This window comes from Lactuca virosa, chromosome 8, assembly GCF_052849685.1.
Source record: "Lactuca virosa cultivar CGN04683 chromosome 8, Lactuca_virosa_CGN04683_v6, whole genome shotgun sequence".
Taxonomy (NCBI): Eukaryota; Viridiplantae; Streptophyta; class Magnoliopsida; order Asterales; family Asteraceae; genus Lactuca; species Lactuca virosa.
The window spans coordinates 18,900,960-19,045,138 of NC_136433.1; the positions used below are offsets into that span (position 1 = coordinate 18,900,960).

The 144,179-nt window shown below is 38.4% G+C and overlaps 2 pseudogenes; both read right to left on the reverse strand.

Annotated features, from left to right (window-relative positions):
* Window positions 1–25,699: 25,699 nt before the first annotated feature.
* LOC145130141 (G-type lectin S-receptor-like serine/threonine-protein kinase At4g27290) lies at window positions 25,700–47,347 on the reverse strand (annotated as a pseudogene).
* Window positions 47,348–51,035: 3,688 nt separating this feature from the next.
* On the reverse strand, window positions 51,036–81,133 carry LOC145130142 (secreted RxLR effector protein 161 pseudogene; annotated as a pseudogene).
* Window positions 81,134–144,179: the final 63,046 nt, after the last annotated feature.

A 144,179-nucleotide genomic window follows, 5' to 3' on the forward strand; every position in this document is an offset into this window, starting at 1 on the left:
TAAGAGTAGACCCCCTTCCTTCATTCCTTTCTTCTCTTGGCTGCACACTACTTCCTTTCTCTCAAGCTTACTCAACCGTGAACCCTCCAAGGCTTCAAAAACGTTAGTATTCCATCCTCTAGCTTATTATACTTGAAAGACCTCATGAACTAAGCCTTGATTCATCAAGTTTCAACATGATTCATCATCCTTTGAAGGTGTACGGCCGCACACCTTCATAAGGTGGGCCGTGCACACCTTAAAGACCCTCCAAAGTGAGAGTTCGGCCCCTATCTTCTAGTTGGACATGATCTTAGCCTTGATGCACCTTAAAGTCGACAACTTTAGCACGCAACATGAAGGTTGTACGGCCGCACACCCCTTTGTACGGCCGCATACACCTCCTAAGGTCGTAAACTCACTTTGATGCACATTTTAGGCCTCAAACTTGCATTACAACTAAGCATGGGACCTAGAACACTTCCTTGATGCTTCTTAGGGCCTTGAAACACCTCAACATGCACACTTTCTCATGAGTGTACGGCCGTACACTCATGGACCGCACACCCATGGCCGTACACACCATTAGGGTGGCCGTACACCTCCTTCATTCAATCCCATATGGTTTTAACACTTAGTCCAAGTGTTTCCAAGTCCTTAGGGTGGTTTCCTATCATGTCTAGTCGTGAAATACCCTAATTTGAATCATATATGTGTTATTACATGTTAAATAGGATCCAATTGTGTTCGACGCTTCACTTGACACTCGGCATCTCTTATCGATCTTTCATACAAACCACTCACTCGAGGTGAGTTCATACCCCTATGCTTTTACGATTTTTAAACGTTTTCAGGGGGAATAAAAGCCAAACACAAATGTTTTTGTGAACTAATACAAAAGGACTTTTAACAAGTATAAAACTCATGCAATTGATTCAGACAAACGATTTTCATATTTGTATAAAATATGTAGATATCTTATCCCTTTTGTACTATGTTGAGCATAAGGGACGTTTTCAACTTACAACCAAAATTGCATAGTTTTTCAGATTCAACATTCACATCATATACATGTAAACTATAATAGGTATAGTTTGAGGTTTTCAAAACATAACTTTTGCGAATTCAGAAGTTATTCACTACTAAACATATAAACTATGGCAGATTTAGTTTATGGTAGTCTTTACTGCAAGGGCATGACATTTCATAATTATTTAAGTATAATTATTACTGTTTACTGCATCCAACGAATTTTAATACAAGAAAACACTTTAGAATTACATGTAAACTAGATTGTACCACATTGTGAGGCTCTACTTCAAAACTGTACCCTTAGGTGTACTGAATTAAATCCTATCATAGTATAACCAGAGTCTCCTGGAGGGAGAGCGTGAGATTTGTGAATAGATCTATTCGGGATTGACTATCCCACACCTGAACTGCTAGCTATAGTTAGGCAGGCACGCCTGAGGTGACAAATGTCATTTAACCAACACTTGAAGAACGTTGAAAAGGTCTCTAGGTCATATCAAGCATGGTTATACGACTCACAATAAGTATAAACTAATCATTTTTTACGGGATTTCACTCTTCAATAGATTTATTTTAAGTAATAAAACTACTATGCATACTGGTGTTAGCCAGAGTTTTCATGCTATTCATAATGGTAATAACCAGGGTTTTAAAAAAAAGACATTCCATACAGAGATTTTCCATATAAAATTTATCATACGATGCATCTAGTAGTCATCCGATCATACAAACATTTTTACTAATACTACCTCACTTTTACGAAAGAAAATATTGGATTTTCGTGGAAACATACAAACCAGTTTCACTGATTTCATTAACAGGTTTTTATTACAAAAGATGCTTATGAACTCACCAGCTTTATGCTGGTACTCTTTTCAAAACTGCTTGTATTCTCAGGAAATCATTAGGCAGGTACCTCGACAGACTTTTGAGAAGACGAAGCACCTATAGTCATGTCTTTTACTTTTATTATACTTTTGGATGTTTAAGAATCCGAAGCAAACTAATGTAAACACTTATTATACATATTTAATGTAATTGTTGTGTTTACTTTGATTACTATGATACAATTGTTGTGAAACTACGCATGACGTCATCCACCCCCGAACGTTTCCGCCGTTCCGGTTTGGGGGTGTGACATCGAGAAATAGCAACATACGGTTCCGGTTTTTGCCTGTTCTACCGGTTTTTGCCGGTTCCTACTGGTTCCCGGTTCCAAAAATCCACAACAATATCGTCCCCGTCCCAGCCCGACCCGACCCGACCCGTTCCATCGGGTTCCGGTTCTGGTACCGGTTCCCCGGTCCATATGCTCATCCCTAGCAGAGTTTTTGTAACACTCATAATCCCAGTATGTATTTCTTTTATTTTTTTCAAGTGTTAATCTTTCTTATGTTGATGGTTATGGACTTGAGGTGTGACATACCGAGGAGGCACGGGTTTAAGTTGGGCATGACACGTCTCTTATAAGTGTGGTGCGTCCAAGCAAGTAACTGAAACACTAAAATCCCGGCCTTTGGCCCTATTTAAAGGCACTAAGCCCTATAGAGATTTCCTCATTTTGTAGTTTTCGCTCTAAAAAATGTACCCCTTTGTAAACCTGGCCTCCCTTGGTGCTCTTGTGTTGATTTCTTCTTTCTTTTGTAGTTTGAAAAGTAATAAAGTTCTCCTTGCGACAAGGATGGTTGTTTGCAGGCTAGATCCAAGACGTTCATCACTTTTTTGAACCATGTGAGTATAAAGCTTCAATCTTGACCTTTTCTTCTCTAGCTCCATTGTTAGTTGGTGTTTTGGTCCCTTTTTATCTCATTTCATTATGTTCTTTGAGTTGGAAGAAATCTAGAACCATTTGATCATTCTAGATTGTTTTCTAGATCTTTAGAAGGTGGAAAATAGGAGTTAATGTATTTTCCATTAAGCCATGCATAATACTTTTGTCATTTAGGTCTCATTATGATTTAGGGTTTAAGATTTGTGAAGTTTGGACCTTAGATTTGGATAATGTTGGAAACTTTATCCATTACGATCCTCAAGAGCTCCAGATATGAAAGGGTTTCTCCTTGGTTGTAAGGATTAAGAGCATAATAAGTAGAGGATGACTTTTTGCAGGACGTGGTGCGCCTGTGTGAGTAGTCGTGGCATGCCTTACGGTAAATCCTAAATTTTTTGCCACGAATTGGGAGTGGCATGCCTTACTATGACCGTAAAATGCCTAAATGGATTTGACTGGTTGACTTTGACCATTAGCCATTGACTTTTTGACCAGTTTGACTTTTTGTTCAAACTTTGAGGAATTAGGTTGTTGACTAAGGCTTGACCTCTGATTGTAATCTAGGTGGTCTATGTTACTGATTTTCTTAAGTTGCGAGTGTTTGTTGATTCAACTTTTTATTCATGTAAATTTTCTAATTATAATTTGTGTGACATTGTAAGTCTAGTGTGATAGGTTGTACGGGTACTGTTAGGGTACAACTATATGTTTAGGCTTGCTAGTCTATATACTTGTTATGTGTTGGATCCTACGGGAAGATGGTTGTAAGCCTTCATGCCCACTAGGATAGGTAGTTGGAATTAAACACTTCTTTGGTATGATGGACTTAGGCATATAAGCCCACTGAGGTGTTGAGTATGAGTTGATGATGGTTGGAAGTATATAGTGTCACACCCCGGCCGACGACGGAAACGTTGGGTTGTGCGACGTTAGAATGTTGGATCACAGATACATATATATATATATATATATATATATATATATACATTGCAGTGTCACACAAACTTTACTTCTTATTTATTAAGTAATGAATATTACATTGGTGTTCAAGTTACAAGTACATTACAAAGGTAAAATAAAGCAACATAACAGATAAGCTTCTATACGTGCTTCCTTCATCTTCCAAACTCATTCTCTTGAGAATACGTATGGTTTTGAAAGGTGAACATAATGTTGGTGAGTTCACAATTGTGTATGCTTTAAAACGTTTTACAGACTTTTTGTTGTGTTCGTAATGTTAGGACTCCTAACTCGCATCCTGGAGTTCTGTATGCTATCACTATATTCTTAGGTTTACTCCTAATATTAGTTTTAGATAGTTGAGTTTAACAATGTTACGATGAGTTCCTATAATTGAGCTTATGACTGTTGTGCTCCCCGAGACGACGCTTCATCAGACGTAGCTAAAAGTTTAGAAAGTTATGCATGCTTTGACTTGACAATTAGGTTGTAGCCAACAACTGCAGGTGGGAGGGGGTGTCAATCCCGTTTAGATCTATACATAAATTTCCCTATCACTTCACATTTAACGATTATAGGTCGGGGCTAGTAAATGTTATTTAGCTAAGGATGAATAGTGTCTCATCTAACCATTGTGTTGTCATCATGTGTTCTCATCATATCGGGTGTTGTGGTTTTATTATGTTATAAGTTATACTTATTATACTTATATATTGGTAATCCTATATATACAACTAATTTTTTCAATTGGATATTATGGGTATAGTAACCACTAGGTACTAAATTATCCAATAGATTGGCCAGGGAAACAACTAGGTATAATGTTCCCTAAAAGTTTGGCCAGCATAGCGACTATGTATTATGTTTCTCATGTGGGTAAGTGAGCATAACAACTAGCGTAACAACTAGGCATAATATTATCCATAAAAGTTGGGCAGAATACCTACAAGCATATTACTACCCTAATGTACTAGGCATAACTATATAACTAATGTTATATAGTTAGTAATAATTATAAAATCGGTAATAGTACAACATGTATTCCCCCCATAAAAGGTTTGAAAACTATAAAAATGGGGTCATGAACTTACCCTTGAAGCGTGAACCGTTAATATAGGGTAGAATTCGGAAACCGGAACTCGAGAATCGCTCGGGAGGTATGGGTACGAAAATCGAGAGAGAGAGAGAGAGAGAGAGAGAGAGAGAGAGAGTTGTATGGAGGTGTGAAAAACTGGACTGCTAGAGATTGCTATTGATAGAAAGTTATTAGCGCGAGTGGCGTGCGCCGCGCCACACAGGCTGTGCGTGTGGCTCCATCAGGGGGGGGGGGCTGCCACGTGTCCTCCTTACAGTGTACCACGTCACCCGTATCCTGAAAGATCTAGACGTTAGAAACACATGTCGTGTGTGACACGCAGTAGTGTGCACGTGATGAGAATTCAGTTTTTAAATTCTATAACTGCCATGATATCGATTTTCCTTTTGGTTGTTTCAACTAATTTTTACCTTTACTTTTATCCCGCATTTTATAACCGTTATGATCTTATAAAAATCATAACTTTCTCTTTCAGGTTAAGTTTTAGGCGTTCTTTGTTTCAAAATTCCTATTTTGAGAAGTACTATGATTCTCCTTTTGGTGGCTTTTGTTAAAAGTCAACCGATATCGTCGTAGTTTTTGATGTTGTAAGTTCTTGTGTGGTCGATTTTTATTTACTATTAAATCATATCTCTCCCACACTAAGTCAGATTTTTACGATGTTTATATTTTTTGGAATCCCGTTGATGTGTACATTCTAAAAAGGTTAACCTACTCATAAGATGACATGATTTTTCGCACACTTATTTCTGAGCATAATATTTGATGAAATCGTACGATTTAAGACAAAAATCGAATATATTTCTTCATATATTGCATTATTACATTGCCATCCTATTACATGGTTCTGAGATGCTAAATTCTAATGGTGGTTGGTGACGTATTTTCTAGGTTGTCAAATCCTCCCCCGTTAAAGAAAATTTAGTCCCAAAATTTAGCTTGTGGTTGGAATGTTATCGAACAAGTGAGGGTACTTGCTCTTCATTTCGTCTTCGCGTGTTGATCTATATTCTGGCCCTCTCCTAGAGTTCCATCATACGTTGATTACAAGAATGTGGCTCTGCTTCAGTCTTTTAACCTCTCGGTCAATGATCTCGATTGTTTCCTCAAAAAAATTGAGTTTCACGTCGAGTTGAATTTCTTCGAGAGGAATAACAAGTGCATCCAACGAAAAACATTTCTTGAGATTTGATACGTGGAATACATAAGGAAACAAGATAGTCAGTCGTCGTTCGGGAGGCAGTCCCGGAACGAAGCTCCGACGATCAAGTCAGTTTGTTTCTTAGAGAGAAGGTGAAAAAGTGCTAGGTAAGTGTTAAAGGGTTTTCTCTCTCGATCCCTTCTCTTGGAGGAGAAGTGACCTTTTTCCACCTATGGTCGAAGGGACAGATCCCCGACAGTATCTTTACCTTTTCAGGTTTGGCAAGGATAGACGGCCTTTGATTGGTAGATCGTGCTCTGCGAGTGGTCGTTTGCCATTGGTGCAGGTTTTCCAGGAGCAACGTTCTGAGCGCTACACCTGTCGCTCTGAGAGGAGATTGGTACTATTCTGTCTTGACACTGGCTTTGGAGCTTGGGCGCCAAGGAATGAATATGGGATCGTGTGAGTGAGGACCCAACGTTAGGCATATGCCGCTCTTTGCCCAAGCCGTCTATCAGACTGACGGTTCCGCTATATTTGACGTATTCCTGGTGAGATACGTTAACAATTATAGTATGTGGGATTTGGTTCTCGTGATTATTCTATGGATTGGAGTGTTACTGCATGAATGTTGCTTGCTTTGTGCTTTGTGGAACTCATAAGTGATGTGATTTAGCTATTAAGTGAATATGTCAAGTCACAAGTGGAAAGGGTTAGATGATCCCAAAGTAACGGACTTGACCCTATTGCGCAGCTCTTGTCGGATTCTAACCGTTGTAGGGATGAGTCTGTTACTCGAATGATTAACTAAGCCTTGTTGCATGTGATTGTGTTCATGAGGTGGCTAACTGGCATTATGGGGAGTTCTTCAGCAGTTGATGGCAGGGTGAGTTCGGTAACTTAGGAAAGCCTAGGGAGTGCTTCAGTGTGTTTCGTTGTGATAGTTAGCGAGTGTTTGGTGTATGGATTAGAGAAGGTGACTTAGAAGATTCGGGAGGATTCTCGAGGAAAGTATGGATAGGTGTGGAAGGTAGTATTGGGCCCGTACTACTAAAAGCACAGGATCCATACTTGAATCGGGGAGAGTCTTGAAGAATCTAGGAAACCTATAGATGAGGATTCTTGGGTATTTTCCAATCTTTTGCATGTTGTTTTGGTATGGTGTTGAGCACTCAGGAATAGGGTCCATGTTTTGGTTCCGGCTCAGGTGCTGGTACCGAGCCGAGCGATGTGCAGATGTAGGAGTTCATCCCGTCGGAGATTACTCGCGGTATTTTGGAATGGGCTCTTGTGATATTTGGTTCAGAAAAGGAAGTGATTTTGAAGCTATTGGATGGTCATCTCGGGGCCTTTCGGGCCGAGATTGTAGCGGGGCAGTTGGGGGATTATCTGGAGCCCAAAGCTTGTGGATCCCTAGAATCCTTCAGTAAGGAGTATCCTAATGTTAGTTCTTGCCATTTGGGGCCGGAGGTGAGTTTTACACCATGTCCTCACGAGGAGGAGGTCGAGATTCCTTCAGGTGCTTTTGCGGGTATGTTATCTTCTGCTTTCTTCTGGATTATTATCGGAAATTTTTATTGCTTTGGAATTTTGCGTGGGTTTGGGTAAGAAATATCTCGAGTGCGTTCTCTGCTATTGTCTGGGTTATATTCTCAAGGATAGTTATATGCCATTCTGCATGACGAGAGTCCTTATTGAATCATCAGTGGGTCGTATCTTGTTGAGCGGGTTTCAGTGTGTTCGGTTGCTAATCTGGTTCTTGATGGGATCAATTCAGGGGTGTTGTTTGGAGGATTTATGGTCAGGGTTAGCGGGTTAGTTCTTCAGTGAAGTTAGGGTTCAGTCGTTTTATCTTTTGATCTGGTGGGATCGGTAGTAGTCTATGGAAGAACTTTGGGTTCGGACACTACCGTTGCTAGAGGAGGAGCGGTAGTAAGAAGATGGTGGTGTCAGTTGCATGAGTTGTTTGGTCATTGGAAGTGCCATGGGAAATGTTATATTTGCATGGGAGGTGATCGGAGTTATCTGATTTGCTAAGATTTCAGGGAATATTCTTCTGAATTTCAGGAGTTTGACGATCATCGATATTGGCTAGTAATATAACGCTAGTATTGGTAAGTGAAAGTCATAGGCGGTTCATGCTATATGAGGTTAGATGGGTTGGGAATCCATCAGATTTATGGGATGAGAGAGATTCGTCGGATCTAAGTGAGGGAGTATCAATCAGAAATTCTGGGAGTTGGAGCGGGGGGTGGAACCATGGATTGAAGTTGTGTGGTTTGGAAGTTCAGGAAACTTCCAACGTCTAGTCTGTGTCTTCTTAGTTATGCATACCGAACTTGTGGTCGAATCCAGGTTGAGGGCCTTAGGGTTCGGAGCATGACCCGAATATCTGGTTGGATGCAGTTGGATACAAGTTCGACTCAGGGTGAGTGGGGCCGTGATGGTTTGGGTGTGATAAGACTATGGGTGGTAACTATGGTTGGTTAAAAGTGTTGTAAGGCTGTGATGGGATCGTAGCTTTCACCGGTTGAGGTATTCTATCGTTGGGGGAGGATCAGTTCATGCCTTGGGCACGATGGTCAGGATTGTCAAGGAGCGTTTCTCTTTCTTATATTGAGGACCATTAGGATCCGAGGCGGAGTCGTACATATGTAGCTCTTGATGGGTGGGACCCGTGGGCAAGGCCGTTCCGTGGTATAGTTTGGGTGGGACCCGTGGGCGAGGCCCGTGTGATTATGGTAATATAGGTGTGACCTAGTAGGGACCGTTTGGGTCAAGTTGTTGGATCTTGGGCTCAAGATTGAGTCTGTGGTCAGTGAGCAGCGCAGAGGGATGTTTAGGTTAGGTAATCTTGTTATTTGGACTCTTGGGAACCTGGTGGCTGGACTAGGTGCGAGACGGGTAGTCTCAGCGATGGTTAGGAATCTCTATATCCCGGTTTAGTGTGGGTTTGTCGTGAATCAGAAGGTTTTGGGTGAAATGCAAGTGTAGATCCTTGGATCTCGGGTATGAGTTGGGTATCGAGCTGGTTCTTGGTGGGAACTCGCATTGTGGACCGCAGATGTTTATGTGCAAGGTCTTCTTTTAGTGGGATATGAATTAGGTATCTGTATGCCGAGGGCATCAGTTGAAGGGTTCATGGGTAAGGAATGGATTCAATTTTGATGGTAGATCAGGCGCTTGTGATTGTGTTTTGGTTTGATTCTGTTTGTGAGGGGCATCAAGATAAGTCAAGGCGGTGTTAGTGATTTAGAACTTGTGTGTGTAGTCGCTTCTTATTCGGAGAATATGCTAAATCACTTGCAGCTTGGATTAAATAATCTTATAGTAGATGATTTGACCCTGTTGCGTAATTCATGTCTGAGTGTAACCATTGCAGGGATGAGTCTTCCACTCGAAGGATTATCTGAACCTTCTGTCATGTATAAGTGTTATGCAGCAATAAATGGTCAGTGATTTTGTTCTCCATAGAAGCATCAGTTCAATTAAGGGTTGGAAGTGTTTTGCTTAAGTCGGGACTCTCATGAGGATTTGACCTGGTAGTGGTTCAGTATGGGCGGTCTGTCGAGGAGTCAGACCAATTCGAGGTTTCATCTATCAGGGACGTTAGAGGTGGATTTCTGCATGGGATAAAGGATTCGTTCATCTTCGGGTTGGAGAGCGCTGCTAGGGTTGGCTTCGGTTGCCTTGGGAAGGTTGTGGTATGCTCGGGGTTGTGACCGTGTGGTTCAGGTTGTCTGGCGTGTCGGGGATGGTAGGGAATGATTTCGAGGACAAAATCTAACTTAAGTGGGGTAGATTTGTAACGCCCTGTTCCGAATCGGTTCCCATTTCGGGGTGGTAAGTAAGGATTGGGTATTAACAGACTTATGACCCTTGAGGAATTGAGATCTGAACTCATTTGGGGGTGTATGATGTGTTCGATTTGTGTTTTGGAGCCAAAGGGTATTTTGGTAATATATCAGCTAGGGCTTTTATGGAAATTAGATTCTTGTTCGGAAAATTGTAAGGCAAGTATGAGTTGATTAAAGCGTAGAGCTTTTCGTTACGTTTTCATGTATATAAGGATCGTCGAAATCGGATTTATGGCCTTCGGAGTATATTAGGGTTTAAGGGAAACCCTAGTACGCGAGGCATACCTAGGAAGTATGCACGGCGTACTTGTGCTAAGGTTGGTACGCGAGGCGTACAATGGTGTATGCTTAGCGTACTAGACGCATCTGATCGTGGATGCTAGACCTCGTACGCTGGGCGTATGAGCAATACGCGGTGCATACGAGGAGTTAGTGGAAACCCTAATTTAGGGTGTTGTACCCTATATAAGCACTTTATGTCTTTAGGGTTGGCCGCTTTACCAGCCTCTAAGCCCCCAAAGCCCTAGAAATCGCCCCTTAGCCTCCATTGTTGTCTTTTGAGCTCATTATGTGTATCTTGGTGTGTTTTGGTTCATATTCAAGAAGAAGGAGTTTGGTGCAAGGTTGTAGATCAAGGAAGAGCTTGTGGATCCTGATTCTCTACTTCATTTCCAGTTTGTTTGAGGTAAAAAGCTATGACCTTGCTCATTAAATACTTGGATTTGGTTTTTATGGGTTTTGGACCCTTTTTGGTCCCATGAATGAGATATAGTGGTTTGTCACCACTCCAGGAGCTATGAATTGCCACTCTTGGTGTTTCTAAGGTTCGAAGTCCATAAAGTTGGCACCTTTAGGGTTTAAAATCATCCATCGATGAGATTATGTCCATTTTGGTGAAAGTAAGGTGCTACATCTTGAAGTTGGGTTCTTTTGGGGCATTCAAAGTCACCAAGTCAGTGACTTTATGGTTCTAGACGTTTATTGAGAAGTAGATCTGTGGTTTGGACTTCTGGTCTTAAGCATTAAGTGCTTAATGAGGGTTTTGGCTTAATGGGTGAGTACAATGGGCGTACAAGTCTGTACGTACGACGTACAAGCCATTAAGCATGTGCGCTTAGCGTACAGCTGAGTACACCCCGTGTACTCAACGAGATTGGACTTCAGTGTTGGGCTTCAGTTTGGGCCATCTTTTGGGTTTAGATGTTTTGGGCCCTGTTGGGCCATCAAGTTTTGGGCTAATAATTATTTCGAGAAGGCCTACAATGGAATTTGAGCCCAATTTGGAAAATTGGGCCATGTTTGGGCCTTGTGTGATTATTTGGTAATCGGGCCTTTTTTATTAGAGGTTTGGGCCTAAGTCTGGGTCCAAACTAGGAGAATGGGTAAAATGGTCATTTACGCTATTTATGGTCTGATTGTGATGGATTGGAATTCAATTATTAATTGGATCTATTTTGATATTGTTAGCTCGGGGATTTATCATACCAGCAGCCATGGATTTGTCAGGATGTTTCGGCAGTGCAAGGTGAGTCTTCTCGCTGAGTTTAGCGGGTCGAAGGTGTTAAAAATAATAATATTAAAAATAAAGTCAAAATCAGCAGACAAAGTCTAAACGAAAGTCCTAGAGTATAATTTTACCTACGCGTGCATATAAAGAACGTCGAAAACGGAGCTCGTATGCGAAAGTTATGATTTTCACAAGTTTTTGGCACAAAAACCAAGAAAAATCTAAAACCGGGCAATTTCGCGTGGGTGACCTTCGGACACGTCACCCTCGCATGCGAGCCTCCACGTGTCACCTTCTGATAGGACCGAAGTTCACCGTGGCACCATTTGATTGGACCGCAGCCGAGGTCCAGTAAGCAGTCGACACCTTCGCATGAGACACCCCCCGGACACCCCCCTCGCACCGTGCCTTCTTCCCATTGGACCGAAGTCTGGTCCAGTCAGAAGCCACCACGTCCGAAGTCTCGCCTCGTGTACCCTTCGCATGACCGACGCGTGTGCTGCTAACTCCTTCCTTCGCCACCTGTCCGAACACATGGCAGCCTCGCACAGCCTCGCATAGCCTCGGATCCGAGGTTCCAGCCTATATAAGGCATGCGAGGGCTTCCGAAGAATTCACATTTTTCACACAAATTTTCACACACTTTCACCCCTTTCACTTCCATAACCTCACATACAACCCCTAAAGCCCCGATATCAAGTCTAAAACCCTAAGCAAGCCTCGAAGCCCCGAGATTCCCGAGAAGTTAGCCTCTCTCCAGTCGAAACTCTACCCGATTTGAGCTGGTTTCTCGTCAAATAAACTCATTTCCGGGAAACGAAACGCTGCCCAAATCACCATCTAACAAGTGAGTTCATACCCCCGTATTTTCATAATTTCTACTTTTTAAGGGGGGGAATACAAGCATAACACAAGAACTTTGTGTTATAAAATCATGATTTCAAAACATGATAAAACGACATTAAATCATCAAAAAAAATACTCAAAACATTAAACTCTTTTATAAACTTATATTTTTCCCAAAATTTATATTTGTATATATATATATATATATATATATATATATATATATATGTATATAAATAAGATTTAAAAGGCTTAGGACTGATAACTCATTGTGAGTCCTTTTCCTTGTTTGGATGTGGGCTTGTAGTACCGGTTATTTGTCCGAGTGTCGTTTAAATTTTACTTATATATATAATTGTATATGTATATAAATATAAAAGTTATTTCATCAGTTTAACTACCTTTGTAACATGCTGAGCAAGGGATTACATGCAAACATAGTTAAATACCGATTCAGAAAGTACATATAAATTATAATAGGTATAATTTATGATACATAGAACAATAATTCATGATTCAAGTATACTAGAATACACTGTTTTACAAGAAACAAGGGTTTGATTCAGAACAAATCAAGGGTTTACACTTATCAAATACATGTTCGGAATACTAATTCAAGAACACACTGTCAATCATTTATTTCAGAATGATTGGGTTTTGATTCAGAACAAATCAAGGGTTTACACTTATCAAATACATGTTCGGAATACTAATTCAAGAACATACTGTTAATCATTTATTTCAGAATGATTGGGTTTTCATAACTAATATACATGTAACGTTTATATGCTTTTTATGAGACATTCAATTCAGGTTGTTTAATTCATTTTAGACAACCAAGGTAAAGTCCTGACATTATAACCAGAATCTCCAGCCCGGGGATCGAAACAAGTTGTGTGTAGATCTATATCGGGATTGACAACCCCGCACTCAGGCTGCTAGCTACAGTCAGGCATACACGCCAATGAGTGACAATTGTTATCAACAGTTTAAACGCCCACAATGTGTTTGTTTCAGGCCATCCGTCATAGTATGATTATAATAACTCATTAAAAAGATATTAACAATACGTTAATGTATAAACAACTAAACGAAAGTACACCTTCAAAGTACCAGTTTACATAATACAAACTACAATGGTTCAATACAGTTTTCAATAACAGCTGGTGGAGCCAGGCACACTCTCAGTTACAAGTTTTCATAAAGGAATACAAATACAAAACATTGATACAAAGAGAACGGTTTTATGGGAATAAAACTACTTTTCATATACAACAGAAAATATAGGATTTTCTGGAACAGTTTACATATACAAGATTCAGAGATACTCTTTCAAACATAAACACTTATGCACTCACTCAACTTTATGTTGATACTCTCTTTTCAAATTACTTGTATTCTCAGGGAAATAATACACAGGTACTCCCCGAGCTTTTTGAGAAGATGGAGCTATGTTGAGTCATATCTTCTTTTGTATAACTATTTTGGTTCAATATAAAATGATTGAACACATGTAAATACTTATACTTTTTAAATACAATGGTTGTTTGTACTTTGATTACTATGATGCATGTGTTGTGATACTACAATTGAAGTCCTCCACCCCCAGACGTTTCCGCCGTCTGGTTTGGGGGTGTGACAGAAGGCACCAATGCCGGCCCATGGTTTATATGTTAGGATGCTAGATGTATGCGTGACTCTTGCATGTGTTATGTGATGGTATGCTTACGAGGCAAGGCCCGATGCGAGGCGGGGCCTGATGAGTATATGGTATGCTAGTTATCGGTATGTATTTTTATGCTTACCGAGCGAGGCCCAATGTCGGGCGGGGCTCGATAACTGTATGGTACGTTATGGTTTTTGTGATTATTGCATGTGCTAGTAAGATTATATGTTTATATGAGTGTGTGTAATGGGCGGGGCCCAATGGCAGGCGGGGCCTGGTGATTAACAGATCTATAATCTGAGCGGGGCTCGATGCCGGGCGGGGCCCAAGGCCGAGTGGGACTTGAGACCGGGCGGGGCCCGATGGAAGGTGGGGGCCCAATATGTAATTTATGTATGTATGGTATGTGGTATCTTGGGGAACTCACTAAGCTTTGTGCTTACGCACACCACAAGTTTCCGCATTCTGTGATTTTCTCTGATAACGATGATGTATTAATAAAGCTTTGATTACCTTGGTTTATGAAATTGAGATGATGTACTATTTTAGTAATTTAAAAATGAAATTTTTGGGTTTTATGTTTGGGATGTTACAAGTGTGCCACATGTTAGATTTTCCTTGGGCCACCTCACTCCTTCAAGAACACGCCATGTGTCGTCATGTAGTTGATCCATGTGTCATTGTCCGATTGAGCCTCGTTACCATGTCTCTTGGAGAGGACGACTACCCGACATGGTCACACAGTGCCACCAAGCACTGCCACATCATCAGCCTAGTATATTTTTTGCGGATCTTCGGATGACCATAACTTTTGCATAGAGCTCCGTTTTTGATATTCTTTATATTCCCGGAATCCTCTCAGGGAGCTCTACAACATTCATTAAGGTCTCAACATCTAATTCTCATTCTAACTAAAATTTAGTTAGACCGGTTTAGACTGTTAAAGTCCATGCGAAATTCATAACTACTTCATACGAACTCCGTTCTCGACTATCTTTATATCGACAAGTTCATATTCACAAGATCTTCAATTCTAGTTTAGATTGTTTTGGCTAACAATCAACCGATTTGAATTTCGATTTCTATGTTCGCACTGATGCGTTGAAATTTCGAAAAATCATAACTTCCTCATATGAAGTCAGATATGGACGTTCTGTATATGCACACTCTCGGTTTTATGATTACTACGACTTTCATTTAGATTACTTAGGCTAATAAGCAACACATTTAAAATTCATTATTTACGACACACATAGTTGTGTCGGTTAAATCGTGAAACTTCGAAGAAAATAACTTCTTCAAACGAAGTCGGATTTCATAGTTCTTTATATGTACGAAGTCCTTGTCACATATACTATAATTTTGGTTAAGATTATTTATCCTAAATAATCTTTTATCACAAAGTCGTTTTTATCGTTTATTATATTTTATTTGTCTAAACCGATTTTGCGGGCATTACATGGAGTGACAACACCTTTCATAAAACTTAGGTATCATGGAAACTAAAAAAAATTTAAAAATAAAAAAATAAAAAAATAAAAAAAGGCTAAAAATAAAAAATTACAATTTTGTCCCAGAAAAGTACATTGTTAATAATCTTACTAATTCTCCATGAAAGTCATATGAAATGAATACACGTTTAATGGAGTATTATATTCTTGGTTTTTGGATTGACAATGTCTTCTTCCCCCATAGGATCCCTAGTTAGCAATGGTAGCACGTGCAAAAAAAAAAAAAAAGTCGAAGTACATTTTTTTGGAAGCTCTCAATATCGATTGAAAAATAAAAAGTGAGAAGTCATCGGGATTGACGATCCTATTGTTTCCATAAGAGCCCATTGCCTCCTTAATCTCTTCTTATATAGATCTTAACTCCATAAAATCTTGATCATCCATCTACAAACATTTAAATCTCGATCTTCTTAAAAACATTTGAATACCCGAAAAGGGATAAATATATATTTAAAAATGTTATAAAGCTCATTTTTTACAAGATTTGTAGTCGCCACCCAATTACCATCCACCATGATACCTAGAATTGCTATCTGTTCATTTTCTCCTGTTGTTAATCATTCCATGATAAAATTTGGAATTTCATCCCCTTCCACATTGTATTTATTTTTAATCTTTTTTGCCATATCTAAAGACTCCATATTTCAATATTTCTTATTAAAATCAAGCCTTTTAGTGATTGTTTAATTCTTGGAAATCCCATTATCAATACTTTTATCATTCTCTTCCAACCTTTTGACAATCTCCGTTAATTTTAACAACTTATTTCGGTTATAAGATTTGACTGCTACCATTTTTCTTTTTTATTTAAGGCCTTTTAGCTTATCTTTGAAATGAATAAACTTGTTCCACTCTAACACCCGAATTTTTGCAAAACAAATAATATGGTTTTAAAACATTTTCTGGCATTAAGCCATGTTTATCAAAATAGGGTCCCAAAAATTTCATTACAAAACATTTTGTATTAATTTACAGAAGACATAAACTGGGCGTTGCAAATTATACAGAAAAACCCATAGTAAGCAGTGAATATACATTCACTAGGCGAATGTCCGCGCGTTGCGCAGAAATACCTATATAGTTGAAGTCTTTACAAATATATGTTTTTTTTAATATAACAATAATGTTGTTGTTAAATTTGATATAACAATTTATATACTAAATTGATATAATATGTTGATTAATTTGAATTATATGATAATATATACATCTATTATAACTTCATAATCTCAATCGTTTGAATGACTTCCACCCGCAAGTTACACATGAATAAAATTAAATATAATATATCGTTTAATGTTATTTATAGTTGTTATTATTGTTAATTAATTTTTTAAAATTTATTTGCTTAATGTTTTAATTTCTATTATTATAATTATTTAAAACATCAAACATTATTTTTTGATTTTAAAGGTAACACTATAATCATTTATATAGAGTTATTTTTAACTATTGTTATTGTAAGTTATTTTAAGCTACTTATTTGGAAACTTTTAACGATTATAAAAATATCTTTAAGAAATATTTTAGTTAAATTGAGATTACAATTTAGTTTTTGCACTTATTACTACAATTTATCACTTTTAACTATTTACAAAATATTCTTTGGTTTTTTAAGTGGAACTGAAATGTATATTGAAGTTGACATTGTAATGCGCAGAAACACCTATATAGTTGAAGTCTTTGCAAATATATGTTTTTTTTAATATAACAATAACGTCGTTGTTAAATTTGATATAATAATTCGTATACTAAATTGATATAATATATTGATTATTCTGTATTATATAATAATATATACATCTATTATAACTTCATAATCTCAATCGTTTGAATGACTTCTACCCGCGAGTTACACATAAGTAAAATTAAATATAATATATGATTTAATGTTATTTATAGTTATTGTTACTGTTAATTAATTTTTTAAAATTTATTTGCTTGATGTTTTAATTTCTATCATTATAATTATTTAAAACATCAAACATTATTTTTGGATTTTAAAGATAACAATATAATTATTTATATTGAGTTATTTTTAACAATTGTTATTGTAAGTTATTATAAGTTACTTATTTGATAACTTTTAACGATTATAAAAATATCGTTAGGAAATATTTTAGTTAGATTGAGATTATAATTTAGTTTTTGCATTTATCACTACAATTTATCACTTTTAACAATTTACAAAATATTCTTTGGTTTTTTAAGTGGAACGGAAATTTATATTTTAGTTGACATTGTAATCTTATATTTAAGTTAACAATTTAAGTATTTTGTCCAAACTGTTCAAAAGTTGTAGCTTTAAACTGATAAAGTTTTACATATAACAACATATTAAATCTAATAAATTAATTATAATATGTTAAAAGTTAAAGACATAAATTTATAAGTAGAAGTAAATACATTATTTTAAAATTGATATTTAGTCTATTTATGATTACACTTTAGGTTTGATTTCTATTTAACCTTATTAACCAACTTATAATCATTATTAGAAAGTCACTACAATTTATCACTTTTAACTATTCACAAAATATTCTTTGGGTTGTTTAAGTTAAACTAAAATTTATATTTAAGTTGACCCTGTAATGTTATATTTAAATTAATAATTTAAGTATTTTATAAAAATTGTTCCAAAATTGTATCTTTAAAATGATAATGGTTTACATCCAACAATATATTAAAACTAATAAATTAAGTATAATATGTTAAAAGTTAAAAAACATAACTTTATAAGTAGGAGTAAATATATTAGTTTAATATTGAGATTTAGTTTATATATTATTAAACTTCAGGTTTAATATTTATTTAACCTAATTAACCAAATTATAATTATTATTAGAAAGAAATTGAAAAGTCATGGGAGTTTCAAATGATTGCGGTGAAAGGAAAAATGCATGGGAGTTTCAAATGAATGTGGTGAAAGGAAAAATACTTCATTTATAAGTATACTAGGCGAATCCCCGCGTGTTGCGCGAGCATTTAATTATTCAATTAAAATAATAACTTTTAACGAACTTTAATTTATTATTTATATATGAAAAACTAATGTTAGTAGCAAAACAAAACATATAGTTACCCTGTTCGTTTTATGAACAACCATGGTTTTATGTCATTGGTTATTTCTTCTATAAATTGATAATTTTATAAATTGTTTTAAGTTCTGTAAATTTTATATCAAACATATTAAGTTGTGTATATTGTATAAAAATGCATGCTAATATCTAATATAACGAATAACAAAATAGTATGGAAAAAAACTACAACTTTTAATTATATAAAACCTCTACAACATCTACTATAACATTTATATCAACAAAACTTTTTAAACCCTTATAAATTATACAAAAACATATAGAAATCAACATACATTTTGTATACATAAATATTATTATCCCCTAAAACAAATCGTGTTGTAATAACCATTGATGCGATAAAACTCATTCTTTCGACACTTCATATTTAAAATCACAAACCTTTTCAAACACATGATTTTTTCTGTTACAACTTACTTGTATACTACTAATATAGTTATAATGTGTATAGATAAGAGGAAAATAAAAAGACATTACATATTAATAACCATATGTTAAAAACTCTTGAATGTGTAAATATTTAAATAATAACATGCATAAGTCTAATCTTTATATACAATTATAATAGCTCAAAATAATAATAAAAATATGCTATAAATGTGATATTACAAATGTGTTTATATATATATATATATATATATATATATATATATATATATATATATATACACACACACACAAACACACACACACACAAACATTTTAGTCACCAATAACTTAGATAACCCATCTTCACGAACTCTTCCTTACCTATTTTGCTTCTTGTCTTGATCTTTTTGGAAAAGAGAAAGAAATTCATCTTAAGTTATTTTCCAAACATAATGAAATAGTCTTCAGTTATTGTGCTCAGATTTGTTCATCATCGGTTAGTTGTCATACAATGAAGAAAATCATCTTCCGCTTATTTTTTTCATATATAAGACAATATTACCTGTAAAAGAAAAATCATGTTAAAACGTTAAATAAAACAAATCAATGTTTTTGTTCGAAAGACGAACATGCATAATATAAAAATAGACCTTGAAAAAAAAATTGTTTCTTCACATAAATCATTTTGTTTGAAGCTTCCAATCTACCATACAATCACCCAAAATATTATAAATCCTACCAAAATAATCTACCAGTGTGAACTATATATATACCAAGATTAATCAATTAGTGTCATAAGTACCATTAAGTATAAAACTCTTAAATGGTAATTAAAAATCATTATTACAAAGAAATATGAAAAGACATAAATTTCAAATCAATGTAGTGCTTAGAAAAATGCCTCTATTATAAGATATACTAGACGAATTCCCGCGTGTTGCGCAACGAAGATTAAAAATATATTGTTAAAATATTGAAAAATATATTTTTAAAATGGTTATGTTATTGACATTAACTCTGAGATAATATTTTTTCACTAATTTATATATATATATATATATATATATATATATATATATATATATATATATATATATATAATCACAATTATTTTGAACAATAATATTCATTGACATCAACCTACATTCCACATTAATAGAATTAAATATAATTATCTATTTAGTATTATTTTTAACAATTATTATTATTGATTAATTATATTTTTACTTATGCGATCATTTTCTAATTTCAATAATGATGTTAATTTAAAATACAATTTATTTATAGCTAAATGTAATTTATAATTTGATGTTATTATCATTTAAAATTATTATTCATTAATTTTAAACCACTTATTATTAATAATAAGTTGAAGAAGACTTTTAAGAAACACTTAATATTATTATTAAATTGTGAAACATACACTAAATAATAAAGTGATAAGATAGACAATTTGCATTTGAAAATACATGCATGGATAATATGACATATCCATGTAATTTGATTTTATTATTTATAATTATTGCTTATTAATTTTAAAACCACTTGTTATTATTAATAAGTGAAAGAAACTTTTAAAAAACACTTATTATTATAATTAAAATGTTAAACATATACTAAAATATAGAGTGATAAGATTGATAATTTGCATTTTAAAAAAGGCTTACGTGGATAATAAGGATAATATGACATATCCATGATTTTTAATTAATTATTGTTTTGAAGCAACATGAACATACAAACATGTATACAATAGTTAATTAATTATTATATAGATCACCTTCCATAACATATGATCGATAACATGAAACTAATCTAATTTACATTAAAATTTCAACAACAACATACAATGATATTCTTAAAATAATATTTAAATCAAGAAAATACAAAAAATAATTAGTATATAACAAACTTACAAATTAAAAACTTCAACATAATAACATAGCTCGAAAAATTGTTCAAAGCCCTCAAACCAACACAAAAGACTTTAAACTTGTTTTCTTTGTGAATTTTGTATGTGATTTGTATTTGTGTGTCTACTCAAAAAGATTGACATTTTTATAGTAGAGTATCCATTAATTGTTTATTAAATATATTATATAAGTTATAAAACTATTGAATTGTTAATCATTATTAAGAGACTTTTGAGTGATATTCATTAAAATAGGAGGTTTCAAATGCATGAGGTGTTTGCAAATTTTTATGGGGGTTTCAAATGCATGAGGTTCAAGGAAAAATGCTAGATTTATAAATATGTATGATAATGATTATAGAAACTATGTCTAGTTTTTATCCTTTAAAAGTTCAGTGCAATCTATACATGAACAATTTTTGAACACTTCCAATTTGAACCGCGAATACGTTGAATTTAAACAAAACATACGTAAGACAATAATGTTGTGCGAGTGATATGGGATTATACGCAAAACATTTACAACATTTGATAAAATATCACTATCATAAATTTTAAACAATTTCATAGTTATGCAATGCATGTCCCCAAACAATGCAAACTTACGGGTTCCGCCCCGTTTCACTATTCATTTTCACATTTTGGGATGTTCTCCCGTTCATATTACATTTTGGGATGTTCTCCACTTTAACATATTGGGTCCGATGTGGACCTGATCTTATTACGTGATCTCAAGTATTGACCACCTCAAGAGAATAAACCACCTCAAGAGAACAAATCATCATGTTGTGTCCTGTTACTGGATACTCTTTCTACGTGATGGGAGGTACCCTGCCATCAGAGTCTCATTGGTATGCTCGCGGACCCATAAAAACATTGGTCACCTTATGGACCCACGGGCAACATTAGTCCCCTTGCGGACCCCTAGGCAACATTACTTTTTCATGACTATGCAATTCTCTCAATGATGTATGATTACACTTTCTTTATAATACTCAATCACACACATAATGTCATTCATAACAATTAAGTGATAATAATAAACATTGAGCAAATCACATTTATAATAATTATAGATTAGATCATTTTTCAAGAAATCATTTTATAAGTTCATCATTTTCAAAGATCATATAATCACAAACATATTCACAATTGAACTTTAAAAAAAGTTATTAATGTATTAAGCTATATACCTATAAAGGAAAATCTACATATAAAAACTATGTTCAGAAACTATATACATACATTAGAAAAACTATGTCCAGTTTCTATCTTTCAAAAGTTCACTTCTATCGGTACATGCACAATATTCTAATACTTCATATCTAAACATGGAATACATGTCATCTAAAAAACATACGTAAAACAATAATGTCTCGTAAGTTATATGTGGTTTTTCCTTCATGTGTACATGGATTAATACATTAAAAACTTTGTTTATAGTTAAATTGTGAATATGTTTGTGATTATATGATCTTTGAAAATCATGAACTCATAACATAAGTTCTTGAAAAATGATTTGATATATAATTGTTTTAAATGTGATTTTCTCAACGTTTATTATTTTGAATTAATTGTTAAGTGTTTCACTATGTGTGTATGATCGAGTCTTGAAAAGAAAAGTGTGATCATCCATCATTGAGTGGATTGAATAGTTATTAAAAATCAATGGTGTCCGGGGTCCACACGGGGACCAATGAGACTCTGTTGGGAGGGTACCTCCCGTCGCAAAGTAGGAGTCTCGAGTAATAGTGCCACAACATGATGATTTTTTCTTTGAGGTGGTCGGTACCTAGATCACATAATGTGAACGGATCCACATTAGATATAAGATATCAAAGGGGAGAACATCCCAAAAATATAATATGAAAAGGCAGGACATCCCAAAATGTGATGAAAATAAATAGTGAACCGGACAGACACTATAAATTTGCATCAGGGGAAGACATACATTGTATAATTATGAAATTATTTAAAGTTTATAAAAGTGATATTTTTATCAAATGTTGTAATGTTTTAGGTCTAAACATATATTACTCACTTGTTAATATTGTCTTAGTATGTTTTGCTTAAATGTCATGTATTCCAAGTTCAAATATGAAGTGTTAGAAGATTGTGCATGTACTGATTTAACTTAGTCAAGACTTAATATGTTGATTTCTAGTAATTTTTTTTGTTAAAATCAATGTATTACATGTTCATATATCAAGGTATTAGTTACCTTCCAAGTCAAAATAATGGTCTGGGTGCAAACTTTTGAAGTTGAGGAACAAAAACCGTCAACTAGACAAACTTGAAGCACTAGTCTAACTTATTCAAGACTCAATATACCGATTACTTCTTTGACGGTCATGGTTTGAAGATCTACAAACTATTTTACTATCAAAGCAGTTTATATGCAGCTGCTCTTAACAAATTCTTTACAATGTACATTTCTTCTATCCTATCACCCAGAGCGTATATGTTACTTACCACTTTGTTTACTTTAAAAGTAAACTCTTCCACTGTTTTTATCTACTTTGTGCTCAGAGCCTCAAATTTGTCCTTCAATGTTTGTACCTTTGCAACTTTTATTATGTCCACTCCTAAGTATATAACCTTAGCATGTCTCATGCATCACTTTTTGTCTCCTATTATGCTACTGAAAATTGAATCTCTTCCGAAATCAACGTGATATCGAGGATTCTTAGGCTGCAACGCATCCCTTACCCCTTGACTTGAATAAACACCTACATCTTAATGGCCCAAACAACATAACTACTTATTGACATTGGGTAATGAAGCTAGAATAGATTGTCTTTATTGTTCTCCTATGCTTTTATTACTTGTGATAAGAGTTTTAACTTTAGCATAAAATTAGATTTGATACCACATGTAAGCAGCAAACTCTGGTTTTGCCTTTGGGCATGAGGAAAACCGAGAAAGAATGGAACAAAAGAAAAGACAAAAAAAATAGAGGAGAAACTAAAAGCTTGCATGCAGGTTTTTATTTAGAAGAAATAGTTATGAATGAATCAAAATCAAAGGTTAAACACTACTTATACTAAAAAGAAACTGAAACTGAATCTAATACTAGAATAAAGGAACAACAAAGATCAACTATAAAATAAGTAAAGTTTCCAAAACAAATTCATATTACTCCAACAATTTATACATCAGCATAGGCACATGCTTTCTATGTAACATTGGATTTTCACGGTATGAATTTCATTTGGTTGTTTAATTGATTTATTTGATGATTAGGGTTTTTGGCTAGGCACGACGCATCAAATGTTATTTGCGGTGCACTACCACGTGGTAGGCGTAACGCGTTTAAGTAAAAGTGTGTCGCACCCTAGCTGAATTGAGAATCCCAGATTCTCGACAGTCGGGCCCTATGTAAGGGCAATTATCCCTAGGGGTTGCCTCATTTGAGAACCCCCATTTTTAGAAACGCCTTCTCACCCAAAACCCAAGCCTCCTTTGCAAGTTTTAAGTTTTCTACCTTTATTTGTGAGGATTAAAGGATAAGGAGGTCACTCTTGATGCAAGGGAGTTTGGTTGCAACTTTGATCCAACATTCTCACAATATTTGTGGATCTTTGTGAGTATAATGTTCCAACCTTGTTTTTTTTATTTCAGTAGATCTAGTTTTATGTCATTTAGGAGATTTTGGTCCCATCTTTTAGTATTCTTGGAGTTGGAGGACTCTAGAACCTCTTGAGTGATTATTATGACTTTTGGATCTATGTAATGATGGAAAATGTGATTGGGTGCTTGCCCTTTGTCTCATGCATGAGTTTTAGTCATTCTAGTGTTAGATTTAGAGTTTAGAAGAGATTAAGCCTTGGAAACGGATAAAGTTGGCTACTTTATCCATTAAGTCACTTAGGATGTCCAGATTAATTTGGACGTGGTGAATTTTACTAACTTGGTGATACTAACTTCTAACCAATAACCAACCATTCAAAACAAATATAGAAGGAAGTTGTTAAGCCATAGGGTGCAGCCCACCTTTTGAGTGTCATGGAAAGCTTGTTAGGATTTCATGACTATTTTGTCATGTAGTCGGCACGATACACCCGATCTTTGTCACGACGCGCTTCTGTTGACTTTTTGACAAATTTGACTTTTGGTAAAACTTTGTAGAATTGAGTTGTAGACTGAGATTCAACCTGTAATCGGTATCTAGATGGTTCATGAGACAAATTCCTGTGAGTGAGCGCATGTTGTTATGATTCTTCAGCTTTGGGTTCATGTGAGTTATCTCACTATACTACATGTTATAATACATATATATATATATATATATATATATATATATATATATATATATATATATATCCCTTGCATGATGGGATATAACTGTATTATAATATGTTGATTATACAAGTAGGCTAGTATAGACTATTGTATGTTGATTGCTTGATTGTATGATATGTTGACATGTATGTTGGGGAGTTGATGGTGGACTGACAATAGAACTAAGAGCCAAGAATACTCACGTTGATGACTAGACGTGCACTAGAGCTGTTTGTTGCCGTTTTATGACTAGACATGCACTTGATTTGTTAGTCGCCGTTAGTCTAGGTGGATCAACACTAGATCCGAGAGCCATTGTTTGTATACATTGTATGTATATTGCAATATTTGGTATTTTGGGGAACTCACTACGTAATATGCTTACAATTGTGGATTAAATGTGTTTTAAATAGTTCTGTTTATCATGGAAAGGGCCCAACTTAACTGTACCGCACGCACATTGTTGATGATATATATTTTTACTTCTGTTGATCATATGTTATCACTATATTTTGGAAATTATATTTTGATCATATGTTATCACTATATTTTGGAAATTATATTTTTCCAAAGTTGAACAAATGGGTTTTCATATTGCTTTCGAGAACGAAGTTTAATACTATATTCTATTTTAAAAATGAAACATTTAGGTTGAAATTTGAGATGTTACATTCTATCTAGCATGCAAAAGTGTAATCGTGTATTCCTCTAGGGATGAAACAGTATCAACTTCACGGTAACTTTCTTCGGTGAAAAAAGCTAGTTGTTTGGGTGGAGGCAACGCCCCCTCACTAATTAGCATCAGAACTACTGACAACATAGTTGGTCTATCTTCTGCATGATGTTGCACACACAATAATCCAACATGTATTGATCGTAGTACTGCAGACATGACACAAGAGTCACGTAAAGATGCACTCAAGAGTTCAACGGACTTGTCTTCTTTATATAGTCTCCACGTCTGAATGACACAAAATTTCAGAAAAATATACTAAAGGATGATGTTAAAGAACAAATAGTTTCTGGTCCTTTTTAGTCTACAAGATTAACTTACATGTCCAAGAAGGTTATCACTGTGACCCTCATGAGAGAATCCTCTGTTTTTCTTCCCACTCACAATCTCCAGCAGAACAACACCAAAGCTAAATACATCAGACTTTATAGAGAAACGTCCATGTACTGCATACTCAGGAGAAATGTAACCACTGCAACCAAATTTATTTAATACAAAAAGATTAGTGGAATTTTGCGTTTGTTTGTATTTGTTCCCTTGTCTTGGACAATGTTTTACGGATTCTTATTGTGTTCCAACCACCTTCTTTGTCTTAGCCATGGCATCCTGTCCTACAAACTTTCGAGCAAGGCCAAAGTCTGATATTTTTGGATTCATTTCACTGTCTAGCAAGATATTACCTGCCTTGAGATCTCTATGGATGATTTGAAGGCGGGAATCTTGGTGTAGATAAAGAATACCTCGAGCTATACCATGGATAATGCGAAAGCGCTGAGGCCAGCCAAGCATTGAACCTTTGGTTTCATCTGCCAAATATGAACCACTTAATAATTAGTCCAGGCATGTTGCTACAACATGTGTAAAATTAAGGCATTAGAGGGAGTCAAACCAAATAGAAATGAGTCCAAGCTTTTGTTATCCATGTATTCATAAATTAGAATCCTTTCATTTCCATGAATGCAGTATCCAAGGAGCTTGACAAGATTCCGATGCTGAAGTTTGGCAATACAAATGACTTCATTTTGGAACTCATCAAGTCCTTGTTGGGAAGTTTCTGAGAGACGCTTTACAGCGATTACTTGCCCGTTTTCCAGCACACCCTTCAGATAAATATTGGAACTTATGATTCTAATATTTCTTTGTCAACACAGACATGAATTGCGTTTATTTCAAATGAATCAACAAGTTACCTTGTAAACGGGACCAAAACCACCTTCTCCAATCTTATTATCAATGTTAAAGTTATTGGTAGCCTCGGCTATTTTATGCAGGCTAAAAAATGCTAGCTGATCAAGGTTTTCCATCTGAACACTCGTATGATCTTTATCGAGGGAATGTGCCCTGCTTCCTACAAAAAGTTCATTTTCAATTTCTAATGTTTATATGAATCTGCCAAAAATCATACTTTTGAAAATATTCAATCGGTAGTGTTAGCTTGTTAATGTTTCATTTATGGAAGAATAATCCATTACATGTTTTACCTCGTCCCCTTTTATGAAGCCTTTTCATTTTCTTTTTACATGCATATGCTATTGCAGACAGAAGCAGTGCAGCTGATGAAACTGATAGCACCACCGCGAGCACTCCCTTCTTGTTGAAGCTGAATTGGCCTTTTGCTAATGAATAAAATAATTAGTAAGGTTAGTAGGTTACAATTAAATACCAAATGCATTCAACCTGCAGGATACGGACAGTTTCTTTTTGTCAAAATTCCTTATAAATTACTGTATAAGGTAATTCTTGTTAGGTTCGATTAAATCTTCATCCTATGTGAGGCTAATAAGTTCTATCAGCTAAAACTATTAGCTAGATATCACAAGATATAGTCTAAGCCAGGCTAATGATAGTACCTACTCTGTAAGGGAAAGAATAACAAGCAAGACACGGAATATAAGGTATGTCGATAATAAACACAATAATTAACTTTTAAATATATATAGATTTCGTAATTTAGAAGATAATGCTACTAGAGACATAACCATCACACCCCACAACTCAACAGGTTCAAGACTTTGACTGTTATATATAGAATAATATTTGTGTACCTGCTAATTCGGAGGTTGCCATTCTTATGTACAGTTCTTGATGCTCATCATATTCTCTAATGTCCATCAGCTCATTAAACCATAACAAACATCCACTTCCCCCGTTTCTGATATCTAAATTAGTATAAGCTGTACAATTACAATCCCTTCTGCACATCATCTCACATTATCCAAGTGTCATGCTCTTGGTGTACCATGAACGTCGTGTGTCTGGAAAAATCACTCCTGAAATTTTATGGAAGACATCCGGAGTCCTACAATCCAATGGCTTTTTAGGTTGACACCCACTCAACCAATCCCCTGCATTCCATTCTTCTGGGACTCTTGGTTCAAAGCCTTCCAAACAACTGCAAGGGACAGAACTTTTGATGCTGCATCTTCCAAAAGGACCACACTGTACGTAACGACTACAAGCATCAACTATTATATTTCCGTACACAACCCATTCTTGGGTTCGCTTGATCCACTGCAATTGCTGTGCCATTCCGTCCTATGCCAAAATAAGCCTCTGAACAGTTGTTGTACTCTTAAGTTTATACCTATAATATATTTCTTTCTGATTCACAACAAATTCTGTGGAGAAAATTGGATTCATGGTATCCACAGGAGCGCCCTGAAAGCCAACACCATTCCATGGTCCAACCCTTAATGTTTCACCTTGACCTAATTCTCCCACAAAAATCTGTGGATATCCATTTGTGTTGACCCAGAATTTATACAAACCAATAGAAGGATCATCAGGGCTCTTCCAAGATGTGAAGTACCTCTCTCTTCCTGTTATCAAATCCTTCCCAAATTTCATTCTTGATAGCAAAGTGTCACCAGGGTAGTCAAAACTTTGCCAGATTGGATTTTCATTGTTGCTTCTTTCATCCCACACCACAAGATTTCCAGTGTCCAGAAGCTGTGCCACAGGATTCATATTCCTGGCAACGACCGATGTTATTACGAATATCTCCAAGATCACAAAATAAAGCTTATACATGTATAGTCTTAGCTGTCATCTAAATGTACATAGGCTGTCATATTAGTATTAATGCTTTCCTGTAATAGCTCCTCAATTAGCTCCTTTCCATGTATGTATTATTGGCTATAAAAGCCACTGTAAAGATCAATAATAAATATGCATTTCCAGTATCACCAATACCTTCATATGGTATCACAGCCTACCAAAGCTCCCCTGAGCAACTCTCGTTCCTTCTTCTAAACCCTTAAAATCACTCATAAATCAACAATGGCTGCAACTATTCAATTGACTGCCGCCACCCACTTTCCTATCAAACTCACTTCTGTCAATTTTCCTGTTTGGCGCAAACAAGTTGAATCTACCCTCATCGGACTACAACTCGAGACATTCATAGATGGCAGTCAAGAACCACCAAAGAAACAAATTGAAGACAAAGATGGAAAGAAGACAAACCCAGAATACTTACCTTGGTTTCAACAAGACCAAATCCTCATCAGTGCACTCCTTGGAAGTTGCTCTAAATCAATTCAACCACTCATCTCTTCTACCATCACTGCTAGAGAAGCCTGGGTAAGACTAAATTCAAGCTATGCTAGCGCCTCAAGGTCACGAATTATTTCCTTAAAATCTAAATTGGTGAAGAACCCCAAAGGAAATCGATCAATCACTGATTTTCTTCAAGATATGCGGTCTATTGCTGATGACCTAGCCCTAGCCCAAAACCCAATTTCTGAAGAAGATCTCATGGTGCATATCTTGTCCCAATTAGGCAATGAATATGCCAATATTGTCGCAGCCATCAAAGTAAGAGAAACCGCTCTCTCCTACTCTGAATTGTTTGAGAAGCTAAGCGATTTTGAAAGAGGACTCAGCGAAACTTCACAAAGTCCGACATCCTCCCTGATCACCGCCAACTACACTTCTCGACAACCAGGTCGCCAATATACACAGGGCCCACCTCAACGTACCCAAAAACCTAATCTCAATACCCAGCAACGAGGCCCAAATCGTCCTCCATGGTCTAACTCTCAATCCAACAACAATCGCCAAAACCCAAACCGCAGCTCCACTTACTGCCACTATTGCAATATCCCAGGTCATCCAACAAAAGAATGCCGCAAGCTATCCAGGTTCCTTCGTGAAAACAACATCTCAATCACTGCCAACCCAACAGTTGCAAACGTGACCACCGCAGGTCCCACCACATCGCAACCTACCTGGATGTTTGACACAGGAGCCTCAAACCATGTCACTTTTGACCCCTCAAATCTTCACTCTGTCTCTGAATACGGGGGACCTGATGAAATTCAACTAGGAAACGGTACATCACTACCAATTTCACACATTGACTCAACACACATAAACACACCATTTACACCTCTCTCTTTACCTGATATTTTGTGTGTTCCAAACTTAAAAAGAAACCTTATTTCTGTTGCTAAACTATGTAAAACTAACATGGTTTCTGTTGAATTTTTCTCCTCTCATTTTATTGTGAAGGATCTTCGCACGGGGGCGTGTCTACTACGGGGGGAGAACATTGATGATGTTTATCACACCACCATCTCATCCTTACATCAACTAAACTTCATCACTACCAAAAAGTCGCTTGATTGGCATCACAAGCTAGGCCATCCATCCATCAAAGTCTTCAAAACCATTGCTGCCAGCCTAGGTCTTAATTCTAACATAATGTTGAACTCCAATGTTCATTGTTCTTCCTGTGCGGTTAATAAAAGTCCTAAATTGCCCTTTGGGCCAAATTCTTTTGTTGCCACCAAACCTTTACAGCTAATTTACTCAAATGTATGGGGTCCAGTTAAACAATCCATTGATCACTTCACTTATTATGTCATATTTGTTGACTTCTATTCCAAATATGTCTGGCTTTACCCAATGCAACACAAGTCTGATGTTGCTAAATTATTCCCTCAATTCAAAATCTTAGTTGAAAAATTCTTCAATCAACAGATTGTATCCCTTTTCACAGACAATGGAGGAGAGTACATTGGCTTACTCCCTTTCTTACAATCTCATGGAATATCCTATTACACAACCCCACCACATACGCCTGAACAGAACGGGATAGCCGAAAGGCGTCATCGACATGTAGTTGAAACGGGTTTGTCCCTGCTCCACTATGCTAAACTTCCACTGGAATACTGGTCCCATGCTTTTCAAACCGCAGTCTACCTCATAAATCGTCTACCTACACCTACCCTTGCAAACAAAAGTCCCTATCAGCTTCTTTTCAATCAAACTCCATCCTACTCCAAACTAAAGCCATTTGGCTGCCTCTGTTACCCATGGCTCAAACCATATACCACCTCCAAACTTCAACCTCGCTCCTCACCATGTCTATTTATTGGCTACTCCACTTCTAAATCTGCATACAAATGTCTCGACCTTACCACCAACCGCCTCTATCACTCTCGTCATGTGCAATTAATCGAAGATAGTTTCCCATTTCATGAGCATTCACACTCCTACACCTTGCCCACAGCTCACGAATTCCATCCAGGTTCAACAATTCCCTCTCCAATCTCAACCACCTCATCCTCTACCCCAACGACTATTCCTATCCTACCTCAACCACAAACATCCTCCATCACAGATCCATCACTCTCTCCTACAAATCACCCTCAATCACCACCTATCATCACCACACCTCCTACTGACCAACACTCTACCCCCTCCCCAAATCACATCTCACCTAATTCTCCCTTCCCTAATTCACCTCCACCCATACTTACCTACTCTCGCCGGCCACGCCACCCATCTGCTCCTTCCCCATCCACTCCCTCTCCTACAACAACATCTGAATCGCCTCCACTCACACCAAACATATCCCCAGTTTCCCCACCTTCACCACCACCTACAAAAAGAAGCCACAAACCCAACACAAATTACTTCAACTCTAACTTTATCAACACTACCACTCTTCACCCTCTTCCTCCAACTATTGAACCCACCACTCCCAACCAAACCATGAAAGACCCTAGGTAGCGTGCAGCCATGGATCACGAATTCAATGCACTCATGCAAAACGGAACTTGGGAGCTTGTTCCTCCCAACACTCAACAACCAATCGGTTGTAAATGGGTCTTCCGTGTCAAACGAAACCCAGATGGTTCCATTCAAAAATACAAAGCCCGGCTTGATGCAAAGGGATTTCTTCAACAATTTGGAAAAGACTACTTTGAAACCTTTAGTCCTGTTACTAAACCTGTCACCATTCGTACCATCCTCTCAATTGCTCTCTCCCAGAACTGGCAACTACGACAGCTGGATGTCAATAATGCCTTCCTACATGGCACTCTCCATGAACAAGTCTTTATGAATCAACCGCCTGGCTTTGTGCACCCTCAATTTCCAAATCATATCTGCAAGCTACAGAAATCTCTCTATGGGCTTAAACAAGCCCCACGAGCATGGTACATGGAACTTACCCAATTTCTGCTTAATTCTGGTTTTCGCAAATCAATGGCCGATGCTTCCCATTTCACTACAATCACAATGGAATAACATGTTATTTCATGGTCTATGTGGACGACATTGTCCTAACCGGAAACAATCCCTCCTTTCTCACTCACTTCACTAAAACTCTTGCCACTCGATTCTCCATCAAAGACCTTGGACCTCTTCACCACTTCTTAGGTATTGAAGTCATTTCAACTCCAAATGGCCTCTTCCTCTCTCAACATCGGCATATCCAAGAACCCCTAACTCAATTTCGCATGGATGGTGCAAAAGATGTCGCTACTCCCTTAAACTCATCAATTGTTCTCACACCCGTCGATGGCTCCCCAACCGTTGATCCAACACCTTACCGGAAACTTGTGGGCTCCCTACAATACCTTGTGTTTACTAGACCTGACATATCCTTTGCGGTCAATCGTCTCTCTCAATTTATGCATTCACCCACACAGACCCATTGGCAAGCGTTAAAAAGAGTACTTCGCTACCTTAAAGGTACCATTCATCATGGTCTATTTCTAAACAAAGGATCTAATCTCGATCTTAAAGCCTTCTCAGATTCTGATTGGGGCGGTGTAACTAATGGTGGTCGATCTACGACAACATATATTATATATCTTGGATCCAACATCATCTCTTGGCGTTCCACACGTCAAAAATCGGACTCCCGTTCGTCAATCGAGGCTGAGTACAAGGCATTAGCTAATGCTGCTGCTGAAGTCACATGGGTTCAACATCTGTTACACGATCTTGGTCTAAAATCCACTACACCACCTACCTTGCTTTGTGACAACACTGGTGCCACGTATGTATGCGCCAATCCAGTATATCACTCCCGGATGAAGCATGTTGCCTTAGACTACCATTTTGTGCGTGAACGGGTACAAGATGGCTCGTTACGTGTTCTGTTGGATTAGGTGTCTAAGCCCATAACTATAATTGATATGTACTTGAATTGATAGCAACACAGTCCTTTTGGGTTGCCCTCAACCTAGCAACTGGACAAGGAAATTATGAAAGGAGATATATTAATTTATAAGATTAATAAATTAATATAAATGATTTATTAATATGTTAAAAGATTAATATATTAGTTAGAAATCATTATGTTTAATTAATAGTTAGCCAAAAATTAATCAGAATTAATTTTGGGGTTAAAAGTATTAATTATAAAGTGCAGAGACTAGTTTGCAATTATCTAATAGTTGAGTGGAAGGCTCCAGAACCTCCTTGGAAGGAGGTGGACGAAATCTATAGGGGAAACCCTAAGGATTTCGTACAGGGGGCTTTGGATAAGGCCTTTGGATTAGCTTAGGCCCCAAGCAAAGGAGTATTAGGGTTTTCCCTAAACCCTAGATCCCTCAGCTATATAAGGAGCCTCCCAGCTCCTAAATTCGGCCACTCCTACCTTGGAAGAAACCCTAGGCCGAATTTTGCATACCCTAGCCTCTCTCTCCTTCAAGTTTCCTTCTTGCTAGTTCTTGGGTGTGATTCCATTAGAGGCATTACATTTGTGGTGCTAGGCTTCCAAGAAGATCAAGTTCTAGAGGATTAACAATTGTTTGCTATAACAATTGAAATGTATGTAATTCTAAAACCCTAGTTTGTTAATTTCGAAATTAGCCTCTCTCCTCTAGGGTTCTTGTTTGCAATTCAAAGTTATATGTTCAATAGTTAAAACATAGATCCAAAGTAGGTTGCATGTGAACTTAGGAATTGTTTTTCTAGTTTATTTGTTTTACGTAAAACCCATCAGTGGTATCAGAGCCATTGTTTGTTTTAAATTGAATTGCTATAATAGTTGAATTGCAAATTAGGGTTTATAGCCATTAAACCCTAAAGGCCAAAATTTTCATTTTTTAGGGTTTTTGGTTCAAAGGGTTTTTCGAAAAACCCTAGCCTCCATGAACCCTAATCGAAATTAGGGTTAGGGTTTTGGAAAACCCTAGCCTCCTCCCTTGAATTTCGAAATTTGCTTATTGTTTTAGGGTTTTATCTTATTTTGGATAATTATTACTTGATTGGATAATTATTGCCTAATTGGATAATTGAGAAAAATAAGGAAATTATCCTTTACCCTAATTTTTGAAATCTAGAGGGATAAGGATTAGGATTAAATTAGTTGTTTAATTTGATTAGATAATCCTTACAAGATTTAATAGATTAATTAAAAGTTAATTAATAGATAATTATTAAATCTAGTTATTTGGTTTATTTTAAATTTAAATTAATAGTTTAATTTTTCGAAATTTATATATAAACCTTAAAGTTTTAAAAAGTTTAAAACACACCTTATATATGTATTATAATTAAAAGTTTAATATTATATATGTATAAAAATATGGTTAGTCAAATCGCTAGTATGCCTCATTCACGAAGCTAGTCTATAAGGGGGGTATAAGGAAACTGCCTATAAAATGGTAGTTGAATGGGTGTCCACTCTCACCCACCGCTTCCTTGATTAGTGGAGGGTCGTTAGCAGAACGGATTTGATAGGACAACTACATCTCATTAAAAGTATAATGTTATTAAAGAAAGTACTAGAACATTATTTTACAAAATCCCAACTCTAGTTACTTTAGGAAAAATGTGAAAAGTATGTTAATCCATGAAATTGCATATTATGCTTTATTGGTCGTTAGTGGAGCGTGTGTGGTTAACCAGCACACTAAAAGGCACCAATAAAGAGTAGTAATGGGTATCTCATAATTGTTATTTTGATGGAGCGTGTGTGGTTTACCAGCACATCAATAGTTAATGATAAAGACAATGAGGTTACCAAGCACATTTGCTTGGTTATTCACATCTTGTTTGTGATCCTCGGTATCCCAGTCACAAATAGAAGAGCATAATCTGAGATTAAAACATACAATTGAATAGTTTCAATGTATCTCAAAAGAATTAGGAATTTCACTTCGTTTATTTCGTCTAATGGTGGAATTGGTGAATCGTCATTCACCTACCTTTATGAAATTTACACTTGGATCTCAGCATCCCATTTCTAAGTTGTGAATCTTCATAGTTAGATCCTAACCTTAATATTATATCTTTGGGTTATTATATTGAGGTATCTTGAAATCTAACTAAAACTTTCTTTCCTTTCAGATGTCTACTCCTAGAAACACTTCTGCTTCATCATCCTCCAACCACAACTTCTCTTTGCTCAACATTTGCTCCAAAGTCGTTATGGATGGCTCTAACTATAACGATTGGATGCGTAACATCAAGATGGCGCTTCGATTTGAGGACAAAGAATATGTCCTTGAAAAGGAGCTCAAAGAGCTTGATGAGTCTAAATCTACTCCTGAAGAATATGCTGCCTACAAGAAACATTATGATGATGCTACCAAAGTGGCATGCATCATGGTCGCAACCATGTCCCCAGAACTGCAGAGGTACTATGAGGACTACTGGCCCTTTGAGATGAACAAGGACCTTATGGAGAAGTACCATAAGCGAGCTCGTCAAGAAAAGTTTGAAGTAGTCAAGTCACTCATGGCTTGTAAGATGAAAGAAGGGGAGTCGGTTGTGTCTCATGTGCAAAGAATGCAACGCTACATAGAGCGTTTGGTCAAGCTCAACATTCACTTTGCTGAGGAATTGGCCATTGACATGGTCTTGAACTCATTACCTGATTGTTATGGTTAGTTTATTCTAACTTACCATTTGAACAACACTAAGCAGACACTGGCCCAATTGCACAACTTGTTGCAGACAGCTGAAGCAGGGATGAAGGGTAAAAGTATAGCCTCCACTCCTGCAAGTGCCCCTGTCTTGGCTATTGGACAGGGAAAGGGGAAAAAGAGGAAAAGTCCTCCTAAGCAAAACTGGAAGAACAAGGCTCAAGCTGGGTCATCTAGTAATGACCCAAAGGCTAAGCCCAATGCTACCATTCCCCATGTTTCTGATCCAAAAGATGCAGATTGCTTTTATTGCAATGACAAAGGGCACTAGAAGAGAAGCTGCCCAAAATATCTGCAGGATATCAAAGATGGAAAAGTGAAGCCATCTTCAGCAGGTATTTACACTATTTCTTCTAATAACTCATTATCTTCTCGTTCATGGGTCCTTGATACAGGATGTGGTTTTCACATCTGTTCTGATTTACGGGGGCTAAAAGAAAGTGAGGAGATAGAGCGAGGAAGGATAAACTTGATCATGGGAAACAAGAAGTCTTCACCAGTGACCAAGATCGGAGTTTATCAACTTTTGCTTAGTAATGATGTTTGATTAGATTTATTAAATTGTTGCTATTCGTTTGAGATGACGAGAAACATTATTTCATTTCATGCATTGTTCAGACAAGGTTTTAAATATTCTTTTAATGATTTGAATGGTTCAATTTCTGTTTATAAGAATGGTGTTTTTGTATTTGAAGCTTTGCCTTGTGATGGTGTGTATGAAACAGTGACTTGTGTTGATAGCTTAGGAAATAGTGTATTTAATATTGACTTGTCTAATAGTGTAGACAAGGCATGCTTGTGGCATTGTCGTCTTGGACACATTAACAAGAAACGCATAGCCTAACTCCAAAAGGATGGAGTGTTGGAATCATTTGACCTAAAATCAGATGATATGTGTGAATCTTGTCTTTTGGGAAAGATGACAAAATCACCATTCACAGGGTCTTGTGAAAGAGGTGAAGGTCTGTTGGATCTCATACACACAGATGTGTGTGGGCCCTTCAGATCAACTACAAGGGATGCTAATTAGAGATGCACAAAACCCGAATCCGATCCGATCCGGATCCGAATCCGATCCGGTTTCGCTTACGTCATCAAAAATCCGATCCGTTCAAAATCCGATCCGGATCCGGTCAAAATCCGATTCGAATCCGGTCAAAATCCGAATCCAATTCTAATCCGATTTGAAACCGGTTTAAACCGACTTTAGTAGGTTTTAATCGGATTTTGGAACAGATTTGGATCCGGTTTTTAGCGAATCCGGTTTACGATCCGGTATCAAATCCGATTTGGAATATAGGATTACGATCCGATTAAAAATCCGGTTTAAAATCCGATCCGATCTGGTTTGGTCAAAACCGGTTTTGACCCAATCCGGTTTCGGATTGGATCCGGTTTTGAATAGTGAAACCGGTTTTTGTGTGCATCTCTAATGCTAATCGATTCTATGTGACTTTCACTGATGATTATAGCAGATATGGCTATATCTACTTAATCAAACATAAGTCAGAAACCTTTGAAAAGTTCAAAGAGTTTAAGCATGAGGTCGAAAATCAATTGGGCAGGAAGATAAAGGTACTTAGATCCGATAGAGGCGGGGAGTATCTTAGTATCGAGTTCAACGACTATCTGAAAGAATGTAGGATAGTCTCACAATTAACTCCTCATAGGACACCACAATTAAATGGTGTAGCTGAGAGGCGTAATCGAACATTTTTAGACATGGTTCGTTCTATGATGAGTCGTGCTTCGCTTCCTATTCATTTCTGGGGGTATGCCTTAGAGACAGCCGCCCACATCCTCAATCTTGTCCCTACAAAGAAGGTTGCCAAAACACCTCACGAAATGTGGACGGGGAAAGTTCCCTCGTTAGCACATATTAAAGTCTGGGGTTGTGAAGCTTTCGTAAGACGGGAGACTCACGACAAGCTAACAGCTAGAAGTGAGAAATGTGTTTTCATTGGTTACCCAAAACAGTCTTTTGGATATTTGTTCTAGAGATCTAGTGAAAACGTGGTCTTTGTAGCACGAAGAGGAGTCTTTCTAGAAAGAGAGCTCATATTCAAAGAGGACAGTGGGAGCACCATTGACCTTGAAGAAATTCAAGAGTTAGCCAATGAAGGAACCTTAGATGACACTAGCACTCAACCAGAGGAAACAGTTCCTGTTGAACCAGTTGATAACTCATTACCTCTTCAAAGATCCACTAGGGTGAGTGTGCCACCTGAATTGTATGGTTTTCATATTACTTCAGACGGTGACACATTCATCAGTGATAGGACACTGGTAAGTTTAGATGAACCAGTCACTTATAAGGAAGCAATGGCAGGCCCAGAGGCTTCCAAGTGGAAAGAGGCAATGGACAGCGAGATTAAGTGCATGTATGACAACCAAGTTTGAAATTTGGTTGATAGTGCACCAGGTCGTAAGACAGTTGGGTGCAAATGGATCTTCAAGAAGAAGACATACATGGATGGAAATGTGCACACATTCAAGGCTCGACTGGTTGCAAAAGGTTTCACTCAAACCCCTGGGGTTGACTATGATGAGACCTTTTTGCCAGTAGCTAAGATTAAATCTATTAGGATATTGCTCGCCATAGCTGCCTTTCATGACTATGAAATCTGGTAGATGGATGTCAAGACTGCTTTCCTTAACGGGAAGTTGGCTGAGGATGTTTACATGAATCAGCCAGAGGGTTTTGTTGATGCAAAGTTTCCCAATAGAGTGTGCAAGCTTGAGAAATCCATTTATGGATTGAAACAAGCATCTCGCAGCTGGAATCTTTGCTTCCATGAGAAATTCAAAGAGTTTGGTTTCTCTAGAAGTGAAGATGAGTTTTGTGTGTATATCAAGGCTAGTGGGAGTATAGTAACTTTTCTGGTGTTATATGTCGATGACATATTACTCATTGGTAACGACGTTCCAACCTTGAAAGATGTTAAGTCTTGGCTTGGAAAGTGTTTTTCCATGAAAGACCTTGGAGAAGCCGTCTATATTCTTGGGATTAGAATATTGAGAGATAGAAAGAAGAGACTAATTGGACTTAGTGAGACCACATACTTGGATAAGGTACTAAAGAGGTTTAGTATGGAAAATTCCAAGAAGGGAGAGCTACCTATCCAAATCAATACCAAATTGAGTAAGACTCAATGCCCGAGTACAGATGAGGAAATAGCAGACATGAGTCGTGTACCTTATGCTTCCGCTGTCGGATCGATCATGTACGCTATGACATGTACTCGCCCTGATGTGGCATTTGCTTTGAGCATGGTCAGTCGTTATCAGGGAAACCCGGGTAGAGCTCATTGGATAGCGATTAAGAATATACTCAAGTATTTGCGAAGGACAAAGGACTGGGTCCTTGTGCTTGGTGGCAATGATACTTTGAGAGTAGATGGTTACAGTGATGCCAGTTTTCAAACGGATAGAGATAACTTCCGTTCTCAATCTGGCTGGGTATTTTTACTGAATGGAGGAGCGGTTACTTGGAAAAGTTCCAAGCAAGATACGGTGGCTGATTCTACTTGTGAATCAGAGTACATAGCAGCGAGTGAAGCGTCGAAAGAAGCAGCTTGGTTAAGGAACTTCATCGGAGATCTCGGAGTTGTTCCTACCATCTAGGAGCCTATGAAACTGTTCTGCGATAATGAAGGAGCGGTTGCCTTGACAAAGGAACCAAGAGATCATGGTAAAACCAGACATATCGACAGAAAGTACCATTTTATCAGACATAGAGTAGAAGAAGGCCATCTTGTAATAAAGAGGGTGTCATCTGAAGATAACCCAGCAGATCCCCTCACAAAGGGTCTGAGTAGGGCTAAGCATATTCAACATGCTCGGAGCATAGGACTGAAAGATGATATTAGTTTTAGTAGTTAGATTAGTTTTGTTCTGAAACTTGTAACAAAGTAAATGTAATTGACTTTTGGTGATTAAATAATAAAGTATTATTTATAAGTTTGGTTACTGCCTTTTGTCAATTGTTTGTTATTGTGTTTCATATTTTGCATGTTTTACTTCCCGAATAATTTGATTATTCAAACTCCACAGTCACTCGTACTTTTGGAAGTAAGTAGTGAATTAAGACTGTCATGAACTGGATTGTAGATTGTCTAAGGATAGACATGGCAATAGAATTGCTGCAACGTTCATGAGTACTCAGAAATTGAGATTTGAGTATTGGATAAACCCTCGCTCAGAGTATCACTTCATGGAATTCATCACGAGTAATACTGAGACGATAATATCTTATAATCTTGAAACGAAGATATATGAGTTGTAATTTACAAAGTCGGTTATACATTGGTGATACGAAAACGCATCAGTAACTTGGTGTTATAAAACGTATTGTCATGTATAATTTGATGAGTAAAAGATACAAGCATATGAGTCAACGTTTATTCGTTCCTTTTGCACTAACTGGAAAAGCGATATTTGTGGGCCCCTCGATGATTTGGTGTTGACTTATGTGCTGGGCCCAGCCAGGACTAAATTGATGTGTTCAATTAGAAGTCCTACATCATCACAAATCAGAAATCGGGAAACATAGATTCTGGACAAAGAGATTGATTACATTCCATGTCTTATGTCTGGGGATATCTTGCAGAACGAAGGATTATATGATTACTTATCTCAGGACATGTAACTGATTGGGTCAGAGTTCAGCAGCAGCTTTTGGAAGCTACAATTTGCTGGTCAAATTTAGAAGGCATACTAACAATTATAGTTACAGACTTATCCAAGTGGGAGACTGTTGGATTAGGTGTCTAAGCCCATAACTATAATTGGTATGTACTTGAATTGATAGCAGCACAGTCCTTTTGGGTTGCCCTCAACCTAACAACTCGACAAGGAAATTATGAAAGGAGAGATATTAATTTATAAGATTAATAAATTAATATAAATGATTTATTAATATGTTAAAAGATTAATATATTAATTAGAAATCATTATGTTTAATTAATAATTAGCCAGAAATTAATCAGAATTAATTTTGGGGTTAAAAGTATTAATTATAAACTGCAGGGACTAGTTTGCAATTATCTAATAGTTGAGTGGAAGGCTCCAGAACCTCCTTGGAAGGAGGTGGACGAAATCTATAGGGGAAACCCTAAGGATTTCGTCCAAGGGGCTTTGGATAAGGCCTTTGGATTAGCTTAGGCCCCAAGCAAAGGAGTATTATGGTTTTCCCTAAACCCTAGATCCCTCAGCTATATAAGGAGCCTCCCAGCTCCTAAATTCGGCCACTCCTACCTTGGAAGAAACCCTAAGCCGAATTCTGCATACCCTAGCCTCTCTCTCCTTCAAGTTTCCTTCTTGCTAATTCTTGGGTGTGATTCCATTAGAGGCATTACATTTGTGGTGCTAGGCTTCCAAGAACATCAAGTTCAAGAGGATTAACAATTGTTTGCTATAACAATTGAAATGTATGTAATTCTAAAACCCTAGTTTGTTAATTTCAAAATTAGCCTCTCTCCTCTAGGGTTCTTGTTTGCAATTCAAAGTTATATGTTCAATAGTTAAAACATAGATCCAAAGTAGGTTGCATGTGAACGTAGGAATTGTTTTTCTAGTTTATTTGTTTTACCTAAAACCCATCATGTTCTACATATCAACTCCTCCGATCAGCTTGCTGATGCTCTCACCAAGCCTTTGGGACGCACAGTCTTTCTATCTCTTCGTTCCAAGATTGGAGTCTCCGATGGATCCTCCATCTTGCGGGGGCGTATTACGAATATCTCCAAGATCACAAAATAAAGCTTATACATGTATAGTCTTAGCTGTCATCTAAATGTACATAGGCTGTCATATTAGTATTAATGCTTTCCTGTAATAGCTCCTCAATTAGCTCCTTTCCATGTATGTATTATTGGCTATAAAAGCCACTGTAAAGATCAATAATAAATATGCATTTCCAGTATCACCAATACCTTCATAGATGTCACATTAGATGACCAAATGCCATTATTACCACCACCGTGACTCAGCAGGACTCCTTCTGATGTGACTTGAAACACCCCAGATGCATCGCTAATTGGTGTTTGCCTGTTAGCAACCCAGACAACTGTACAAGGTGATAGCTTCTTGTACCATATCCCCAAATATCGATTCTTTGACTTTCCTGGGCTAAAAAACCCCAGTTCATATGTCTCCCCATCTGAAACAATGGTGTTACCATCGATCTTTGATAGGTTGATTTATATATACTCTATCTACTGCAGCAAACGTTGGGTTTGGATAATTTTGATGGTTCAAGTCGGGTTGTGTTGTTGGGTCAAGTGTGGGGTTTTAGTTTTCAATAAGGGATATTTGACTAAGTATTTAGGAGATGGACGTGTTATACTTGGTCATTGAATGTGTCCTATTATTTAGGAGTAGTAGCTAGGTTCTAGGTTGTTTTGTTTTACTTCCGTTGGTATGTGCAGGCTATTTAAAGCCTTTTATTTTCTTATTATAGTGCAGTTTTTGAGTCACAATTACTTCTTTTCTCTATATATTTCTCGTATATTAAACACAGGGCATTTTTCTTTAGTTTGTGTGGGAGTTGAGGGCTTGTTTTTCCAACAATTGGTATCAGAGCCTAAGGCTTGTTTAGAAAAATCAGGTTTGAGAGTCGGTGGCGAGAGAGGAGGATCAGCCCTTGGCTGCAGGGCTGAGAACGAAAGAAGATGACGGTGGGGTGATTTCATGTTAATGAAAGCAGCAAGTTTGAGATAAGCAGAAAGCAAGTAGAAAAGCTTATCAAGGTGTGATTGGCAGAAAGAAGCATGCAGCAAGCAAATACTTTTGATCAAGAAAGAAAGAAAAGGAGGAACAAGGAAAGCAGAAATCGAAGCAAGCGACAACAAGATTCAAAGGATGACAGCAAGACCCGAAAGAGACTTTAGCAAGAATGATGGGTTGAAAGAATGTCGCCGGAGAAGAAGTATGCCAGGGGGTCAAAAGAAGTTGTGACTCATGAGCAAGAGCACCTAGGTTCATACCTCTTTCATAGCAAGAAAGAGAGGTCTGATTACAACCCTTTGTAATCAAGTCAAGAGAAAGATAGCAAGCAGGCTGTTGATCAGAAGAAAGATGCAGCAGCAGAATTTTTTTTATTATATGTTAGCAAGAATCGTGAGCAATAAAGCAAGTAGCAAGAAGAAGCAAGAAAAGAAAGGCAAGTAGCAAGAAAAGAAAGGCAAGATAGCAAGCAAGAGGTTTGTAGCAAGTAGCAAACCAGATGTCTGGAAAGGTAAGATAACAAGCAAGAGTTTTGTAGCAAGTAGCAAATCAGAAGTCTGTAGCAAGCAGCAGACAATAGGAAAATAGAAAGTTTCGTTTGTAGCAAGTAGCAAGCAAGAATGATTGTAGCAAGAAGCAAGAAGAAAATACGCAGGAACGAGATCAAGACCCATTTTTGGAACTCGAAAATTTAGCAAGAGATGGCAGAACATGCAGAAGCTATCCGTAAGCAAGGAGGAACTGTGGAAGAGGTTCGGTTTGAAATAAAGAAACGGGTCAGGATCATCAAGATTAAATGGGTGAACGTTGGGTTTGGATAATCTTGATGGTTAATTATATTCGAGGTTAATTATATTCGAGGTTAATCTAAAATTTAGCCACAATTTAGCCACAATTTAGCCACAAAATATGAAATTAAATACATTTTGGTAAAAATATAAGGGGGCTATCGGAAAAATCCTTTGCTGAAAAACTTGAATTAGTAAATGACTACAAATGACTATTACCGTCAGTAAGTTAACGGGTATCGTTACAAGGTGTCTATTAAATAAATAACAACGCATCAACATCACATATGCTTCATAATATCATATTACCACATCACAAACCATTTGAAATGGTCATCATTTCACATAAGGCTGGAGGGAGTGGTGCCACAGAAACTGCACTCCCTCCACCCCCACATAATCGACACGTCATTTTTTACCACACAAGTGTGGTTTCTTGTCACACCAAGGGAGTGGTGTCACACTTTTATTTTTTTTATTTTTTTATTTAGCTATTTTAATTAAAACTTCTTTTTTAATAAAAAAACATAATTTTTTAGTACTTGAAAATTAAAAAAAAAACATTACATTGAAAATTCAAAAAACATTACATTGCATTACCAAAAAAAAAAAACGAAAATAGTCTGAAATTCTTCAGAACATGAAGAAGATGACATTTCTAAGAGAGATTGGTAATTTTTTTTTTAATTTGAGAGAGAAGGGTTTGTATTGTGTGAAAAAAAATGAAGTGTTTGTGTATATATAGGAAAGAAATCCAAAAAGTAAAAAAAAAAAAAAAAAAAAGAAAAAAATTCAACGGTCGAGTATTTGACCGTTCCTTCCCCAACCAATCACATTGCACGGCTGCAAATGGCCGCACCACGGCAAAAACCGCACAAAACCGCAGTCTGGGGAGGTGTGCGCGGCTGAGGTGGCACAAACCGCAGCCCCAGACCGCAGCCACACCCTCCAGCCTAATCAATACTTTTTTTTTTTATACTTTCTGGAAATGGATGATTTAAAAATTATTAAATGTCAACGGTCAAATTTTGGACCTTTTCCTCCGTGAGCAAGTCACTCCACAAGACACTTACTACTACCACTGACGTTCATTAGTGGAAACCCCCTCCACATAGGATTCTACGGGTACCTTCTCACCATACCGTATAACCTAATTATAACCACTAATTTGTAAATGAAAATTCAATACAACAGAAACCAAGTACGGAGTATCACATTTGTTTTACATAATTACTATAGATATTTGACGTTTTGTTTTTTCGGAACATGTTACATGACTAGTAACAAATTTTGGACGTTTTGTTTTTTTAGAACATTACGTACATATTATCGTCTAATTTTAGTAATATCTAAAGTCCATCGTAAACCTAACTAAAAGTATAATATTTTTAGAAAATTAGTGGATTGTGGCTAATTCGCGACAAATGTTATAAGTAAAATTATTAGTATACTAAGGGATGCATGTAATATAACGCTAAACAAAATGGGGATTGTTATTTTGTTGGAAAAATCTAATGAAACACCCATCTTTTGATTTTATATTTTTAAAAACTATTAATCGCTTTTAAAAGTAATTATCATCATAAACATAATTCAGTCCGAAAAGTCTTAAAGTTTTTAACAAATACACTTTGAGTTTCAAAAGTTCATAGAGAAGCGTTAACAATTCAAATATCATACCTAAGATAACCAACCACTATATCAGAGTGGCATTTTAATGTCACATGGTCCTCTAAGCATCGATCTCTACTCGTATGGTCCTCTAAGCATCGATCTCTACTCGTACCTGAATACATGTCAAAATCATATGTTAGCCATTTGGAATGTCTACCGAGTAATATCGGGATTCCATCATGTTTTTAGTCTAGGAAGTACTCGTTCCATGACCAATGAATGTATCCCTAAAATCTTTGAAAACTCTTTGAATTCATTTAATTCTTTTAGTACACATTTTACCAAATCTTAATTCTTTTAATTGAATTCTTCCCATATTTTCTCTTGCTTCCATCGAGAGATAGACAACCTCCTGTTGTGCTTTTTCAATCCAATTGACATCCTCCCAAATGAACATCAAAATATGCTTGAATGAAAAATCCAGTATTTGTTGCATACCAGATTCCAAGTGTAGGAGTACGATAAAGATATCGAAAAATGTTATTGACAAGTAAGAGATGTGGTTCCTTTGGATTTTCTTGATACCTTGCACAGTTACAACTTACAAACAACAAACATAATAACATGCTTACTAGCTGTTAAGTATAACAAGGAACCAATCATGATTGGTTGTTAAATATAAAATCAAAAGATGGGTGTTTCATTAGATTTTTCCAACAAAATAACAATCCCCATTTTGTTTAGCGTTATATTACATGCATCCCTTAGTATACTAATAATTTTACTTATAACATTTGTCGCGAATTAGCCACAATCCACTAATTTTCTAAAAATATTATACTTTTAGTTAGGTTTACGATGGACTTTAGATATTACTAAAATTAGACGATAATATGTACGTAATGTTCTAAAAAAACAAAACGTCAAAAATTTGTTACTAGTCATGTAACATGTTCCGAAAAAACAAAACGTCAAATATCTATAGTAATTATGTAAAACAAATGTGATACTCCGTACTTGGTTTCTGTTGTATTGAATTTTCATTTACAAATTAGTGGTTATAATTAGGTTATACGGTATGGTGAGAAGGTACCCGTAGAATCCTATGTGGAGGGGGTTTCCACTAATGAACGTCAGTGGTAGTAGTAAGTGTCTTGTGGAGTGACTTGTTCACGGAGGAAAAGGTCCAAAATTTGACCGTTGACATTTAATAATTTTTAAATCATTCATTTCCAGAAAGTATAAAAAAAAGTATTGATTAGGCTGGAGGGTGTGGCTGCGGTTTGTGCCACCTCAGCCGCGCACACCTCCCCAGACTGCGGTTTTGTGCGGTTTTTGCCGTGGTGCGGCCATTTGCAGCCGTGCAATGTGATTGGTTGGGGAAGGAACGGTCAAATACTCGACCGTTGAATTTTTTTCTTTTTCTTTTTTTTTTTAACTTTTTGGATTTCTTTCCTATATATACACAAACACTTCATTTTTTTTTCACACAATACAAACCCTTCTCTCTCAAATTAAAAAAAAAATTACCAATCTCTCTTAGAAATGTCATCTTCTTCATCTTCTGAAGAATTTCAGACTATTTTCGTTTTTTTTTTGGGTAATGCAATGTAATGTTTTTTGAATTTTCAATGTAATGTTTTTTTTTTTAATTTTCAAGTACTAAAAAATTATGTTTTTTTATTAAAAAAGAAGTTTTAATTAAAATAGCTAAATAAAAATATAAAAAAAATAAAAGTGTGACACCACTCCCTTGGTGTGGCAAGAAACCACACTTGTGTGGTAAAAAATGACGTGTCGATTATGTGGGGGTGGAGGGAGTGCAGTTTCTGTGGCACCACTCCCTCCAGCCTTATGTGAAATGATGACCATTTCAAATGGTTTGTGATGTGGTAATATGATATTATGAAGCAGATGTGATGTTGATGCGTTGTTATTTATTTAATAGACACCTTGTAACGATACCCGTTAACTTACTGACGGTAATAGTCCTTTGTAGTCATTTACTAATTCAAGTTTTTCAGCAAAGGATTTTTCCGATAGCCCCTTTATATTTTTACCAAAATGTATTTAATTTCATATTTTGTGGCTAAATTGTGGCTAAATTATGGCTAAATTTTAGATTAACCTCGAATATAATTAACCTCGAATATAATTAACCATCAAGATTATCCAAACCCAACGTTCACCCATTTAATCTTGATGATCCTGACCCGTTTCTTTATTTCAAACCGAACCTCTTCCACAGTTCCTCCTTGCTTACAGATAGCTTCTGCATTTTCTGCCATCTCTTGCTAAATTTTCGAGTTCCAAAAATGGGTCTTGATCTCGTTCCTGCGTATTTTCTTCTTGCTTCTTGCTACAATCATTCTTGCTTGCTACTTGCTACAAACGAAACTTTCTATTTTGCTATTGTCTGCTGCTTGCTACAGACTTCTGATTTGCTACTTGCTACAAAACTCTTGCTTGTTATCTTACCTTTCCAGACATCTGGTTTGCTACTTGCTACAAACCTCTTGCTTGCTATCTTGCCTTTCTTTTCTTGCTACTTGCCTTTCTTTTCTTGCTTCTTCTTGCTACTTGCTTTATTGCTCACGATTCTTGCTAACATATAATAAAAAAAATTCTGCTGCTGCATCTTTCTTCTGATCAACAGCCTGCTTGCTATCTTTCTCTTGACTTGATTACAAAGGGTTGTAATCAGACCTCTCTGTCTTGCTATGAAAGAGGTATGAACCTAGGTGCTCTTGCTCATGAGTCACAACTTCTTTTGACCCCCCTGGCATACTTCTTCTCCGGCGACATTCTTTCAACCCATCATTCTTGCTAAAGTCTCTTTCGGGTCTTGCTGTCATCCTTTGAATCTTGTTGTCGCTTGCTTCGATTTCTGCTTTCCTTGTTCCTCCTTTTCTTTCTTTCTTGATCAAAAGTATTTGCTTGCTGCATGCTTCTTTCTGCCAATCACACCTTGATAAGCTTTTCTACTTGCTTTCTGCTTATCTCAAACTTGCTGCTTTCATTAACATGAAATCACCCCACCGTCATCTTCTTTCGTTCTCAGCCCTGCAGCCAAGGGCTGATCCTCCTCTCTCGCCACCGACTCTCAAACCTGATTTTTCTAAACAAGCCTTAGGCTCTGATACCAATTGTTGGAAAAACAGGCCCTCAACTCCCACACAAACTAAAGAAAAATGCCCTGTGTTTAATATACGAGAAATATATAGAGAAAAGAAGTAATTGTGACTCAAAAACTGCACTATAATAAGAAAATAAAAGGCTTTAAATAGCCTGCACATACCAACGGAAGTAAAACAAAACAACCTAGAACCTAGCTACTACTCCTAAATAATAGGACACATTTAATGACCAAGTATAACACGTCCATCTCCTAAATACTTAGTCAAATATCCCTTATTCAAAACTAAAACCCCACACTTGACCCAACAACACAACCCGACTTGAACCATCAAGATTATCCAAACCCAACGTTTGCTGTAGTAGATAGAGTATATATAAATCAACCTATCAAAGATCGATGGTAACACCATTGTTTCAGATGGGGAGACGTATGAACTGGGGTTTTTTAGCCCAGGAAAGTCAAAGAATCGATATTTGGGGATATGGTACAAGAAGCTATCACCTTGTATAGTTGTCTGGGTTGCTAACAGGCAGACACCAATTAGCGATGCATCTGGGGTGTTTCAAGTCACTTCAGAAGGAGTCCTGCTGAGTCACGGTGGTGGTAATAATGGCATCTGGTCATCTAATGTGACATCTATGAAGGTATTGGTGATACTGGAAATGCATATTTATTATTGATCTTTACAGTGGCTTTTATAGCCAATAATACATACATGGAAAGGAGCTAATTGAGGAGCTATTACAGGAAAGCATTAATACTAATATGACAGCCTATGTACATTTAGATGACAGCTAAGACTATACATGTATAAGCTTTATTTTGTGATCTTTGAGATATTCGTAATACGCCCCCGCAAGATGGAGGATCCATCGGAGACTCCAATCTTGGAACGAAGAGATAGAAAGACTGTGCGTCCCAAAGGCTTGGTGAGAGCATCAGCAAGCTGATCGGAGGAGTTGATATGTAGAACATGATGGGTTTTAGGTAAAACAAATAAACTAGAAAAACAATTCCTAAGTTCACATGCAACCTACTTTGGATCTATGTTTTAACTATTGAACATATAACTTTGAATTGCAAACAAGAACCCTAGAGGAGAGAGGCTAATTTCGAAATTAACAAACTAGGGTTTTAGAATTACATACCTTTCAATTGTTATAGCAAACAATTGTTAATCCTCTTGAACTTGATCTTCTTGGAAGCCTAGCACCACAAATGTAATGCCTCTAATGGAATCACACCCAAGAACTAGCAACAAGGAAACTTGAAGGAGAGAGAGGCTAGGGTATGCAAAATTCGGCCTAGGGTTTCTTCCAAGGTAGGAGTGGCCGAATTTAGGAGCTGAAGAATTTCAGACTATTTTCGTTTTTTTTTGGGTAATGCAATGTAATGTTTTTTGAATTTTCAATGTAATGTTTTTTTTTTAATTTTCAAGTACTAAAAAATTATGTTTTTTTATTAAAAAAGAAGTTTTAATTAAAATAGCTAAATAAAAAAATAAAAAAAATAAAAGTGTGACACCACTCCCTTGGTGTGGCAAGAAACCACACTTGTGTGGTAAAAAATGACGTGTCGATTATGTGGCGGTGGAGGGAGTGCAGTTTCTGTGGCACCACTCCCTCCAGCCTTATGTGAAATGATGACCATTTCAAATGGTTTGTGATGTGGTAATATGATATTATGAAGCTGATGTGATGTTGATGCGTTGTTATTTATTTAATAGACACCTTGTAACGATACCCGTTAACTTACTGACGGTAGTAGTCCTTTGTAGTCATTTACTAATTCAAGTTTTTCAGCAAAGGATTTTTCCGATAGCCCCCTTATATTTTTACCAAAATGTATTTAATTTCATATTTCCGTACCCAACATTTATCAACTATTATATTTCCGTACCCAACGTTTATCCCATGACCAATGAATGTATCCCTAAAATCTTTTGAAAACTCTTTGAATTCATTTAATTCTTTTAGTACACATTTTACCAAATCTTAATTCTTTTAATTGAATTCTTCCCATATTTTCTCTTGCTTCCATCGAGAGATAGACAACCTCCTGTTGTGCTTTTTCAATCCAATTGACATCCTCCCAAATGAACATCAAAATATGCTTGAATGAAAAATCCATTATTTGTTGCATACCAGATTCCAAGTGTAGGAGTACGATAAAGATATCGAAAAATGTTATTGACAAGTAAGAGATGTGGTTCCTTTGGATTTTCTTGATACCTTGCACAGTTACAACTTACAAATAACAAACATAATAACATGCTTACTAGCTGTTAAGTATAACAAGGAACCAATCATGATTGGTTGTTAAACATAAGCAATTTCTACGAGTTCACCGTTTAAAAATGCACATTTTATATCCATTTGGTAAACATCCAAATTCTTATGAGCAGCATAAGCAAGAAATATTCCAAATGTTTCGAGTCTTGCAACAGGAGCAAATGTTTCATCATTATTGATTCCCTCTTGTTAACATTACATTTTGACCACAAGCCTAGCTTTGTTTCATACCACATTTCCTTCTTTATCAACTTTATTTCTAAAAACCCATATTAATCTAACAACCAAAACGTTTTTAGGTGTAGGAATTAACCTCCACATTTTGTTTCTTTCAAATGCAGCTAATTCAGATTGCATTGATGTAGCCCTATATGGATATTCTAAGGATGTTTTGACAACTTTAGGTTCAATTTTATAAAAAAAAACATTGAACATGCAAAATTCATGTTGAGCATTTAAAATTTCATTTCTTCCTCGTAATTGAGCACATGTTAATACACCATAGGAAAGATTACCAATAACCTGCTCCTTTGGATGATTTACTATCTATATCTCTAATGGTGGATACGAAGGATCAAAATCCAAATCATCATCTTCAGAAATTTCTTCTGCATTAGAGAATTCTTCTACAATAGAAATATAATCATTAATATCAAAATCTGCATCATTTTGAACATAATAATTTGGCTCCCCCTTGAAGTTTACACGAGAGATTGATATGTTTGACTCCCCTCAACAACAACAACATTATAAAATGGTTGCACCCCCTCAACCGGAGCATTATCTTGTTGTTGACTTGAATGTAAATCCTCCCCCTCAATATGTGTTGAATTCTCAATAATAATTGGATTGCATGCAACGACTATTGATAAAATTTCTGATGATGAGGTCAAAGTAATCACTGATTAATCATTATGCTTTGATGCTTAAGATATATTGTTTTATGGAGCATTGATTTTTTATGTAATTTTTGTTTGGAAAATATAAACCAAAAATTGTATGAAAGAATAAAACCCTAAAAGTATTGATTGAGGCTTGTGTTTAACACAGTTTCCTTAAAACAAATTCGCCCTATATGGGTGTTTGTTTCCCAGGATACAACAAAAAGCAATTCTTCTAGATTGCCCGAACCCTCACTTGGCCCGGATGATGCCTTGGTTGAAGCAAGAGAGAAAAGATGAAGCAGAAGCATAAGAGAGGAAGAGAGTGATTTCGTTTCATTTGGTGTATCTAATCATTCACATAGGCATTGCATTTATACTACCCAATGTAACTTATGTAATTAAAACAAAATCGTAAGTGTCATAATTAAATAAGACAATTAATCAAGAAATAAAAACCGAAATCTATGATTAATAGTTCTTAATTCGGTTTTATGACTGTTAACCAAAAGGAAATATTTGCAAAAAGGTCCTTGAACTTTTCTGGTCGACCGGTGGTGCATTCGTGCCCGCAGGACGCGCGCTCGCACACAAGTTCAGTGGCCCGAAGCCGAATTTCGCTCGCATTTGCACCCCCCTGCGTGCGTGCACAAGAGAGTGCCTTGGTTCTTATAAGTCTTACAAAGGTAGCTAGTCTTTGTAGTTATAAACCAATTTTCTTTTCATTCTCCCACCAATGTGGGATGAGTTTAAAACCCACTTAACTCTTTTATTTTTCTCTTCCAATTGTCGTACTTTGACAAGTAATTTCTCATTCATTTTTAATTTGTTTTGGACGTGTTATATATCGAAACGAATATATCACAGAGGAGAACAAGTATATATAATCAATAGTTCATTTTCATTATATTTAGAGTCCAAAATTTGTGCTCAAAAATGGAGAAAATCCATTTTTGGAAATTAATAAAATTAATTTTCCAATAATCCCCCACATGAATGAAAATTGCTTCAACATCCGCAATTCCAAGCTGCTTTAGGTAAAATCCAGCAGTTGAATCATGCACATGATATGTAGGTTTGACCCTTTGAACCTTCCCTTAAGATACAAATTTATTTTACTAGCAGACCAGTAGCCTCGATGTTCTTGAACTGTTCTGCCATTTGTGTAAATAATCAATACATGTCTCACATGATTATCCCTGACCTAGTTAGGTTCTCATTGATATGTCTGTTGTGGTCGTGGACACTTGCCTAGTTCTGTAAGAGCTCTTAGGAACTTGCCCATTCAATTCCCTTTGAAGCGACCCCACTTCTCTCTCACATAGGTGATTATATCATAATCATTAAAAGCTAAAGCTTGATGATTTCCAACTTATCATCAACTACTATAAGCTTAACCTGCATCACTGTTATTTATAGGAATGGGTTAGGGTTGACCCCCACAGTGATCCATATATGTTATATGCAAGTAGGTTGTCCCATTAAACCTAGATCTTGGGATCTCCAGTCAACTAGGTTGGGTTTTCCTTCGCAATAACTTATTCATTGATGGGTTTTAATGAAGGGTTTTGAGCATTCTAACACTCCTATGGTCTACATGCAACTCTATAAACCTTGGATCTATGTTTTCTCTATTATACATGCAAATATTCAATATTCCAAGGTTTCATCCTAACTAGCATAATAAGAAGTATATACAATACAAGAATCTAGTAGAATGACATACCTTTTGATGGAGCTTGTGGTCTAGAACCTTTAAGAGCTTTGTGCCCCAAGTGTTGCACCTCAAATGGTTCACACAACACCAAGAACCCTTGGAATAACTTGAGAATAAGGATACTAGCACCAAAATCAGTTTTGCCCTCTTGTGTACACACACTAGTGTCATTTCATGAACTAGAGACCTATTTATATAGTGTGGAGGATTAGGGTTACATTCATGTAAACCCTAATACCCATGACCTTTCATTTCCATAGGATCCATGGGTTAAACACTCCATGGACTATCTATGAAGGCTTAGCCCAACCTAAATGAACTTGGCCCATCCTATATATATATATATATATATATATATATATATATATATATATATATATATATATATATAAGAGTCCATATTTAATTAGTTCCTTTTTGATCACTAAATTAATTCTCAATTAATTCTTGATCAATACTAATTAAATAATATGATTCCATATTAATATATTAGAACTTATAATATATTAATATAAATCATAAGTATCTTTTTTTCTCATTTTGTCTATCCAATTGTTCCGATGACATGCAACCCAAATGGACCATGCCAAATCGGGTCAAGTACATACCAATTATAGTTATGGACTTAGACACTAATCCAACAGTCTCCCACTTGGATAAGTCTAAAACTATTATTGCGTATGACTCCAAAACCCGACTTGCAATCGTAGCTCTTAAAGCCGTTGTCGAACTCTGACCTAGTCAATGACTTGTCCATTAGATAAGGGATCATATATTCCTCCATTCTAGATATCATATGGACTAAGACATGGATTATAATCATTCTCTCTGTCCATTTTTTGTTTCCCGATTTCCGATTTATGATGACTGACTAATTGAACAAATCAAATCAGTCCAAGCTTGGCCAAGCACTTAGGGGTTTCATCACTAAATCATCGAGGGGCCCACATATATCGCTTTTATCGCTCCAAGGGTAAAAGGAATGGATAAACTTCGACTCATATGCTTGTTCTACTACTTGTTGAATCATACCCAAAGGCACGTTTTATAACATCGAGTTACCAATGCGTTTTCATACAATCAATGTATAACCAACTCATAGTCAACAACTCATATCTCTAGATTTGAAGAATATAAGATATTATCGTCTCATGATTCACTCGTGATAAAATCAATGAAGTGATTCCAATGAGCGTGGGTTTAATCCAATACTCGAATCTCATTCCTGGAGCACTCATTAATGTTGTAGCAACTCTTGCTATGTCCAACACCTTAGACATCTACAAACCCAATTCATGACAGTCTTGCCTTAATACCTACTTCCAACGTATTATCGACTGTGGATGGTTTGAATAACTTAGTCAATCGGAAAGAACGACCTAGTTATTCTGGAAGTCAAAACATGCAAAGTGAAACACAAGAGTAACCAAATCCAATATGGTCTCAGAACTTATGAATATAAATAGAACACCTTTTATTTATCACCATATTGATTACACATTATTCATTGCATAATGTTTCATATAATCAACTTAATACTTGAATTAAAACAATAGTCATGCCATGCTCCAAGCATGCACACTATGTTTGTCCAAACAATAGTTATACCATACACCAAGTATGCACACTATGTTTGTCTATGATCCTTACTTTGTGGAATAGATCAATTGAAAATAAATTCAATGATTCTCATTTCACATTCCCAAATCCTTATCGTAAATGTAAGAATTCTAAATTCCTGTCATTTACCGAAATCTGTTAGATTCTAAACTCAAATGCATTGATCCTCTTGTAATGACTATGTACAAAGTCACAAAGACTTGACAACATGTAACATCCGGATTTCCAAGTTTTATGTTTGATCATTTATTTATGTGTAAAAGAGAGGGACTCGACGAGTTGAGGCGTAGACTCGTCGAGTAGGACGCGATTGCTGACTGGATTAATGAACGGACTCGACGAGTCGGAAAGGGTGGACTCGACGAGTCCACGCTGTGGATTGAAACCCTAATTCTCGGGGTCTGTGCCCTATTTAAAGGCCTTTATGGCCTCCATTTGCGGCCACTTCACCCCTGAGAAACCCTAGAGAGCAGAGAGATCGTTTGTGGTGCAAGGGGAAGGCTAATCCATCATTCTTGAGTGTGTTTTAGCAAAGGGAAGGGAGGATTTCAAGCTAGGCAGTCTTGTGGGACTCAAATCTTCCATCATTTGGTGCAGAGCTGCTGTGGGAGGTAAGGATTCATGTCCATTTTCATTGAGTAATAGATTTCATGAATCTAGGGCTTTTTCTCTTCTTTTTAGTAAGAGATCTAGTGTATGTGATGTCCCCTTGTGTCAATATCATCAAATCTGGACCTTGAGAGGTCCAGAGAGTCCCTATTCTCCAGCTTTATGCAGTCCTTTATGAGTTTGGGGCTTAGGTTATCATATTAAGGGTTGTTTTGGCATATACAGGTGATAGTGTGATGTATGGGCCTAAAGTTCGAACCTTTACGCGATTATCATGCTTGGGAAGGTCAGATCTATAGATTAGAGAAGCAGATCTGACCTTAGAAGGTCATTTGAGTATGAACATGGAAGCAACTCGCCGAGTCCATAAGTGGACTCGACGAGTCGAGTCGGGGTTGCCCTACGATTCGTGACAGGATGAACCCGTCGAGTGGAAGGATGACTCGACGAGCCAAGAGAGGCTAGAAGGATTCAGAGGACCCGCATGGACTCGCCGAGTCGCCCGTGTGCACTCGACGAGTCGGGTCAAAGTTTGACCGTTGACTTTTGTTGACTTTAGGGTTCTGGTCAAGACTGATTCAAGAGAGTTCAGAGAGGGGTAGAATGGCCTTCTACCCAATCTTTAGAGATGAGTCTATGAGAGAATATTGATCAGGGATGTTCTTTGAATAATAGGAGGAGGCTAGGTGAGGACGTTGAGCACGAGAGTTTATCCGACTTCATTGTGGTGGGTCTTCTCACTATACTGTACCTAGAAGGGTACCTATGTGTGACCGGAAGGTCTTATATGCTATGAGATGTATGAGTTGTATGTTGTTATGTGATATGTATGTGTTATGTATGTTATGTATGATAAGGACCGGAAGGTCAAGATGATATGGACCGGAAGGTCAAGAGGTTACGGACCGGAAGGTTGATACGGGTAGGACCGGAAGGTCTACCGGGATTCGGGACGGAAGTCCCCTAGGACCCATGGATCGAAAGATCCTACAGAGTTATGGCCTGGAAAGGCGTATGTGTTGTATGTGGTATCTTGGGGAACTCACTAAGCATTTATGCTTACAGTTGTTGTGTTATGTGTTTCAGGTACTAGCGAGGATCGAGGGAAGGCGCCAACATGGTCTGTACACACTGATGAAGAATTATGTACTTGAGATTCTGAGGTTGTTCATTGAGATATTATGTGATACAATGGGTTTTGTTATGAATGAATTATGTTTTAAAAATGAAAAATTGTTTGAAAATTTACGTTGTTACAAGTTGGTATCAGAGCCTTGGTTTGAGGGATTCGGATGCACCTTCGGGCGTATCTGAACTCAAACTGAGGATTTGAGTAAAAATTTTCAGAAAAGAAACAATTTTTCTAAAAGAGTAAAAGATTTTGAGAAAGGCAGAACGGAGCAGTGTGTACGATCAGCCAGCGCCCGAACGGTGATTTCCCAAAATACCCTTACATTATGTGTTATGAGATATGATATGATATGTCATGCATGCTAGAGTAGGCTAGGTATTCATATTAGGACTAGAGTGGCCTGATTTGTGATGCCTTAGCCTAGGAGATTACTGCTGCTATGAGATGCTTCGAGAGTGAGTAGGTAGCAGTGAGGAGCTTATGAGAAGTCTACCGAAGGGTAGCCTATGCTTAGCGAGATATAAAGTACTTGTGGTTTGGGATCCTAGGAGGAGGACTTGGAATGAATGCTGATGCGGTGTGGAAGGTAGTATTGGGCCCGTACTACTGAAAACACCGGATCAGTGCGCAGTCCAAGTAAGAATCCTTAGGGTACTAAGGAACAAGTAGGGCTGAGTTATCGAGTGCAAGTACACTCGAGTGAGTCTCTGAATTTTTATGTTGTATTTCGGAGACATCATGGTTGGGACACGCCACAGACCAGAGACTAGTGGCGTGAGTGACGAGGAGCTTTGCAGATGATCCACGACGAAGGGGCTGCGGCTATCCGCACAGAGATACCGGGGATGTTTAGGTCTATCAAGACCTTGTTTGAGATGTTCGACGAGAGATACGCAGCGGTTACTGAGGTTGCGGCTGCTGCAGCTACTGCAGCTGTGGCCGCTGCTAGACCTCAGGGGGGGTGACTCGATGCTGTTCCGGGAGTTCAGCAACACGAAGCCACCGGAGTTGATGGGACGCAGGATCCGATTGCTGCAATGAGATGGATTTCTGATATCGAGGGATGCTTCTACACCTGTTGTGTCCGGAGCATCTGAGGGTTCGGTTTGCACTGAACCAGTTTCGCTTGGGGGCGAAGGACTGGTGGAAGTTCGTGGCGGCGAACTTCACTCTTACAAGAGACTTCGGAGGTGACCTGGGAGAGGTTCACCACCATGTTCAGAGACGAGTATGGTCCCCCGTTGGAGCGGGAACGGTTGGCACAGGAGTTCTCGTCCCTCAAGCAGGGGACAGAGTCCGTGACTGTGATTACACGGATGTTTCACGAGGGGGCGTGGTTTTGCCCTGAGCACGTGTCGTCTGAGCAGGCACGCATGAGCTGGTATTTGAGCATTGAGAAGTGATGTTATGGTTCGAGTACCATGATAAGTAGCAGATTGAGAAGTGATGTCATGGGTCGAGTCCCATGAGTTGTAGCAGGTCGAGAGGTGATGTCATGGTTCGAGTGCCATGATGTGAGGTGGAATGAGAAGAGGGAACATGGTTCGAGTACCATGATTCATAAAAGATTAAGAGGAGATAACATGGTGCAGGTACCATGATTCATAACAGATCGAGAGGTGGCCACATGGTTTGAGTACCATGAACGTGAGGCGGTTAGTATTTTTGGTTTTTACCGGTTATTCCGTGGGGATTGTCTAGACTGGGATCAGAGGTGAATGAGTATGGGGCCAGAAGGCCTTGATGAACAAGTTTTAGTGGAGCATCCCTTGAAAAGGGAAATCGAGTGAGCTCCGAGGGATTGTGGGTGTTATGCCAGTTGGAGTCACAAGACTCAGGGATGAGTAGGGATGGTGCATTACGAGAGAATACGGTCTGGGCTGGGCGACCGTCCGATAGTGGAGAGGTCACTTTCTGAGACCCGAGTAGTGTTATTTCCGTTTCCTGGGGGAGACGTAAGAGGTGATGAGATTTCGGTTTTTGAGTTTGGGGGTGAGCCATGTGGGATTGCACGGATGGTGATCTCCAACCAGAGTTTATGGCAGTAGGTCTGCCGCGAGGTAAAGATATAACTTGAACATGTCGTCAGTGGGGACTGAGATGGTCAAGGACCAGGATACACCCTATTTGAGTATAGTAGGGCATGTGTTAGCTGCAACGTCGGACGATCAAGAGGAGTATATCAGGGCGGTGACCCTTATTGTCTTTGATGAGTGTTAGGGGCGGAAATATGGTTTCTGCTCTTATGATAAGTGACGTGATGGAACGTTAGTCGAGGAGTCGATGATGAGGAGTACGGTGGATCATTACTTCCAGACTAAGAGTCAGGGCTAATACTGGACAGTTGGGAGGTCCGGTGATGGAATGGTGTGAGACTCTGAATGACTAGAGGCAGTCATGGTGGAAAGTTCTGAGGATCTCATCCGAGTTTCGGGGCATCTGGAGCTGCTCGATCTCTGTCGGGAGATCATCGAGCATTGCGTAGCACCTTCCAAGAGTAGGTGCGGTGATTTCTGGTGGAAACAGTCGGTGTGATAGGTTGCTGGTACGCCGATTGGGGTTGGTTCGAACCCTAAGTGGGGGAGAACCGGGTATTTTATTAAGGGGATTAGAGATTCGATCGAGAATGGTTAAAGATCTGGATACGGATAGATCGGCAGTACGAACTCATGAGCCCATGGTTATGGGTGATTGAGACGAGGTGCAGAGCGAGATAATGCATGTGTTATGTCTGAAAAGGATGAGTGTCTTCACGGCAATTGGCCGTTGGTCGGAGACCTTGGGGTGAACGGAAATTCTTCGAGGTCAAAAGGGTGAATTCGAGATGGTTGGCTCGTAGGGTGAGTTCGACGGTTGAGAAATTCTGGTTCAAGGATGGGGCTGTTAGTCAGCTTGGGAAGGGCAGATGTTGATTAGACAACCAATTCCAAGTTGTGGAACAGGAAGATCAGTGGGTGAGACGAGATTTCGTGAGTTTCTATGGTGGTGTATCGAGGTATCCGAATTTAATGCATTGGATTTCGAATGATTTTGAGTCTTGAGTGGAGATGGCAGGTGGTAGGTCAAGCATCTATGATTCCAGTGGGAGTCCTTTCGGTTAATGTCAGAAAGTGAGATTGTCCAAGAATATGGATTGCAGCAGAGATGGGTGTTTTCTTTAATGGCGATTTCTGCATGCATAATTTGGGTAAGTGCATGCACCTATATATGATTGTTCCGCGGAGTGTGTGAGTCAGTCAGAGGTTGTTGTGATGCTACAGGAAGCCGCAGTACTCACTAGTCAGAGGTTGTTGCGATGCTACGGGAAGCCGTAGTACTCACTAGTCAGAGGTTGTTGTGATGCTACGGGAAGCTGTAGTACTCACTAGTCAGAGGTTGTTGTGATGCTACGGGAAGCCATAGTACTCACTAGTCAGAGGTTGTTGTGATGCTACGGGAAGCCGTAGTACTCACTAGTCAGAGGTTGTTGTGATGCTATGGGAAGCCGTAGTACTCACTAGTCAGAGGTTGTTGTGATGCTACGGGAAGCCGTAGTACTCACTAGTCAGAGGTTGTTGTGATGCTACGGGAAGCCGTAGTACTCACTAGTGAGAGGTTGTGGTGATACTGCGAGAAGCCGTAGTACTCACCAGTCAGTTAGAGGTTGTGGTGATACTGCGGGAAGCCGTAGTACTCACCAGTCAGTGAGAGGTTGATGTGGTGCTACGGGAAGACGTAGTACACACTAGTTAGCGAGAAGTTGTTATGATAAAGTACTCTTTGATCAGAGCATGGCGCATAGAGTTTTAGGCATGGGGTGTAACAAATTGTAATTTCAAACCTATGTAATAGTTTAGGTCAATGTGCAGTTCTTTTTATAATAATAAAGAGAAATTTTAGCATAATGTGCATATTTACATAATTGACCCTCAAAAATAAATTATTTAGCAATCTCGATTGGGATGAATCAATTGATAGAGATTGTAACAAGGTTTCCAAAAACATAAAGAACACTAAAATCCGAGTTATAACGAAGAAGTTATGTCTAATCGAAAATCCACGACAAAACCGACAAAACACTGTTCAGTGTAAAAACTGAATTTTCGATAAAAGGCTTTTTAGCCTTAACAATCTAAATGAAAGTTGTAGTTCATGTTAAACCGAGAACTTTCATAAAAAGAACGGAAAAATCTGACTTCGTATAAGGAAGTTATGATTTTTCTAAGTTTCAGTATAGCAGTGTACAGCTAAAAACTCGAAAGAAAGATCGAGTGATTTTTAGCCGACACAACCTAAACGAGAATTGAAGGTCTCGTCTGTAGTAGTACAACGGTAAAAAGACAGACGAAAACGGACGTCGGATGAAGAAGTTATGAATTTTTAACGGATTCCCGTCCCGGTCTGTTTAAAATAATAATATTAAAAATAAATTCAAAATTAGCCGACGAAGTCTAAACGAAAGTCGTAGAGTATAATTTTACCTACGCGTGCATATAAAGAACGCCAAAAACGGAGCTCGTATGCGAAAGTTATGATTTTCGCAAGTTTTGGCACAAAAATAAAGAAAAATAGCAAAACCGGCAATTTCGCAAGTGACACGTGGCAGCCGCTGAGTGGACCGAAGCCATGCGTGGCACCTCCTGATTGGATCGCAGCCGAGGTCCACTTAGAAGCCAATAGCTTCGCATGAAGACACCCCGGAGACACCCCGGACAGCACCTCGGACACCTCCTTCGCATACGTGTCTCCTTCCCATTGGACCGAGGGTTGGTCCAATCCGAGCCTAGCACCTTGCGAGCCTTCGGTCCGTAGTAAGCCACCTGTCCAACGCGTATCAGCTTCGCATAGCTCCGGGTCCGAACCTTCGGACTATATATATGCATGCGAGGGCTTCCGAAATTTTACACTTTTTCACCCCAATTTTCATTTTTCACATTCTCCACTCCCATAAGCTCATATACAACCCCTAAAGCCCCGGTATCAAGTCTCGAACCCTAAGCAAGCCTCGAAGCCCCGAGATTCCCGAGAAGTAACCTCTCTCCTGTCGAAACTCTGCCCAATTTGAGCCGGTTTCTCGACAAATAAACTCCTTTTCGTGAAACAAAACTCTGTCCGGTTCACCCTCTATCAAGTGAGTTCATACCCCCGTATTTTCATAATTTCTACTGTTTTAAGGGGGGGGGGGGGAATACAAGCATAACACAAGAACTTTGTGTTATAAAATCATGATTCAAATCATGATAAAATAACATTAAATTATCTAAAAATACTCAAAACATCAAACTCTTTTATAATCTTATATTTTTCCCCAAAAATTCATATTTGTATATATATATATATATATATATATATATATATATATATATATATATATATATATATATATATATATATATATAAGATTTAAAAGGCTTAGGACTGATAACTCATTCTGGGTCCTTTTCCTTGTTTGGATGTGGGCTTAAAGTACCGGTTACTTGTCCGAGTGTCGTTTAAATTTTACTTATATATAAAATTGTATATGTATATAAATATAATAGTTATTTCATCAGTTTAACTACCTTTGTAACATGTTGAGCAAGGGATTACATGCAAACATGGTTAAATACACAATCAGAGAGTACATATAAATTATAATAGGTATAATTTATACATAGAACAATAATTCATGATACAAGTATACTAGAATACACAAGAAACTAGGGTTTTGATACAGAACAAATCAAGATTTACACTTATCAAATACATGTTTTGAAATACTAATTCAAGGACATACTGTCAATCATTATTTCAGAATGATTGGGTTTTGATTCAAAGAATATACTGTCAATCATTATTTCATAATGATTGAGTTTTCAAACTAATATACATGTAACGTTTATATGCTTTTTATGAGACACTAGATTCAGGTTGTTTAATTCATTTTAGACAACATAGAAAAGTCCTGACATTATAACCAGAATCTCCAGCCGGGGATGGAAACAAGTGTGTGTAGATCTATATCGGGATTCACAACCCCGCACTCAGGCTGCTAGCTACAGTTAGATGAGTGGCAATTGTTATCACCAGTTTAAACGCCCACAAAGCGTTTGTTTCAGGCCATCAGTCATAGTATGGTTATAATAACTCATTAAAAAGATATTAACAATACGTTAGTGTATAAATAATTAAACGAAAGTACACCTTCAAAGTACTAGTTTACAGAATACAAAATACAAAGATTCAATATAGTTTTCAACAATAGCTGGTGGAGCCAGGCACACTCTCAGTTACAAGTTTTCATAAGTAATACAAATACAAAACATTAATACACAGAGAACGGCTTTATGGAAATAAAACTACTTTTCATATACAAACAGAAAATATAGGATTTTCTGGACAGTTTACATATACAAGATACATAGATACTCTTTCAAACATAAACATTTATGCACTCACTCAACTTTATGTTGATACTCTCTTTTCAAATTACTTGTATTCTCAGGGAAATAATACACAGGTACTCCCCGAGCTTTTGAGAAGATGGAGCTTTGTTGAGTCATATCTTCTTTTGTATAACTATATTTTGGTTCAATATACAATGATTGAACACATGTAAATATTTTTACTTTTTAAATACAATGGTTGTTTGTACTTTGATTACTATGATGCATGTGTTGTGATACTTACCTTAAGTCCTCCGCCCCCGAACGTTTCCGCCGTTCTGGTTTGGGGGTGCGACAGATTGGTATCAGAGCTTTGTTTATGGTGAACTCAGTATATCAATCAATAAAAGATATACAAACTATAAATACATCGGGGCAAGGAGCTCTGACTACAAGTATACTTTTAAAGATTTAAGTATTTTTATAAGAAGTATACTAACACTCACAAGTAAAGTATCACAGTCATAAGAGCACACTCATACTTACAAGTACAATATCACAATCATAAGAACTTAAAAGTGTTTGGATGTTGAGCACTATAGTCAAACCTGAGCAGTTATGTAATCATATCTGGAATTAATATAGCCTGATCAACTATATTGATTTGAGATATGACAAACATGTGTTTGGGAGTGATAGTAGTGTTGAGACATGTCTAAAACTTACCATACATATTCAGAAGAACTATAGAACAGAATACAAAGATACTATGGAGAGTATTTTACTAATCTTATTTCTAATACAAAACCTATGGCTGCACCCAATTTACCGGGAGACCCCTACAATCCACAGAATGCAGGCTGGATCACAGACTCAGACGAAGAACCCTTTGAGGACAGCGAGTCAAGTGGTACGGATACAGAGCCACAAGTCTGCAACCCTGGGGAGCGTCCCCAGAGGCAAGAGGAAGCACAACCAATACCCGAGTGGGGCCAATACATAAACCATTGGAGTCGACAAGACGGCCAACGCCCTCCGTACGGAATGGCACGAGGTTTCTATAACGTATCTAGAGGAGGAACCGCTGACAGAGCTCTTCCAGTTATAGTAAACCGAATAGCCCGGCAGTTCGATCAATCAAGGATGTCGATCAATCGAATCCTAGAGTTGAATGCGGCTGCGCAGGCTAACACTGCAGATATCCTTCGTCTTGACGAGATGCAAGATGACACCCAGCACCATACTGAAACCCTTCAAAGGCAACTTAATGCTGCTGAATCAGAGATCAGAGAACTAAGGGAGCATCAAGCTGCCCAAGAAAGGCGCTGGAGTGCGCAAGACGAAGCGGAACCTAGCAATCGTCGTAGAACTCGTCACAAGTAGTGCTCGCACTACTTCTACTTTCTACTTTCTATATCGAATGTGTATACTACTTTCTAATTTATGTACAAATCAAGTATCAATAAAACGATAAGCACTTTACTTCAACAAGAGTTATTACAGTTTTCATAATCATCTTATTCCAAAGTTTTGTATCACATAAACGTTCCAGTGTTATTTTTCATGCTTTCACTACGACCGTGGAAATGTTATTTTCGGTAGGTCGGTTTGATGTCGACACTTTCTCAATGTTGGGTATATTATAATCCTGCTTAAAGGTCAAGTTTTCTGGACCTTATACACTTAATATACCAATACAGTCGACATGTACATTAATATTCTTTGAAAAATAACCATTCAATTTCATATCATCCTGTTGCAAGTTGTACTTGCAATGGATTTATATTTCCAATTCTTTGAAAGATTCATGTTGAATTAAGTGTTTAGTCAGAGATATCAAATTCATATTCATTCTTGATATCTCACTATCTTTTTATCCATTTGACTTTTATAGCAAGAGGTGCCTCCTCGTAGAAATCCAAGACGTGTCAACACCAATGAAGCACCGACGCCACCCCCACCACCACCTCCTCAATTCGACCCCGCTATGTTTCAAGTGGCAGTCACGGCGGCTGTAGCGGCTGCCATGTCTCACGTTCATACTCCTGGTGTTAGTGGGTCGGGAGTCGGTGCACATCCTTCTAACCATGGCGAAAGTCATGGGCATTCGCGAGAATACACTTATAAGGATTTCTCTAATGCCAAACCCAGGACCTTTAATGGGAGTGGGGGAGTTATGGCACTAAGGCAGTGGATAGAAAAGACGGAAGCAATCTTTGAAATTTGCTCCTGTCCTGAGGGTAGCAAAGCTAAATTTGCTGCCTGTACTTTTTCTGATAAGGCTCTAACGTGGTGGAATGGCCACATTAAGTCACTTACTCTAGTTGTGGCTAACTCCATCAGCTGGGAGAGCCTAAAAGCCATGTTAATGCGAGAATACTGCCCGCGAGGGGAGATACAGAAACTGGAGCAAGAACTATGGACTCTTACAATGGTTGGTTCTGACATATCAACCTATACCAGTAGGTTCTGTGATCTGGCAGTTCTTTGTCCGGATATGGTTCCTATAGAGAGCAAGAAGATTGAGAGATATATTTGGGGTATGTCGCCTCAAATTCAGTCAAGTGTTTTAGCTTCAAAGCCTATTACTTTTGACAGTGCCAAAGAACTGGCACAATCACTTATCGACCACGGAGCCCGTCAAAACTCTGTGGTTTCTCCTCCAGAACAACCCAAGGAGAACAACAACAACAACAACAACAACAACAACAACAAGAGGGTTTGGAACAAGAGGAAGGGCAAATCTCCTCTGGAACCTGCAAAGAAGCAACAAGTAGTGGCAGTCCATGCTACTACTGTACCTTCTACCATACCCGCTACCGTACCTGCTGCTGTCTCCAATAACTTTGCACCAACATACCCCTATGCTGGTACCCTCCCTAAATGCAACAAGTGCAATTTTCACCACAATGGAAATTGCCGAGACCTACAGTGCCGTAACTGCAACAGGAAAGGGCATACTGCCCGATTCTGTAAAATGCCACCCCAACCACTTAACCAAGCACCTGCCGCTGGAGTAGGCCGAGCATGCTACCAATGCGATGATGTGGGGCACTTCATGAAGGATTGCCCAAAAGCTAGAAATGCCGGTGGAGTTGGGAGAATACTAGCCATGGGTCATGAAGAAGCAGTGGCAGACCCTGCTGTGGTCACGGGTACGTTCCTTCTCAATAATACTTATGCATGCATTCTATTTGATTGTGGTGCTGAGAGGAGCTTCGTGAGCCATAATTTTAAACACCTACTAAATCAAAACTCCCAACCACTCAATGAAACATTTACAGTAGAAATGGCTAACAGGAAATCTGAATCCACCAATGATATATACATAGGATGCATCCTTACCTTGAATGACTTATCTTTTCCAATAGACCTTATGCCGGTCTCTATCAAAAGTTTTGACATCATAATAGGAATGGATTGGTTGTGCCCCAACCATGCCGACATCCTATGTTATGAAAGAGCTGTTCGTTTCAACTTACCAACTAAAGAAACTCTTATTATCTATGGCGACAAACCCGGAGCAAACCTTCAGATCATTTCTTGCATCAAAGCACATAAATATCTTCGCAAGGAATATTGTGCTTCAGATCATTTCTTGCATCAAAGCACATAAATATCTTCGCAAGGAATACTGTGCTTTCTTAGCTCACGTAGTAGACAAAAAGAAAGAAGTGAAAGATATCGCGAGCATTCTAGAGGTCTGCAACTTTCCCGATATTTTTCCCGAAGATCTTCCAGGAGTACCTCCCGAACGACAAGTCGAATTCCGAATCGACTTAATCCCTGGAGCTACCCCCGTAGCCAAATCCCCCTATCGTCTTGCACCTTCTGAAATGCAAGAATTATCCAGCCAGCTTAACGAACTCCTTAACAAAGGTTTCATAAGACCAAGCTTCTCACCTTGGGGAGCACCGGTGTTGTTCGTGAAGAAGAAGGATGGATCATTCCGCATGTGCATAGACTACCGCGAGCTGAATAAACTTACCATCAAGAACCGATACCCTCTACCTCGCATTGACGATCTGTTCGACCAACTTCAAGGTGCGAGCTACTTCTCGAAGATAGACTTAAGATCAGGGTATCACCAATTACGAATTTTGGAGGAAGACGTTCCCAAGACCGCATTTAGAACTCGTTATGGTCATTACGAGTTTATTATGATGCCATTCGGGTTGACGAATGCACCTTCTGTGTTCATGGATCTAATGAACAGAGTGTGTCGTCCATTCCTGGACAAATTCGTCATAGTCTTCATCGACGACATCATTGTCTATTCAAGAAGCAAAGAAGAACATGGCCAACATCTTCGTCAAATATTACAAACCCTTAGGACCGAAAAACTTTATGCGAAGTTTTCAAAGTGCGAGTTTTGGATTAGGAAGGTTGAATTCCTAGGTCACGTGGTCAGTTCAGAAGGAATACACGTGGACCCTTCCAAAATCAAAGCAATTGAAAACTGGCCAGCACCCACAACTCCTACAGAAATCCGACAATTCTTAGGTATTGCTGGCTACTATCGCAGGTTTATCCAAAATTTCTCCCGAATCGCTAAACCACTTACCACCCTAACGTAAAAAGGTGTAACTTTCAGTTGGGAGGAGAAGCAAGAAGCAGCATTTCAAACGCTCAAACTAGCCTTATGCAGTGCACCGATCTTGTCCCTACCCGAAGGGACAGAAGAATTTGTAGTGTACTGCGATGCTTCAAATCAAGGGCTTGGGTGTGTACTTATGCAAAGAGGAAAGGTTATTTCCTACGCCTCACGACAACTTAAGACGCATGAAGTCAACTATACAACACACGACCTTGAACTAGGAGCGGTGGTGTTTGCTCTGAAGATTTGGAGACATTACCTATATGGCACGAAATGCACAATATTCACGGACCATAAAAGTCTCCAGCATATATTCAATCAGAAAGAGCTGAACATGAGACAACGACGATGGGTGGAGCTACTGAACGACTACGAATGTGAAATTCTTTATCACCCTGGTAAAGCAAACGTAGTAGCTGATGCCCTTAGCAGAAAAGAATATTCGGGACGCCGAGTAAAGTCGTTGACCATGACAATCCATTCACATCTCTCCACACAAATCAAAGATGCTCAACTAGAAGCCTTGAAACCCGAAAACGTGGCAGGTGAAACCCTGATAGGAATGGATAAAAACTTCGAAGTCAGGGATAATGGAGTTTATTATTTCATGAACCTGATCTGGACACCAAAGCTCGGTGGTTACAGAGACGTGGTTATGAATGAAGCACACAAAACCCAATACTCCATTCATCCAGGTTCAGACAAGATGTATCTGGACCTTAAGAAACTATATTGGTGTCCTAACATGAAGGCCAAAATCGCTACCTTTGTGGCCAAGTCTCTTACTTGTGCCAAAGTTAAGGTAAAATACCAAAAACCTTCAGGTTTATTACAACAACCTGAAATCCCTGAATGGAAGTGGGAGCGGATTACAATGGATTTCATAACCAAATTACCCAAGACTTCGGGTGGTTATGATACTATTTGGGTAATCGTCGACAGATTAACCAAATCCGCACACTTCTTGCCAATGAAAGAAACCGACAAGATGGAGAAACTAACCCGAACTTACCTCAGGGATATTGTTAGACTGCATGGTGTACCAATATCTATTATTTCAGACCGAGATAGTAGATTCACCTCTCGTTTCTGGCAGTCTTTACAAAACTCTTTGGGAACTAGGCTGGACATGAGTACAGCCTACCATCCTCAAACCGACGGACAAAGTGAGAGGACGATTCAAACACTAGAAGACATGTTGCGAGCTTGCGTGATAGACTTTGGAAAAGAATGGGATATTCACTTACCCCTTGTTGAATTCTCTTATAACAATAGTTATCACACTAGCATTAAAGCTGCTCCATTCGAAGCCCTCTATGGCCGCAAGTGCAGATCCCCTCTGTGTTGGGCTGAAGTGGGTGACACGCAGCTAGCTAGAGGTCAAACACCTGACAATGCTCTCACTGGTCCGGAAATCATTCGAGAAACCACCGAGAAAATCATACAAATTCGGGAGCGACTTAAAGCTTCCATAGATAGACAGAAAAGCTACGCTGACAAACGAAGAAAACCCTTGGAATTCCAGGTTGGTGACCGTGTCTTGTTAAAGGTCTCACCCTGGAAGGGCATGATACGCTTTGGAAAGCGTGACAAATTGAGTCCAAGGTACATAGGACCCTTCGAAATTCTTGCTAGAATTGGTCCTGTAGCTTACAAACTTCGACTACCCCAAGAACTAAATAACATTCATCCTACCTTCCACGTTTGAAACTTGAAAAAGTGTTTATCTGATGAGACTCTTGTGATCCCACTCGAGGAAATCGAGTTAAACGAGAGCCTCAACTTTGTGGAAGAACCCGTAGAGATTCTAGACAGGGAAGTTAAGAAAACCAAACAAAGCCGTATCCCGATAGTGAAGGTTCGCTGGAATGCAAAACGGGGACCTGAATTCGCTTGGGAGCGGGAGGATCAAATGAAACAGAAGTATCCACATCTTTTTCCCTAGTCTACCTGAAATACTAATTTCGGGACGAAATTCTCTCTAACGGGGGGATAATGTAACAAATCGTAATTTCAAACCTATGTAATAGTTTAGGTCAATGTGTAGTTCTTTTTATAATAATAAAGAGAAATTTTAGCATAATGTGCCTATTTACATAATTGACCCTCAAAAATAAATTATTTAGCAATCTCGATTGGGATGAACCAAGTGATAGAGATTGTAACAAGGTTTCCAAAAACATAAAGAACACTAAAATCCGAGTTGTAACGAAGAAGTTATGACTAATCGAAAATCTGCGACAAAACCGACAAAACACTGTTCAGTGTAAAAACTGAATTTTCTATAAAAGGCTTTTTAGCCTTAACAATCTAAATGAAAGTTGTAGTTTATGTTAAACCGAGAACTTTCATAAAAAGAACGGAAAAATCTGACTTCGTATAAGGAAGTTATGATTTTTCTAAGTTTAAGTATAACAGTGTACAACTAAAAACTCGAAAGAAAGATCGAGCGATTTTTAGCCGACACAACCTAAACGAGAATTGAAGGTCTCGTCTGTAGTAGTACAACGGTAAAAAGACAGACGAAAACGGACGTCGGATGAAGAAGTTATGAATTTTTAACGGATTCCCGTCCTGGTCTGTTTAAAATAATAATATTAAAAATAAATTCAAAATTAGCCGACAAAGTCTAAACGAAAGTCGTAGAGTATAACTTTACCTACGCGTACATATAAAGAACGCCAAAAACGGAGCTCGTATGCGAAAGTTATGATTTTCGCAAGTTTTGGCACAAAAATAAAGAAAAATAGCAAAACCGGGCAATTTCGCAAGTGACACGTGGCAGCCGCTGAGTGGACCGAATTTGAGCCGGTTTCTCGACAAATAAACTCCTTTTCGTGAAACAAAACTCTGTCCGGTTCATCCTCTATCAAGTGAGTTCATACCCCCGTATTTTCATAATTTCTACTGTTTTAAGGGGGGGGGGGGGGGGGGAGGGGGGGAATACAAGCATAACACAAGAACTTTGTGTTATAAAATCATGATTCAAATCATGATAAAATAACATTAAATTATCTAAAAATACTCAAAACATCAAACTCTTTTATAATCTTATATTTTTTTCCCAAAAATTCATATTTGTATATATATATATATATATATATATATATATATATATATATATATATATATATATAAGATTTAAAAGGCTTAGGACTGATAACTCATTCTGGGTCCTTTTCCTTGTTTGGATGTGGGCTTAAAGTACCGGTTACTTGTCCGAGTGTCGTTTAAATTTTACTTATATATAAAATTGTATATGTATATAAATATAATAGTTATTTCATCAGTTTAACTACCTTTGTAACATGCTGAGCAAGGGATTACATGCAAACATGGTTAAATACACAATCAGAGAGTACATATAAATTATAATAAGTATAATTTATACATAGAACAATAATTCATGATACAAGTATATTAGAATACACAAGAAACTAGGGTTTTGATACAGAACTAATCAAGGTTTACACTTATCAAATACATGTTTGGAAATACTAATTCAAGGACATACTATCAATCATTATTTCAAAATGATTGGGTTTTGATTCAAAGAATATACTGGTAATCATTATTTCAGAATGATTGAGTTTTCAAACTAATATACATGTAACGTTTATATGCTTTTTATGAGACACTAGATTCAGGTTGTTTAATTCATTTTAGACAACATAGAAAAGTCCTGACATTATAACCAGAATCTGCAGTCGGGGATCGAAACAAGTGTGTGTAGATCTATATCGGGATTGACAACCCCGCACTCAGGCTGCTAGGTACAGTTAGATGAGTGGCAATTGTTATCACCAGTTTAAACGCCCAAAAAGCGTTTGTTTCAGGCCATCAGTCATAGTATGGTTATAATAACTCATTAAAAAGATATTAACAATACGTTAGTGTATAAATAATTAAACGAAAGTACACCTTCAAAGTACTAGTTTACAGAATACAAAATACAAAGATTTAATATAGTTTTCAACAACAGCTGGTGGAGCCAGGCACACTCTCAGTTACAAGTTTTCATAAGTAATACAAATACAAAACATTAATACACAGAGAACGGCTTTATGGGAATAAAACTACTTTTCATATACAAACAGAAAATATAGGATTTTCTGGAACAGTTTACATATAGAAGATATAGAGATACTCTTTCAAACATAAACATTTATGCACTCACTCAACTTTATGTTGATACTCTCTTTTCAAATTACTTGTATTCTCAGGGAAATAATACACAGGTACTCCCCGAGCTTTTGAGAAGATGGAGCTTTGTTAAGTTATATCTTCTTTTGTATAACTATATTTTGGTTCAATATACAATGATTGAACATATGTAAATATTTATACTTTTTAAATACAATGGTTGTTTGTACTTTGATTGCTATGATGCATGTGTTGTGATACTTACCTTAAGTCCTCCGCCCCCGAACGTTTCCGCCGCTCTGGTTTGGGGGTGCGACATGGGGTGGCCCTGATTGGTGACTTTTTGGGAACCTGGTGGTCGGACCAGGGGCGAGATCGGGGTCTCCCCAAATGTTAGGGGATCATTATGTTCTGAGTAAGGTGTGGTCATTGCAATCCGAAAGAATGGGATAAGTGAGGTACGCATGGGGTGCAGGAAATGAGTTCTGAGTTGAGTGCTTCGTTGGGACGAGTGGTTCCAACTCTGGGTCGGACCAAACTCCCGAGTTTGAGTTTGGCTCTGGTGGTGCTTTGGATAGGCGAGATGAGGTTCTGGACTCTGAGGTGGGTTCCATGTTGAGGAGTATTGTTTGTCATATGATGTCTTAGACCTGTGTGGGTCAGTACTTGGGTACGGGAGGTACCGCAAGTTGCATGGAACGATGAGTAACAGATGACAGAGGTCGGGGTTGAGTCGATCTCCAGTTGGGGAGGTAGCATTCGCTTAGGGTTAAGCGAACTTCGTTATTCGTGTGTCACCTTGGGCCGATGTGGTTATAGTAAGAAGGAAACCATGGAGACGGTTGGGATAATTCAACGGATGACCCTGGAGGTTCAACTGTGGGGTCGAGATCAGATCTGGTACTCAGTGTTAAAAAGGGATACGAGGGATGCAGCCGAGGCTTATGATTTTAGATGTCTGAGGACTTCTGAGCGAACATGATTCTCTTGTGTCAGAGAACAGGATGTTGAAAGTTTATTGTTCGGATGGATTCTGTTAGTTGTTCAGTGGATGAGCCCTGGTGGGATGTAAACCCTTTCGTTCCTTGGGGCGTGATTCAGACTGTTTTGGTACGTTGGTATGAGCGATCGCTAGCCGATTGTCGGATTTTGTTTTGTGAGAATCAGAGGAGCAGTGAGTTATCAGGGTTTGATGTTCAAAGAGCGAATATCATGGTGATAGCGTGAGTGGAGGGTCTGGCGGCAAGCCAGGCCACTAGAGTTTCCCGATTCTGGGAAGGTCAGGAAGGGGTATTTTAGCAACAGAGGGGCCGGTTTTGTTCCAAATTTGGAGTTCCTGGTCGGATCCAGGTATTCATGGGGAAGGATATCGTTTTGGTGTGAGAACCTCTCAGTGGTGCTTTTCGAGTGTTTGGTTTTCATCTATGTGGGTGAGGAGCGATTTCGAGGGCGAAATATATTTCAAGTGGGGGAGAATTGTAACATCCGGATTTCCAAGTTTTATGTATTTATGAGTAAAAGAGAGGGACTCGACGAGTTGAGGCGTAGACTCGTCGAGTAGGACGCGATTGCTGACTGGATTAATGAACGGACTCGACGAGTCGGAAAGGGTGGACTCGACGAGTCCGCACTGTGGATTGAAAACCTAATTCTCGGGGTCTGTGCCCTATTTAAAGGCCTTTATGGCCTCCATTTGCGGCCACTTCACCCCTGAGAAACCCTAGAGAGCAGAGAGATCGTTTGTGGTGCAAGGGGAAGGCTAATCCATCAATCTTGAGTGTGTTTTAGCAAAGGGAAGGGAGGATTTCGAGCTAGGCAGTCTTGTGGGACTCAAATCTTCCATCATTTGGTGCAGAGCTGCTGTGGGAGGTAAGGATTCATGTCCATTTTCATTGAGTAATAGATTTCATGAATCTAGGGCTTTTTCTCTACTATTTGGTAAGAGATCTAGTGTATGTGATGTCCCCTTGTGTCAATATCATCAGATCTGGACCTTGAGAGGTCCAGAGAGTCCCTATTCTCCAGCTTTATGCAGTCCTTTATGAGTTTGGGGCTTAGGTTATCATATTAAGGGTTGTTTTGGCATATAGAGGTGATAGTGTGATGCATGGGCCTAAAGTTCGAACCTTTACGCGATTATCATGCTTGGGAAGGTCAGATCTATAGATTAGAGAAGCAGATCTGACCTTAGAAGGTCATTTGAGTATGAACATGGAAGCAACTCGCCGAGTCCATAAGTGGACTCGACGAGTCGATTCGGGGTTGCCCCGCGATTCGTGACAGGAGGAACCCGTCGAGTGGAAGGATGACTCGACGAGACAAGAGAGGCTAGAAGGATTTAGAGGACCCGCATGGACTCGTCGAGTCGCCCGTGTGCACTCGACGAGTCGGGTCAAAGTTTGACCGTTGACTTTCGTTGACTTTAGGATTCTGGTCAAGACTGATTCAAGAGAGTTCAGAGAGGGTTAGAATGGCCTTCTACCCAATCTTTAGAGATGAGTCTATGAGAGAATATTGATCGGGGATGTTCTTTGAATAATAGGAGGCGGCTAGGTCAGGACGTTGAGCACGAGAGTTTATCCGACTTCATTGAGGTGGGTCTTCTCACTATACTGTACCTAGAAGGGTACCTATGTGTGACCGGAAGGTCTTATATGCTATGAGATGTATGAGCTGTATGTTGTTATGTGATATGTATGTGTTATGTATGTTATGTATGATAAGGACCGGAAGGTCAAGATGATATGGACCGGAAGGTCAAGAGGTTACGGACTGGAAGGTCGATACGGGTAGGACCGGAAGGTCTACCGGGATTCGGGACGAAAGTCCCCTGAGACACATGGATCGGAAGATCCTACAGAGTTATGGCCTGGAAAGGCATATGTGTTGTATGTGGTATCTTGGGGAACTCACTAAGCATTTATGCTTACAGTTGTTGTGTTATGTGTTTCAGGTACTAGCAAGGATCGCGGGAAGGCGCCGGCATGGTCTGTACACACTGATGAAGAATTATGTACTTGAGATTCTGGGGTTGTTCATTGAGATATTATGTGATACAATGGGTTTTGTTATGAATGAATTATGTTTTAAAAATGAAAAATTGTTTGAAAATTTTCGTTGTTACACAACAGTCATTACAGAGTACTCCAATGGAGATATATTCCATGGAAACGAAGTCTCATATTCAAAGTACATTCCTTTGAACATCCTTCTTGCATTAAGTTTTCTAATCTTACACAGATTGAATAACTTCCACCTATGGAGACATTTCCACATTCCCATTTTGACTATCACTTCTGAACAAGAGTTGCCTCTTTTCAGAATATGTCAATATGGTCCTTTCCAAGAATTTACACCATACTTCCAACTGTCCATGAGCAACCAAACTTTTGTAACACCTCAAATTGTCCTCAACAATTTCTTAATCACTTTAGTCATATCCAGTTCTAGTACTTTTCCCTCTTAATGCCCTGGGCATTTGGAAGAATTTAGAACAGATATTATAGCACATGCAATCGATCCTATATCCGAAGCATATGGGACACGATTCATGATGTCTCACATAAAGACATGATCCTAGACCATTCTTTTGATACAATATTTTTTATTTACCATGTTTTCATAATTCAACTATGAAGAGGTATGCCGTAATCATAATCGAATTTTGAGAACGCAATATATATAGAATTTCCTTAAGTTGAACCATTCCAACATAAAATTCATATATATATATATATATATATATATATATATATATATATATATATATATATATATATATATATCCTTGACTAAATATGATTAAAATCTCAATCTAAGCTTTTAGAATTGAAATGAAGTATAATTTCCTCTCCCTTAATTATAGCAAAACAACTTTCCAAACCTTGCAAAGCACATTTTGCAAATTGAAACTTTTGTTTTCTATAATTAACATTGCTAAGTCGCAACACCTAACATAATAATCATTCTCCCACTAACATAATAATTATTAGCATAACACTTATGGTCCCACTAGCTTTGACATGTATCCATAAATTAGCTGGACTTCTAGAAATCAATACTTTATTGACTTTTGTTACCAAAGTTTAGATTTCCGATACGAGATGCTTTGATAAGACTTTATCAAAATCATACACTTTTCCTTAGATAGCTCACATGTGTATCTAAACAATTTTAGAACTATGAAAAGGGATGCCGTAATCATAGTCTCAATTGTTTAGACCTTTGCGATTTCTCACAAGTCCATGTTAGTGTGCCGGTTAACCACACACGCTCCACTAACGACTTTGAGAATGCGAATATCACAATTGCTTTCTACTTAAAATCTACTTAGTTAAAGCGTTTCCTCACCATCATTTTCATGAATCGGAGAGAAACCTTATGACACTTAGACTTTTATGGTGTATGTGTTCCTATCCATGTGAATTTGTCAAAACCATAATCACAAGACAAGGTTTGTGACAAATCCAAACTCATATGGACTGAACTTGTGCAATCTTAACTTCTTGCCACTTGGCAGCACAATGGGCCTACCATTGCTTCCAAGTAGTTATGCGAACAACTGAGAACTCATAGAACTCAGATGCATAGTCAACTTTTAACTGGAATGGGCACAAAAATAAGAATATGTCAATCACGATAGGTTACAAGCCTCAAGTCGTGTTCTAGTGATGAACAATAGGTTTTATTCTTAATTAGCTCTTGAAACTTTTTCAAGATCTATTAAGACTCCCACTGACCTCTTGACATATAAGATTCTCTTGTCAAGAACTATTCCTTGACAAAACAAATATTCAAGAGTTAGTGCGGATACTTATCAAGATAAACACTTCACACAATTGGTCTTAGTTGGTCTTTTTTTATCCAAGACATCACAACTTACCAACTTCAAATGTTCAAGAGTAGGAAAACATTTTACTCTACATTTGACAAGTGTTATAAACCTTCTTATGATTATGTCACTTAAGTTACAATCTTGGAGTATTACTCTAAGAATTGTTTTGGAACGAAGTATGATTCATCTTTTTGATTTTAACCATTTCAACAATCCACGATCCCTCTTCTTAGCCAACCAAATGCACTAAGGTGTCCTTAGAGGATCAATTGTGATATGGTATCTTAATCACTAAGATAATCACAAAACACGATACTAAAGTACTCTCCCATCTTTTCAGATTGGAGAAACATTTATCTCTCTGCCTAATTTGATTCTTCTTATTCGTTCTGCCTTACATTGAAACTTTTCCAATGTTTCAGAATTATACTTAAACTTGTAAGTATAACCATATTTACTAAACCTTAGTAAATCATGACGAATAGTCTTGTCTATCTTTGTGGTGGACCTGATCAGTGCACAACCAAGTGTACTCGATCTCCTAGTCCTTCACTTGACTCACATATACATGTGAACAAGGAATTAGTCTTAACTTCCCAAAGATGAAAATTCTCATTCATCATACAATACAAGTTGCATGATTCCAAGTTTCTATCCAATTGAAACTTGGGTGATGAGAATCTTTCCTTATTTGGTAGATTATGACACTACCACAAACAAAAGAATGAAATCAATTTTCCAATATTGCTATCAGTGGAATCATATAAACAACAATTTTTCACAAATGCCACTGTAAGGATATTTAAAATAAATAAAATTTAAACCTTTTTTTTTATTGTAAAAACTTGCGGAAAAACTTATCCTTACAATGCAAGTGCATATGAAAACAATGTTGTTATTTATTCCTAGGCAATCTATCACAACTTTTAAGTAGCAGCTCAAAATTCTGATGACCGAACCATGCGATCGAAATCCATCTCTTCGCGATCAGAATCAGCTTACTCTTCCTTTAAGCTTCCTCTCTTTTCTTTGATTCTACAAAACATCAAAAATGTGACCTAGTCACATCATGTAATAAGAATCTCCAAATAGGAACTTAATAGAGTTAGATAATGGACTTTACCCGAAGTAAAGTCTCACTATTTGACTTTACCAACCTTATGATCCTTCAGGTAAATAGGGCAGCTTTGCAACCAATGCCCCTTCCTTTGGCAATATAAGTATATGGACTCTTTGGGAATGGTACATGGGACTATCTCAGACTTAGCCTTTCTCTTTACCATTTGGTCAACCAGGTTGACTATGACTGATCCCTTTCCATTGGGAAGAGAAAGCTTTTCAGGATTTCAAATGTCACCATTGTCAATGTCCATGGAAGTTTGGAAGTCGACCTTCCAATCAAATTTTGCTTTACCCGTGCTCTAAATCATTGCTGATTTAGTAGCATCAAGCAAATAGGTAAGATCATTAAGGGTCATGTCATGGTCTTTCATGTAGTAGCCCTAAAGGAACTCACTATGTGACTTAGAAAGTGATTGAAGAACCTAGTTAACAATCAACTTCCTTAAGACCTTGACACCCAACTCTCCCGGCTTTTCAGTATGTGACTTTATCTCCAAGATGTGAGCACACATAGACTTTGCTTTCCAATAGGGCTTGAGTGACCTTGAACTTTTCAAGAACTTTTGGGTTAGGGAGAATAATTGGAGGAGGTGGAAGAAACGAGGTATGATTTCCATGATCCAATCGCGGGACATCATCTTCATTAGGGAAGCTTGTTCCAAGGTACTTGGGAAGATCATAGTTGTCTGAACCAGACATCTAAAATGGGAGATATTCAAGTTAGTTGATTTAAGTCCTTAATATAACACCCAATATGAAATATTAAGGCTAGGACCCAACACAATACTTTTATAACTTGGAAGAGAGATGTTGTAATCCAAACTATAAAATATTTGAAGGTAGGCGAATGACGATTCACCAATTTCCACCATGAAAACGAAATATGTATTAGGTTTTAATTGGTTTGAAACTCCTAGATCTTTTGAGATTCATTGAACTATTCAATGGCATATTTAAATCTCGATTGTGCCCTCTCAAGTTTATGACTGGGATGCCGAGGATCACAAACAAGGTGTAAATAACCATGCAAATATACTTGGTACTCTTAATTTTATCACCTAATCGATGTGCCAGTTAACCACACGCGCTCCACCGATCTATGATAAACCTTAAGCCACCCTTTGCCAACCTTGTTAAATCCAAGTTAGTGTGACGGTTAACCACACACGCCCCACTAACGACTTAAGCAAAGTACAAAGTGTAATTTCATGGGTTAGCACCAAATTCATATTTTCCTAAGTAACGAAGATTGGGAATTTATAAGTGTTTAGTTACTTAGTATTTATCATTATACTTTTAATGAAGAGAGAATTATAGTCCTGTCAAACCCGTTCGGCTAACGACCCTCCACCAGTCAAGGAAGCGGTGGGTGAGAGTGGACACCCATTAAACTGCCATTTTATAGGCAGTAACCTTATACCCCCCATATAGACCGGCTTCGTGAATGAGGCCTACTAACGGTAAGACTGAATTTGTTCTTATACATACATATAACTATTAACTATTAATATTATAATAGTATAAGGGTTGAATTTTAACTTTTAAAATTCTAAAGGTTTAACTTGGAATTAAAGTATTCATGGGGAAACTTTACAAATTCCAAAACTTGAGGGCAAGTTTTGAACAATTAAAAAAACTTTTCAATTCCATAACTTATGTGTTTAAAGTAGTTTGAATGAAAAACTCTTCAAGTTCCATAACTAGAGGACAAGTTATGGAAGACTTTAAAGCATTTAAAAATAAGACTCTTCATTTTATAACTTATGGAAATCTTATGAGTTTTTAAAAAAAACCTAAATGTGACTTTTCATATAACTTGAGGACAAGTTACAAAAACACATTTTATGAATAATTTTTAGATCAATTTGGATTGAAAACACATTATCACATAACTTTTCTATTAATGTAAGCTAACTCCTAAGAACAAAATAATTCATATCAAACAATTTTCATGTAATTAGCCTAACCATTAAACTAATACAAAACATGAATCTATTGACAATTATCTTTGAAATTGGATTAGCATAAACATTACCACATCAAAAACATGTTTATAAGTTCAAAAACAGCTTAAGGTAATGTTCATAGTCCAATTCCAGCCAAAAAATTCGAAGAGATGCTGTCAGGGGGTCCAACTCGTCGAGTGCATGAACCAACTCGACGAGTTGGATGATTTTAGGCATGGACTCGTCGAGTCCCTTAACAGACTCGACGAGTCAGCTGTCCAGACAGCAAAAAATTCAATTTTTCAGCCTTTTGCATCAAGTATAATTGAAAACAAGCCTAGGCTCTGATACCACTGAAGGGTTTTGAGCATTCTAACACTCCTATGGTGTACATGCAACCCTATAAACCTTGGATCTATGTTTTCTCTATTATACATGCAAATATTCAATATTCCAAGGTTTCATCCTAACTAGCATAATAAGAAGTATATACAATACAAGAATATAGTAGAATGACATACCTTTTGATGGAGCTTGTGGTATTGAACCTTTAAGAGCTTAGTGCCCCAAGTGTTGCACCTTAAATGGTTCACACAACACCAAGAACCCTTGGAATAACTTGAGAATAAGGATACTAGCACCAAAATCGGTTTTGCCCTCTTGTGTACACACACTAGTGCCATCTCATGAACTAGAGACCTCTTTATATAGTGTGGAGGATTAGGGTTACATTCATGTAAACCCTAATACCCATGACCTTTCATTTCCATAGGATCCATGGGTTAAACACTCCATGGACTATCCATGAAGGCTTAGCCCAACCTAAATAAACTTGGCCCATCCTATATATATATATAAGAGTCCATATTTAATTAGTTCCTTTTTTATCACTAAATTAATTCTAAATTAATTCTTGATCAATACTAATTAAATAATATGATTCCATATTAATATATTAGAACTTATAATATACTAATATAAATCATAAGTGTCCTTTTTTTCTCATTTTGTCTATCCAATTGTTCTGATGCCATGCAACCCAAATGGACCATGCCAAATCGGGTCAAGTACATACCAATTATAGTTATGGACTTAGACACTAATCCAATCCCATTCCTTTTAACCATTTGGTTAGCGGATCCACAATGTTATCCTTGGACCTTATGTAGTTAATTGAGATAACTCCAGTTGAGAGTAGTTATCGAATGGTGTTGTGTCTTCGACGGATGTGTCAAGACTTACCATTATACATAGCACCTTGCGCCCGTCCAATTGCTGATTGACTATCGCAACGGATTGAGATTGCAGAAACTGGTTTAGGCCATCCTGGTATATCTTCAAGAAATTGTCGTAGCCATTCAGCTTCTTCTCCACTTTTATCAAGTGCTATAAATTCAGATTCCAAGGTGGATCTAGCTATAACTATTTGTTTTGAAGATTTCAATGATATAGCTCCACCTCCAAGTGTGAACAAAAACCCGTTGGTTGACTTGGAGTCTTTAATGTTAGATATCCAATTTGCATCACTATACCCTTCTATCACCTCGGGATATCTTGTATAGTGCAACCCATAATTACGAGTGTACCTTAAGTATTGTAATACTCTTTTAATACTCTTCCAGTGTTCATCACTCGAATTACTAGCATATCTATTTAGTCTACTTATTGCAAAAGCTAAGTCGGGTCTGGTACAACTCATAAGGTATCAATTGGTGTCCTAGCTACAGTAGTATCACCGGAGTTGAACTTCTCAAGATATTTATCCACATAATGGGTTTGATTTAAAGTAAGTCCATTTGCAGTCCTTGTGATCTTCACACCAAGGATGACGTCTGCCAAACCCATATCTTTCATGTTGAATCTTGCCTTTAGAATGTTCTTTGTTGATTGCACCATTTTATCATTGCTACCAACAATAAGCATATCATCAACATAAAGGCACAAGATAACATAACCCTCACTTGTGTTTTTAACATAAACACACTTGTCACATTCATTAATCTTGTATCCATTTTCCAACATCACATGGTCAAACTTTTGATCCCATTGTTTTGGGGCTTATTTCAAACCATATAATGACTTTACTAATTTGCAAACCTTTGATTCTTGTCCTAGGGCAACATACCCTTCTGGTTGTTCCATGTAGATTTCTTCTTCTAAATCCTCGTTTAGAAAAGCTATTTTAACATCCATTTGATGTACTTCAAGATTTCTTATAGAAGCAATTGCAAGTACCAATCTAATGGATGTAATATGTGTGACGGGAGAGTACATATCAAAGTAATCAAGGATACTTTTCTGTCTATAGCCTTTTATTACTAGTCTTGCCTTATACTTGTCAATGGTTCCATCCGCTTTCATTTTCTTCTTGAAAATCCATTTATAGCCTAGTGGTTTGCAACCTTGAGGTAATTCCACTAGCTCCCATGTATGGTTTTGCAAGATGGAATCCATTTCACTTTTAATTGCCTTTTTCCATTGAGGTCCTGTGGAAGAGGTGACTACCTCTTTGAATATTTGAGGCTCTCTTTCAACCATGTAAGTGTAGAAATCATATCCAAATGACTTCTCAACTCGTACCCTTTTACTTGTATGGGGATCTGTTTCTTCCTCTATTTCTTCTTCATGAGAGGATTCATTGTGGTCAATTAATTTTGGAGTACTTACCTCAAACTTATCAAGACATGAAAACATATTCTCAAAGAAGGATGCATTTCTTGACTCCATTATTCTGCCTTTGTCAATTTCTCGTATTTTTGAGTCATGTACAAGAAATCGATAAGCACTGCTGTTTTGTGCATATCCAATAAATATGCAATCAACAGTCTTGGGTCCTATCTTAACCACCTTGGGTGCAGGTACTACGACCTTTGCAACGCACCCCCACACTCGAAGGTATTTATAGGATGGTTTTATACCTGACCATAACTCGTATGGCGTTTTATCCGATTTCTTTGGTGGGACCTTATTTAAAAGGTAGTTAGTTGAAAGTATTGCTTCCCCCCACATTGAGGGTGGCAACCCAGAACTTAACAACATGGCATTCATCATTTCCTTTATGGTCCGATTTTTCCTTTCTACCATGCCATTTTGTTGTGGTGAATAAGGTGCAGAAAGCTCATGTATGATACCATGAGTTGCATAAAATTCCTCAAACGGTGATACGTATTCACCTCCACGGTCCCTTCTTAGTACTTTAATTTTCTTATTAAGTTGATTCTCAACTTCACTTTTATACACTTTAAACTTCTCTATAGCCTCATCTTTACTTTTAAGCAAATAGACATAGCATAATTTAGTACAATCATCAATAAAAGTGATAAAGTACTTATTTCCACCTTTAGATGGAATTGATTTCATGTCACAGACATCGGTGTGAATTAATCCAAGTGGTTCAGTCGTCCTTTGAATGGAATTAAAGGATTGTGTTGTTAATTTTGATTCAACACAAGTGTTGTATTTGTATTTTGAGTCAATGTGAAAGTGTGGTATGTGTTCGAGTTTAATTAAACGCCGAAGAGTATCAAAATTAACATGTCCTAATCTAGCATGCGAAATATTTGAAGACTCAAGCAAGTAAGTAGAAGAGTTATTCATTTCATTATCATTTGGCTTAAGATCCATTACACAAAGTTTGAACATACCCCTATCAGCATACCCCTTACCCACATACATACCATTTTTGGTTAACACAAATTGATCTGACTCAAACACCAAGCGAAAACCATGCTTGTTCAACAACCAACCCGACACAAGATTCTTACGAATTTCGGGTACATACAACACATCATTCAACGTCAGCTCTCTTCTCGACGTCATCTTCAACACAATCTTTCCAACACCTTGGATATCAAAAGTGGTCGATTTTCCCATGAACAGCTTGTCACGATTATCCACAACCTTGAAGTTTCTGAACCATTCTCTATTCGAGGAAACATGACGGGTAGCTCCCGTATCAATCCACTACTCCCTTGGATTGGACTCCACAAGATTAACTTTAGAAATAACCGATGCAAGATCGGTGTCTGGCACATCTTTGGTTATCTTCTCCACAATGATTGCTTTTTTGATTTCTTTGGAAGCTCGCAATTGGTAGCCCGATGACCACCTTGGTCACAATTATGGTAGTTTCCTTGAAAATTCTTCTTAAAAGTTCCACCCTTGGCTCCCAAGTTTCCACCTTTGCCTTTCTCTTGGAATTTGCCCTTTCCAAACTTGTTCTTCCCAAAAGTTTGACCATGCTCCACCACATTAGCTTTCTCAGAAGTAGGGTTATAAATACGCTTTTGAGCTATCTTATTGTCCTTTTCAATTTGAAGGCGAACAATAAGGTCCTCAATGGACAACTCCTTTCTCTTATGTTTCAAGTAATTCTTGAAACCAACCCAACTAGGGGGTAGCTTCTCAATCATGGAAGCAACAGAAAAAGGCTCATTGAACCCCATACCCTCGACATGCATGTCATGTAGGAGGACTTGTAGTTCTTGGACTTGGGACATAACAGTTTTGCCATCCACCATTTTATAGTCAAGAAACCGGGCAACCATAAATTTCTTTGTCTCGGCATCTTCAGTTTTATACTTTTGGTCCAATGAGTCCCATAGTTCTTTGGTTGTCTTTGTTACACAATACACATTATAAAGTGAATCAACAAGACCATTAAGAACATAATTCCTACACAAGAAATCAGAATCTTTCCAAGCATCAATAGCAGTTAAAGCTTGCACATCTCCTTCTCCTTTGGGCATTCGAGGAGCCTCTTTAGTTAAGAATCTAGCAAGATTCAATGTGGTAAGATAGAAGAGCATCTTCTTCTGCCACCTTTTAAAGTTCAATCCAGAGAACTTCTCAGGTTTCTCAGCATGATTGACCGACATGGTCACCATTGGAGCTCCTTGAGCATTAGGAGTACCATTAGGCTTTGGTGGTTGAGAACTTTCACCAGTAGTCATGCTACAAAAGGAAGCAAATGTAAAAGTGCTAAAGATTAAAATGCAATAACAACTAAACTGTTAAGAAAAAAGAAAGAATCTGAAAACTGTTTTAGAAAACAATTTCTGAAAACAGTAATATATTATAGATGTAATAATTTTCCAACAGATTCTGCAAGTGTGAGGGAAGAAAAAAATTCGTTTATATAAGGATTGTAATATGAAATAGAAACAAATTTTTTTTGAAGTTCGTTTCTCACAAACGATTTGTTTAAGACTGTTAGGAAAATATAACCCAAAAATTGTACAAAAGAATAAAACCCTAAAAGTATTGACTGAGGCATGCGTTTAACACAGTTTCCTTAAAATAAATTCACCCTACATGGGTGTTTGTTTCCCAGGATACAACAACAGAAAGCAATTCTTCTAGATTGACTGAACCCTCATTTGGCCCGAATGATGCCTTCGTTGAAGTAAGAGAGAAAAGATGAAGCAGAAGCGTAAGAGAGGAAAAGAGTGATTTCGTTTCATTCGGTGTATCGAATCAGTCACATAGGCTTTGTATTTATACTACCCAATGTAACTGATGTAATTAAAACAAAATCGTAAGTGTCACAATTAAATAAGACAATTAATCAAGAAATAAAAACCGAAATCTTTGATTAATAGCTCTTAGTTCGGTTTTGTGACTGTTAACCAAAAGGAAATATTTACAAAAAGGTCCTTGAACTTTTCTGGTCGACCGGTGGTGCATTCGTGCCCGCAGGAAGCACGCTCGCACACAAGTTCAGTGGCCCGAAGCCGAATTTGGCTCGCATTGGCACCCCCCTGCATGCGCGCACAAGAGAGTGCATTGGTTCTAATAAGTCTTACAAAGGTAGCTAGTCTTTGTAGTTTTAAACCAATTTTCTTTTCATTCTCCCACCAATGTAGGATGAGTTTAAAACCCACTTGACTCTTTTATTTTTCTCTTCCAATTGTCGTACTTTGACAAGTAATTTCTCATTTATTTTTAATCTGTTTTGGACGTGTGATATATCGAAACAAAGATATCACAGAGGAGAACAAGAATATATAATCAATAGTTCGTTTTGATTATATTTAGAGTCCAAATTTTGTGCTCAAAAATTGAGAAAATCCATTTTTGGAAATTAATAAAATTAATTTTCCAACAATTTCCATGTCATGTTCACCAAAAATTAAATCAAGATCGATATTGAAAGTAAGCATTTGATCAGATTCGATATGATTATCCTAAGAAATAGGAGTTTTGGAAATAAATGTTTAACTTTCTTAATGTAATGATCATCAAATGTGAGATTGAAGGTTTCTTCTATTCTTCTTGTTAATTTGTTCATCACTCGATATGTTACTGAATTATGTGAGTAACGCAAGATATTTTCGTCTTGTACTTCTTATTGAAATTTGGAAAGACGAACTTTTAGATTCATAATGAAACACTTTCAACTAAAAACATGGAAAAAATTGACATTAGGTTTCCTTTTATTGATAATATCATAAGTAGTAATATTAAATATTCTATGAATGAAAGATTGATTTTTGTGTGAAACAAGCTGTCAAAATAGCTTCATCCTAATAGTATAATGGAAGATTTGGAAAGTTGCACATTGTTCTTGCTGTTTCACACAAAGATCGATTCTTCCTTTTAACAATTACATTTTGTTGAGGAGTGCATGCTGCTAGTATATTATTGTAACAAATCGTTATTTCAAGCCTATGTAATAATATAGGTCAATGTGTATTTCTTTTTATAATAATAAAGAGAAATTTTAGCATAATGTGCATATTTACATAATTGACCCTCAAAAATAAATTATTTAGCAATCTCGATTGGGATGAACCAAGTGATATAGATTGTAACAAGGTTTCCAAAAACATAAAGAACACTAAAATCCGAGTTATAACGAAGAAGTTATCACCAATCGAAAATCCACGACAAAACCGGCAAAACACTGTTCCCTGTAAAAACTGAATTTTCAATAAAAGGCTTTTTAGCCTTAACAATCTAAATGAAAGTTGTAGTTTATGTTAAACCGAGAACTTTCATAAAAAGAACGGAAAAATCTGACTTCGTATGAGGAAGTTATGATTTTTCTAAGTTCCAGTATAGCAGTGTACAGCTAAAAACTCGAAATAAAGATCGAGCGATTTTAGCCGACACAACCTAAACGAGAATTGAAGGTCTCGTCGGTAGTAGTACAACGGTAAAAAGACAGACGAAAAGGGACGTCGGATGAAGAAGTTATGAAATTTTAACGGATTCCCGTCCCGGTCTGTTTAAAATAATAATATTAAAAATAAAGTGAAAATTAGCCGATGAAGTCTAAACGAAAGTCGTAGAGTATGATTTTACCTACGCGTGCATATAAAGAACGCCAAAAACGGAGCTTGTATGCGAAAGTTATGATTTTCGCAAGTTTTGGCACAAAAATAAAGAAAAATAGGAAAACCGGGCAATTTCGCATGTGCCACGTCACCCTCGCACGTGGCAGCTGCTGAGTGGACCGAAGCCATGCATGGAACCTCCTGATTCGACCAACTCCGCGGTCCAATCCTACTCGGACAGCCTCGCATGAGACACCCCGGAGACACCCCGGAGACACACCTCGGATGCTGTCAATCATTATTTCAGAATGATTGGGTTTTGAAATCTCTCCCAAATCTCTCTCTATTTGAAATCTCTCCCAAATCTCTCTCAAAAGTTCCCGTAACTTTTTGTAATCATTTGGGCCATCCCGACCCTTAACCGGGTCAAAAACCGCTTAAAACGGGGTAAAAACGGGTAAAATACCCTTAAGGACCCGAAACCTACCTTATAGGGCCGAAGCCTCTTAGGGCCGAAAGTCCACTTAAGGGACCGAACTGCTGAGAAGCGAACCCTAAGAACCGAACCCGCCCTTCGGACCGAACCTCGCCTGACCCGAACCCGAAGCCTCTCGGACCGAACTCTACCTTTGCCTTCGCTCCTAAGCCTTTCGGTCCATTTCGCTTCTTACTCCTTTCGCCTCGTTTCTCCTTCTGGCCCAGCAGCCTTGGGACCGAAGCTCGGCCTAGCACCGAGAGGTCTCGCATGTTGCCATTTTCTTCCCGGTTTTCGACTAGTTTTGCGTTCTAAGCCCGATTTTAATTATTCTAACGCGGGATTTTCACCCAAAACTTTATTTTAACATATAAGGCCCCATATTTATTAATTAATCACGTTTTTCGGGATAAATCTTATCCAAGATCTAGTGGGTAAAGTACAAGAGGTGGAGTGTTGACTTTTCCTTAGTTTATGACACAAGCAACCACCTACACCCACTCTATGACCAGTCACACCTCCCCACCATCCCTAGTCACTTCCTTGTACTTTTCCATCAATCATCAGCCCCTCCCACGTTCTAAGAGCTGGAGCAAATCAACCTCTCTCCTCATTTTCACTCACTTGCTCTCATTTCACCAAAAATCAAACACAAGTTTTCTCTCAAACTTTTTCTCTCTATTTCGAGACTCCAAGGCTGATCATCAAGCTTTATTCTACTCTTGGTAAGTATAATTCATCCTCCTTGTGATTATTACACTTCATTCTACTCCAATCATCGATTGCTTACACAAACTCCATCACTTTGATGTTAGATTCTCGAAAATCTTCAAGGCATCTTCCAGTGTTCTTGAGTTGAACACTTCCCTTCTCCAACATTCATCTACTAAAATCACATAAGGTGAGTTCATACCCCTAGATTTTCATGTTTTCTTATGTTTTAAGGGGGGGAATACAAGTTAAAACACCAAGAACACAACTAAATTCTTCTAACAGCTTTCATCAGAAAAGTTGGACTCCATTCACGGACTGTTTTGGTCAACTTAAACATTTTTGTTTTCAAAACTGTACAAGGTGCAAGTAGTTCAAGTTCTTAGCTTTAAAATGGATACTTGCACATCTCCATAAGATTTTTCTACAATTTATGGTGATTTTTACAAAACTGCCTATCATTTCAAGAACCAATCCGGACCAGTCTGTGATTATGGACGTTTTCACCTAAGTTGGAGGTCACTAAAAATCGTGAGAACATTTATGAACAAACTACACTCATTTTCCAAACTCTCAGAATTTACGGATTCAGATTTGGACCTTTGATGATTTTTCTACAAATTTTCTAAGAACAGTAATAGAAATTGTTAACAACAGAAAAATGCTATCAATTTCATTACACCTTGTAACATGTTGAGCAAGGTGTATATCTTTATGTGATTATATGTTATTGCATTATATGACATTTTGCCTTAGTATAAGGACATACAACAGTTAACAAATGGATTTTTGCTAGATAAAGCATAGAAATAATAAATTGTTATAGTCAAGGTACATCCATTACATACAAACATTTGGATAAACTATGTTAAGTATAGTTTACATACATTACTACTACTACCCTTGTTTTGATAAACTATAATAGGTATAGTTTATGATACATTACATAATACATACATTTCAAAAGGGTACATTTATACAGAGAGGATTTTCATTACACAACACGTAATTCCGTTAATGACTTTGTGAGACATTCGCTTCACTATACAAATAAGTCCTGTATTGTAACCAGAGTCTCCTGGAGGGAGAGCGTGATAGTTGTATATAGATCTATATTGGGTTTGACAAACCCACACCTTAACTGCATGCAACAGTTAGACCGGCAGGTCTGGGGTGACAAATGTCATAACATTTCCGACGCCTGAAGAACGTCGTTTCGGGCCAACTAGGTCATAGCATGGTTGTAATAACTCACAGAAAGTATTAACGAACATAGGAATTTACGGGAATTTCATAGAAATCAAACGCGTTTATGTCGATTTAAACTTACATTATTTTCTATAAGTAAGAAAGGTTACTTATACATTTTGGTCTTTGGATATAAGACTACATCACACATTTTAAGGAAAATATCGGATTTTTCTGGAACAAACATTACATTTACAAGAGAGAGGTTTTTATCAATACAAAACAAAAGCTTATGAATTCACCAACCTTTGTGTTGACACTTTTTCAAACAACTTGTATTCTCAGGAAATCACTAAACAGGTAACCAAGTGCATTTTGAGGATGGGACGTTAAGGCGTCAGACATTTCATATTTTTGTCAACATATTGTAATTGATTTGGAAACATGTAATTCATACAATGATGTAACTCTTTCAATTATATATGTTGGTTGTGTTTGCTTGAATTACTATTGCCATTGTGGTTATGATACTATACATGAAGTCCTCCACCCCCGGACGTTTCCGCCATCCTTGGTTTGGGGGTGTGACAGATTGGTATCAGAGCACAATTTATAGTGAATTAAGTATATCAAACCACATAAGATATACAAACTATAAACACATTTGGGACTAAAAGTCTCTGATTTGAACATTTTCAAATGACTATACTTTTAGAAAGTAAACGGTTTCTCGTTAAAAGTATAAGTACATGCATACATGCTCGTATAGAGTCGTAGTTAGGAAAACATAAAGTAAAAGAGGAGGAGTTGTTCGTTACGAGTATGCCTTGGGATATGTGGTCAAGTCTGGGATGGATATAGCCTGATCAACTATATCTGTCCGAGAAGTGACCTGCATATATTGAAGGATAGTCGTAGTGGACAACAAACCTGACAACCTAACATCACCCTATAATGAATACGCTAAGAACCAAACATAACATTTAAAATACTATAGGAGTATTTTGAGAATTTATAACTCGAAATTTTAGATTCATTTCATACCTCTTACACCCCTATTCTCGAACAGACAACATGGCGGGATTCCATCTACCTGGAGACCCTTACTTCCCTAATGAGGGAAACGCTGGATGGCTCGAGGCAGAACCCGAGGAGATGATCGAGGAAGATCCTGAGGAAGACCCCGAAGATCCTGAGGAAGACCCCGAAGAGGTTGAGGAAGAAGAGGAACCCGAGGAGGAAGAGGAAATGGAGGACGAAGAAGAGGAGGACATCGAGGTAGACATGGATGAAGACGAAAGTGAAGAGGAACCGGTGGTCCTCAATCCTCCATACCTAGCCAGGATTCCCGCCAACGGATACGACTACTTCGGACCCGTACCCCGTTGGGCAACAGTGATCGAGCGATGGGGCCGTCAGCAACGACAACGATCACCATTTGGTGATCAACGAGGTTACTACGACCTCAGCCACGGGGGACCGGCTGACAGAGCGCTTCCAGTCATGATTCAACAAATAACTAACATCGATGATCGCGGTAGGGCGACGACAGATCGAGTTCGGGAGCTGAGTGCCATCATAGAGTCTACCACTGCTCGTACTAGAGACCTAGAGCGGGACTCCCACTACAAAGATCAACTCATTCAGGACCTTCTCGCTGCTCGCGCGGAAGCAAGGGAGTATCGGGAAAGATACTTGGGGCTTGAGGAGAGAATGGTTGCAACCGAACGGAGATTAGCAGAAGTGCAAGGCGCATCGACATCATCCCAAGCTCCATCAGGGAAGGATCGTCGTGAGTAGGATTCATTACTACCCACACAACCTCGTAGTATAGGTTTATGAGCATGCGTTGGTGCTACTCTTTTGGATGTGGGTTGACCCTGCGATTAAGTGATTACACTATTCAAGGGGCTTTAGTGCTGTCGAAACTATCTTTTACATTGATGTAATGTAGACCCTTATGAGGTCAAATTTTCTCCAAAACAATATGAACTAAAAGTTTATCAATGAATTTGGCATGCATTTTACTTCATTGGATGTTGACATGAGATTTTACTATGTGGTATTACAAACAATTTACAACTGATAACTCTAAGATTTTTAAGTGTACCTCGTCGTTATGTGTAATTGAAGAGGTAATCGACCTAGAAATGGTGAGTCCGCCTTAGGACCTGTTCCTTGTTTGGTGGTGGATTTAGGGCAGACTCATTAGTATCAACAGCTTATTAAAATTTTAATTACACATAACTGGGGCACATCGAGCGAAGCTTAGGAGTGGGTCAGACACGGAACCGAACACATGACTCCGTTTGAGTCACTACTATTTAATTCATAAGTTTAATTGCATAAACTTTTTCTATGAATTACTTGCTGATGCAATAAAGTCGAGATATAATACAAATGAGATAAAACAAGTAACACTCGACTCGTTATTACTATTGAGGTCTTACCGACTTGTCATTTTAAAAACTTGTGACAGAACTATGCCGCCAAGGAGAAGACCAAGGCCTCCCAGCAGCGCAGCACCACCTCCTCCGCCGCCGCCTCCGCAATTTGATCCGGCAATGTTCCAGGCTGCAGTAGCAGCAGCTGTGGCGGCAGCTATGTCGCAAATCAGCACAAATGGCAGTGGTGGATCTGGATCTGGTGCTACACCCTCTAACCAGGGCGACGGTTCGGGGCGCACAAAGGAATGCACCTACAAGGATTTCACAAATGGCAAACCCGACCTTTTCAATGGAACCGGGGGAGTCATCACACTAATGCAATGGTTCGAAAGGACTGAAGCGGTCTTCGAAGTATGCGGCCTTCACTTTCACTGGTAGGGCGCTCACTTGGTGGAACGGTCGAGTTAAGTCACTCACTCTCGCGGTGGCTAACTCCATAAGCTGGGAAGACTTGAAAGCTTTGATGATGAAGGAGTACTGCCCGAGAGGCGAGGTTCAAAAGTTGGAACAAGAACTCTGGAACCTCAAGATGTCGGGCTCCGACCGTGAAACTTACACCACCGGATTTAATGACTTGGCTCTCCTCTGCCCAACAATGGTCACTCCAGAGGAGAAGAAGGTGGAGCGATACCTTTGGGGACTGTCTCCTCAAGTTCAAAGTAGTGTTTTGGCTTCAAGGCCAACTACTTTTGACAGTGCCAAGGAACTGGCACAACAACTCATTGACCACCGAGCCAGTCATAACACTATAACCACTACCCACGATCAGTCAAGAAGAGGGAACAACAAAAGAAAATTTTGGAACAATAAAAAGAAGCAACCGACACAGGACCCTGCCAAGAAGCAACAGATTGTTGCTGTCCTTGCTGCCACTACTGCTACCACTCCAGCACCACCGAAGCAATATGCCGGAAATCTCCCTAAGTGCAACAAGTGCAACTTCCACCATAATGGTGCTTGTCGGGAACTGCACTGCAAAAACTGCGACAGGAAAGGGCATACCGCTCGTCTCTGTAAAGCGCCAGCACGACCGATCAACCAAGTAGCCAATGCTGGGGCAAGCCAAACCTGCTATGGATGTGGTGACGCATGACACTTCAAGAGAAACTGCCCCAAAGCACAAGCTTCTAATGCTGGTGGTGTAGGGAGAGTCCTGGCCATGGGACATGGAGAAGCAATCAAGGACCCCACGGTGGTTACCGGTACGTTTCTCCTCAATCACTCTTATGCATGCGTACTTTTCGATAGTGGAGCGGAGAGGAGTTTTGTGAGCCATCAATTCAAACATTTACTTAGACAAGACCCCCAATTACTAAAAGACACATACATCGTAGAAATGGCAAACGGAAAGGCAGAGCGCGCTAGCGATATATACTCAGGGTGTACCCTCACTCTAGATAATCATTCATTTAAAATCGACCTAATGCCGGTAACAATAAAAAGTTTCGACATAATCATCGGTATGGATTGGCTAAGTTCTCATCGTGCTGACATTCTATGTTACGAAAGGGCCGTTCGCCTCAATCTGCCAAACGGCGAAACCCTTCTCGTCTACGGTGATAAACCCAGTGCAAACTTACAAATCATCACTTGCGTCAAGGCTCAAAAGTATCTCCGAAAGGAATACCACGCCTTCTTAGCCTACATAGTAGATAAGAAACAAGAGGTGAAAGATATCAAAGACATTCCAGAAGTGTGCAACTTCCCCGACGTATTCCCTGAAGACCTCCCAGGCGTACCCCTCGCACGACAAGTCGAATTCCGAATCGACTTGGTCCCCGGAGCTACCCCAGTAGCCAAAGCTCCATACCGCCTAGCGCCGGCAGAAATGCAAGAATTGTCCAGTCAATTGAACGAGCTGTTAAGCAAAGGGTTCATCAGGCCGAGCTTTTCACCCTGGGGAGCACCAGTCCTATTTGTGAAAAAGAAGGACGGATCTTTTCGCATGTGCATTGACTACCGCGAGTTAAATAAGCTTACCATCAAAAACCGATACCCTCTACCCCGAATCGACGACCTCTTCGACCAACTTCAAGGGGCAAGCTACTTTTCAAAAATCGATCTGAGGTAGGGTTACCATCAGCTACGAGTTCAAGAAGAAGATATCCCCAAGACAGCCTTCAGAACTCGCTATGGGCATTATGAGTTTGTAGTGATGCCCTTCGGGTTAACCAACGCACCTGCGGTATTCATGGACCTGATGAACTGAGTGTGTCGACCCTACTTAGACAAGTTCGTGATCGTGTTCATCGACGAAATTTTGGTCTACTCACGAAGCAAGGAAGAGCATCGCCAACACCTACGACAAGTGTTAGAAACGCTGAGAGTTGAGAAGCTCTACGCTAAATTCTCTAAGTGCGAATTCTGGATCCGAGAAGTGGATTTCCTTGGCCACGTGGTTAGCGAGAAAGGGATACATGTGGACCCCTCAAAAATCAAAGCGATCAAAAACTGGTCAGCACCTACAACACCAACGGAAGTCCGACAATTCTTGGGACTTGCCGGATACTACCGAAGATTCATCCAAAACTTCTCCAAGATCGCTAAACCACTCACCACTTTGACCCAAAAAGGTGTGATGTTTAAATGGGAAGATAAACAAGAAGCTGCCTTCCAAACTTTAAAACGAGCCCTGTGCAGCGCACCGATCCTATCTCTGCCAGAGGGAACCGAAGACTTTGTAGTCTACTGCGATGCATCAAACCAGGGGCTTGGGTGTATTTTAATGCAGCGAGGAAAGGTCATTGCCTACGCATCGAGGCAATTGAAAACACACGAGGTCAACTACGCCACGCATGACCTCGAATTGGGAGCAGTAGTGTTCGCGCTAAAGATCTGGAGACACTACCTTTACGGAACGAAGTGTACCGTCTTTACCGATCACAAGAGCCTTCAGCACATTCTCAATCAAAAGGAGCTCAACATGAGGCAAAGGCGATGGGTAGAACTACTGAACGATTACGAGTGCGAGATTCGTTATCACCCAGGTAAGGCAAACGTCGTAGCAGATGCCTTAAGTCGAAAGGAATACTCGGGGTGCCGAGTAAAGTCATTAACGATGACAATCCATTCACACCTGTCCACACAAATCAAAGAGGCTCAGCTGGAGGCCTTGAAACCGGAAAATGTGACGGGTGAGGCATTAAGAGGAATGGATAAGAATCTAGAAGTCAAAGACGACGGAGTTCGTTACCACATGAACCGAATCTGGACACCAAAGTTCGGTGGGTTCCGGGACGTCGTCATGAACGAAGCACACAAGACTCGATACTCCATCCATCCAGGTTCGGATAAGATGTATCTAGACCTCAAGAAGTTGTACTGGTGGCCGAACATGAAACTCGATATTGCTACCTATGTGGGCAAGTGTCTGACTTGCGCCAAAGTCAAGGTGGAATACCAGAAACCCTCAGGATTGCTGCAACAACCTGATATACCGGAGTGGAAGTGGGAACGAATAACCATGGACTTCATAACCAAGCTACCTAAGACCACGGGTGGGCTTGATACCATATGGGTAATCGTGGACAGATTGACCAAATCAGCGCACTTCCTGCCGATTAAGGAAACCGACAAGATGGAGAAGTTGACTAGAATATACATCAAAGAGGTGGTACGACTGCATGGCGTGCCGATATCCATTATCTCTGACAGAGATAGTAGATTTACATCGCGATTTTGGCAGTCTTTACACAAATCCCTGGGGACTAGGCTTGACATGAGTACAGCCTATCACCCATAAACCGACGGACAAAGTGAGAGGACTATTCAGACGCTAGAAGACATGATTAGAGCGTGTGTGATAGACTTTGGTAAAGCTTGGGATACCCATTTACCACTTGTCGAATTCTCGTACAATAACAGTTATCACACTAGCATCAAGGTTGCACCATTCGAAGCCCTCTATGGCCGCAAGTGCAGGTCACCTCTGTGCTGGGCTGAAGTAGGTGACACGCAACTAGCTAAGGGACAAGTCCATAATAGCACCCTCACTGGCCCGGAGATAATAAGAGAAACTACAAAGAAGATTGTTCAAATCCGAGAACGTTTAAAAGCATCTAGGGACAGACAGAAAAGTTACGCGGATAACAGACGAAAGCCTTTGGAATTCCAGGTTGGAGATCGTGTGCTACTAAAGGTCTCACCCTGGAAAGGTCTAATACGCTTCGGCAAGCGAGGAAAGCTGAACCCTAGATATATCGGGCCATTCAAAATCCTTGCCAGGATTGGCCCGGTAGCATATAAACTACGTCTGCCACAGGAACTTAATAACGTACATCCTACCTTCCACGTATCGAACTTAAAGAAATGTCTATCCGACGAGACCCTCGTGATACCACTCGACGAAATTGAAATCAACGAGAGTCTCCAGTTCGTGGAAGAACCGGTAGAAATCATGGATCGAGAGATCAAAAGAACAAAGCAAAGTCATATTCCCATTGTGAAGGTCCGCTGGAACGCTAAACGAGGACCCGAATTCACCTGGGAACGCGAGGATCAGATGAAACAAAAGTATCCACATCTCTTCCCAAATTCTTGAAGTCCCATTCAAAAAGCTAATTTCGGGACGAAATTCCTTCTAACGGGGGGATGATGTGACAACCGTCAAATTCTGGTCAAGTCAAAGTCAAACTAAGGCAACAAGTCAAACCAGTCAACTCAGTCAACCCTTGTATATTAGGGCTTACGCTATGTAATTACTCAACAGTTCGCTAATTTAAAGAGAAAACATCAATTGGAAAATTCGTGTATTTAATTTTCCTTAGCCTTGATAGTGATAAACAATGAAACAAAGCGATAAAACACTATTGCACACTCATAGGGAGTGTGTAGGACACTAAATCATGGCTTAACGGGGTTTACGGACCTTGCGTTGCGAAGCCGGATGCTCAAAAAGGTCATAAATGGAACCTCTCTAAACCTCCTTCCCTCTATCTCTCTCTATTCGAAATCTCTCCCAAATCTCTCCCAAATCTCTCTGTTCCCGTAACTTTTTGTAATCATTTGGGCCATCCCGACCCTTAACCGGGTCAAAAACCGCTTAAAACGGGGTAAAAACGGGTAAAATACCCTTAAGGACCCGAAACCTACCTTATAGGGCCGAAGCCTCTTAGGGCCGAAAGTCCACTTAAGGGACCGAACTGCTGAGAAGCGAACCCTAAGAACCGAACCCGCCCTTCGGACCGAACCTCGCCTGACCCGAACCCGAAGCCTCTCGGACCGAACTCTACCTTTGCCTTCGCTCCTAAGCCTTTCGGTCCATTTCGCTTCTTACTCCTTTCGCCTCGTTTCGCCTTCTGGCCCAGCAGCCTTGGGACCGAACCTCGGCCTAGCACCAAGAGGTCTCGCATGTTGCCATTTTCTTCCCGGTTTTTGACTAGTTTTGCGTTCTAAGCCCGATTTTAATTATTCTAACGCGGGATTTTCACCCAAAACTTTATTTTAACATATAAGGCCCCATATTTATTAATTAATCACGTTTTTCGGGATAAATCTTATCCAAGATCTAGTGGGTAAAGTACAAGAGGTGGAGTGTTGACTTTTCCTTAGTTTATGACACAAGCAACCACCTACACCCACTCTATGACCAGTCACACCTCCCCACCATCCCTAGTCACTTCCTTGTACTTTTCCATCAATCATCAGCCCCTCCCACGTTCTAAGAGCTGGAGCAAATCAACCTCTCTCCTCATTTTCACTCACTTGCTCTCATTTCACCAAAAATCAAACACAAGTTTTCTCTCAAACTTTTTCTCTCTATTTCGAGACTCCAAGGCTGATCATCAAGCTTTATTCTACTCTTGGTAAGTATAATTCATCCTCCTTGTGATTATTACACTTCATTCTACTCCAATCATCGATTGCTTACACAAACTCCATCACTTTGATGTTAGATTCTCGAAAATCTTCAAGGCATCTTCCAGTGTTCTTGAGTTGAACACTTCCCTTCTCCAACATTCATCTACTAAAATCACATAAGGTGAGTTCATACCCCTACATTTTCATGTTTTCTTATGTTTTAAGGGGGGGAATACAAGTTAAAACACCAAGAACACAACTAAATTCTTCTAACAGCTTTCATCAGAAAAGTTGGACTCTATTCACGGACTATTTTGGTCAACTTAAACATTTTTGTTTTCAAAACTGTACAAGGTGCAAGTAGTTCAAGTGCTTAGCTTTAAAATGGATACTTGCACATCTCCATAAGATTTTTCTACAATTTATGGTGATTTTTACAAAACTGCCTATCATTTCAAGAACCAATCCGGACCAGTCTGTGATTATGGACGTTTTCACCTAAGTTGGAGGTCACTAAAAATCGTGAGAACATTTATGAACAAACTAGACTCATTTTCCAAACTCTCAGAATTTACGGATTCAGATTTGGACCTTTGATGATTTTTCTACAAATTTTCTAAGAACAGTAATAGAAATTGTTAACAACAGAAAAATGCTATCAATTTCATTACACCTTGTAACATGTTGAGCAAGGTGTATATCTTTATGTGATTATATGTTATTGCATTATATGACATTTTGCCTTAGTATAAGGACATACAACAGTTAACAAATGGATTTTTGCTAGATAAAGCATAGAAATAATAAATTGTTATAGTCAAGGTACATCCATTACATACAAACATTTGGATAAACTATGTTAAGTATAGTTTACATACATTACTACTACTACCCTTGTTTTGATAAACTATAATAGGTATAGTTTATGATACATTACATAATACATACATTTCAAAAGGGTACATTTATACAGAGAGGATTTTCATTACACAACACGTAATTCCGTTAATGACTTTGTGAGACATTCGCTTCACTATACAAATAAGTCCTGTATTGTAACCAGAGTCTCCTGGAGGGAGAGCGTGATAGTTGTATATAGATCTATATTGGGTTTGACAAACCCACACCTTAACTGCATGCAACAGTTAGACCGGCAGGTCTGGGGTGACAAATGTCATAACATTTCCGACGCCTGAAGAACGTCGTTTCGGGCCAACTAGGTCATAGCATGGTTGTAATAACTCACAGAAAGTATTAACGAACATAGGAATTTACGGGAATTTCATAGAAATCAAACGCGTTTATGTCGATTTAAACTTACATTATTTTCTATAAGTAAGAAAGGTTACTTATACATTTTGGTCTTTGGATATAAGACTACATCACACATTTTAAGGAAAATATCGGATTTTTCTGGAACAAACATTACATTTACAAGAGAGAGGTTTTTATCAATACAAAACAAAAGCTTATGAACTCACCAACCTTTGTGTTGACACTTTTTCAAACAACTTGTATTCTCAGGAAATCACTAAACAGGTAACCAAGTGCATTTTGAGGATGGGACGTTAAGGCGTCAGACATTTCATATTTTTGTCAACATATTGTAATTGATTTGGAAACATGTAATTCATACAATGATGTAACTCTTTCAATTATATATGTTGGTTGTGTTTGCTTGAATTACTATTGCCATTGTGGTTATGATACTATACATGAAGTCCTCCACCCCCGGACGTTTCTGCCATCCTTGGTTACAGAGACGTGGTTAGGAATGAAGCACACAAAACCCGATACTCCATTCATCCAGGTTCAGACAAGATGTATTTGGACCTTAAGAAACTATACTGGTGGCCTAACATGAAGGCCGAAATCGCTACCTTTGTGGGCAAGTGCCTTACTTGTGCCAAAGTCAAGGTAGAGTACCAGAAACCTTCAGGTTTATTACAACAACCTGAAATCCCTGAATGGAAGTGGGAGCGGATTACAATGGATTTCATAACCAAATTACCCAAGACTTCGGGTGGTTATGATACTATTTGGGTAATCGTCGACAGATTAACCAAATCCGCACACTTCTTGCCAATGAAAGAAACCGACAAGATGGAGAAACTAACCCGAACTTACCTCAGGGATATTGTTAGACTGCATGGTGTACCAATATCTATTATTTCGGACCGAGATAGTAGATTCACCTCTTATTTCTGGCAGTCTTTACAAAACTCTTCGGGAACTAGGCTGGACATGAGTACAGCCTACCATCCACAAACCGACGGACAAAGTGAGAGGACGATTCAAACACTAGAAGACATGTTGCGAGCTTGCGTGATAGACTTTGGAAAGGCATGGGATATTCATTTACCCCTTGTTGAACTCTCTTATAACAATAGTTATCACACTAGCAGAAAGGCTGCTTCATTCGAAGCCCTCTATGGCCGCAAGTGCAGATCCCCTCTGTGTTGGGCTGAAGTGGGTGACACGCAGCTAGCTAGAGGTCAAACTCCTGACAGTGCTCTCACTGGTCAGGAAATCATTCGAGAAACCACCGAAAAAATCGTACAAATTCGGGAGCGACTTAAAGCTTCCAGAAATAGACAGAAAAGCTACGCTGACAAACGGAGAAAACCCTTGGAATTCTAGGTTGGTGACTGCGTCTTATTAAAGGTCTCACCATGGAAGGGCATGATACGCTTTGGAAAGCGTGACAAATTGAGTCCAAGGTACATAGGACCCTTCAAAATTCTTGCTAGAATTGGTCCTGTAGCTTACAAACTCCGACTACCCCAAGAACTAAATAACATTCATCCTACCTTCCACGTTTCGAACTTGAAAAAGTGTCTATCTGACGAGACTCTTGTGATCCCACTCGAGGAAATCGAGTTAAACGAGAGCCTCAACTTTGTGGAAGAACCCGTAGAGATTCTAAACAGAGAAGTTAAGAAAACCAAACAAAGCCGTATCCCGATAGTGAAGGTTCGCTGGTATGCAAAACGGGGACCTGAATTCACTTGGGAGCGGGAGGATCAAATGAAACAGAAATATCCACATCTTTTTCCCTAGTCTATCTGAAATACTAATTTCGGGACGAAATTCTCTCTAACGGGGGGATAATGTAACAAATCTTTATTTCAAACCTATGTAATAATATAGGTCAATGTGTATTTCTTTTTATAATAATAAAGAGAAATTTTAGCATAATGTGCATATTTACATAATTGACCCTCAAAACTAAATTATTTAGCAATATCGATTGGGATAAACCAAGTGATAGAGATTGTAACAAGGTTTCCAAAAACATAAAGAACACTAAAATCCGAGTTATAACGAAGAAGTTATCACCAATCGAAAATCCGCGACAAAACCGGCAAAACACTATTCAAAGTAAAAATGAATTTTCAATAAAAGGCCTTTTAGCCTTAACAATCTAAATGAAAGTTGTAGTTTATGTTAAACCGAGAACTTTCATAAAAAGAACGGAAAAATCTGACTTCGTATGAGGAAGTTATGATTTTTCTAAGTTGCAGTATAGCAGTGTACAGCTAAAAACTAGAAATAAAGATCGAGCGATTTTAGCCAACACAACCTAAACGAGAATTGAAGGTCTCGTCGGTAGTAGTACAACGCTAAAAAGACAGACGAAAACGGACGTCGGATGAAGAAGTTATGAATTTTTAACGGATTCCCGTCCCGGTCTGTTTAAAATAATAATATTAAATATAAAATCAAAATTAGCCGACGAAGTATAAACGAAAGTCGTAGAGTATGATTTTACCTACGCGAGCATATAAAGAACTCCAAAAATGGAGCTTGTATGCGAAAGTTATGATTTTCGCAAGTTTTGGCACAAAAATAAATAAAAATAGGAAAACCGGGCAATTTCGCATGTGCCACGTCACCCATGCACGTGGCAGCTGCTGAGTGGACCGAAGAGATGCGTGGCACCTCCTGATTCGACCAACTCCGCGGTCCAATCGTACTCGGACAGCCTCGCATGAGACACCCCGGAGACACACCTCGGATGCTGCCTTCGCACGTGTCCTTCTTCTATTGGACCGAAGTCCGGTCCAATCCGAGCCAGCCAGCAGCGAGCCTGCGGTCCGAAGTAAGCCAGAAACGCGTGACAGCCTCGCATAGCCTCGGATCTGAGGCTTCGGCCTATATAAGGCATGCGAGGGTTCCGGATCTTTTTACACTTTTCACCCCTAAATTCATTCTCTTTCACATTTTCCACTTCCACAAACTCATATATAACCCCTAAAGCCCCGGTATCAAGTCTCGAACCCTAAGAAAGCCTCGAAGCCCCAAGATTCCCGAGAAGTAACCTCTCTCCTGTCGAAACTCTGCCCAATTTGAGCCGGTTTCTCGACAAACAAACTCCTTTTCGTGAAACGAAACTCCGTCCAATTCACCACCTATCAAGTGAGTACATACCCCCGTATTTTCTTAACTTCTATTGTTTTAAGGGGGGGAATACAAGCATAACACAAGAACTTTGTGTTATAAATATCATGATTTCAAATCATGATAAAACAACATTAAATCATTAAAAATACTCAAAACACAAACTCTTTATCATCTTATATTTTTCCCCAAAATTCATATTTGTATATATATATATATATATATATATATATATATATATATATATATATATATAACTAAGATTTAAAAGGCTTAGGACTGATAACTCATTCTGGGTCCTTTTCCTTGTTTGGATGTGGACTTAAAGAACCGGTTATTTGTCCGAATGTCGTTTAAATTTTACTTATATATAAAATTGTATATGTATATAAATATAATAGTTATTTCATCAGTTTAACTACCTTTGTAACATGTTGAGCAAGGGATTACATGTGATCATGGTTAAATACACATTCAGAAAGTACATATAAATTATAATAGGTATAATTTATACATAGAACAATAATTCATGATACAAGTATACTAGAATACACAGTCTTACAAGAAACTAGGGTTTTGATACAGAAAAAATCAAGGTTTACACTTATCAAATACATGTTTGGAATACTAATTCAAGAACATACTGTCAATCATTATTTCGGAATGATTGGGTTTTGATTCAAGAACATACTGTCAATCATTATTTCAGAATGATTGGGTTTCCAAAACTAATATACATGTAACGTTTACATGCGTTTTATGAGACACTCTATTCAGGTTGTTTAATTCATTTTAGACAACATAGGAAAAGTCCTGACATTATAACCAGAATCTCCAGTCGGGGATCGTAACAAGTGTGTGTAGATCTATATCGGGATTGACAACCCCGCACTCAGGCTGCTAGCTACAGTTAGATGAGTGGCAATTGTTATCACCAGTTTAAACGCCCACAAAGCGTTTGTTTCAAGCCATCAGTCATAGTATGGTTATAATAACTCATTAAAAAGATATTAACAATACGTTAGTGTATAAATAACTAAATGAAAGTACACCTTCAAAGTACCAGTTTACATAATACAAAATACAAATATTCAATACAGTTTTCAACAACAGCTGGTGGAGCCAGGCACACTCTCAGTTACAAGTTTTCATAAGTAATACAAATACAAAACATTAATACACAGAGAACGGTTTTATGGGAATAAAACTACTTTTCATATACAACAGAAAATATAGGATTTTCTGGAACAAGTTACATATACAAGATATAGAGACATCCTTTAAACATAAACACTTATGCACTCACTCAACTTTATGTTGATACTCTCTTTTCAAATTACTTGTATTCTCATGGAAATAATACACAGGTACTCCCCGAGCTTTTGAGAAGATAGAGCTATGTTGAGTCATATCTTCTTTTGTATAACTATATTTTGGTTCAATATACAATGATTGAACACATGTAAATACTTATACCTTTTAAATACAATGGTTGTTTGTACTTTGATTACTATGATGCATGTGTTGTGATACTACAATTCAAGTCCTCCACCCCCAGACGTTTCCGCCGTCTGGTTTGGGGGTGTGACAGATTGGTATCAGAGCATTGTTTATAGTAAACTCAGTATATCAATCCATAAAAGATATACAAACTATAAATACATCGGGGCAAGGAGCTCTGACTACAAGTATACTTTTTAAAGATTTAAGTATTTTTATAAGAAGTATACTAACACTCATACCTACAAGTACAGTATCACAGTCATAAGAACACACTCATACTTACAAGTACAATATCACAATCATAAGAACTTAAAAGTATTTGGATGTTGAACACTATAGTCAAACATGGGCAGTTATGTAATCATATCTGGAATTAATATAGCCTAATCAACTATATTGATTTGAGATATGACCAACATGTGTCTGGGAGTGATAGTGGTGTTACGACATGTCTAAAACTTACCATACACCTGCAGAAGAACTATAGAACAGAACGCACAGATTAAAATATTACGGAGAGTATTTTACTAACCTTACTTCTAATACAGAACCTATGGCTGAACCCAATTTACCGGGAGACCCCTACAATACACAGAATGCAGGTTGGATCATAGACTCAGACGAAGAACCCTTTAAGGACAGCGAGTCAAGTGGTACGGATACAGAGCCACAAGTCTGCAACCCTGGGGAGCGTCCCCTAAGGCAAGAGGAAGCTGAACCCATACCCGAGTGGGGCCGATACATAAACCATTGGAGTCGACAAGACGGCCAACGCCCTCTGTACGGAATGGCACGAGGTTTCTATAACGTTTCTAGAGGAGGAACTGCTGACAGAGCTCTTCCAGTTATAGTAAACCGAATAGCCCGACAGTTCGATCAATCAGGGATGTCTATCAATCGAATCCTAGAGGTGAATGCGGCTGCACAGGCTAACACTGCAGATATCCTTCGTCTTGACGAGATGCAAGATGACACCCAGCACCATACTGAAGCCCTTCAAAGGCAACTTAATGCTACTGAATCAGAGATCAGAGAACTGAGGGAGCATCAAGCTGCCCAAGAAAGGCGCTGGAAAGCGCAAGACGAAGCGGAACCTAGCAATCGTCGTAGAAACCGTCGCAAGTAGTGTTCACACTACTTATACTTTCTACCTTCTATATCGAATGTATATACTACTTTTCACGACATGTACAAAACCGAGTATCAATAAAACAATAAGCACTTTACTTCAAAAAGAGTTAGTACAATTCTCATAAACATCTTATTCCAAAGTTTTGGATCACAGAAATGTTCCAGTGTTATTTTTCATGCTTTCACTACGACCGCGGAAATGTTATTTTCGGTAGGTCGGTTTGATGTCGACACTTTCTCAGTGTTGGGGTATATTATAATCATGCTTTAAGGTCAAGTTTTCTGGACCTTATATACTTAATATACCAATACAGTCGACATGTACATTCATACTCTTTGAAAAATAACCATTCAATTATCCTGTTGCAAGTTGTACTTGCAGTGGATTTCTATTTCCAATTCTTTGTGAAATTCATGTTGAATTAAGTGTTTAGTTCAGAGATATCAAATTCATATTCATTCTTGATATCTCACCATCTTTTTATCTATTGACTTATATAGCAAGAGATGCCTCCTCGTAGAAATCCAAGACGTATCAACACCAATGAAGCACCGACGCCGCCCCCACCACCACCTCCTCAATTCGACCCCGCTATGTTTCAAGCGGCGGTCACGGCGGCTGTAGCGGCTGCCATGTCTCACGTTCATACTCCTGGTGTTAGTGGGTCGGGAGTCGGTGCACATCCTTCTAACCATGGCGAAAGTCATGGGCATTCGCGACAATGCACTTATAAGGATTTCTCTAATGCCAAACCCAGGACCTTTAATGGGACTGGGGGAGTTATGGCACTAAGGCAGTGGATAGAAAAGACGGAACCAATCTTTGAAATTTGCTGTCCTGAGGGTAGCAAAGTTAAATTTGCTGCCTGTACTTTTTCTGATAGGGCTCTAACGTGGTGGAATGGCCACATTAAGTCACTTACTCTAGGTGTGGCTAACTCCATCAGCTGGGAGAGCCTAAAATCCATGTTAATGCGGGAATACTGCCCGCGAGGGGAGATACAGAAACTGGAGCAAGAACTATGGACTATTACAATGGTTGGTTCTGACATATCAACCTATACCAATAGGTTCTGTGATCTGGCAATTCTTTGTCCGGATATGGTTCCTATAGAGAGCAAGAAGATTGAGAGATATATTTGGGGTATGTCGCCCCAAATTCAGTCAAGTGTTTTAGCTTCAAAGCCTATTACTTTTGACAGTGCCAAAGAACTGGCACAATCTCTTATCGACCACGGAGCCCGTCAAAACTCTATGGTTTCTGCTCCAGAACAACCCAAGGAGAACAACAACAACAGCAAGAAGAGGGTTTGGAACAAGAGGAAGGGCAAATCTCCTCTAGAACCTGCAAAGAAGCAACAAGTAGTGGCAGTCCATGCTACTAATGTACCTGCTACCATACCCGCTGCTATACCTGCTGCTGTTCCTAATAACCTTGCGCCAGCTAAGCCCTATGCTGGTATCCTCCCTAAATGCAACAAGTGCAATTTTCATCACAACGGAAATTGCCGAGACATACAGTGTCGTAACTGCAACAGGAAAGGGCATACTGCCCGATTCTGTAGAATGCCACCCCAACCACTTAACCAAACACCTGCCGCTGGAGTAAGCCGAGCATGCTACCAATGCGGTGATGTGGGGCACTTCGTGAAAGATTGCCCAAAAGCAGGTAATGCCGGTAGAGTTGGGAGAATTTTAGCACTGGGCCATGAAGAAGCGGTGGCAGACCCTGCTGTGGTCACGGGTACGTTCCTTCTCAACAATACTTATGCATGCATTCTATTTGATTGTGGTGCTAAGAGGAGCTTCGTGAGCCATAATTTTAAACATCTACTAAATCAAAACTCCCAACCACTAAATGAAACGTTGACAGTAGAAATGGCTAACGGGAAATCTGAATCCACCAACGATATATACATAGGATGTATCCTTACCTTGAATGACTTGTCTTTCCCAATAGACCTTATTCCGGTCTCTATCAAAAGTTGACATCATAATAGGTATGGATTGATTGTGCCCCAACCATGCCGACATCCTATGTTATGAAAGATTTGTTCGTTTGAACTTGCCAGCAGTGTACAGCTAAAAACTCGAAATAAAGATCGAGCGATTTTAGCCGACACAACCTAAACGAGAATTGAAGGTCTCGTCGGTAGTAGTACAACGGTAAAAAGACAGACGAAAACGGACGTCGGATGAAGAAGTTATGAATTTTTAACGGATTCCCGTCCCGGTCTGTTTAAAATAATAATATTAAAAATAAAGTCAAAATTAGCCGACGAAGTCTAAACGAAAGTCGTAGAGTGTGATTTTACCTACGCGTGTATATAAAGAACGCCAAAAACGGAGCTTGTATGCGAAAGTTATGATTTTCGCAAGTTTTGGCACAAAAATAAAGAAAAATAGGAAAAGTGGGCAATTTCGCATGTGCCACGTCACCCTCACACGTGGCAGCTGCTGAGTGGATCGAATCCATTCGTGGCACCTCCTGATTCGACCAACTCCGCGGTCCAATCCTACTCGGACAGCCTCGCTTGAGACAACCCGGAGACACACCTCGGATGCTGCCTTCGCATGTGTCCTTCTTCTATTGGACCGAAGTCCGGTCCAATCCGAGCCAGCCTGCGGTCCGAAGTAAGCCAGAAACCTCGCCACCTGTCCGACGCGTGTCAGCCTCGCATAGGCTCGGATCCGAGGCTTCGGCCTATAAAAGGCATGCGAGGGTTCCGGATCTTTTTACACTTTTCACCCCTAAATTCATTCTCTTTCACATTTTCCACTTCCACAAACTCATATACAACCCCTAAAGCCTCGGTATCAAGTCTCGAACCCTAACAAAGCCTCGAAGCCCCGAGATTCCCGAGAAGTAACCTCTCTCCTGTTGAAACTCTGCCCAATTTGAGCCGGTTTTTCGACAAACAAACTCCTTTTCGTGAAACGAAACTCCGTCCAATTCACCACCTATCAAGTGAGTACATACCCCCGTATTTTCTTAACTTCTACTGTTTTATGGGGGGGGGGGGGGAATACAAGCATAACACAAGAACTTTGTGTTATAAAAATCATGATTTCAAATCATGATAAAACAACATTAAATCATTAAAAATACTCAAAACACAAACTCTTTATCATCTTATATTTTTCCCCAAAATTCATATTTGTATATATATATATATATATATATATATATATATATATATATATATATATAAGATTTAAAAGGCTTAGGACAGATAACTCATTCTGGGTCCTTTTCCTTGTTTGGATGTGGACTTAAACTACCGGTTATTTTTCCGAATGTCGTTTAAATTTTACTTATATATAAAATTGTATATGTACATCAATATAATAGTTATTTCATCAGTTTAACTACCTTTGTAACGTGCTGAGCAAGGGATTACATGTGAACATGGTTAAATACACATTCAGAAAGTACATATAAATTATAATAGGTATAATTTATACATAGAACAATAATTCATGATACAAGTATACTAGAATACACAGTCTTACAAGAAACTAGGGTTTTGATACAGAACAAATCAAGGTTTACACTTATCAAATACATGTTTGGAATACTAATTCAAGAACATACTGTCAATCATTATTTCAGAATGATTGGGTTTTGATTCAAGAACATACTGTCAATCATTATTTCAGAATGATTGGGTTTTCAAAACTAATATACATGTAACGTTTATATGCTTTTTATGAGACACTCTATTCAGGTTGTTTAATTCATTTTAGACAACATAGGAAGAGTCCTGACATTATAACCAGAATCTCCAGCCGGGGATTGAAACAAGTGTGTGTAGATCTATATCGGGATTGACAACCCCGCACTCAGGCTGCTAGCTACAGTTAGATGAGTGGCAATTGTTATCACCAGTTTAAACGCCCACAAAGCGTTTGTTTCAAGCCATCAGTCATAGTATGGTTATAATAACTCATTAAAAAGATATTAACAATACGTTAGTGTATAAATAACTAAACGAAAGTACACCTTCAAAGTACCAGTTTACATAATACAAAATACAAAGATTCAATACAGTTTTCAACAACAGCTGGTGGAGCCAGGCACACTCTCAGTTACAAGTTTTCATAAGTAATACAAATACAAAACATTAATACACAGAGAACGGTTTTATGGGAATAAAACTACTTTTCATATACAACAGAAAATATAGGATTTTCTGGAACAAGTTACATATGCAAGATACAGAGACATCCTTTAAACATAAACACTTATGCACTCACTCAACTTTATGTTGATACTCTCTTTTCTAATTACTTGTATTCTCAGGGAAATAATACACAGGTACTCCCCGAGCTTTTGAGAAGATGGAGCTATGTTGAGTCATATCTTCTTTTGTATAACTATATTTTGGTTCAATATACAATGATTGAACACATGTAATTACTTATACCTTTTAAATACAATGGTTGTTTGTACTTTGATTACTATGATGCATGTGTTGTGATACTACAATTCAAGTCCTCCACCCCCAGACGTTTCCGTCGTCTTGTTTGGGGGTGTGACAACTATGAGTAATACCCTTGTCTTCAATGAATCCCTCAACATTTTGCTTCTTGAACGCAGTACTATTATCACTTTGAAGCCTCGTAACATTTTTCTTCAGGCTCGCTTCCATATTTTTGATGAAATTTATCATCTCTTGTACGGTTTCTGATTTCTTTGTCAAAAAAAAAAAACTCGTGTAAATCATGAAAATCTTCGATTCGATGGTTATTGTAAGTCCTTGTCGATATGTAACAACTCAAATGGTCCAAAAGTCTTCGAGTCGATGGTTATTGGATGACCTTGTTGATGTTGTTTTCCTTGTTCACACACTGCACACCGAAAATCATTGTCAGATTTTTAAAAATGGTAAACCTCTATCTAAATCATTTAGCACAGTTTGTTGATACTTTTGAAATTTGGATGAGAGAGCCTTCTATTCCATAACAAATTCAATTCTGATGTTGCTTTTGATAGCAAACAAACCGAAGGAGCACTACCTATTGTTTTCAAGTCGAGAATAAACATTTCTCCTTTGCGTTTCGACATTAACAATACTTCTGTTGAAAGTTTATTCAATATGATATTGTTGTCTTCATCGAATGTTACTTGATTTCTTGTTCCTACAACTACTTGAGAAACACATTTATTCAATATGATATTGTTGTCTTCATATGTCTTAATCCTTCAACATAAGCAACACATTTAATTATAAATTATCCATTTGTGATTATTCCATATCCTTTGATTGAGCATTTTTTTGTTGTTCCCAAACATCACTTCTGCAACATTATTTAACTTTTAATAATCTATGAGGTTTTCCTTCTTTCCAATCATGTGAATAGAGCAACCACTATCGATATACCAATTTGAATGATATTTATCGTCACATAAAACCTGGTGGAAAGTTTAATTACCAAAATCTTTTTGGTTCCAACAAGATTAGTATAGAAAGAAGAATTATATATCGAATTTTTAACTTCTTTTAGTTTTGAATAATTAATCAAAGAAAAATTAGATCTTCGAGGATAATGGTAATATTTCTTTGATACAGAGAGATTTACTTTTGACTTTCTATTAAAAAAAATTCTTTTCTTAAAAGTTTATTTAATTGGAGTCCATTTCTTGACTGTTGCTTTTTTTTTTTCCTTTTGATGATGTACTTCCTTGTGATGATTCAGAAAGATATCTCTCATAAGCATATTTGATCTCATCAATTTAAAAATACTTTGTTTGGAAATATGCACCCTTTTTATCCAACCACTTATTGAAAGTTATGACATCATTTGCTCCTTTGGAGCATGTTACTTTTGTGGATTGATTTGATTTTGGATTTGGAAAATTTTGACCTTTTGGAGTAAATTTCACTTTGGGATTTAAAATGAATGAATTTCTCTTTGAGTAATTCAAAAATTATTCCTTATTTTATTATTATGAAAACTTCAAGTTTATTATTCACATTGTTTTCATCAACGTTTTCATATGAATAAAAACCTTCGTTAGTTACGTTCAAATTATCCTTTTTAACAATAAAAATAATTGATCATGGATCAATCTTTTTCCAATTTCCATTTGTTACAAACACTTGACTTGGAAAATATTTAAATTTTGGATAAATAACAAAAGTCGGTTCAAGATAATGTTACCATTTTTCATGCAAAACCTTGTTGTATTCTTTCGAATCTTCAAAAACACACTCTTCGAAAACACGTTTTTAATCTTCATCATCAGAATCATTATCGAAATTCTTTTCATTGTTTGTGATATCTTTTATTTTCATTTTATCAACTTTTGACAAATAGCAGTTCTTAGAAGATGAATCATGATTATCTTTCGATATCAAATCGACATTAACATGATTTCAAGTTATCAAATTAACTTTTATTATCGAAAAGTATGAGCAATCTACACTTATGTCATCCGCAATCTCACTAAATGTATCTAAGTTATCATCTAATTCAACAAAATCTTCTTATTTATCTTTGATTGAATTTTTGGACTTTTTCATGATTCTAACTTGTTCATTTTCACTTAAAGTTTCATTAATAATTTGAATAAGCTCATCAACATCAACATACTTTCCAACTGGTACAACGTCATATGCATATGTGTCATTGGTACTTTATCAAATAAGATTATGCTTTCATAGTCATAAGATAATCCATCTACTTTTTCCTTCTTATAGGTTATGAATGGAAGTAATTTCGATGTTGTTCTTTCCATATGTCAACAGAATGATATAAGGAAATTAATTTTGCATATAATCGTTTAGCAGTGTTACAATATATATTTTTTTAATAACACCATATTCTCATTTGTCATTACTCCCTATCATCATGAACGATTGATAACCTATTTTTAATTTATTCACATATGCAATCGATCAAAACTATGCCAATTGAACTAAGCACGGAGAAAAAGAGACCCCGCCAAGTAATGTGGTTTCTGAAGAAAACTATTCAAGGGACAGATCATTCTTTTTGGATTCCATAGATTTTGCATAAGGAATTCGAACAGATGCCCGGAAACTATAGAGATGGTTGAAGCCACATAACAAAATTTCCTACACAATCTTGAAAAGTTTAAAAAACTATTAGAAGATACTGAGAAGCCCCTTTATAAGGGATGTGCAGACTAAACAAAGTTATTTGCAGCTGTTGAATTCATTAATGTGAAGAGAAAGTATGGTATTTCAGTTAAGTGCAATACTAAATTTCTACTTTTTATTAGGAAGATGCTACCTAATGATAACGAAATGTGTAGTAGTGCGTATGAGGCTAAGAAAGCATTGAAAGCAATGGGGTCAAGGTATACAAACATACATGCATGTGTTAACAATTGCATTCTTTACAGGAACGAGTACAAAGACATCATAGTATGTCCCACTTGTAGGAAATCAAGATGGAAGGTGGATGAAAAAAAAACAAAACTTACGAAAATATTCATGAAAAAGTTGTGGTACTTTCCCGTTATTCCATGAATGAAACGATTATTTCAATCAAAGACAATTTCAAAAGATTTACTACGGCACGCGACCGGTAGACATGTTGATCATGATGTTTTATGTTACCTAATAGATTCACCGACATGGTCTGCCATAGATGACAAGCTTCCTGACTTTGGTATTGAACCAAGAATATGCAACTAGGCATTTCGGCCGACATGGTCGACGTGCATGAAGGAATTAAAAATCATAGTGTGTGGCTTTTTTTAAGTTCCATTTACAACCTCCCCCATGGTTGTGCATGAAAAGAAAGTTTATCATGATTTTGTTACTGATATCGGAAATACTAGGAAAAGATATTGATGTGTTCTTAGCACCTTTGATTAATGATCAGAAGTTATTATTTGACATTAGAGTGGAAACGTTTGATGCATATACAAGAGATTTTAAGTTTGCGTGCAGTTGTTTTATGGACAATTAATGATTACCCTTGGTACATTAAGTGGATGTACTTATAGCAGATATAAAGGCTTTGTGGTATGTGAGGGAAGAAAAATATTGTATTAGGCTTCCTGATTCTAATAAGCAGTGTTAAGCTGGTCACAGGTGTTATCTACCATATAAACATTTGTTCAAAAGTCAGAAGAATGCGTTCAATGGAAAAAAGAGTTTGAAACTGCTTCAGAACCTATGAATGGAGAACAAATATATAACAAGGTCAGAAATATTAAAAATACATGGGAAAGGGAGATAAGATCAAGGAATCAAAAGAGGAGCAAATTTCTACAGGAAGAGGTGGGAAGATTAAAAAAAAGAGAGAAATTTAAAACAAGATGTTAGCCAAGAACAAAATACATATTGGAAGAAATTTAATATATGGTACGAACTTCTTAGGTATTAGCCTCATAATTTAGACCCTCATTCTATTGATTTTATGCATACCGAAAAGAATGTGACTAAGAGTCTAGTTGGGACATTTCTGAACACTCCATTAAGATAAAAGATGGACTAAAGGCGTTATTGGATTTGGATCTTTTGGTATAAAACTAGAATTACATCCTCAAATACAAGGCAACACCACCACACTCCCCACAACTAGTTACACACTAAGACCGGAAGAAAAAGACTATTTATGTGAAACATTGTACAACTTAAGGGTACCACAAGGGTATTATTCTAACTTTTCAAATGTGGTAAGTCTGGGTGACAGGAAGTTGATCAGACTTAAATCACATGATTACCACATGATCATGCAACAACTTTTTCTTATTGCAATACGATCTATTATGCCTCCACCCACCAGAAATGTTATTATTAGGTTGTATTTCTTCTTCAAATCAATATGTAGCAAAGAAATCAAAGTGGATAAGATCGATAAAATACAAGAAGAGTTATGTGTGACATTATGTCTTCTTGAGAAACACTTTCCACCAACTTTTTTTTGATGTTATGGTTCATTTAACTTTGCATCTTACATGAGAAGTGAAATTATGTTGTCCTATTTTTTTTATGGATGTACCGATTTGAAAGGTTTATGAAGGTTATTAACGACCATGTGATAAGAAAAAGGAATACAGAAGGTTGCATTGCTGAAGAGAATGTTGCAAAAGAGACAAATAAGTTCTTTAGCGAGTTCATTAAAAACATGTTTACTGTTGGTATTCCACTTGAAAAGCACAACAATATTGGAATTGAGAGTGGTGAAGATACTAATGCTCATATAGACGAAACTATACTATCAACGGGTAAAATGGTTGAGGTTACTCCAGTACTCTTCAACAAGGCACATTTCTATGTACACCAAAATACAACTGAAGTTGAACCGTATATTAAGTAAGTATGTTTTATACATTTGTATGTAGTTTATTTAGATTTTTAGATTAAGGTGAGTTGTTTAATACCATTCATCATGATTGTAGCCGACATAAGGAGGTTTTGGAAATTCAACACCCACAAAAAAGCATGGATAGAGCAAGATCATAGTAAAACGTTTGGTTGTTGGTTACGAAACGAGGTACATTTTTTCGTATTACTTGTTTTTTCGTATGTAATGTATTTACCTTTAGCAAAAGATTACATTGTACTAATATTCAGGTTGAGAGAGAGTTAGCGGTCTCTAAATAGAATGTATCGGAGAACCTTAGATGGATTTCAAACGGACCTAACAAGAACGTACTAAAATACGAATCATATACTATCAATGGATGTACATTTCGTACAAAACGATGTGAAGGTAAAGTTCACCAGGACAGTGGGGTTAATGTAGTGGCAAATGACATGCACATTTCTAGTAAAGAAATTATAATCTATACCAAAAACACTACTACAGTGTTTTACAAGAGATATGGGTACTAGATTATCATGTTAAAAATATTGCAATTTTCAAGTATGACTGGGTAGACAATATAAGTGGTGTGAAGAAGGACAATCTTGGGTACACATCGATTGACCTAAACAATATAGGCCAAAATACTAATCCATTCATATTGGCATCACAAGTAGAGCATGTATTTTACGTGATAGATCGGGTGGACAAAAAAATGTCTATTGTGTTCAAGACACCTCCCAAAAATTATAAAGATGCATATCATGATGTGGATAACGAATTTAGTACTGAAGTTTTTCCTCAAAATGATAATATATTGTCACGTGTAGACCCCCAAGATTTACTTAAGGAGTCTAGAAATGATTATTTTTGTCTTGACTGTTGGGGTATTGTGTTACGTAAGGTATGTCTTCCTTATTCATACTAAAATTCTTATATTTGTTTTATATGGTTACATTCAAATAATATTATGGTTCATTAAACTTAAGCTATATTTACATTTATTTGTATCAGGCAATTGAAAAAGTTGACGTTCAACCCTTCATCAACACATACATCCAGAAATTAAATAACAAATAATATTATGTAGATTGTTTTGTGTCATTTGAACCAAACATATATAATGAAAATTAAATATCCGATAAGTAAGCATTACCAAACATATATATGTTTTTTCTATATGTTTTCCAATATCTCTTTTTTTTTGTTTTTTTGTTTTTTTTTCTAACATATCAACTTTGATTTAAAATTCAAAAAAACTAAATTATTCCTAATATGAAGCACTCATGTGGGTGTGTGTTATTCTTAACCAACGTATAAGTTCTAATGCACGATGTGCTGTGTATTCCAATACTAAATAATTTCCTTTTTTCCATAATTTATACGTTTAATAAGAATATAAATTAAGTCAATAAATAACATATATATATATATATATATATATATATATATATATATATTACGTGCTATGTGTGCATATTGTCTGTATACTTGCTGTCTATACTGGGTGAAAGATTTTTATACATGCTTTAAATGATTTAAACTGTATATATATTTTATATCTACAAAATATGTTGGGTAAAACATGGGTAGATGAAATATGAGTCGGATGATGAGGTGAGAGGTGAAATAGACCATGAGGTGAGGGTGAGAGGTGGACGATGTAAGAAGCCTTGTACCCAAATGCTGGCCCCGTCATCTAGCAGAGTATAGATGACAGTCCAGTGGAACACTAGCAGGCTCGCAACCTGTAGGTGTTGTGAACGATGTGTTCACCGGTGTACTCTAAAAACCCATTGACATGTATTGCGAGTGGATTCTCGGAAACGATACTGTCGATAAACGAGATAACCCTAGCAGCTGCGCCTAAAGGACAATACCGGCAGATACGCATATATATATATATATATATATATATATATATATATATATATATATATATATATATATATATATATATATATATATATATATATATATATATATATATAGTCTAGTAGTTCTGATAAACAAAACCAAAAAAAACGTCATATGTCCATTTTCTAACAAACATATTTGACACATGATATTTTTCTATGCTTTTCTCAAATTCCTACTTTTTGTTCTTTTTTTTTTTGTAAAATATAAAATTTAAACCAACTAAATCCTATGGTAATAACATAATATTTTCAAGGGATAATTTTACATATATCCTTACAAAACTTATAAATTACGTATATATCCTTATAAAATTTAAAATTATATCAATATCCTTAAAAAAGCATGTAAACTCTCATATATGTCCAAATAATTAGTCTAGACTTAAATAAACTATTTAAATATTATAAAAAAAGATATATATGAATTTATTTATTAATAAAAGTACTAAAAGTACCATTACCATCATCAAAACAAATATAAACAAAATAAATCTCTGTAAAAATAAGATCATCGACAACTTATATATAATGTAGAAAGGATAATCAACAAACTTGATTTGCAAATATATAATATAATAAACTTGGAACTTCATATCTAGTTCTTTTCTTTTATATATATATATATATATATATATATATATATATATATATATATATATATTAAAAATTCAACGTAATAAGCATAAATGGCAATTGATCTTCATCTAGACTATTGATGTGTGGAGTCGTAAACCAGTACTCAAGCAACAAATGAAACTCAAGATTTATTGACAAATGACAAATGATAAGTTCTATCATCATCTTGTAATTGTTAATGTTGATGAATTTGATTATCTCCAGCCTTTGATACATTTACTTATTAGATTTAAGAACTTTTGTACTTGGTCCTACATTGATTATGTTAAACCATTGATCAACACATATGTATTTCAACCTTTGGATATATCAAAATTTTAATTATGTACGACATCTACACAACATACAAAATGTTTTTACATATTGGTATAAATGATCAAATCTAATGATCAAACTTAATTAATGATCAAACTTAAACAAATTAACAACATCAAGTTCCTACTTATGTATATACCATATAAAGTGCACAGTCTAATTTACAAATCCAAAATAGCTTACATACATGTATTCACATTAAACCGAATTACACACACACACACACACACATATATATATATATATATATATATATATATATATATATATATATATATATATATATTCACATTAAACCAAAATACATATATAATATGCATCATAAATTGTCTGAATCAAACAACCATCAAGTAAATACTATAACCTCGAGGACGTGTACAAGAAGGTCTTTGTCGATTCCTATCAACATGGTAGAGGGGCGTGAAAAGGCCGTGGAGACTTTAATGTCAAACATCCCAACAAATAGGCATCCCACAAACAAATATCACATTTCAACAACCATCTATATTGATACATAAAAGCATTTCCATACCTGGTCATAAAAGGATGCATTGCACAACTTCTGTCCAAGCTATGCAATTGTATCTGCTTTGATCTCCTTCCCTAACCAAGTGATGTTAAACCCTGTAACAAGTTCCATTAGATTCCAACTTCTTCTTGTAATAATGTACGCATTATTCAACATGTGCAGACCTTCTTGGTTCCTCTCTTTGCCTTCCGCTATCATCATCATTCCCAATACGAATATTGCATCCAAATATCCCTTATCTGCTACATCTTGAATCAATTGTTTCCCAGCCTTATCTTCTCCGAAGAAAAAAAATACTTCGCCTGAAATACATTAAGCAATCAAACAATTTTAAGATAAACAAATACAAAACAGAAAACAAATTGGTTAATTAATAGAATGCATAAAAAGAGTATCATTCCATATTTGAAGAGTATATTTGGGTTTTTCAAATTTCTGCATTTGAGGAGGACTTTATATTGAGAAGGACTAAATGGGAAAAACTTTAACCGATATATGTCCATGGTTTTATATATTACTTCGGATGTTGCAGACTCTCTAAAGAATTTGAAACCGTAATTTTCACATAAAATCCATCTACTAAACACAAAATTAACTACATATACACATGTAATAGAAGTAATGTAAACGAAACTTACATTGTCTGGCACTTGAAAGCATCAATTAATGCTTTTTGCCCCGCTAGAATTACTATTTGTTCGATCAGTTGCGATGGCAGAGTAGTAATAGATGTTCCTTGTTGTCTTGTTTGCATTCTTGATGAATCACTCGCTGCCATTATCTTCATCTGCTTCGAGTGTAATAAAGATTACGGAAGAACAAAGATTTTAGGATTTTTTTATCGTGTCAGAATTTTGGTGTTCTGTAAGGGGGATGCTTGCAATTGATCGATCGCCGAAAACAGAAACGACAAGATGACGACTCACACCAAGTTATGGCACCTAAACATTTAGAGTGTGAAATGACCAAATTGCCCTTATAAATACAATGCTTCCTTTTTGAATGATAAGGGTATTATTGTCAAATCTAATAATTCAAAAACTCAAATCTCTTTAAAAACAAAAGCGGTCCATTAAAGCATGGCCTTTTTAAAAATCTCACTAATTAAGGAGAAAATGACCTAATTGCCCTTCTAAATACATTGATTCATATTTTATTTGTATAGGTATTTTTTCAAAACACATAAATTAAAATAGGGACTGCTATTTTATTTTATTCTTTGAAACCAATCTATCTAAACAATAATTATGATAAACTCTTTCTTAGTATTAAATTTTTATTCAATTTTTATAATTTTTAATTAGTCTTTCAAATTTCGCTTTATAAATTAATACAAAAAATTTTATAATATGTAAATACACAGAAACACATTTTCAACAATAAATACAAAAATTTATGTTCATAACTAAATACATTCATAACAAAAAGGAAGTACAATACCATTATTTTTGTATAAACCACAAAACAAACACAAATGACAAAAAAAGATCAAATTAAATCAAACCAGACCAAACAAACATCATACTACAAACACCATTACCCCTACTATATCCATGATGATTCATCTTCTCCAAGACCATCTCGTCGAATAGTTTAAAAAAAACTCGTAAACATGATTTTGATCGGAAAATTAAAAGGCTTTTTTTCATAAAAGTTCATCACCGTGTATCTGATAATCTCATCGACGATCAAATAATCAAAGTAAGTTTTTCTTCAACTCCCTGTTTCCAGTAATCGACGTACTAGACATTTATCTTCTTACAAAATGTGATAATCACTGAATGCTTATGCAACATATGTTTTGGTAATAGAATGAGTCGTAGACGCACATCCATTCCCCTTGATGCTCTTCCTGAACCCATTTTAGTAGAATTTATTGCAAAATTAGAATAACAGTCGACCAAAGACTTACCCTTTGCAAGAATTTGGTAATTCTCATACTAGGACTTGATTTATTTGGATTAATATTTAATATCTACTTCATTAATTGTAAATCAATGAATCAAGATGGGCAATATGAGATTGTGTATAAATCAGCATCACTAATTGATCATTTTACTCCAACTCGTGAAATGGAGTTGGAAATTAAAGAAGAATCATTATTAACTCGATGTTCAGAGGAAGGAAACCCCACAGCAAGATACTGATTAGGAATGATATACCTCTTCTGTGATCAATTTATAGGAACATATTTTGTTTTTCATTTGATGTTGTCTTATTTGTTGATGCTAATCTCATTACAGGTTGAGTACTTCTCCAAATCTAACTTTGAAAGAGGAATGTGGTTGTTACATTTCACAGGAGATGTGGGTCATCTTGAAGAAAGTTATGTGCTTGGGAAGATTTACATCTCAATAGACCAGACTCTATGCTATCAAGGTATATATTCTAACACCCGATCCTTGCAGGTAAATTCCTTTCTTAATATCTTAGAATGAAATGTTAAATTTTGATCTACGCAGACTGTAGATAGCATCTACGCGTTGCGTAGAGGGTGAAACTTGGATTGGGGTTTAAATGATCTACGCAGGGCATAAATCTTAGTATGTAGTGCGTACTTACCGAGAGCCCAAATCCTAAATTTATGGTTTTGAGCCCTATTTAAGGGCTCTAACTCTCATGAGGCCCTTCCATTCTCAGCCTCCATTCCCCCAAATGTTCCCTTTGAAACCATAGTTCCCTTTTGGTGTATTTGTGAGCTTAAGAGTGTGTTTGTGTGCTTTTGAAGAAAGAAAAAGGTGGTGGAGTTTCTTAGAAGCTCAAATCAACCTTGGATCAAGAAGTTACATTCCCTCTTCCATCTCTAGGAGGTATAAAGTTCATATATTGATGTGTTTCTATGTTAGATCTAGCTTGTTTAGGTTTTCATGCTTTTTGCCCCCATAATCATGGTGTACATGAGTATAAGCTACTCCAAACCATTGGAGTGTCATTTCTAGATGTTTTTAGGCTTGATAAGTTATAAAAATGAGAGCTTGGTCACTCTTAATCATCCATGCATGAGTTATGGAGTTTTGGATGACTTTTGGACTTAGATTAAGATGTTGTGCCTTTGGTATGCATGCAAATGGATAAGTGTAAGGTCCTAAAACGGATCTTACCAGTGATCAAACAATCAAACAATCAAAGAGAACAAGAATTGGAGTAGAAGTAGAATAGAAACAAGCTTGCACACGCTTTATAACTAAAAAATGTCGGGTACAACTTGTTTACAGTGACCGTGAACTCTCTAGCATCAACAACAAATAATGACCTACACAACCTCTATTTATAGGGGACATGGGCCGGAAACAGGGTTTACGTCCGTAAAGGGGTTTACGGCCGTAAAGACACTACACAACCGTAAACACCAAAACAACCCACTATTACATCATAAAGACTCAAAAGAACTATTACAAATGAAAGCCTAGACCAAACCACTAACTGGACCCTTCAATCTCCCCCTTGGTTTGGTGCTAGCTTGGACTCAATCTTAGTCGACCACCATCACGTCTGACTTCCCCGTTGCCCCGTTCCACATCCTCTTGTTAATGATATCGGCAACCATAGATGTATATTCCTTAGCAGCTGGCTTAAAAATATCTTCTGCAACCTTGATCTGATGAAGGTTCAGCTGATGAATATCCCATTTCCCAAACTGAAGCAAATCTCTTTTGTCATATAAACGAATGCATCGATTTTCAAGCTTTATGATAGCAGAGGCTGTAGTTTCATCAATCACCTAGTAAAGCATGGAATTTAAAGATCCATCTGGATGATTCTGAAGTACAGGAATCTGTTTTACTTGTTTGGTAGCTGGCCACATCACAGATCGAACAGGACGATTGGTTTGGGGATCAAGCACGCTTGGGTATAGTTTAATGATAGACTCTGCAGTCTTCATTGAAGGAAAACCCTTTGCCACTTGATCTTCCAAAAAGTGCTTGAATTGAGCTGCCTTGGGATCATTTGAAGGATTTGCAAAAGGAGCTTTTGATAGTTCTGTAAGATCAACCCTGGTCCAGGAGTGGAAATCATGAGCATCTTTATATAGTTCTGTGTTGCCACTTTTCCGTCTCACGATCCACATATTTAAAGTGTCGTAAAAACCCCATGAAACGATCCCTGACCTATCACCATAAACATCTCTAAAGCGTTTCTCTCCAAGATTTGTAACAGTGATGTTAGGTTGATCCCTAGGAGCATTTTGATCTGAACTCCTTTTAAACAAAAATTGACCTTTCTCAGCTGCCTTGGCCAATTTTGCACGTTTCAAAGCTACCACATTTGGAGCTTGAGCTGGTTCCTTATCAAATCGATCCACAACTCGAGGAGTTTGAGTAGATGTTGGAACAACGGGGACATCTTGATTAGGGATATAAATTCTAGGCTCATCGACAGACGACTTGAACTTATCTCCAAGTTCTTCTTCCAACTTCTTCTTCAAGTCGTAGTAACTTGCAGTGAGAAGACCGAAATGAGTCTAAAGATCAGTAATTTTCTTAGTCTTTAACACCTTGTCTTCTTCAAGATCAGCAACTTGAATCTTGAGCTTGGAGTTTTCAGTCAAAAGATCAGCCACCTGAATGTCAAGCTCAATGTTCTTCTGATTAAGCACATTTATTTCCGATTGAAGACCAAGAAGTGTGGGATTATCTCCTCCTGAGTGACCTTCTCCAATAGAAATTCCCTTGGCTCGGGAGGAAGGCATTGAGCTTTGTTCTTGAGCCAAATGCATGGCAAGCCTCTCAGAGGCAACGTCATGATCAGGCCTGGGAGGAAAGAATCCAGCGGGAGTTGAAGAACCACCAGCTTCATAGGTGGTGCTAGGTCCTTCATTGATAGGTCCTAATGAAACAATAGGAGTAGCGGTTGATGGCTGTGTTGGGAGGCCTTGAAGTATGTCAGAAACAAGAATTCCCTGTCTGGGATCACGTCTTCGTCTTTTTAGAAGAGGTTGAGAGGTCTGTGTTGTTGTATGATCACTCTGAAGTGGTTCTGTGGTAGGAGAAACAATATCAAGGGGAGGAATCCCTGACACTGTCTCTATAGGAAATGCTGTGTCAACCACTTGTTTGTTAGTAGGAGGCGTTGATTCGAGAACATCTTCCATTTCCCGTATCTCCGTTGCTGGATAAGCAACATCATGGATACTGTCAAAAAGCACGTCGAGGTTTTCATTGGACAAAAAGTTTTCATTGCTTCCAAAATTTAAGGAAATATCATCCTTGTCATAGCCAGTAAGATCGAGATCCTCGAATGAATCACGAGCCTCTTCAGTGTTTGTAGATGCAGTTTCCTTAGTTCCTTCATTGTAGTCACCTTGAACAGGCACTGATGTCAGATCATGCTCCTCAACCACAGATGCATTAGGAACTGGTGTATCTTCTTCTTCATTGTGATCTGACACCGTGATAACGTCATCTTCTGAAATCACCCTCTCTGAAGACGTAGGCTTAGAAGATAACTTGTTAGAAGATCCATGAGACTCGGATGCTTCGTTCAACTCAGTAAATTTTCCAAAATTCACAAGCAGATACTTTCCTTGGAATACAACCTTTCCCTTGCGATTCTGCTTGATTAGCCCAACAGTATGCAGACCTAGAGACTTCATGTCTAAGGTATCTCCCTCCTTGACCATCTCGGGGAATTGAATGTCAATGAACACTTGGATGAATCTAGGATACATCAAGAAAGTATCCCGGGTTATTGCATTGATCTTCACCACGAACTCGTCTAAGATAAACTTCGAGAAATTGAAGTCTATCCTTGCAGCAAGTGAAGCAATGGCTCCCATATTCCTCAGTGAGATCTCGTCAGCACCAGACCTTCTGCCAGAAATGCAGCTCACAAAGACATGAGCCAAAAATCTCTAGTACGGTGGCAGAAGCTTCTTCACAGTAGGAGGAAAGATGCCTTCATAACCCATCTTTTTAAGAATCTTTTGGATGTCTTCAATCCCAATCTCAGTAGGAAAACCAGATTGATCATCAATTAGCAAGGCTTCTCTGATGAATTGTTCAGTTATCTCAATCTTGCATCCCTTCACGACCGCTTCAACAGTAACTGCTCCATCATTATTCCTTTTTATCTTGGCAGTCTTCCAGAATTCCTTGATGATGTTCTGATAAACGACAGGATTCACCGTGATAGCAGAAGCCAAACAGCATTCCCTCAGCCTGTGGATCATCGACTTGAACTCTCCATGTGCAACAGGAGGATCCGCCAATACGATAGCCAAATTGTGCATGTCAGCGAACTTCAAGTTTGCCATTTGATCTGCACTAAAACTGAGCACATAAGAAAACAAAGATATTTGAACAATTTAGATTTAAGTTTTTCTTATTTAATCAATTTAATTTTTTGGCCCCAAAAATAACTTTGACCAAATAGAGTTTACGGTCAAATTGGGTTTACGGCCGTAAACTCATGGCCGTAAGCTCATGGTCGGAAACGGAGTTTACGGCCGTAAGCTCCAACCGTAAACGCCGACAATGGTTTTTCTTCGATTGAAACCTCAAAATCCGTCGATTTGATGAATAAAGTACATATTCACGGTCGGTTTTCACATACCTTTGAGATCCACCGAACAATTTCACAAAAACGAGGAAATTTTTTTCGAGATGAGAGAGAGAGAGGGAGAGAGTTTACGGCCGGAAATTGAAAAAATGAGGAGTGGAACTTGATTTTGGCTGTAAACCCTCCTTATATACCTTGTTCGATTTTAGCAGTTATCCACACAGTGTAAGGCACAGTCCAAATCCCAAAAAATTTCAAAAAATAAATTAACATAAACTAAAAATAAAATAAAAATAAAAATAAAAAATCATTTCTAAAATTTAAAAATTTTAAATTTTGACAATTATAAAAATAAAATAAAAATGAAAAAATAAAAATAAAAGAAGACTAGATTTATCTCAACAAACACTGAATATAATTTTGTGACACTGGGATCAAAGTTGTTAGACAGCCTTAATCCACTTATCGGTACCTCTACCTTCATGTCTTCGTCTGGTCGATCGCCGGTATTGTGATCCACTTAAACACGAAAAATTTGTGATAAATTTGGACAAGCTAAGAAAGACAAGACATTTTTGATCCTTTATTCTTAGATAAATTTCCTAGGGACCATTTAGCTGACGACGACCAGGGATATTGTTGTCCACCTAAATTGAGCAGCGAGATCTACAGACAATCTGTAAGTGTTCAATTTTAATTGTACTAGAACATGTTTCCTGCTTCCTGATATGCTCCAGTAATCAAGGACTTCCAGAATACTCCTTACATCAGGTGAGCAAACAATTATTAAGAGAGAAGATAGATTTAGAATGCATATGTTATACACCCAGGTCGGATCTCTTCCAATCACGCAAAGGGTGAAATATATGACTAACTGAAGTTTTAGAGGGATTAAGAAGAAGAATGATGCATATACTGTGTACCAGGTCGGATTGAAAGTCACGCAAAGGAGACAATATATGGCTAACAGATAGAAAGAATTGCATAGATAGAAGATGCAGAGAGGTAGAGTTGCATATGTTACAGTCCAGGTCGGATCTCTCGATCACGCAGAAGAGGCAACATATGACTAACAGACAGACAAAAAGAAAATAATCTTCTACAGACCTAATTTATCGGAATTCCCCAGTCACCCCATCAATACTGGAATTAAGGACAGAACCCGCACATCGAGGAAAAGTTAATCCACAGTTCTAGATACGAGTTCTTCTAATGTGACCAGTAGATTCCCATGTATATCTCCCTGCTTAACCTATCCGAGCGTCATATTTTCAGGCTAAACGGATTTAACTAGGTCAAGATTTGTCAAGTCTTTGAATTCCTTAAGTTCAACTCTGCCTAGTCAAGTCCATTTAGAATCTTTCGTGCCTACCAGCGCATCGAATCACAGAGCGTAGAAGATTTAATTTTGGTACGTTACGCAGATTCAGATTGCTTGTTATCACTTGATAATATCACTTCCCGTCACATCACGTACAAGCAAAACTATTAGCAACATATTTTATTTTTTTTATTTTCTGATTTTTTAATCTTTTTGGATTTTTGAGATTTTCAATTTTTTGTTTGGTTTTTGTTTATTTCTCCCCCTAAATTTGTGCATGGGTGAGAATGAAATCACTAAAATTCGCAAATTTAAACTAACTTAACCTAAAACAAAAATTTAATCCTCAAAACGAATCATTTTTAAAAATCCCACAAGCACATCGAATCGAGCTTTGTTAAAAGGCTTGGTGAACAGATCCGCCACATTATTAGCAGAAGGAACCTGTTCCAGCCGGATGAGCGAGCGCTCATAACAATCTCTGATAAAATGAATTTTGATATCAATGTGCTTGGTTTTGGAATGTTGGACAGGATTTTTAGTAATTTGAATCGCAGCCTCATTATCACAGTAGATGGGGGTTTCTAAATAATTCAAACCGTAATCCAACAGCTGATGTTGAATCCAGATAACTTGAGAGCAACAAGCAGATGCAGCAACGTATTCCGCTTCTGCTGTTGATGTTGAGACGGTATGTTGTTTCTTGCACTGCCATGACACCAGCCTGTCTCCAAGGAATTGACACCCTCCTGATGTTGATTTCCTGTCAAGCTCACAACCTCCATAATTACTGTAAGCAAAAGCATATAAATCAAATTCAGAATTTTTCGGATACCAAAGACCCAATTTTGGGCTGCCTTTGATATACCGAAAAATTCTTTTAACAGCAATAAGATGTGAAAGTTTAGGATTTGCCTGATAACGTGCGCATTGACAAACTGCAAACATGATGTCTGGACGGCTTGCAGTAAGATACATCAACGATCCGATCATCGATCTGTAGTGTGTCTGATCTAGGGATTTGCCATCAGTATCTGGATTCAGCAGGGGTCTTTCGGCCATTGGTGTCGATGCAGGTCTCGCGTCTTGAAACCCGAACTTCTCAAGAATATTCTCCACATACTTAGCTTGATGGAGCAGGATTCCGGTTGAATTTTGTTTGACCTGAAGCCCCAGAAACATAGTCATTTCCCCTAACGAACTCATCTCAAACCTCTTTTTCATCACGCCTTCAAACTCTTTGCATAGCTGTGGACTGGTAGACCCAAAGATAATGTCGTCAACATAGATCTGCACTAAAATCTGATCATTACCAACATGCTTGATGAATAAAGTTTGATCGATATTGCCACGAGAGTATCTATGATCGAGCAAGTGCTTTGTGAGAATTGCATACCACGCTCGAGGAGCTTGATGTAACCCATACAACGCCTTGTCCAACTTGTAGACATGATTAGGAAACTTCAAGTTAACGAACCCATGGGGCTGATCAACGTAGATATCTTCCTTCACCTTGCCATACAAGAAGGCTATCTTGACATCCATTTGGTAAAACGTGAAGTTCATGTAGGAAGCATATGCAAGGAAGATACGAATAGCCTCCAAGCAAGCCACAGGAGCATAAACCTCAGTATAATCAAGACCCTCGACTTGACGAAACCCGCGAACCAGCAATCTTGCTTTATTGCGCACTATAACACCAAAATCATCCTACTTGTTTCGATAGACCCAACATGTGTCAAGAGCCTTTTTTCCCTTTGGTAACTCAACCAATTTCCAAACCCCGAGCTTTTCAAATTGATTTAGCTCTTCATGCATAGCATCTACCCAGCTGGGCTCATTCAAAGCCATTTCAACATTCTTGGGCTCTATTTGAGAGATAAAGCAAGAATAGAGACATGTATTGACATCTCCACTCTAACTTATGGTTCTAACTCCATCACCCAGCTGACCAATGATGTTTTCGATCGGATGATCGCGTTGAATTCTTGAAGGTATCTCTTGGCTGATATCATTGAGTGAAAACGGGAAGAGTGTGAATGTTGAAACCTCCATCATTTGTTGATTGATCCACATTAGATGAATCTGCTACAAACTCATTAGCAATTTCTTCAGGAAAGAGTAGTTCCATAAAAGTTGGAGCGACAGCGGAAGCATCTCTAGACATGAACTGTCTTTCAACAGGAGTAAGAGGTGTAGCATCAGCATCTGGAGTATCATTTTGAACTGGAGACTCTGGACTACCAAGTGGAGCAGATGACTCCCCCTCAGGTGGTGAAGAGGATACCATTGGAGGTATGTAGACAACTTCTTCGTCTTCGTCTTCAGAAACAATCTTCGAACCAGAGGAAGACCCAGATGAACCATCTGAAGACACATTAATGGACTTGAAGAGCGATGTGTAATCAAATAACCAATCAGGGCCCACTCGAGCATCCGTCTCATTCTCCTCCAACCAACACACGTCGAAGGATTCTACAATCTGCTTCGTCTTCTTATTGTAAACCCTATACGCGATGCGTGCATCATATCCTACGAAATAACAATCATCGGCTTTGGCATTGAACTTCGGGTTGGACTCCAGGTGAAGAAGGGTGCAAGGGCAGCCAAATACATGCAAATGACTGACTGAAGGCTTATGACTATATAGAATCTCGTACGGTGTCTTCATCTGAGCTTTGTTGATTAAAACACGATTCTGAACGTAGCAAGCAGTGTTAATCGCTTCAGCCCAAAAGAAAACAGGTAACTTGGAGTCACACAGCATTGTCCTTGCAGCGTCTTTTAATGTTCTATTTCTCCTCTCAGCAACACCATCTTGTTGAGGTGTGTGAGCAGAGCTGTATTGACGCACAATTCCCTTTTCTGCGCAAAAGTGATCAAGAATTGCATTCTTGAATTCTGTTCCATTATCAGTACGAAGCGCCTTCACCCGGTTGTTGGTTTGGTTCTCAATCATCACGATGAACTTCTTTATCAGATCAGCAACCCCAGCTTTGTTGGATAAGAAGAAGACCCACGTAAAATGAGAGAAATCATCGATCACAACCAGACAGTACAAACTTCTGTTGATGCTCAGGACGTTGACCGGACCAAATAATTCCATATGCAATAACTGGAGCACCTGAATGATTTAGTTAACTTGTTTTGGCAGGTGTGATTTTCTATGATGTTTTCCCTGGGCACATGACACACACTTCTCAAAAGTGATAAAGTCTCTGTCAGGTAAGCCTGGGACCATCTCATTCTTTGCAAGACGATTTAGGTTCTTAGCGTTAGCATGACCGAGTCTTCGGTGCCACAGCATTGCGTTCTGTTCTGAGACCTTCGAAAAGAGGCAAGTGACTTGTTCAGGAATGTTGCTGTTCATATCAATAATATACGCATTTCCATCCCGCTTTGATTTGACAAGAATCCACTCTTCTGGGATGATAATGTCTGGCTTGAGAATCATGCACTCTTTGTCGGTGAAATGTGTAGAATAGGCTTTGTCACAAATCTGAGACACACTTAACAAACTGTGTTTTAACTCGGGAGCAAAGTTGACGTTCTCAAAACTCAGCACTCCATTTGTTACGGTTCCTCTCTGAGTGATCTTGCCACCTTCTCCGCCCACAAAGGAAACATATCCCCCATTAAAAGATTGAATGTCGCTCAGTTGGGAGATGTCTCCTGTCATATGCCGGGAACAGCCGCTGTCGACGTACCAAGGTCTGACGACATTCCTCCGCAACTGTCCCTGCAAAATGAGCGGGATCATTTAGATTTAGGAACCCAGGTCATCACTGTCCTGGGTTGCCTCTTCACTTTCTCTGATTGATCTTTCAAAGCCTTCGATTCTGAATCATCATTTCTAATCTTTTCAGAGGATGTTGATGATTGATTGGAAGTTAATTTGGGCATCCAATGATATTTAGGTTTCCTAACAGTCACAAGTGGTTTTGAAATATGTTTCTTATTAGTTTGCATTGAGCATCTGGACGTTCTACCAGAAGTGGTTGAAGATCCAGAATTGCTCTTTGACGAAACCGATCTTGGCGGAGCCTTGTTCGGTTTTGGAAAATTGTTTGGAACTTTGTTATGAAAAACCCTTCTATTCTTTTGAAAAACCGCCCTTTTTCTACTTCGATCATCCTTCCAATCATCATCCCGAGAACGAGTTCTTGAGGACTTTCTAGTTAAAGACCTTCCTCTAGATTCGTTCTCCCCTCTTGGTGACATATAATGCACAAAAATCCTATTTTGACAATTCCTAGCTATATGACCACCAATACCACAATTAAAACAAATCTGTTTATTATTATTAAAACTGGTACTGCCTGTCTCAGATTTATTTTCTTTACTGACACCCTTACTTTTTCCACAAGAACATGTGTTAGAAACAGGTTGTGAGATAAGTGAGGGTGCATAAGATGGTGTGACTTGTGGAATTGGTGTGTTTTCATTAGAAGCATCACAAACATCAGGATTTTCAAATAATTCATCAAACACTTCAAAAAAAAATTAATTCAGTAGGAGCATATGCGGAAGTATCACAAAAAGCATTGTCATTTTTAACATCAGAAACAAAAAGTTTTTCATTGGAAAGAAAAACATCAGGTTCAGACTCAGTTTTGTTATCAGAAACAGATCCTTCAACTTCGTGCTTTGACTGATCTAAGGATTGATCTGCAGGGGAAGTAGAAAGGTTAGTACTTTCAACATTAATAAATCCTCCTGAAACAAAACCAGATGGCTTTCCATACACCATGAAAGGTTCGTTGGCAATCTCCTCTTTAGAGAAAGGGTGATATCGTATCCTAAACCCTTTTGCTGGTTTCGTTTGAACCCTTTTGCTGGTTTCGTTTGAACTGCAGGCAATGGTCAATCATGTTGGCAACTACCTCGCTTGATACATCAAACCTTTTAAAATCAAAATTTGCAGTTTCAAATTGCCCTTTTAATGTATCAAGCTCAGTAATTAACTCAGCATTCTGTCTCTTGATATAATCATAATGTACACATTTGATATTGTAGTCTTCCTAAAGTCTCCTAAAGTCCTTTATTTTTGTTTCTAACTGGGCCTTTAGGGGTTTTTGTCCTTTTCTAAGTTGATTGCCCTCATATCTAAGATCCTCTACTTCTCTACGTAATGATGCTATTTCGTCATGAAGAATTTTAACATAATCAATACATGCCTGAGAACAAGAAGGTAAACTTACCTCACTTTTCTTGGGCTCGGAAGTAGAAGATACCATCAGTGCAAACTGCAGCTCCATCATCTTTTCTTCAGGATCAGCTGCAACATTCTTCATGGGAGCATCATCATTGATTTGGAATAGGTGAGCATTTTCAGGTCTTGATATATTCAGAGCCTGAATCTGGTCCTCCCAGACAAATAACTGAGCAACCATAGCAGTCTCACCGTTGACCACAATACCTCCACGATTGTTTCCCACCGCAACCATCGTCCTGTCATTGTTCAATCTTCGATCCAGTTTCGGGCACTCACGAGCAAAGTGACCTGGCTTGTGACAGTTGAAACATCGCAACTTTCCCTTGTTGAACCCTACCTTTTTATCAGCATTCATCCCCCAGTTATTCTTCCCTGTCTTTTTAGCAAACTGCTTCGCCCTGAATACTGCCATAGCAATTTGTCACGTAATATCCATCTCTTCCACATCTTCTGGATGAATCTGATCCAGATCAGCAAATGATAACTGAGGTGGAAGCTCTCCAGCTACAAAAGCATTATAGCAGTTAACAAGTCCTGTGACGAGAGCAAGATTTTCATCACTTTCCTTTGTGTTTGAGGAAGAGGCTACAACTGGCACATTGGAGGAGGGAACAGCTTGTGGAGTGACAAACGACTGGCTTTGAGAATGAGGCATGGATGACGCAGTAGTAAAGGTTTGAATCTGAGGTTGTTGAATAGTAAATGCTTGACCTGAGGAAGAAGTGATTGATGAAAGGGCATTGTTAGAAGAAATTCCAAGATTTGCAGTCGAATACGAGTTCACATGGTTAATCTCTCGTTGTTTATTATCAATATCACAAGCTTTGATGATCGCCATTGTTTCAGCAAGAGTGAGGCGATTCAGATCCTTGGTCTTCTTAATAACAGCTACATTCATGTCCCATGACTTTGGAAGAGCATTCAGTAGCTTTTTATTTATCTCGGACTTGGTCAAGAAGATCCCAGATATGTTCATTTCTGTAGTGACAGATGTGAATCGCTGCAGCTGTGCCTCCAGGGTTTCTTCGGGAATGTAGTTAAACATGTTGAATTTCTGTCGCAACATATCCTGGCGGCTTTCCTTCATGTCTTCATTTCCTTCATACACCTCAATCAAAGCTTCCCACAAAGCTTTAGCTGAAGTATACTCTCTGAAACCTTGAGCTATATCAGGAGATAAAGCCATGGTCAGAGTGGCCAAAGCCCTTTCCTGTTCTTCAACTTTCTCAAAATATTCATCTGTGTAGTGCTCAATTTCTTTATCAATCACTTGTCCTGCAACAGTGATGGTAATTCGGACAGGACCATTGATGATGCTTTTCCAAAGTTTGAAGTCTTTCATTTTAATATACTTCTCAATCCGGTATTTCCATTCAGGAAAACCATCTGCAGACATCAGTCTTGGAATACGTGTGGTTGTGCCCATGACAGTATCCAGTTCATGATGATGTGTTTGACTTTGAGAATCCATTGATTATTAAAATTTTAAATTAAAACAAGAAGAATGTCAAAACTGAGTTTTCGGTCAATGAGTTTACGGCCGTAAACTGAGTTTACGGTCGGATTTACGGTCTAGTAGTTTACGGTTACTGAAGATGCTCTGTTTACGGTCCAAGAACAAATTTTACGGTCTTTGAATATTCTTGAGTTTACGGCTGTAAACTGAGTTTACGACCGTAATCACTTGGCAGTAAACTCCCAGAAATTTACGTAAACACGAATTTTATCAGATTCGATCCCTTTTAGCAGTGAAAGTACCAAATCCAATCTCAAACAATGATGAATATTACTTTAAACAGTCTGAAAACTCGATTGAATGATGCTTTGACACCGGTTTCGCTCTGATACCAATTGTAAGGTCCTAAAACGGATCTTACCAGTGATCAAACAATCAAACAATCAAAGAGAACAAGAATTGGAGTAGAAGTAGAATAGAAACAAGCTTGCACACACTTTATAACTGAAAAACGTCGTGTACAACTTGTTTACAGTGACCGTGAACTCTCTAGCATCAACAACAAATAATGACCTACACAACCTCTATTTATAGGGGACATGGGCCGGAAACAGGGTTTACGGCCGTAAAGGGGTTTACGGCCATAAACACACTACACAACCGTAAACACCAAAACAACCCACTATGTAACATCCCAATTTTCAGGTCCAAAAAATTTCTTTTTAATTAACCAACACATAAAAACATTCATAAGAAAATACTGTGAAAACACATCATCTCATAAAACATTGTGTCATGTCTGAAAACCCAAGCCATAGAATAATAACATATCAGAGTACAATCCCAGAAAACTCCATGCGGAAATCATATGTGTGTGTGATGCGATGCTACGCCGCCGGCTCCTTCCCCTTTGACGAAGAGGTACCTGAAACCAAAACCGAAACCGTAAGCACAAAGCTTAGTGAGTTCCCCCATCATACCACATACCATACAAAATCATCGGTATCTCTCAACCAGTAATCATCATCGGCATCTTTCAACTGGTAACCAACATCGATATCTTTCAACCGGTAATCGTCATCGGTATCTTTCAACCGGTAACCATCATCGGTATCTTTCAACCGGTAACCATCATTGGTATCTTTCAACCGGTAACTGTCGTCGGTATCTTTCAACCGGTAACTGTCATCGGTATCTTTCAACCGGTAACTAGGGACTATTCCACCCCCTACCACTAGCATACAACAGCAAGGTACAATCATACAGTCAGGCATATCCGGGTACTGACCTACCCCACGGCCCTAAGGGCCACTGTCAGGGATCCTAATCCCTACTATACACGTAACATATCATGCAGATAATACTCGTGACCAAAGCACATAACCAAACCAAGATAATTATCACAAAGACAATCATCTTACAAATACTCCTCTTTGGTGGGCCGGCATTGTGGCCTTAGACCCACCCCTACTGGAAGGTAACTCACCTCAATGTCGTGCAGTGTTTGAATTATCCTCGGCGTACAAGTCGACTCCCTTCGACTCCTTGATCCCTACACGACGACCTTCAAGTCAACACACAGCCAGTACAACCCTAAACAGGGCCAGTCCAATTCTAGTCAAAGTCAACTTCAAGTTGACCCGACTCGCCGAGTTGGGCCGTCAACTCGCCGAGTCCCTCACCCTTTACTCGTCCTTATCCATGACCCGACTCGTCGAGTAGGGCCGTCAACTCGACGATTTCCTCCCTCACATGAACATCGCATGAAACTCATCCGACTCGCCGAGTTGATGAACAACTCGTCGAGTTCACCTTCATCTGATGAACAAGTTCTGTCCTCGACTCGCCAAGTTGATGAACAACTCGTCGAGTTCATCTTCATCCTTAAGAAGATTGCCTTGGACTCGCCGAGTCTGTTCTAGCACTCGTCGAGTCCCATGAACTCCAGGTCTAAAATCACGTCCAATACATTGGGTAACTCTTCCTGTCCGATTACAACCCTTCTAACACTCAACTGGGTTCCTTTGACTCTCAACAGATATGGGGCTCAAAGCCTCGGACTCGTCGAGTCCCAAGAACGGACTCGCCGAGTCAGTCATGTCCACACTCTAAATCCTTGATTTCTGATGTACAACCTTTGATCAAAAGATAGATCCAAGCTTCTATAATCGATCTAGCACGTAAAGTTACAAACTTTACGTGCTTGCATGGGACTTTGAGCTCAAAAAGACATAAAACAAGCTCTTAAGATGCATGGGGCCTTTCATGGGTGCAAAAGCAGTCCCCAACTGCCTTGTGACTCCTTTAATGACGTGATTCCGAAGCTCTAACCCCCAACCATGTTTGCAAACATGGTTGGCCATCAAAAGTGGCTTATAAAAGCCCTAAATCTCCCCAAAAAGGGATCTAACAAATGAAAGAGCAAGGTTACAGCTTTTTACCTTCAATAAACTGTAGAAGGTGCACAAACTCGGGTTCCCTTGGTCTTTACTTGCTTCCTCAACCCTTTCTCCTTCCTTCTTAAGACCACAAGCACCAAAATCCACCAACAAGGCTTAGATTGCTTCAATAACGGCTAGGGTTTCAATGAGAGGTGTTCTGGGAGCATAAGGGACGTTGTGGCCGACATAACATTGTTTAAATAGGGTGCAAACCCTCGGATTAGGGTTTTTGTCCAGTCAGAGTCTACTCGTCGAGTCCGGGACCTGACTCGACGAGTCCATCACTTAAATCCCGCGCCTCATCCCGCTTTTACTCGGCGAGTTAGTCCTTCAACTCGCCGAGTCCAAGGCCAAAAATGCAAAAATACTTAAATAAAAATACATACCAAGAACCAGGTGCTACAAATCTCCCCTACTTATTTTAGACTTCATCCTCGAAGTCTGCTGCTCGATCCTGGAACAGCTCTGGGTAATGCTCCATCATCTCATCCACCGGCTCCCAAGTCCATTCCGAGCCCTTCCGGTGCTGCCATTGCACCTTTACCAGCTCAACCCTCTTGTTCCTCAGATCCTTCGACTTCCGGTCATGGATTGCTACAGGTCGCTCAATGTAATTTAGGCTGTCATCGACCTGAATATCCTCTAAGGGTACTACTGCTGAGTCGTCCACCAGGCACTTCCGCAGCTAAGAGACGTGGAAAGTGTTGTGGATCTGACTGAGTTCGGCTGGCAGATCCAACCTATAAGCCACCTTGCCTACCCGGGCTATAACCCTGAAGGGTCCAATATACCTGGGACCCAACTTGCCCCGCTTCCTGAATCGGATGACGCCCTTCCATGGCGACACCTTCAGGAGAACCATATCCCCGACCTGAAACTCCAGGTCCGATCGGCGCTTGTCGGCATAACTTTTCTGCCGACTCTGAGCGGTCTGAAGCCTGCTCCTGACCTGCTGGATCCGTTCGGTCGTCTTGAGCACTACATCGGTGCTCCCCATGACCCTCTGGCCAACCTCGCCCCAGCATATCGGGGTCCTGCACTTCCTCCCATACAACATCTCGAAGGGAGGTCGATCGATACTCGCATGATAGATATTATTATACGAGAACTCCGCCAACGGAAGGTAGGTATCCCAGCTACCTCCGAAGTCTAAAACACATGCCCGCAGCATATCCTCTAGCGTCTGGATGGTCCGCTCGCTCTGACCATCCGTCTGCGGGTGAAAAGCGGTGCTGAAATGCAGACGAGTACCCAGCTCCCCATGAAAATTCTTCCAAAACCTGGAAGTGAAACGTACATCCCTGTCGGAAATCACTGAAACTGGCACCCCGTGCCGCGACACCACCTCCCTGATATAGATGTCGTCCAACTTCTCGGCCGAGATACTCTCCGGAATCGGAATAAAATGAGCGCTCTTGGTCAATCGATCGATGATGACCCAAATCGAATCCACCCCTCGCGCGGTCCTGGGAAGCTTTGTGATAAAATCCATCGTAATATCCTCCTATTTCCACAGCGGGATATCTAACGACTGCATCTTGCCGTGTGACCTCTGGTGCTCGGCCTTGACCTTCCTGCAGGTCAAGCACCGCTCCACGTACCATGCTACGTCCCGCTTCATGCAGGGCCACCAATAATCGGGACGAAGATCTCTATACATCTTCGTCGCTCCGGGATGGATAGAAAATCTGGATTTGTGTGCCTCCTCCATCAGGATCTGGCGCACGCCTCCATGATAAGAGACCCACACCCTATGGTGAAGAGTCAATAACCCTCGGCTATCATAGTCGAAGGAGGAAACCTGACCCACAATCCGCCCGCTCTTCCGATGTTCCTCCTTCATGGCCTCCTGTTGGGCCTCCCGAATCCGCTCCAACAGCGGAGTCACCACTGTCATCCTCAGACAGATATCCCTGATCGGCATTGCCTTGCAGCTAAGCGCGTCGGCCACCACATTGGCCTTCCCCGGGTGGTAGAGGATCTCACAATCACAATCCTTTACCACATCAAGCCACCGACGCTGCCTCATGTTCAGATTTGGCTGGTCCATGAGATACCTCAGGCTCTTGTGGTCCGTGTAAATCGTACAACGAACCCCATAGAGGTAATGACGCCAAATCTTGAGGGCGAACACAACAGCCCCCAGCTCCAAATCGTGCGTCGGGTAGTTTGCCTCGTGAGGCTTCAGCTGCCTCGAAGCGTAAGCAATAACATGCCCTCTCTGCATCAATACTGCGCCCAAGCCCGAGATGGACGCATCACAGTACACGACGAGATCCTCCATGCCCTCTGGCAGGGCTAAGATTGGCGCCTCGCACAATCTCTGCTTCAATGTCTCGAATGCAGCCTACTGCTCAGGCCCCCAACGAAAAACCACGGCCTTCCTCATTAGCCTTGTCAGGGGTACGACTATCTTGGAGCAATCCTGGATAAATCTCCGATAATAGCCGGCTAATCCTAGAAAACTCCAAATCTCAGATGGAGACCTCGGAACCTCCCATCTCATCACGGCCTCCACTTTGGCCGGATCTACCGAAATCCCGTTCTGGTTGACAAGGTGCCCAAGAAACTGCACCTCGCGCAACCAGAACTCGCACTTGGAGAACTTGGCATACAAGCTCTCCCTCTTCAAAGTCTCCAGAACCTCTCGCAGATGCTCCTCATGCTGCTCTCGCGTCTTGGAGTAAACCAAGATATCATCGATAAACACTATCACAGACCGGTCTAACATCGGTCTACACACGCGGTTCATGAGATCCATGAACGCGGCAGGAGCATTGGTGAGCCCGAAAGGCATCACCACGAACTCATAGTGGCCATAACGCGTCCGAAACGCCGTCTTCTGCACATCCTCCTCTCTGACCCTCATCTGATGATACCCTGAACGCAAATCAATCTTGGAGAACCAAGATGCTCCCTGTAGCTGGTCAAATAGGTCATCAATCCTCGGGAGTGGGTAACGGTTCTTCACCATTACCTTATTCAGCTCCCTATAGTCTATACACATCTGATGCGACCCGTCCTTCTTCTTCACAAACAGAATCGGGGCTCCCCAGGGAGAACTACTCGGTCTAATGAATCCATTGTCTAACAGCTCCTGCAGCTGTGTAGACAACTCCTGCATCTCAGGAGGAGCCAACCGATACGGTGCCTTGGCTATCGGAGTCGCACCAGGGACTAGGTCGATCCTGAACTCCACCTGTCGCTCCGGAGGTATCCCAGGCAGCTCCTCGGGGAATACGTCCGCGAACTCTCGCACCACGGACACATCGCCCACCGTCGCCCTACCCGCCTCCCGGGTATCCATAACATAGGCGAAATAACCTGCACAACCCTGCTGGAGGTAACGCCTAGCTCTCGCTGCTGAACATAAAGCTGGTCCTCGCAGTGGCCTCTCGCCCTGAATTACCAGCTCTCCCCCACGTGGGGTCCTGATCCGCACCAACTGCTACGCACAGTCAATCACTGCCCCATTGGGGCTCAGCCAATCCATACCGATAATAACCTTGTTCCCCCGCAAAGGTATGGGAACCAGATCTACCAGATAACGCTCCTCAAATAGTCGTAGAACGCAATCTCGGTAAACCTCCGACACTCGTACCGACCAGTCGTCCGCAATCTCGACCTCTAGAGGGCAATCCAGCATGCCCGAAGACTCAGGAAACTTCTTGCTAAGCGCAAGAGAGACAAATGATCGAGTGGCACCCGAATCAAACAATACCTGAACTGGAATACCGTTCACATGGAACGATCCTAACCAGAGCGCATACATAACATATCAAGATCAGAGTGCCATATCATAAAAGCATAAGAAAGGAACCATACCCGTCACTACATCAGGTGCAGCGCGTGCCTCCTCGGCTGTCAACTGAAATGCTCGGCTCCGCACCACTGGAGCCTCTGTCTTGGCCTTCCGGCCATCTGCAACCCGTGCTGTCGCTGAGACCGGCGCCACTTCTGGCGCCGCTGTTGACGCTGCTGACAATCTCGGGCAGTTGGCCTTTTTATGGCCCCTCTGACGCTGCTGACGCTGCTGACCCTTCTAACACTCAACTGGGTTCCTTTGACTCTCAACAGATATGGGGCTCAAAGCCTCGGACTCGTCGAGTCCCAAGAACGGACTCGCCGAGTCAGTCATGTCCACACTCTAAATCCTTGATTTCTGATGTACAACCTTTGATCAAAAGATAGATCCAAGCTTCTATAATCGATCTAGCACGTAAAGTTACAAACTTTACGTGCTTGCATGGGACTTTGAGCTCAAAAAGACATAAAACAAGCTCTTAAGATGCATGGGGCCTTTCATGGGTGCAAAAGCAGTCCCCAACTGCCTTGTGACTCCTTTAATGACGTGATTCCGAAGCTCTAACCCCCAACCATGTTTGCAAACATGGTTGGCCATCAAAAGTGGCTTATAAAAGCCCTAAATCTCCCCAAAAAGGGATCTAATAAATGAAAGAGCAAGGTTACAGCTTTTTACCTTCAATGAACTGTAGAAGGTGCACAAACTCGGGTTCCCTTGGTCTTTACTTGCTTCCTCAAGCCTTTCTCCTTCCTTCTTAAGACCACAAGCACCAAAATCCACCAACAAGGCTTAGATTGCTTCAATAACGGCTAGGGTTTCAATAAGAGGTGTTCTGGGAGCATAAGGGACGTTGTGGCCGACAGAACATTGTTTAAATAGGGTGCAAACCCTCAGATTAGGGTTTTTGTCCAGTCAGAGTCTACTCGTCGAGTCCGGGACCCGACTCGATGAGTCCATCACTTAAATCCCGCGCCTCATCCCGCTTTTACTCGGCGAGTTGGTCCTTCAACTCGCCGAGTCCAAGGCCAAAAATGCAAAAATACTTAAATAAAAATACATACCAAGAACCAGGTGCTACACACTATTACATCATAAAGACTCAAAAGAACTATTACAAATGAAAGCCTAGACCAAACCACTAACTGGACCCTCAATAAGTCTTAGAGTTTATCCATTAGGACGTTTGGGAGAAAAGAGATTTGGAAGTTGGAACGGACATTGGTTTGAATTAATGGCTTAATGATTAAGTTGAAGTTTTTGGTAATACATAGGGCGTAGCTTCCCTTATGCGGGGCTTATATCCATATTTCCCCGTAATTTCCATTATAGGCTTTATGTTAGGCATAGAGCTAGTACGTTGGGCGTACTCGGGCTGAATGTTGACTTTTAACTTTTTTACCGTTGACCGTTGTCATTGACCAAGTTGGACTTTAGCTCAAATGGGGTAATTTGAGTAGTAGATTGAGGCTTGGTCCATGTTTGATGTTGAGGTGACCTGTAGAGCCGATATTTGGAGCAGTGATCAGTTCAGCTATCTTCTAGACTTTGAGGTGAGTTTTCTTCACTATACTCGTGGGTCAAAGGCACCATGCCAGCCCACTAAGTTGTCTTATGTATCCCGATATATATGTAGGATTTTGTTATGTTGTAGTGATCTGTTAGATTGGTAGATCTGTACGAGTTCCTATACTTGCTAAATATTGTTTATTTCTTTCATATGTTGGCATATTGGTGGTTGGGTTAAGGCGGGAGGCCAACACACCATGGGTTGAGGTGGTACTGCTTTGTGTGGTAGACTAACAACCCCATGATGGTTGGGTTAAGGTTATAAGACAACAAACCCTAGATGGTTGGGTTGAGGCAATATGCCAACAAACCATGGATGGATGGCTTGAGGCCTCGGGCCAACAAACCCTATATGCATGTAATGTAATTGTTATTGTATTATTATGTGGAGTATTTTTGGGAAAATCACTAAACTTTGGCTTACAGTTGAGGATTTCATGTTTCAGGTACTTCAGATCATCGGGGGAAAGGAAAAGGCTTGATCGTACACATCATCCTATGGATTTTTATGATTTGAGAGATGTCTTGTTACTCTGATTTTATGACTATGTTTTGGAAACAATGTTGTATATGACGTATGGTTTATGAAAATGGTTTCTGAAAAACAAAAAATTTTATAATGATTTTTGGGATGTTATAAGTTGGTATTAGAGCCTTGGTTTGAGAGAATTTGATGAACACTTGTGGGTTTCCAGACTTAAACTAAGGATCTGAAAATTTTTTCAAAACTAACCTTAAAAGGACCAACATAAAGTATGCGATGTGTACAATCATCTAGAGCCAAGGAAAATATTCCCTAAGATACCCACACTTGCTTTGTGAATTGATGATATGACCGAATTGCATGCTAGTTGTAGGTTAAGGATCTTCAGGAAATGCATGATTGAATTGCATGATTTATGATGTCTAGTAGCCTAGGAGAACTTTTTAATATTCTATATGGAACTGAAATTATTATTGTGGTTGCTTAGTGTGTGCACCATAGTTGTACGTAACTAAGATTTTATAGCATAAGAATGTTTGATTTAGCCTTATTACTTGTTCCTTGTCTGGTTGTGGGCTTAGGGTAGAATCAAGTATTCGAGTGTCTATCAATCCAATGTTATATATGATTAGCATGCACGAGTGGTTGTAGGGATAGTGGAAGTTTCATGGGTGAGTAGGATTTGTAGAAGGCCTGCATAAGGAATGATTAGCCACACTTGAGAGAGTGAGTATATGATGTATTTGTTGGGTTTTGACAAACAAGAAAAATCGAACTGGATGAATGAAACACAGAAGAAGTGACACTAATGAGTTTTAAAGAAAAGAAAGGTTGTCGATAGTAGATCTCAAACAGTAATGAGCCAATTCCTTGGGACGAAATAAAATCAATTGATTTTTGGACCAAATTAACAAACAGATCTAATCAGAAAATACGAACAGAAAAACGAATCAGATTGAAATAATACCAGATGAACAGTAACAGAAAACATAAGTCTCCATGAACAGTTGCTTGAACAGAAAGTTTGATTCCAAACCGCCAAAACACCAAAAATCTTCAATAACTTGGGCAAAAAATCATCAAATCAAGAACCGCTACTTCAAAAATCAATAGATCTTCAAGGACCCGCTCTGATACCACTTGTTGAGATTAAAACCCTAATTGTGATTTGATGAACAAGATGCGGAAAATAAGAACAAACACAAATAATGAAGATATGTCGAATGATCACTCGATTTATTCAAAACATGAGGAATAAATTACACTTTCAGCATAGACTAAAGAATCTAACACTACATAAGAAACCTCACAACGTAATGGCTACATTTTGCCTCACTCTTAACCCTAATTATGAGTCACACCCCCAAACCGGAACGGCGTAAACGTTCGGGGGTGGTTGACGTCATGCGTAGTATCACAACAATTGTATCATAGAAAGCATAGTAAACACAACCAGACATTGAATACATATATGAAAAAAGTTTACATTATTTAATACATAGTTTTGTTCATATCAAAAGTAAAATGGAAAGACGTGACTCTAACGCTCCGACTTCTCCAAATTCCTGGAAGTACCTGTCTACTAATTCCCTGAGAATACAAGCAGTTTGAAAGAATATCAACATAAAGCTGGTGAGTTCATAAGCGTTTAGTTTTTGGTGGAAAATGTTCTTTGATCCTTTTGAAAAGTGTTCCTCAAGAAAATCCTATATTTTCTTAATAAAAGCATGCTTGAAAACTCATTCCTTCCATGACGTCCAGATTTGTACCAAGATACGTACAATCCAAGGTGTCGTGGAATGAATATGAATATCCGTTGATTACATGATAAACAAATCCGTTTTGAATATCCCGTTTATACCGGGAAAATCCTATATTTTCCCTAAAGGTTGATGGTTGGTTATTCGTTTTAAGCTGAGGTATGCAAGTATCTACCATACTAAAATGAATAAAAGCAGTTTTCTTTTAAAAACCCTGGTTACACCCAGAGGTACATTAGCTTTAAAAAATAAATAAAAGAAAACCATGATGAACTAAGCCCTGAAGATATTATTATAAATACCCTCCAATAATTAAATCGGTTATTACTTTGAGGTTAGTTCACTTGATTCATTATTACAAAAGTAAATCTCTGTTATCTACATTGTGAGTTTCATGACCATAACAGACTAGATATGGCCCGCAACGGTCGATATCCTTAATGACTTTGTCATCCGTAGACCTGCCGGTCCGACTGTAGCTAGCAGCCAGGTGCGGGATTATCAGTCCCGTATAGATCTATACACAACAGTCACGCTCTCCCTACAAGAGACTCTGGTCACAAGTGCTAGTCCTACACTCTGATTCTGTGGGACTGTTACCAAGGACGTGTCTCCAACTAGACTAACAAATTTACAAGTAATAATATGGAAAATCCTTTTCATGATTTGCAGGAATCCTTTATAAAACGATACATTTTACGACGTGATTCACAAGTTCGTTACCCTAGTTTTGAAAACTGTTTCTACGAGTTGATTTCTTAATCGTTTGGTAAAAACTGTTTTCCATGTTAAAGGTATACTAGAAATATAATTATCTTAAACAAAATAATATATTTTGAGCACAAGTTTCCTTGTACTTTTGCTTGTATTCCCCCCCTGAAAACATGAAAAACTCGGAAAAAGCGTAGGGGTATGAACTCACAGTTTGACGTGGGAATTGGATGTAGGTCGATAGTAATGATGAGTGTCAATTGAAGCCTCGGACACAATTGGATCCTATTTAACATATGGTTGCACATACATGTATTAGGTAAAGGCATAACACTATTTGTTATGGAAGGAAACCACCTTAGGGACTAGGAAACACTTGTAATGAAGTGTTACACCACATAAGGTTGCATATAAGGGAAGTATGGCCTCACATAGGAGTTTACGGTCCAAGTGGCATGACCATAAGAGTTTACGGTCAAAGTGGTTCACGGTCCTATGTGTTTACGGTTCAATGGGTTTATGGTCCATTGACCTTACGGTCATAAGGTTTTCGGTTCATGGGTCTACGGTTCATGGGTTTACGGTTCATGGGTTTACGACCCATGAATATACGGTAATTGAAGGGTGTACGGTCTAAGGAGATACACTAGACTATAAACTCATCAATCTTGCACAAATGATGGTTTTCAAGGGCTTCATTCAAAGGCATCGGATTCTAGGGACCATGCTTAGCCTTAGGAAGGGTAAAGGCTATAAGAACACCCCTTTTTAAGGGTTTACGGTCTATGAAGATTCATAGGACCGTAAACTCTTTTGTTCAAGCAAAGAGTGATGATCTTAAGTCCAAAATGAAGGATTTTAACTCGATTCATAAAGGGGAAGATGATACTTACGGTTTTTGAATGCAAAGAAGGTGTTTTCGGTCCAAAACACAACCGTGTTCTTGATGATTCTCGATGAAGGTAGAGAGGGAGTAGAGAGAGAAACCCTTTGAAGTGTTTAAAGTGTGAAATGAAGGCCAAATACCCTATATATAAGGTAGAGTTCTCGGTCAAAGGGAGGGGGTCCACCTGACCGTAAACGTGTTTACGGTCTACACGAGTTTACGGTCCGAAACTCGCCCTGACCGTGAACTCGGTGATTTTCGAGGAAGTTTCAAGTTTTTTATGTGATTCCCGGTTTATTCCGAATCGTATAAAATGCATATTATTTAGTTTAAACTTAAGGTCCTTCCCAACTTAAGAAATTTGACGGAATTAAATAAAAACCCAAATTTTATTAACGGAAACTGGGTAAGGATAACGGGTAAAGTTTCGGGTTGTCACATCATCCCCCCCTTAGAGGGAATTTTGTCCCGAAATTCGAACATTGAATACAAATCATGAATTAGGAAAGAGATGCGGATACTTCTGTTTCATCTGATCTTCGCGCTCCCAAGTGAATTCGGGTCCCCGTTTGGCATTCCAGTGAACCTTCACTATCGGGATGCGACTTTGTTTCATTCGTTTGATCTCTCTATCCATGATTTCGACCGGTTCTTCCACAAAGTTTAGGTTCTCGTTGATTTCAATCTCATCAAGAGGGACCACAAGGGTCTCGTCGGATAAACACTTTTTAAGGTTCGAGACGTGGAAGACGGGATAAATGTTGCTAAGTTCTTGAGGTAAACGAAGTTTGTAGGCTACGGGACCGATCCTAGCGAGGATCTCGAAGGGTCCTAGGTATCTTGGATTTAGCTTTCCACGCTTTCCAAAGCGTATCATGCCTTTCCAGGGTGAGACCTTTAGCAGGACACGGTCTCCAACCTGGAACTCCAAGGGTTTTCGTCGTTTATCGGCATAGCTCTTTTTTCTATCTCGTGAGGCTTTC